Source organism: Phascolarctos cinereus, unplaced genomic scaffold, assembly GCF_003287225.1.
Source record: "Phascolarctos cinereus isolate Bilbo 61053 unplaced genomic scaffold, phaCin_HiC Scaffold_726;HRSCAF=1367, whole genome shotgun sequence".
NCBI classification, from domain to species: Eukaryota; Metazoa; Chordata; class Mammalia; order Diprotodontia; family Phascolarctidae; genus Phascolarctos; species Phascolarctos cinereus.
In genome coordinates, this window is record NW_027556098.1 from 419,618,395 (window position 1) to 419,730,336 (window position 111,942).

The 111,942-nt window shown below is 58.0% G+C and overlaps 15 protein-coding genes and 5 non-coding genes across 49 annotated transcripts; 4 read left to right on the forward strand and 16 right to left on the reverse strand.

Moving 5' to 3' along the window:
* Window positions 1-2,445: 2,445 nt before the first annotated feature.
* CPT1C (carnitine palmitoyltransferase 1C) lies at window positions 2,446-11,924 on the reverse strand. Of its 11 annotated transcripts, none has more exons than XR_013482651.1 (19): window positions 10,996-11,893; window positions 10,478-10,617; window positions 10,068-10,242; window positions 9,830-9,931; window positions 9,079-9,216; window positions 8,916-8,993; window positions 8,510-8,617; window positions 8,335-8,419; window positions 7,762-7,969; window positions 7,498-7,680; window positions 7,149-7,254; window positions 6,841-6,957; window positions 6,586-6,750; window positions 6,000-6,134; window positions 5,766-5,918; window positions 5,551-5,664; window positions 5,236-5,328; window positions 4,369-4,975; window positions 2,446-3,965 (listed from the first exon to the last, which is right to left on the reverse strand). XR_013482651.1 is itself a non-coding variant. In XM_078145981.1 (19 exons), exons 2-19 carry the CDS (start codon window positions 11,134-11,136, stop codon window positions 4,709-4,711), a joined length of 2,508 nt encoding a protein of 835 aa, XP_078002107.1. In that variant the 5' UTR covers window positions 11,137-11,142; window positions 11,823-11,924; the 3' UTR covers window positions 2,446-4,708. The 11 variants fall into 11 exon arrangements, 10 of the variants coding, with proteins under 10 accessions (XP_078002107.1, XP_078002105.1, XP_078002106.1 ...); XM_078145981.1 differs by having other exon boundaries at window positions 2,446-4,975; window positions 10,996-11,142; window positions 11,823-11,924; XM_078145979.1 differs by having other exon boundaries at window positions 2,446-4,975; window positions 7,149-7,215; window positions 10,996-11,894.
* A 1,426-nt stretch (window positions 11,925-13,350) lies between these two features.
* PRMT1 (protein arginine methyltransferase 1) lies at window positions 13,351-18,448 on the reverse strand. 3 transcript variants are annotated; one of them, XM_021003647.2, is made up of 11 exons: window positions 18,350-18,436; window positions 17,318-17,371; window positions 16,150-16,251; window positions 15,806-15,961; window positions 15,652-15,715; window positions 15,420-15,562; window positions 15,238-15,325; window positions 15,032-15,147; window positions 14,617-14,767; window positions 14,056-14,177; window positions 13,351-13,712 (listed from the first exon to the last, which is right to left on the reverse strand). In XM_021003647.2, the coding sequence occupies exons 1-11, from the start codon at window positions 18,386-18,388 to the stop codon at window positions 13,629-13,631; spliced, it is 1,119 nt and encodes a 372-aa protein (XP_020859306.1). In that variant the 5' UTR covers window positions 18,389-18,436; the 3' UTR covers window positions 13,351-13,628. The 3 variants fall into 3 exon arrangements, with proteins under 3 accessions (XP_020859306.1, XP_020859307.1, XP_020859308.1); XM_021003648.2 differs by lacking the exon at window positions 17,318-17,371 and having other exon boundaries at window positions 18,350-18,448; XM_021003649.1 differs by lacking the exons at window positions 17,318-17,371; window positions 18,350-18,436 and adding an exon at window positions 16,433-16,535.
* A 1,108-nt stretch (window positions 18,449-19,556) lies between these two features.
* On the forward strand, window positions 19,557-22,407 carry IRF3 (interferon regulatory factor 3). Of its 2 annotated transcripts, none has more exons than XM_021003645.2 (8): window positions 19,557-19,823; window positions 20,078-20,281; window positions 20,455-20,673; window positions 20,768-20,834; window positions 20,914-21,009; window positions 21,114-21,497; window positions 21,590-21,708; window positions 22,118-22,407. In XM_021003645.2, the coding sequence occupies exons 2-8, from the start codon at window positions 20,093-20,095 to the stop codon at window positions 22,301-22,303; spliced, it is 1,260 nt and encodes a 419-aa protein (XP_020859304.1). In that variant the 5' UTR covers window positions 19,557-19,823; window positions 20,078-20,092; the 3' UTR covers window positions 22,304-22,407. The 2 variants fall into 2 exon arrangements, with proteins under 2 accessions (XP_020859304.1, XP_020859305.1); XM_021003646.2 differs by having other exon boundaries at window positions 19,576-19,823; window positions 20,105-20,281.
* A 363-nt stretch (window positions 22,408-22,770) lies between these two features.
* SCAF1 (SR-related CTD associated factor 1) lies at window positions 22,771-30,704 on the reverse strand. The gene is given in 18 exon segments (XM_078145977.1): window positions 22,771-23,111; window positions 23,113-23,139; window positions 23,141-23,170; window positions 23,276-23,404; window positions 24,735-24,965; window positions 25,051-25,133; window positions 25,371-25,452; window positions 25,454-26,086; window positions 26,088-26,771; window positions 26,773-27,433; window positions 27,435-27,954; window positions 27,957-28,109; window positions 28,213-28,334; window positions 28,430-28,530; window positions 28,633-28,727; window positions 28,838-28,895; window positions 28,992-29,132; window positions 30,648-30,704. Coding segments are annotated over 17 exon segments (3,879 nt in total). The 5' UTR covers window positions 29,127-29,132; window positions 30,648-30,704; the 3' UTR covers window positions 22,771-22,976.
* Window positions 30,705-31,911: 1,207 nt separating this feature from the next.
* RRAS (RAS related) lies at window positions 31,912-34,302 on the forward strand. The gene is given in 7 exon segments (XM_021003650.1): window positions 31,912-31,988; window positions 31,990-32,182; window positions 32,796-32,883; window positions 33,000-33,102; window positions 33,369-33,477; window positions 33,561-33,679; window positions 33,888-34,302. Coding segments are annotated over 7 exon segments (765 nt in total). The 5' UTR covers window positions 31,912-31,926; the 3' UTR covers window positions 33,979-34,302.
* Window positions 34,303-34,850: 548 nt separating this feature from the next.
* On the reverse strand, window positions 34,851-47,125 carry PRR12 (proline rich 12). The gene is given in 16 exon segments (XM_078145976.1): window positions 34,851-35,646; window positions 36,037-36,132; window positions 36,230-36,400; window positions 36,590-36,687; window positions 36,795-36,920; window positions 37,127-37,599; window positions 37,746-37,879; window positions 38,059-38,175; window positions 39,163-39,474; window positions 39,476-39,543; window positions 40,150-40,735; window positions 40,836-43,677; window positions 43,679-44,198; window positions 44,298-44,459; window positions 45,022-45,134; window positions 46,836-47,125. Coding segments are annotated over 16 exon segments (6,057 nt in total). The 5' UTR covers window positions 46,922-47,125; the 3' UTR covers window positions 34,851-35,493.
* Window positions 47,126-47,623: 498 nt separating this feature from the next.
* Window positions 47,624-53,266, reverse strand: PRRG2 (proline rich and Gla domain 2). Of its 4 annotated transcripts, none has more exons than XM_021003354.2 (7): window positions 53,182-53,266; window positions 51,937-52,042; window positions 51,357-51,568; window positions 50,518-50,563; window positions 49,114-49,255; window positions 48,511-48,633; window positions 47,624-48,359 (listed from the first exon to the last, which is right to left on the reverse strand). In XM_021003354.2, exons 2-7 carry the CDS (start codon window positions 52,019-52,021, stop codon window positions 48,341-48,343), a joined length of 627 nt encoding a protein of 208 aa, XP_020859013.1. In that variant the 5' UTR covers window positions 52,022-52,042; window positions 53,182-53,266; the 3' UTR covers window positions 47,624-48,340. The 4 variants fall into 4 exon arrangements, with proteins under 4 accessions (XP_020859013.1, XP_020859010.1, XP_020859012.1 ...); XM_021003351.2 differs by having other exon boundaries at window positions 51,937-51,966; window positions 52,798-53,209; XM_021003353.2 differs by having other exon boundaries at window positions 52,798-53,209.
* Window positions 53,267-53,337: 71 nt separating this feature from the next.
* On the forward strand, window positions 53,338-60,531 carry NOSIP (nitric oxide synthase interacting protein). Of its 5 annotated transcripts, none has more exons than XM_021003347.2 (9): window positions 53,338-53,422; window positions 57,678-57,748; window positions 57,906-58,011; window positions 58,639-58,720; window positions 58,831-58,984; window positions 59,079-59,203; window positions 59,308-59,498; window positions 59,582-59,690; window positions 59,784-60,531. In XM_021003347.2, exons 2-9 carry the CDS (start codon window positions 57,679-57,681, stop codon window positions 59,853-59,855), a joined length of 909 nt encoding a protein of 302 aa, XP_020859006.1. In that variant the 5' UTR covers window positions 53,338-53,422; window position 57,678; the 3' UTR covers window positions 59,856-60,531. The 5 variants fall into 5 exon arrangements, with proteins under 5 accessions (XP_020859006.1, XP_020859009.1, XP_020859007.1 ...); XM_021003350.2 differs by having other exon boundaries at window positions 59,311-59,498; XM_021003348.2 differs by lacking the exon at window positions 53,338-53,422 and adding an exon at window positions 54,979-55,272.
* Window positions 60,028-65,560, reverse strand: RCN3 (reticulocalbin 3). Of its 2 annotated transcripts, none has more exons than XM_021003346.2 (7): window positions 65,455-65,560; window positions 63,548-63,791; window positions 62,584-62,786; window positions 61,444-61,616; window positions 61,166-61,226; window positions 60,862-61,064; window positions 60,028-60,775 (listed from the first exon to the last, which is right to left on the reverse strand). In XM_021003346.2, the coding sequence occupies exons 2-7, from the start codon at window positions 63,787-63,789 to the stop codon at window positions 60,668-60,670; spliced, it is 990 nt and encodes a 329-aa protein (XP_020859005.1). In that variant the 5' UTR covers window positions 63,790-63,791; window positions 65,455-65,560; the 3' UTR covers window positions 60,028-60,667. The 2 variants fall into 2 exon arrangements, with proteins under 2 accessions (XP_020859005.1, XP_020859004.1); XM_021003345.2 differs by having other exon boundaries at window positions 61,432-61,616.
* Window positions 65,561-66,110: 550 nt separating this feature from the next.
* Window positions 66,111-71,207, reverse strand: FCGRT (Fc gamma receptor and transporter). 7 transcript variants are annotated; one of them, XM_021003342.2, is made up of 7 exons: window positions 71,185-71,207; window positions 68,520-68,612; window positions 68,050-68,295; window positions 67,687-67,962; window positions 66,803-67,081; window positions 66,579-66,704; window positions 66,111-66,451 (listed from the first exon to the last, which is right to left on the reverse strand). In XM_021003342.2, exons 2-7 carry the CDS (start codon window positions 68,602-68,604, stop codon window positions 66,366-66,368), a joined length of 1,098 nt encoding a protein of 365 aa, XP_020859001.1. In that variant the 5' UTR covers window positions 68,605-68,612; window positions 71,185-71,207; the 3' UTR covers window positions 66,111-66,365. The 7 variants fall into 7 exon arrangements, with proteins under 7 accessions (XP_020859001.1, XP_020859003.1, XP_020858997.1 ...); XM_021003344.2 differs by lacking the exon at window positions 71,185-71,207 and adding an exon at window positions 69,501-69,944; XM_021003338.1 differs by lacking the exon at window positions 71,185-71,207 and adding an exon at window positions 69,519-69,627.
* A 7,946-nt stretch (window positions 71,208-79,153) lies between these two features.
* Window positions 79,154-81,528, reverse strand: RPS11 (ribosomal protein S11). Its single transcript, XM_021004078.2, has 5 exons — window positions 81,399-81,528; window positions 80,841-80,972; window positions 80,682-80,757; window positions 80,468-80,597; window positions 79,154-79,367 (listed from the first exon to the last, which is right to left on the reverse strand). Exons 1-5 carry the CDS (start codon window positions 81,411-81,413, stop codon window positions 79,244-79,246), a joined length of 477 nt encoding a protein of 158 aa, XP_020859737.1. The 5' UTR covers window positions 81,414-81,528; the 3' UTR covers window positions 79,154-79,243.
* A 5,738-nt stretch (window positions 81,529-87,266) lies between these two features.
* On the reverse strand, window positions 87,267-89,515 carry RPL13A (ribosomal protein L13a). The gene is made up of 8 exons (XM_021003268.2): window positions 89,412-89,515; window positions 89,090-89,162; window positions 88,828-88,893; window positions 88,503-88,604; window positions 88,200-88,285; window positions 87,890-87,949; window positions 87,574-87,696; window positions 87,267-87,381 (listed from the first exon to the last, which is right to left on the reverse strand). The coding sequence occupies exons 1-8, from the start codon at window positions 89,424-89,426 to the stop codon at window positions 87,295-87,297; spliced, it is 612 nt and encodes a 203-aa protein (XP_020858927.1). The 5' UTR covers window positions 89,427-89,515; the 3' UTR covers window positions 87,267-87,294.
* Window positions 87,452-87,537, reverse strand: LOC144454661 (small nucleolar RNA SNORD35). Its single transcript, XR_013483171.1, has one exon. It is a non-coding gene; the product is annotated as a small nucleolar RNA SNORD35 (small nucleolar RNA).
* On the reverse strand, window positions 88,100-88,170 carry LOC144454655 (small nucleolar RNA SNORD34). The gene has a single exon (XR_013483165.1). It is a non-coding gene; the product is annotated as a small nucleolar RNA SNORD34 (small nucleolar RNA).
* On the reverse strand, window positions 88,367-88,454 carry LOC144454654 (small nucleolar RNA Z195/SNORD33/SNORD32 family). Its single transcript, XR_013483164.1, has one exon. It is a non-coding gene; the product is annotated as a small nucleolar RNA Z195/SNORD33/SNORD32 family (small nucleolar RNA).
* LOC144454662 (small nucleolar RNA SNORD35) lies at window positions 88,703-88,795 on the reverse strand. Its single transcript, XR_013483172.1, has one exon. It is a non-coding gene; the product is annotated as a small nucleolar RNA SNORD35 (small nucleolar RNA).
* On the reverse strand, window positions 88,970-89,052 carry LOC144454653 (small nucleolar RNA Z195/SNORD33/SNORD32 family). The gene has a single exon (XR_013483163.1). It is a non-coding gene; the product is annotated as a small nucleolar RNA Z195/SNORD33/SNORD32 family (small nucleolar RNA).
* An 846-nt stretch (window positions 89,516-90,361) lies between the features above and the next one.
* Window positions 90,362-93,996, reverse strand: FLT3LG (fms related receptor tyrosine kinase 3 ligand). 3 transcript variants are annotated; one of them, XM_021003266.2, is made up of 8 exons: window positions 93,335-93,993; window positions 92,876-92,942; window positions 92,239-92,361; window positions 91,801-91,854; window positions 91,525-91,668; window positions 91,137-91,275; window positions 90,791-90,999; window positions 90,362-90,672 (listed from the first exon to the last, which is right to left on the reverse strand). In XM_021003266.2, the coding sequence occupies exons 2-8, from the start codon at window positions 92,906-92,908 to the stop codon at window positions 90,649-90,651; spliced, it is 726 nt and encodes a 241-aa protein (XP_020858925.1). In that variant the 5' UTR covers window positions 92,909-92,942; window positions 93,335-93,993; the 3' UTR covers window positions 90,362-90,648. The 3 variants fall into 3 exon arrangements, with proteins under 3 accessions (XP_020858925.1, XP_020858924.1, XP_020858923.1); XM_021003265.2 differs by having other exon boundaries at window positions 90,362-90,696; window positions 93,335-93,992; XM_021003264.2 differs by having other exon boundaries at window positions 90,362-90,999; window positions 93,335-93,996.
* Window positions 93,997-95,683: 1,687 nt separating this feature from the next.
* On the reverse strand, window positions 95,684-103,322 carry ALDH16A1 (aldehyde dehydrogenase 16 family member A1). The gene is given in 19 exon segments (XM_021003262.2): window positions 95,684-95,970; window positions 96,165-96,242; window positions 96,244-96,288; window positions 96,410-96,595; window positions 96,684-96,888; window positions 96,969-97,136; window positions 97,247-97,380; window positions 97,471-97,576; window positions 98,033-98,169; window positions 98,324-98,394; window positions 98,397-98,418; window positions 98,518-98,703; window positions 98,864-99,016; window positions 99,134-99,315; window positions 100,804-100,881; window positions 100,970-101,148; window positions 101,392-101,518; window positions 101,682-101,784; window positions 103,128-103,322. Coding segments are annotated over 19 exon segments (2,427 nt in total). The 5' UTR covers window positions 103,230-103,322; the 3' UTR covers window positions 95,684-95,805.
* Window positions 103,323-103,349: 27 nt separating this feature from the next.
* On the forward strand, window positions 103,350-106,761 carry PIH1D1 (PIH1 domain containing 1). The gene is given in 12 exon segments (XM_078145989.1): window positions 103,350-103,715; window positions 103,810-103,896; window positions 104,093-104,318; window positions 104,401-104,467; window positions 104,741-104,920; window positions 105,280-105,341; window positions 105,463-105,544; window positions 105,640-105,745; window positions 106,120-106,195; window positions 106,370-106,429; window positions 106,431-106,514; window positions 106,617-106,761. Coding segments are annotated over 10 exon segments (885 nt in total). The 5' UTR covers window positions 103,350-103,715; window positions 103,810-103,896; window positions 104,093-104,192; the 3' UTR covers window positions 106,659-106,761.
* The last annotated feature ends 5,181 nt before the right edge of the window (window positions 106,762-111,942 follow it).

The following is a 111,942-nucleotide window of genomic DNA, read 5'->3' on the forward strand; positions in this document are numbered from 1 at the left end:
GAAAGTGGGGCGGGGCAGGGAAGGGAATAAAACTAGGCTTTATTGCTTCCTTCTACTCTTCTTTCTTGGCTAGTCTCTCCCTCTGGATATTTTCACATAAGAACATAAAGTTTTGCAAATAAGAGGGCCTACTCTCTGCTGTCTCCCAAATTACCAGTGATCTCCTAACCACCAAATCCAGTTGATGAGGTCCAGAGGCTTAGGGGTGCTGGGATCCCCAATATCACAACATGCAGATCCTGCCTGAAAGAATTTGACCCAAGCTTTCTTTCAGCCAAAGACAAGGCTTATTAAAGATCCGCCATATTAGCCAGACTGTTAAGGAATCTGAGCATCTATGAGCAGCAACTAGATTATAAAAATCTAAGCAGTGGCTAGATTTTAAGAATCTGAGCACCTTATTGGAGACAAGGTGGACCTTATATACAGAAAAACTGTGGCAGAGACCCAGGAGTGGCCAAGTAGTTTGGGGTGACTGGAGGAGGGGTCTAAAAAGGATCTGGATGGGAGTGGCCAGTAAACTGGGGTGAACAGAACTCCTGGGACCTGGACCATTTGGCCAAGGGAGAATGGAGCCTAGCTAGGATTAAGGGTGGGAAATGGCCAGAGGCCATAGGGAGGCAAAATAATGGAGAGCTAGGCTAGATTAAGGGTAACAGAATTGGGAGACTGGGTGTGGCCACAATGAAAGGCCAGTTGATGAGATTATAGCCTCAGGGGAAAGCCAGAGATTTGGCCACATGGGAAAGTTCAGGGTTTTTCCTTTCTGGGGTCCAGATCCCAACCTCATCACAATGACCTTTTCTTCCTCATCCTCCTTGTCCTCTCGGCAGCCTTTGACACTGTTAATCACTCTCTCCTCCTTGATATTCTCTTCTCTATAGGTTTTCAGGCACCCTCACACCCCACCCCCATTCTCCTTCCTCCTTCTCTGTCTCCTTTGCTGGATCCTTCTCTAGATCATGTCCTCTCACTATCTGTATCCCTATGGTAGAGCCAAGACTCTGGCCTGGGCCCTCTTCTCTTCTCCCTCTAGACTACTTGATGACCTCATCAGTTCCCATGGATATAATTATAATCCTTATCCTGATGATTCTCAAATGTCTTTGCTGCCCCAGGCTCTCGGCTGACCCCCAATCTAACATCTCTGCCTTTCAGACATCTCAACTGGGTGTTCAGCAGTCTTCTTAAACTCAATATGCCCAAAACAGAACTCATTATCTTTCCCCCTAAACCCTCCCCCTTCCTCCTCCTATTACTATAGAGGGCAACACCACCCTCCCAGTCCCTCAGGCTCCCAACCTAGGAGTCATCCTGGACAACTCACTATCTTTCACCACCACACACATTCAACATGGTGCCAAGGTCTGTCCATTTCATCTTTGCAACATCTTGTATATATCCTTCTCTCCTCTGACGCTGCCCCAACCTGGTGCAGTCCTGCCTCCTCTCTCTGGCTGTTCTCCGTGCCTGAAATGCTCTTCTTCCTCCCTGGCTTCCTTCAATTAAAATCCCACCCTTAATCCAGTGCTTTCCCTCTTGTAATTATTTCCTATGTATCCGGTTCCTATTTATTGCTCTGTGTGTGTGTGTGTATGTTGTCTCCCCCTTTAGACTACAAGCTCCTTGAGGGCAGGGACTGTCTTTTGCTTACTTTTGTATGCCCAGGGCTTAGCCGGTGCTTGGCACATGGTAAATGAACCTACTTTATGAATTAGGAACCTCTTGATTTGATTAGAAATAAACTCTGATTAGCTTATAAAACAAGCTAAGCATGCTCTGCCTTGGAAGCTTTAAGCAGGTTAGGAAATTTCAGCCTTAAGCCTATCAGGCATCTGGGTGCCTGGGTTCAGGGATAGAAACCTCTCCCACAGGAGTTATCAGGTTACCACAATTGTGTGTTTTCCTCATCACCATTGTCTTCTGAGCATGAGTCCACTCTTCCCATGTATTGTGTGTACTTGTGGGAGACTACGACCCAGGATTTGGGAGAAATATTTGTACCAAATGTTCTTGTAATATTCATTTAGTAAATGCCTCTCCTAAAAGCTAACCAAGAGCTGTCAACTGGGATCACACCGATGGGGGCTCGTGAGTGACAGTACTAGAAATCCATCCCCTCAGGATTACCTCTAGAACCCTAACAGCACTCTCTGCCACCCCTTGGGAACCTGGCCAACCAATATGAGAAGGCATTAGGGAAGTAATCCCATAGGTGGTGCCACAAGTCAAAACATATTCTGGACCTTCTCACTTCACTTCTTTGCAGAGGTGGTAGGTTCAAGGCTGTGTATACTTCACATATTTGGGGACTTTTTCAATGTATTGATCCGTTTTTGCTGATTTCTTCCTCTTCTTACTTTTTCTTGGTGATAGAAAATGACTCTTAGGGAGTTGGGAGGGGGAAGATACTGACAGAAATGTGGATGATATAAAAACAAAAGCTATCAATACAAATTTATTTTAAAAAGGAAAACATTCTGGGCTACTTCTCTCTGCAGGCAACAATTTCCAAAAGCTTTCATCCTCAGTCACTGAGGCAAGTAGGGGGAGCTAGGGCACACAGTGGATAGACTGCTAGAAGCCCTGAGTTCAAGTATGCATACAGTTTTACTACTTCAGCTCCCTCATAAATTGGCTCCCTAATAAATACAAGCTTTCCTGTATGCTTTTCAATTTCCACATCACTTGTCTCGATAACAGGGAGAATCAACCTTTCCCCAGACCTGTCTGGGCAAAGGCAATGAGCAGGAATATACCCATTACCCCAAACCTGGAATTTCTTTCACTGTCGGATTTCCCCACTGGTTGGTTTCTGGATGAGGAAGGAGAAAAGGGGAAAAACCTTGGTACTAATACAATAATTAGCCATTAAACATAAAAGAGGACTCCCCATTTCTCACCCGCTCTATCCTCTGCACCGCCTCACTGCCCCTTCCTGTATGCCCTTCAAACCTCTCACAATCTGACCCAAGTCTTTCTTTACTGACCAGCTTCCCATCACCTCTCACATCATCCATTCTAATTCTGGCCAAACTGGCCTGTTGGTTATTCATCGAACAACAGCTAGAATTTATCTATACTGCTCTTTAAGGTTAGCAAAGCACATTACAAAGATCTCATTAGACCTTCCCAACAAACCTGGGAGACAGGTGCTATTATGACTCCCATTTTACAGGTAATTAAACTGAGGCAGACAGAAGTGAAGTGACCTGGCCAGGGTCACACAGCTACTGTGGGCCAGGATTGGAGCTGAGGTCTTCTTGACTCCACGTCTGGAGGTCTAACCACTGATCCACACCTCCATTCCTTTGACAAGCATCCACCACGTGTAAAATGTCCTCCACGTCTTGAAACCCTCAGCTCCATTCAAGATTCAGTCAAATCTCTCCTCCTACAACAGACCTTTCCAGTTGTCAACACTCCCAACCCACCCCAAGACAACAAAAACCCTTCGTATTTACTTCTTCTGTCTATTTCCACTCAGTAAAATGTCAGCTCCTTGAGGGCAGGGACTATTTCATTGTGGTCTCCATTTTCCCAGCTTCAAACACACTGCCTGGCACACAGTGGGTGCTTAACAGTGGCTTCCTTAGGCAAATTCAGTTAAGGGTTGGGTTGAAGCTGGGCTGTAGGTAACTGGATGTTCTGATGCAGTTAGGGCTGAGGTTGGCCCCTAGGTAGGCTGAGATGAACTTAATTTGACTCCGAGCAGACACTGGAATGAGTTTGGGGCTCAGCTTCAGATGACATTGGGGCTGATGGTGAGCGAAGGGTGAAGGTAGGCATTTAGAATGGGCTGACACAGACTTGAAGTTGGGGTGTTGTTGAAGACTCTGGCCTGGGCTCAGGAGTGCTTGGAATGGAGAAAGGCCTGTGATTGGGCTGAGATCAGATTACATTCAAGGCTATCGCTGGAGCTGAGCTTAGCCTATGGATCGGCTGGAGTTGAGGCTGGGTTTATCCTATGGAATAGGGTAAGGTTGGGGCGAGGTTTAGCCTGTGGAATGGGGTACGGTTGAAGTCGACCTTAATTTATGGAATGGGGTAAGACTGAGATTGACCTTAACCTATGGTATGGAGTCAGCATTGGTATGGAATGAGGTAAGGTTAGAGTTGACCTTAGCCTATGCATGGAATAAGGTTGGAGATGACCCCAGCCTATCGAATGGGATAAGGATGAGGTTGACCTTAGTCTATAGAATGGAGTAAGGTTGAGGCTGACTCTCTCCTATGGAATGGGGTCAGACTGAGGTTGACCTTAACCTATAAAATGGGGTAAAATTGAGGTTGACCTTAGCCCATGCATGGAGTAAGGTTGGAGTTGATCCCAGCCTATAGAATGGAGTAAGGTTGGGGTTCCCTCACCTACGGAACAGTGTCAAGTGGTGGCTGACTCCAGCCTGTGGATGGGCTGTGGCTGGTGGTGGGATGGGGGCCAATCAGAATGGGGGCCGATCAGAAGAATCAGAGTTCACATTAGGGATGACGACATGGGAAGAGGATGGGCTGAGATCAGTTAAGGATGAAGAAGAAGCTGGACCAGGACCAGATGACAATGAGCAGATGGCAGGTAAGGCTGGGCTCAGCTCATGATTGTGGCCCCCACCATTCCAGACGCCATGATGCCAGCTTTGCTTCTCAGTCGTCTCCGGGGCCTGCCAGGAGCCCGTCTGTCCGGCCCCCACAGTGAAGAGCAGCTGCTCCCTCAGTATTCCAGATCACGGGGAGCTGAGGGTGCCTGCTGGGGCTCAGGCCCTCGGGAGGCCTCCCTGGCTGCCTCACCTGGCCGGGCCCTTGTGCTGGGCCCAGCACCTAGGCCAAAGAGTGTGGCCACATCCAGCATGGCATCCTGAATATGCTGCCCAAACCGCCGGGAATCCTGCGAAGAAAGGACACAGAGGCCTGGGCTCCCAAAGGGACAAGTCTGAGGGCACTCCAGGGGCGGAGGGCAGAAAGCCCGAGTGTAGGACTCCTGGCATGAAATGTCACAGGGGTAGTGAGTTAAAACCCTGGCACTGCCACTTACTACTCATGGGACCTCAGGTGGGCCTACTGAAGCTCTCTGGGCCTCAGTTTCCTCATTTGCAAAATAACTGCACTCTTTGATCCCCAGGGTCCCTGCAAGCTCCAGAAGATCCTCAAAGAGGGAGAGCGGGGGCAGGGAAGGCCAGGGGCCTGGAGGCTGGACACCTCCTAACCCCTGCAAGGCCTGGGAAGGACACGGGCTCTAACCGTGTCAGGGCTGGAGACTCTGCAGGAGATGTGGAAGGTGACCATGCTCTCCCCCATGAAGACATAAGAGACGCCGTAGCCATCGTCATCCGCCTGGGGCCGGTGCAGGAGAAAAGTCCCCAGTGCCACAGTACTCCCCACTGCCCAACCCCTGGCCCACTCCTCCCGGGAGCCCCTGACAGGCCCACCACTGCCCCTCTGCCCACTCTGGGCATCCAGGGCCTGTCCCCCCCCAGAACCCCCCCGCAGGCCCACCACCGGCCCCCCTCTGCCCCCCTTGGGCATCCAGGGACTGTCCCCCTGTGCACCACTCACAGGCCCAAAGCCGCCCCCACAGCAAACATAATCTGGGTGACTGGCTGGATCAAACAGTTGCGGCTGGTGCGTTGCGCTCTGGCTGGTGGAGAGTTTCCATCGCTCGGCCCGAACCTAGAAAGGAAGGTTTGGAAGGAGGGTGTGGGCCAGGGGACCCTAAGTCTTTCCCCATTCCCCAAGGTGCCTCCTTCTTCTCCAGGACAGGGGTCACTGACCTGGGTCAAGAACGGGGATGGGAGACGGAGGAGCTGAGAGACGAGATACAGGCAGAATAGGTGCCGATCGACGCCCTCACCGGTCAGGGCCGCCCGACACAGTGCCCAGTGCTTCTCTGCTGCCACTTGGAAGAGGGCTAGGCGCTGGGCATCCTGGGGGGGAGGTCAACCAGAAGTCATCATCCCCCAGGCTCTGGGGACAGCGCTGGGGGCAGGCACAGGAAGGCCACCTACCGTCAGCCTTGGGTCCTCCATGGCTCTGACAAAGGCACAGGCTTCCACTGTGCAGGGCCGGACGGTCTCCGTGCGGCCCTCGTGAAATGATCTCGTCACACACGCCTCATAGGTCAGACAGAAGCTGCCTTGGTCCTGGTGGTCCAGGAACAAGGGGAGGTGTTGGCCCTGGCACAGATGCCCAGCCCATCCATACCCTCCTGGCCCACACTGCCTGCCTCCCCAGCTAGATCACCCTCCTGGTCTACAATGCCTACCTTCCCAATTACATAGTCCTCCTGGTCTACACAGCCTTCCTCTCCAGCTAGATCACCCTCCTGGTCCACAATGCCTGCCTCCCCAGCTAGATCACCCTCTTGGTATACACAGCCCGCCTGCCCAGCTAGGTCACCCTCCTGGTACACACTGCCTGCCTCTCCCGCCAGATCGTCATCTCTGTTGATACTGGCCAGCCCACATGTACCTCCTTATGGCCCCCACTAGTCTACATTTCCCTCTCTGTTCCCACAGTGACCATCCATGGCAGACTAGCAGATGCACACACGGTCCCCTCCAACCCATTCCCCATTCTCCCTGGCGTACTGACCCGAAATCTGGCCAGCTGCAAGGCCAGCTGCACAAAGCTGCTTCCCGGGATACGGCAGCGCCGGGTGAAACCTCTCCCAAAGTGGGTGAATGGGAGAATGTGGCAGTCGGTGTCTCTAGCCAAGGCCTGGGCCTCCCGCAGAGCCAGGGGGATGGAGGCGGCCACCTGCCCAGGACAGGGACCACCATGAGGGGGGCCAAAGCCACGCGGGAGACGCAGACCCACACAGCTGCAGCTGACTGGCCAAGCCCTCACCTCCTCAGGCAGCATCCACAGGAGCCGCTCCGGTGGTCCCACTGTGGGGTTGGGAGTCCCTCTGCAATGCCCATCAGCTGCGTAGCCAAGCTCAAAGCACTCAGCGGCCAGGATAGCCTGGGGGAGGAAGCGAGAGGCTCATCAGGACCCCACCTTAGGCCACCATTCCCTGGGACCCCGGCCCCTCACCCCCGGGCTTCCCTCGGGGACTGGCCCCTGCAGAGGCTGGCCATCTCTGGCGGGGGAGGCATCAATCTCCAGGGAGCCTCTCAGGGGTCTCGGGGGTGCCTCGGGCACAGCAGCCGTGCCTCCCACATGTGCGAAGGGACAGGCGTGTCGGCCCAGGAGTGCTCCACGTTCAGCCCCATGTGTCCACTGGCAAAGACCACGAGATTCAGAGACTTGTCCAACCACCTGTGGGGGCAGCAGCAGCAGTGGCCTGACAGAGAGGTGTCTGCTGAGGCTGGGGTGGAGGAGGGGGAGAGGGACGGGAGGAGGAGGCCCTGAGGGTCTGGGAGGGGAGAGGGCAGGAGACCTGGGGCATCGGGGAAGGGCTCTGCGGACTGGGATGGGGGGGTGGATCCAAGCCTGGGAGGTAGGGGTGAGGGTGAAGGGAAGGGGCCCAGGCCTGGACAGGGGTTGGGACGCAGGGCTCACCTGCTGTGGCCGGTTCCCACCAGCACGGACTGTGCTCGTTCATCCAGCTCAGGGGACGTACGCGAGGGGCCCGGGGTCTCCTCTAGGCATACGAAGAAAGCAGCGCCTTCCACCACCTCCAATGGGGCCTTGGAGCTCCTGTCCCCTGCCTGCAGGGAGGCCCGAGCCTGAGCCCATAGGGCCCTGTCAGGGCCAGGGCTGGGGTCAGGGGGCGCCGAACCCCCTGAGCCCCGTGGCCCTTGGCCCTCCAGGAGCCCCACTAACCTGGGGGCAGCCGTCAGGGCAGCCAGGTGCTCCTCTGTGGGCTGGGCTGGGGCTGAGTCATCCAGTATGTACTGAAGCTGCTGCTCCAGCACTCGGGGGCTCAGCAGGTGGCCCCCTAGCCCCCCATGGGTCCCCAGGCGGAAGAAGCGGCCCCGGTGCAGGACAACCACGTGGCGGCTGCAGCCATCCCTGACGTGATACAGCCGGTCTGGGGAGGCGCCAACATGATGTCAGGGTCTTGGGAAAATCAGTGACCAAACAGGGCCTTACACAGGTCATAGAGGGTTTTTTACTGGCATTCCCTCATGTGATCTGCTGGGGCCCTGGCATTTCTTGTCACTGACATTACAGAGACCCCTAGAAAAGCAGCCTGGCTTTGTCCCCACAGCCCCAAGCACAAGGCCCGGGCACCCAGCGGCCGCCCAATATGTACTCATAAATGGCAGAGGCAGGATTTGAACCCAGGGCATCCTGACTCCAAATCCAGCACTCTATCCGTTTCTCTAGGGCGTTCCGAGGTCACCAGGGCCTCTTGTGGGGAGGGCAGGGGTCACAGGTCACAGGATCTCTCACCACCGGAGACGCCAGGGATCCGAGTGGTGTTGAACATCTGTCGGTACTGGGCTGAGCACAGCGGGCGCATCCCCAGCAGCGTTGCCTGGACCGGGGGAGGCAGGAAACCGCATGAACCAGGGCCCAGCTCCCGAGTCACCCCTGGTCTGGGTCAGGCCCCCGCCCAGCCTCTTACGGGCTCGATCTCCCCGCGACCAAGCTGCTCCCGGAATCTCATCATGGCGTACACAGCGTTCCCCGCTCTAGCAGCCTGAAGAGGAGTGGGGGCCACGGACAGAAAGTCCTGTGGGGAAGACGGGCAGGCTACAGCAGGCACACCCGTGCACTGGCTGTTCCCAGGCCCCCTCGCCTCCCTCTGAGCTGACCGCCTGTCTAGAACTGTACACATGCAGCCCCTTCAACCTTCTCTTCCCCGTCAGAATGGAAGCTCCTTGAGGGCAGAGCCCCTGTTTGTGCCTTTTGTATCCCCAGAAGCTAGTGTGCAGTAACCCCTTAAAAGATGCTTGCAAACTGGCCGCAAGAAACAGAACCGGGCTTGGTCACAGGCCATTTGGCCAGGGATAGGGGTGCCGGGGACTCACCAAGATATAGAAGTTGCTGTTGCCCAGCAGGGGGCTTCGGGACCGCAAGTAGACGTACTCTCCCCACCAGTCACTCACCTGGGGAAGGGGAGCTGGATCAGACTGTGGCCAAGCCCCTCGTGCCACGTTGGGACACGCCGGGCTGTGGAGACAGGGCACTCACATAGTTGGCGGCCCACCAGGCCTTGAGGCCCAGAAGAGATTGTAGCCGGGGGGCCTCTGTGTGGAGGAACACCTGGGCCTGGCTGCTCAGGGCCTGGAAATCCTCATCCGACAGCAGTGGTCGCACAGACTCCAAGTACTGGGGGCACACGGTACGTATCCCGCCGTGGCCATCTGCCTCTGAGGCCCTAAGATCTTAATCCTTTGGGTCCCTGATTTCCTGAGTCCCCAAGCCTTTGAGCCTAGAACCCTGGGTCCCCATAACTCTGGCTCCCTGGGTCCCCATACTTTTGACTCTCAGAATCCCCAAGTCCCCACATCCCTGGGTCCACATAACTCCGACTCCCTGGGCCCCCATACTTTTCACTCTCAGAATCCCCAAGTCCCCACATCCCTGGGTCCACATAACTCCGACTCCCTGGGCCCCCATACTTTTCACTCTCAGGGTCCCCAAGTCCCCACATCCCTGGGTCCACATAACTCCGACTCCCTGGGCCCCCATACTTTTCACTCTCAGGGTCCCCAAGTCCCCACATCCCTGGGTCCACATAACTCTGACTCCCTGGGTCCCCATACTTTTGACTCTCAGGGTCCCCAAGTCCACGCACCCCTGGGTCCCCATAACTCTGAATCCCTGGGTTCCCACACTCCTGGGTCCCCATAACTCTGACTCCCTGGGTTCCCACACCCCTAACTCCTACAGTCCCTGATTCTTGGGTATCAGCGATGGATCCCAGCTCAGCTATGCCCACCTTGGCCACTGTGCCCACTGTAGAGGGCAGGGGTAGGTGGGGCAGGGAGCGTTGGTATGTGTAGAGTGTCGGGCGGCGGCCGGAGAAGATCCTGACCAGGGCCTGGAGGAGGCAGGAAGCACCGGGCCCTGACCCAGATCCTTTCCCCCTTCTTTCAGGTCCCCCCCACCCCCAAGACAAAGCAGAGACCAACTGGGGTCGCAAGGGCTGGAAAGCCGGGCCCCAAGGCTCCTCATACCAGCCAGGAGCGTGTGGGCAAGGACAGGGTCCCCCGAGGCTCACTCAGCCAGCCCTGGTAGCGTAGGAGGAGCCGCAGTACCACATGCAGGGTCAGCAGCAGGGCCGTCCAGAGGCCCCCGGCGAAGATGGTGGCCGCCACAGCCCCTTGGAAGCCTGGGAGCCAGCGCACACCCCTGAGGAGAGGGGACCAGGCTGGGGCTCAGCCCCTGGGCCAACAGACTCAATGGCCGGGATTCTGAGCTTAGAAGTCTACACGTCACACTGCACTCCCCCCCCAACCCCCACCCCTGCCTGGGCCCTGCCCTGAACCACCAAGGGGCAGGCTGGTGCCTAGAGTTACCAGAGAAACTAGGGGCAGGCAGGAGGGAAACTTGGGCCTGGCTGGCCCTGCACGCTGGGGAGCCTCACCAGTCTGGGAGGCTGGCCTTGATCCAGTCCACCAGCCCCAAAGATGGGTCCAGCTGCATGAATCGTGAGCCCTGGATGGCAGCGAAGAGGAAGAGGCCGCTGGCCAAGCCAGCCGGGCAAGCTCCGGATAAGATGTCATCCTACCAGGACAGAAGCCATGGGCCGGCTCCCACATACATGCTTGGAGGTCTCAAAACTGGGTATGAGGGGGGTGCTGGAAGTGACTTGGGGATTGCAAAAGTGGGTTCAGTAAACCCAGAATGGGATCCTGGGGACCCGCAAGAAGGCCCCGAGGGCCTCTAGGAGCAGGGGGATGAGCTCAGAAGCCCTGAGCAGGGACTTGGGGGCACGGAGCCACTCGGGGCTAGAATCCAAGCAACCAAAACCCCATAAAGATCCTGGCAGGCAGGCCCTGGAAGAAGGGCAGGATGATGCTGGGGTGTGCTCTGACGCTGGACTGAGCAGGTGATGAGGGGGTGCGCAAGAGAGCTGGCAGCGCCCCACCCTCCTTCCCTTACCTTGCACTGGGCCAGGCTCCGCCTCCAGGAGCGCAGCCCGGCGCTGCCGACCTCTTTCAAGGCTGGATTCCACCACCTCCGCCCGGGAGTCCCCTGGCCCAGGTCTAGGCGGAAGGTCGCTGCCTGGCGGGCTTCAGCCATGGTGCCCTGGGGCCCAGGAAAGGGGACCACGCATTGACCCTCGCCCCCCGCACCCCGCTCCCCCGCCCACCCTTCCTCAGACCCAGGAACATCCCATCCCCCAGGAACTTTGACTACAACTCCCATGAAGCCATGGGGACCATGGAACGGGCTGATCGTAGCCAGACCATCGCATGGCCTGCCGGGAGATGTAGTTCGGGGCCCGCAGAAGGCAGCTGGTTATGCACCCCAAGTGCCCACGCCTCACCCCCATCCCCCGCAGCTTCGGGAATGGGACAGGGGCGGCTTGGACCCCACCCCATTCTGGTGCCAGTTAACGCTCTATTTAGCAGTTTTAGGAAACCAAGGGGGCGGAGCTAGGAAGGGGCTAGAGAAAGGGTCCAGAAGTCCGGCTTGTCCACCGCGCATGCTCCGCGGCTTCGGCTGCTGAGAGCCGGGGAAGGAGGAGGAGGAGGGGCGGGGATCCGAGTTATGGAGACCCCGGTGTGCAGCCTCTTCCCCACCCTCACCAGGCCCTAGAGATCCGGGACCCCGGGCCCTCAGAGGTCCCAGGTGTCCGCACCGAGCCACAGCCCGGCATCTTGGGGTCCTCTCCCCCAATTTCCGCCCCCTAGGTCACGGGCATCCCTTCCTCCAGCTCCTGGCCCCCAGCTGCTCTTTCCAGGAGCTATCGCCTCGCTACTCACTGCGCTTGGAGATCTCCGACGTGCGGGGAGCCCCCCCCTCCTGCCAGTGGAATCCCGGGCTCTCCCCCCACCCCCTTTTGTCTGCGCCTGCGTCCGGCAGTCCCCTTCCCCCCCACGTCACGCGCAGGGGGGAGCGTCTTCCCCCAACCCCTGTACACTCCCCGCGCATGTGCGCCCTCCGTCTCTCCGGGTCCTGCTGCCTCAACCTCGCGGGGGGGGGGGGGGGGGGACCGACCCAGGCACCCAGAGTAAGGCTTTTACTCGCTGTCCATGTCGGAAGCGACCTGGTGCCCAGCAGGCACATCCGTGGAGCCGTGGGACCCCTGCCTTCCCCGTCTAGAACTGCGGCTCTCTTCCTCCCCGGGCCCGCTTCCGCAGCTTGGAGTCAGCGGGAATCTCACCCAGCCCCAGCTTGGGGAAGAGAAGGGTGAGAGAGTCGGGCCTTGGAGGTTCTGGTCCGTGCCGAGTCCGAGGGCTTGGAGAGGCCTTCTAAGGGCCAGGAGTCACTGTGCCCCAAGCATCTACAGGGGAGGGAGGGAGGGTCAGCAGTGCAGCAGGCACTGGAGGAAGGTGTGGATGGGCCCCCTATTTGGGGACGCCTGTGATCATAGTCTCCCCAAGGTGGTATTTGGGTATAGATACAAGGGCCACGTTGACCTACCCTTCCCCCACTTCACAGATTTAGAAACAGATCTAGAGCCTAGAAATGAGTTCACCAGGGTTTATCTGGGTCCTCAAAGAGCCTGGCAGGGCTCCCAAAGTTCTTCTGCTAGTTCTCTGGAGGGCAGCCAGGTAGCACAGTAGGGCCCTGGCTAGTTTCAAATTCAGCCTCATCTAGCGACTCTGGGTCAGTCACTTCACCCTGTTTGCTTCAATTGCCTCACCTATAAAATGGGGCAGAGAAGGAAACGGCAAGTACCTCTGCCCAAAAAACCCCAATGAGGTCAGAGACTGACACAGGTGAAAATACTCAAGTTTTCTCGAGATGCAGCTCACAAGACTCTATGGTGGCGCTGGTGGTGGGGGAGGATGGGGACCCTTGTGTAGACAAAGCCCTGAGCCACATCTGGGGAAGGATAAAGTGAGTGTAGATAAGCTCCCTTTTTGGGGGTGTGGGGGAAGGGGCACAAGGCTCCTGGAAGCCCAGGCTCTTTGTCTGAGGATGGCTGGATCTCCAAGCACCTTCCTTCCCTGGAAAGCTGAGACAAAGCCCAGGCAGGCAGAGGCGGCCCAGGTCCTCCCATCCCACTCCACTCCCACCCCTGGCTATTTTCTTCAGAAAACAATGAGTCAAGGGGAGCTGGGTGACTTGGAGGCCTCTTCTGGGAAGGAAGGAAAAGGGGCCTTCAGGAAGCAGGTGCCACAGGCCAGGCAGCTCCACCCCCAGCAGGGAGAGAGGTTTCAGAAGAAGAATCGTAAGGAGGACCCCAGAGATGTGGGAGCCAAGGGTGCAGGGGAGACGGAGGTGTTGGCCTACCCAGCCCAGACCTCCCTGATGCCCAGCCCAGCCCAAGGTCTGCTCCCCAGATCCCAGCTGACGATTTATTGTCATGAATGCAACCATATAAAAACATAAGTTATGAAAAAACACAGTCACGATGTCGCCCCTGGGCCCCTCACTCACCCACAGGAGGGAGCCAGGGCTTGGGGGTGGAGGACAGAGGACAGGGGAAAGGGCTATAGGGGGCCCTCAAACCATCAAGCTGGCCCTCTGGGCCCCGAGGGTGGCGGCTGGCTCCCTGGGGAGGCCCGGAACGGGTGAGCCGGCTGGGGCCGGGGCCCACAGCAATGGCCCACGAGGCCAGCTCAGCGCATCCGGTAGTCAGTGGAGCATGAGAGCTCACACAGCTGGCCTTTGAAGTCCAGGTCAATGGTGAAGTCGAGGTCTCGCTGCAGGGGGGAAGGTGAAGTGTGAGGAAGGAAGGAGGGAGCTCCCAAGCCCCCAGCCCCCAGCTCCCCCTACAGGGTCACAGGTAGGAAATGGGGGCTCACGCAGAGATCCGAATTCCAATCCTGGGCCTGGCCTCTGTGGCACATGGCAGCCCAGACAGTTCTGCTGACCACGCCTGCCTGCTGCTCCTTCGTAGAATGGGAAGCTTGAAGCACCCCGCGGGAGCTAGACCCCGACCCCAGGATTTGTCATTTCCTTCCAATGCCCTCCCCTCCAACGTGGTGCCAGACCACATCTTCAGCTCTCGGCTGCCTTAGGCTCAGACCTCTGCTACATGCTTACATTGTTCTTGGCATTGGGCCGCATGCCAATGGTGCCAAAGATCTCCTCGCCTGTCTTCACTGTGAGGTAATCCTCCATGTAGAAGACCGTCTGCTTCCAGTGCGTATAAGGGGATTCAGGGCCTGGGCAAGAGGGAGCCAAGCAGTTTCAGAGAGGTCACAGCACCCCCAGCCCGGCCCAGCTTAGTTACCCAGTCCTCATAAAGGACACAGGCTTGTCCACCATGGCTAGCAGTCAAGGTGCCCCTTTCTGCGTGTTCTCTACTCCACCCCTTTCCCTTTTAAAAGGATTCCCACACTGTCCCAAGGAATCCAAGGTCAACAGCTTACAGCTGCTTACAGAAGCCTCTCACAGTCAGGACACCCACCAAACAAACTTTCCCTAGTCACCGACAGGGGCAGCCTGTAACTGAGATGCCAATCCCAAGCCACCCAAGCATCAGCACGCAGGTGATGGGGAGCAGGGCCTCACCTCAGTGGCACCCCATCCCACCCCACTGCAGCCAGGCCATCCTAATGCCTCTCCCCTCACGTGGGGCCCCTGCCCTCGGCCAGGGCTCACTTGTGGAGAAGCCCGTGCGCTTGTGGCAACGGGTGAACTCGATGTTGAAGTAGGCGACCAGGGCGTGGACATAATCATTCCTCTTCACTTGCAGACAGAAGGGCGAGGTGAAGGTCAGGTCGTCCACGCGCACTGTGTAGATGTCCACCTCCTGGGAGGGACGCAACACGTGGTCACGCCTTCCCCACGGCTCCCAGCCCAGGAGGCCCCGAGGGGACACTGAGCTCCAGACACTCAGCCTGTCCCGGGGCCCAGAGGAGGCAGGCCGCGTGGGGGACAATGCGGAACAAGGAACACCTGGCTCTGACACCCCCGACCCAGGACAACTTCTCAGGGCCTCAGTTTCCCCTTGAGGCCATTGGATTAAGTGACCTCAGCTCAGAACCAATAACCCTGACCCGGAACGTGGTCATACCTTGATCAAACAGGCATTAGTCACCAGCTGCTTGGGGTCCACCACGTCCACGAGAGGCTCCTTGATGGCAACGTCCTTGATGCAGGACATGTCAAAGCCGTAGACGTTCTCCCACCCTGAGGGACAGAAGAGCCGTGCCGCCCTGACCCAGAGGGACTCCACCCCCTCCTTCCACCCATATACCTAGCCCATCCCCCCACACTCACAGTGAATCTTATAGTCTTTGTACTGCCGGTCCTCGATGGCCGTCACGTACAGTGTTGCCCGGTCAGGGAAGATGAGCCCATCGGGGGCCTGCAAGGATGAGGAAGGGGCAGAGAGTGAGAAGGCAGCAGGGTCTGCAGGTGGGAGCAGGGCCCAAGGGGCGGGGGTGTCCAAGGGGCCTCACCAGCCACTTGTCTCGGGCATGTAAGACAGTGTTGAGCATGGATTCATAGAAGAGGCAGTAGCCCATCCACTCGCTGATGATCACGTCCACCTTGTCTACGGGCAGCTCCACCTCCTCCACCTTCCCTTTGATGATGGTCACCACTGTGGGCAGGACAAGGCCAGCGCTCAGCACCCTGGGGCAGCCAGCCACTGCAAGCCCCCAGCCCCTCCCCAGGAGCCCAGCTGCTCACCGTGGTCAAGCTTGTTGGCCTTGACAATCTTGACCGCATAGTCCGAGATGCTAGAACACTCAATCTGGCGAAGAAGCAGCAGCAGGGTCAGGGGCCGCCCGGGCTGCCCCCTCCCTCTGCTGGCACCACCCAGCCCACTGAGCCCCCAACTCACCCCAATGACCTTCCGGGCCCCAGCTTTGGCGGCAAACATGCAGAGGATGCCGGTGCCCGAGCCCACGTCCAGCACCACCTTGTCCTTGAACAAGTGCCGGTTGTGGAACATGGAATTGCGGTAAGTGAGCGTCCGCACCTCGTCCTTGAGCATCTCCTGCAGAGGAGAGAAGAGGCTGCGATCCAGGCTTGCCTGCGTCACCCTCCGGGGCCCCGCAGGCAGCCTGCCACAAGAGAGCAGCAGAGAGCAGGACGCTTGCGTGCCCAGAGGCCTCCAGGCTGACCAGAGCGCAGCTCGTTCCCTGGGCTGAGGACATGCCTGCCACAGGGGGGAGCCGCCCTCACCTCATGGATGCCAAAGTGGGCGTAGGAGTCGAAATAATAATCCTTGGACGTCATGTCCTCCGCGTTGGGCTTCTCACTGCTCTCGGGCTGTGCACAGGACACCTGGGTTAGGGACAAGGGGGTCACTTTTTGGGGGAGGGATGCCACCATCTTTCCTAAATAGTCCTCAAGGCTACCCCCTCCTCAGCCCCAGGGACTCTCTCCCTCTCCCATTCCAGGCTCCCCATCTCCATCCCCCCCCCCAAATCCCTGCCTCAGTTTCCCCCCAGAGGCCCCTTGATACCTCTCCAATCTCTAGCTCAGCCCACAGCCGGGGGTTGGGGGGGAACACTGGTAACACTTAAGGTCTGGGGAATGGGGGAGGGGTGCAGATTTGGGAAAGGGGGCTGCTGGAGGCAGAGTTAAGGAAGATTTTGCCTGGGCTTTGAGAGGAAGAGACATAACACTGTTCTAGGCAAGAGAGTGAGCCTTCCAAGGACCCTGCAATATCAGGGCGATTCAAGATGTTGCAGCTGAACCGCCCCCTTTTTAAAGAGAGGCTGGGTGCTGGAAAACGGAGGACAAAGTCGTTTGCCCGAGGTTACGTTGGACCTGTTTCCTAAGATGTCAAAGTCTAGATGCTGGGTTGGGCTGCAAGTCTAGCCTTTTATGTCAGAGAGGGGAGAACCCAGGCCCAGGGGCAGAGCAGCCACCAGAGGCCAGGGTTTGGAGGAGGACCCTCAGCTGGGATGCATCTCCCTCATGTTACCAGGGAGAAAGGAAACAAAGGCTGCCTCCTTCTCATTCTTAAGGGGCCCGCCAAGTGGACCAGTTATGCAACTGTCACCCAGCACAGTCCCTTGGCGTCCTAGAGGAAAATCCTCCCCAGGATTCTTTTGAGCCAAAAGATGGGATTAGAGCCAATGTTCCAACTGCCTCGGTTTATGGCCCAGAAAGGGGAAGGGCCTTGACCAGGGTCAAAGAGGGGCAGTGGCTACACAGCAAGAATATGCCTCGTGGTAGACTTTGGCTGAGCCAGAGAAAGTGCTTAAAAACCTTCTGGTCCACACAGCCCTTTAGCTTACAGAGGGGAAACTGAGGCATGGAGAAAAGTGCCTTTCCCCAAGGTCACAACGAAAGGGGGACCCGGGTTGGGGAGAGGAGGGGAGGCTCACAAAAGGATATTTACTTCTTCAAGTGGAGGCTGGAGGCTCATCCCATTAGCCAAGGTGGCCACAAAACTCTAGGAGAGAGTAACAGGGAGAGACGGTTAGCTCCCGGGGGGGGGGGGCCTGGCTCAGGGACTCTGGGGAACAAGTGGGGAGGGGCAGGGGGAGAGGGGTCCCCCCCAGCCCCAGCTGCGGCTGCAGATAACCCGGGCAAAAGCCCTTCAGCGATGCTGACTCCCTGGGGCCTTCTCTCTACTCCATCCCAGCCCCCTCCCTCGGCAGACTAACACAGACAGCTGCGAGACAGCCACCGGCCGGCCGGCGCCGCCCCCCCCTCCGGGAGCGCCTGCGCAGCCCGAGCACCAGGAATAGCCCGTCCTGGTGGCCGTGACCTCAGCGTGTTCCTGCGCGGTCACAGCCCACCCACCCCCCTGCGAGCTGGCAGGACCGGGGCCAGAGCAGCCCCCGGCCCCCGCTCCCTCCTCCCAGAGCCAAGACCCCCGCCGCCCCCTTGAGCCCCGGGCTCTTGTCTGCGCTTGGACATCTCCATTCCCGCTCCCCTCAGCCCATCCCTCGAGACTCCCGGGGGTCCCGGCACCGCCCCCTCCTCTGGGAAGCCCTCCAGTCCTTTGTTATCCCGGGGGCCACAATCGCAGGCCCCCAGTCACGCCGACGGGGGCCACGTGGGGCTCGGGGGGAAGGAAGTGGCGCTCGGACCGGAAGTGGTGCCCGGTCCCCCCCGAGCCCCACGTGGTCCCCCCACCCACCCCTGAGCCCCTAGCCGCCTTGCGAGGCCTCCCCTGCACTCCGATCCTCAACGTGCTTGGAGATGCCGGGCTAGGTGGCCGGCGTTGGGTGGAGGAGAGGAGACCCCGCAAAGCTTCCTTCCTATCTCCTTCTACCGCCGTCGCCGCCTCCACGCCGCCCTCCCAGATTGCCCCCTAGTAGCCTCAGACGCCGATCGCCGCAGCCTTCGAAAAAGCCCCCAACTACAGCTGCTGCCGCCGCCGCCGCCGCCGCCGCAACCACCGCCGCCACCCGGCCCTGCTCACCTCCATGATGCAGTTCGTGGCCTCGGCTGCCGCCGCCATCTTCTCTCCCCCCAACTCGCCCCCCGCCCGCGGCTCCCCCGGGGCCTCCTTTTGGCGAACGCACCGCCCCCTGCCCGCCGTGGGCACCACCTCCCCCGCAGTCTCGATTGGACAACTCACCCGCCCATCTTTACGTTAAGTGTTCTCATTGGATATGCGTAATGCTAACGCCGCCCCTCGTCACCTTCTCGGCGGACCCTGCGCAGGCAGAGCAACCCATTGCCCCATCTCACCGTCGCCCCGCCCCACCGTGTCGATGCGCTCACTGACCTGCGGCACTGCGCATGCCTTCCCCCGCGCATCGCCCAGTAGCTCCTCTGATTGGCTTGAAGGAGCCAAAGGCGGCGGGGTGGGAGCGCTCCGGTAAAACGCTGCAGCCCATTGGTCTCGACTGGACAGTAGGAGGCGGTAGTGCTCCAAGCCTTCTGGCAGCCGGGACTCCGCCCGGGATACGCCCCTTGCCAATCAACCCCGGGAGAGTGCCCAGTTCAGGCACTAGCCCCACCCATTGGTCCTGCCCATACCAATCAGCGGCACGCACGAATTCCCGGGCTGCGTGGGTTGTGCTGTTATTCGGCCGCGCATCTCAGCCCTGGAGAACCGAAATCGAGGCGGGGTTGGGGGGAGATCAGAAGAACTCGGGAACGATAGGCTCCAAAGGGGGCAGACACAGAAATACAGAGGGGAACGAAGGGGGGGGGGGGAGCGGTGGCGGTCTACAAAGCCTCGGAGAAACATAGACCCGGAGAGACAGAAGGGGACTGGGGAAGCGGAGACCCGGAAAGAGATCCTGCGGGATGGCAGCTAGATAGCCAGAAGGGTGTAAAAACGTGGGGGACCCAGAGCAAGGCAGAGAGAGAGCCGAAGGCCGTCGGGAGATGGCCAAGAGTGTCCAACCGCACTGCTCCCAATTACGGCCCTAGCACCCTTTCCTCCTGGGCCCGGCTCAGGAAGGCACCTGGAATGGGTTCTCGCGGAGCCTGGCCTGCTAAGTGCCCGTCTCGGGCCAAGTCAGCGGACGTGGCAAGCCTAGGTCTTGCAAGGAAGGGGTGTGGGAGGCATTCTCCGCGTCGAGGTATCGGACAAAAAACTACAACTCCCAAGCAAGCTCTAGGGCCCCCCGCTTCGAGGAACGCGCTTCCAGGCGCGCAAAGGTCAATGGGAAACGTAGTTTCCTGAGACCTTGCTGCCAGGGGGGCGGAGCCTCTCGGAACTTCCTGCACCCAACCCCATGCTTTTTAAACTTCAGTTTCAACTTGCCAGAATCCTTGTACGGAGCCGCACTGGGCCAGGGGCGGGGCATCATTTCCATATCGTCTCTCCCGGCCTGCCTGCTGGTTGGGTTGATTCCTGGGGGGGAGGGATGGAGCTGGGAGCATAGGCCTAAGCAGGAAGGAGTAACCTTTGGTGCCTAAGTCCCCCTGCCTGGAAATAGGTAACGCGGAAGGACTGGGGATGGGGGTGGGGACGAGTCAGCGTGCTTTTAGGCGGTAGGACACTGGGAGCCGTACGCAGCGCTGCTAATGGCCTCAGTTTCCAGATCCACAGAATGGGCCCAGGCATCTCCACTTCCTGGGACTCGCTCACCAATCCCCCATCCTCCCCGGCCCGAAGCCTGCCCCACCCCCCCCACCCCACCCCCGCCTTTGAGGCAGGGCTACACTCCCCCAGGCCTCTCGCCCACAATAGCCTCCAGCTTCCTGAATGCCCCCGCAGCCCAGCTGGGTCATGGCCAACAAGACCAAGCCGCGGATCCTGCCCTGGCTGCGGGAGCAGCTGGACTCGGGGCTGCTGGGCGCGACCTGGATCGATGCGGAGCACAAGCGCTTCTCCATCCCGTGGAAACACGGGCTCCGCCAGGACCTGCAGCAAGAGGATTTCCGCATCTTCCAGGTGCGAGGCCCCTGGCGCTGTACGAGGGCGTGGCCTGACCTCCCACTGGGGTGGGGGGCTTGGCCTGACTTCCCTGGGGTGGGAGGGACGTGGCCCTGCCCTCTGGGAGGTGGGCAGGGGGCAGGGGGAAGCTGGACTTAGCCACGGGTCCCATGCCCGCCTGGGCCTGGCAGGCATGGGCAGAGGCCAGCGGCAGCTATCGGCCTGGTATCGATGTGCCGGACCCAGCCGCGTGGAAGCGGAATTTTCGGGCAGCCCTAGACCGCAAGCAGAACCTGCGCATGGTCAGCAACCACAGTCGGGACACTCAGAACCCGCACAAGATCTACGAGTTCTTGCCAGAGGACGGGGAGGGCTGCGACACCGGCCGGGCTGCCGAGCACGGGGACCAGGTGAGGGCCCTGCTTGGCCTGCGGTGCCGGTGGCAGAGGTGGGGACACAGACGCTGTCCACGGTACCACATCCATGTTCCCCCCACCTTTGCAGGAAGAGACCATCCAGGAGATCCTGGAGGCCCTGACGCTGTCCACGCAGCAGCAGCAATTCCAAGGAGGTAGGCTATAGCAGCTGCCCCCATGGGCTCATGCACTGTCCATCCCCATCTGAGCCACCTCTTTTGCTCCATCCCTTAGACTTCAACCCCAACTCTCTCCTGGAGCAGCTTCCCCAGACACCAGAACCAGCCTTGTCCTGCAACCCCTTAATGCCGATTTTTGCCAGTGGCTTCCGTGAGTACGAGCTAGCTGGAAGTAAGAGGTCTTGCTCTGCAAGGGAGGGAAGTGGGGTGTCTTTTGGATGTCTGGGATCTTCAGATCTATCCATCTGTCTTCAGAAACCGAGTACGAAGTGACAGCCTTCTACCGGGGTCGCCAAGTCCTTCAGAAATGCCTGTCTTGCCTCAAAGGCCTCAGGTTGGTAGGGCCAGGACCTGGGGCCGAGACCTGGATGGAGCTGGACGGCACATCACTAGCCCTGCCTGAGCCCAGCAGTACCCTCACTGACCAGCGGACGGCATATTACGTCAGCAGGGTGCTGGGCAGCCTTGGGGCTGGGCTGGCCCTGTGGAACTCCCAGACTGAATTCAGGGCCCAGCGCTTGGGCCACTGTGGGGCCTACTGGTCCCTGGGAGAGCAGGCATCCCCTGGGGCCACAGGGAGGGAAGTGACCAAGGAAAAAGACGGCCAGCAAGTCTGCTACATTCCAGAGTTTGTGAATGGTGAGGCTGGGCTAGGCTGGGCTGGCTGGGCAGGTCAGGCCAGGTGAGCGCTCCTGCCTTGAGCATCCTCCTTCTCTTTTATGTACCCTCAGACCTGATCTCCTTCCTGGAAGGCAGTCACCGCTCACCCCAGTACACTCTCTGGTTCTGCCTAGGGGAATCTTGGCCCACCAATTCACAGCTATGGACCAAGAAGCTTGTCATAGTCAAGGTGCCCCAACAGACCCAGAGGTGGACACCCACATTCCAGGGGATGGCCCTCTTGCCACTGGCCAGTGAAGGCCCAGAGTTGGGCAATCTAGCTTTAATCCCTGGCTCTGTTACTTAAGTGACATCAGACAACTGCCCTCCTCTGTGCCAATTAGGGAGCGAACCAGTGTTCAGACCATTGTGCCCACAAAAACCAGACAGCACAGGAGGTTCTGGCCTTGGGGCCTGGGTTTCAATTCTAGCTCTGTGCCCAGGCCTAACTGACCACTGGGCAAAGGGAGGGCTTTCCAGGAGCTTCAAGCGTTGAATCCTAATGAACCCACGGAGAAGACTGCAGCCCTTGGCACAGCAGCCATCTCCTCCAATCGGGAGGGAGACTCTCCCTTCTTAGCCACTCTCTCTTTCTCTAGGTGGTGCCCACTGCACTGAGGGCACTCCATGAGGTGGCCCAGGCTGGAGGAGCATCCTCACTAGAAGAGGAGGTGGACCTGCACATCTCTGACAGCGTTTCCCTGTCCCTGGCACCTGCCCACCTCCATGGCTACCTGCAGGGGCTGGCCCAGAGTATGCAGTGGGAGTCAGGGGCTCACTGCTGAGCTCTCCCCTCCTCTCAGCCCAGATCCAGTGCCTGGCTACCCATTTCTCTGAGCCTGTACACTGCCTGCAAAATAAAAGGGCTGACATGGGTCTCTTGAGTTGACGTATGACCTTGGCCAAATCTTTGTTCTTCTCTACAATGAGGCAACTCCCCACCTCCGAGTCCCTCACCTTTCTGAGTGGGGGCTGGCCTCTGGCCTGGCCTGCACTCCTGCTTTACAAAGGGGCACAGAGGTGGATGCCTCAGGCCCTGGAAGCCCTTCCAAAAGCTGAGTTTTGGGATACAAGGGACAGCTACCCCAGCATCCCCATGTGCAATGCCCATAACCACAGCCCCAGGAGAAAGAAGTTCCTCTCCTTCCTCCACAGTCCAAGCACAGCCAGGGTCAAGGCTCAATTCCAGCCTCCAATGCCCTCCCCATCTCCCTGGGTGACCCCCAGAAAAAGAAGGGGCCAGAGGCAAAGCTGGAGGGTGTAACATTTCATGAAATCCTTAACTAGGGCTGGAGAGAAGAGGGCACAAGGAGGGAAGAAGTGGGCCTGGGGGCATCGGGGAGAAGTCTAGCTGGGCCAGACGTGTCCCCTCCCCCATCGCCCCCAATCCCACGAAGCTGTGGCCAAGGAGGGAAAGAAGGAGAGACATAAATATGTCAGGGCCCAGACAGGCAGGGCTCAGAGCGGGGGCACAGGCAGGACCGGGCCACACTTGTCAGGAGGTGCAGGCTCCTTGGACTGCCGAGAAGGCCCAGAGGGATCACCAGGCTTGCGGCCGTGCTTGCGAAAGTAGCGGTAGCGCTGGACGTAGGCCCCGGACCAGGTTGCTCACCTTCACGGGGGTTGATTTCCCCACTCTTGCTGTGACAGATCTGGCCGTGGTGAGGTCATGGTCAGTGCCAATCCAGGCCCAGGGAGCCTGCCTCTGTCCCTCCCTCCCCACCATCCCTCCCCCCCGCCTGTCTCTCCAGCCCCACCTTGTGCACAGCCTTCCTTAGGATGTCCTTGTACTCCTCCTTGGTGATGTCCTTTTTCTGGTAGTAGGGCTTGATGGCCAGCTTCACTTCCTCCACTGCCCGCTCCTGTGTATGCAGCTTTTTCAGGTACTGAGAGACACAGACAGGCCAGGGTGGGAGTCACCAGGAGAGCAGGGGGCGATGCCCAGAGCCAGCCCAGGCACTGCCCCTCGCTACCAACCATTTCCTGACAAACCCAGTGGCTAGGTCGTCTTCTGTTCTCTGCAGCCCAGGATGTTGTGGGGCACCATCTGCTCTCTTTGAGGAACCTGCCCCTCCGCCCCCTCCTAGCTTTCCTTCTCTTTCTCTCCCTTCCCCCTCACTCCCCCCAGCGTTCTCCTCCCATCTCTCTGCCTCCTTCGGATCAGGCCCTCTCACCATAGGCATCCCTCAGGGTCTGTCCTTGGGCCCTTTTCCCTCTGTCCTACCTCACTTGGGGGACCTTAGCTCCCATGGATTTAATTACCATTTCTATGCTGATCATTCTCAAATCTACTTTCTTCTGCTTCAAAACCTGCTGTCCCCCAAGCCCAAGTCTCCAAGTGACTTTCAGACATCTCAAACAGGACATCAATCTCAGTACATTCAAAACTGAACTTGTTCTCTTTCCCCTTAAGCCACCCCACCTCCGCCACCTTCCCCACAACTATGGAGGGCAGCCACCCTGCCAGTCCCTCAGGCTCCTGCCTAGGAGTCATCCCAGGCTCCTTACACTCTCACCCCCAGATCCAACATGGTGCCAGGGTCTGTCGATTTCTCCTCTGCAAAATCTCCCCACCATGCCCCTTCTCTCCTCTGACCCTGCCACTCCCCTGGCGCTGACCCTCATCCCCTCACCCCTGGACTATGGCAACAGCTGCTGGGGGGGGGCCTGCCTGCCTGCAGTTCATTCTCCATTCAGTCACAGTTTCCTTAAGCACAGGCCCGACCATGTTGCCCCCTACTCCATAAACTCCAGTGGTTCCCAGTGGCTTCCAAGTTCAAAGGTAATCCTCCAGATGGCCTTTAGAGCGAAGCTCCCCCCTGCCTTTCCAGTACCCCTAGGCCTCATCCCCAACACATACTCTTCAATAAAGTGTCCCCGGCCTCTTAGCTGTTCCACCTCCCAGCTCTGGGCATCTTCCCTGGCAGTCCCTCAGCCTTGGAACACCCTCCTTCTGCTTCCTGTAAGCCCCAAATCAAATGATACTATCTATAGGAAGCTGCCTGCCCCCTCTGAATCCCCAGGCCTTGCTCTGTCCAGCAGGCCCAGATCTCCCGAGTCCCTAATATGGGCCTGCTTCCTTCCCTCAGAACATGGGTTCTGCTAGCTTGTCTCATCCTCCCCCAGCCTTAGGACAGGAAACAGATCAGGGGGGAGGGGAGGCCCTACCAGCCACCTCAGCCTCCCTGGGTGCCATCCCGTTCCAGTGGCACTCACTTTGTCGGTGTCCATCCGCCCATCGGAGCTGCTGCTGCCTTCCCTGCGGTCAGGGCCCCCAGCCAGGCCTCCAGGTGAAGGGGGAGAGGAGCTGCAACCACCCAGAGGCAGCCCCATGCTGCCCCCACCATGAAGCAGGTAGCCTGAGGGCCCAGGGGGTAGCCCCAGCACAGTGCCACCTGGGGCCTGAGCCCCACCCAGGGCTGAGGGTGGCTTTGCATGGCCGAGGATCTGTGGGGAGAGTGAAGATGAAGGTAGATGCTCAGAGCCCCTCAGTGCCTCCCCAGCTACTCTCAGCCCCCTGCTGGATCCCAACCTGGTTGGTGGCCTGGATCAGTTCCTGGGCTTTGGCCCGGCTGGCCAGATTGGCCTCCTCCATCTTGAAGAGCAGAGCAGTCACTAGGAAGACAGAAAGGCCAGAGAAGATAACGGGTCAGGGTAGGCCCAGTCCAAGTCGACCCAGCTCATCAGCACCCTGAGCCTGTGACCAGCCCTTGTCTCCCCCAGTGGTCTGTGCCCATGCCACCCCCCGATCCTTTTTCACTGTTTCCACACTCTCCTTACTGCATGCCTAGGCCCTTCCCTCCCTGCTGCACCACCCCAACCCCACTCCCCTCTAGATCAGCCCTGACTCACAGGCCAACACACCGCTGGTGGCACAATCCACCCCGGCTGGCAAATTCCAAGGCATGGGGGGTGGGGGCACTGGGGGCTGGGGGGGCCCGGGTCGGGGGCCCCTCCTCTGGCGCAGCCTCGGCCGTGCCAATACCACCTGCCCCTCCTGCTCCTGCTCCTGCTCCTCCCCCAGAGGCCGTGGTGGTGCCAGGCTGCTCCTCTTCTTCTTCCTCCTCCTCCTCTTCCTCATCCCCATCTTCCTGGTCTCCTCGGCCTCGACCCCGGCCTCCGGCCCTAACTGGTTCCTCAGGCAAGAAGGACACGTCAGGTGTCTTGCAGCTGCTGTCCACAGTCTGTGAGTCGGGTGTGAGGGCTGGGGGCGGCGGGGCTGCCTTTGGGGTAGGGGGACTGGGGGGCTTGCCCGGGGCCCGTTCCTCCCCTGACCAAGAAGTCTCCTCAGCTCCCTTGGGTCCAGCCTGGCTGCAGCTGTCAGCCTTGGACTTCTTCAGGGTCGCCCCGCCACTGCTTCCACCAGCCTTCTTCTTCTTAGTTTTGGTGCCTTTCGTCTTCACCTTTGACCCCTTGACCTTTTTGAGGCCAGCCTTAGCCTTGATTTTGGCCTTCTTGAGCTTGGGGCCTCCAGGGGCCACCCCTTTGCCAGGCTCACCAGATGCCTTCTCGTCGGCTTTCAAGAAGGGAGAGCGGCTCTCGCGGTCACGGCTGAATTTGACCCCCGATGGAGCTGGGGGCCGTTGCTGTGGCCACCTCCTTGGCAGAGGTCGTGCTGCTGACCCCCTCTCGGATCAGGACCGCCACCTTGGACTGAAGCTTGACCTTGCGCCCGCCGCCCCCGCTGGCAGTCTTGGGGGCTGCTTCTTTGCCTGAGGACGGCCGGGCCTTCTTGGACCCTTTATCCCGCTCGCGCTCTGCCCCCTCCGAGGAGGCCGTCTTCTTCCTCCCCTTCTCACGAGGGGCTGGGGCTGCCGACCGCTTGCGCTCCTTCTCACTAGACACCTTCCCGCCCCCACCTCCCCTTTCCTCGCAGCTCAGCCCTTCTGAGTCATAGAGAACCTCCCGCTTGGGCAGGGGCGAGGCTGGGGCAGGGCCGCTCCCAGCCACGGAGGCCGAGCGGGACGTGGGCTTCTCGGCCCTGCCCACTGTGATGGTCCGCTTGATGGAAAAAAGGTCGTGGTCCGTGAGGTCCTGAATGGACGGGGGCACGGCACCCCGACGCCGGCTCTCCCTCTCCGTCCCAGCCGCTGACCCCTTTTCAGGGGCCCCCCCACCCCGCTTCTCGCCCCTCGATCGAGACCGTTTCTTCTTCTTCTTGCCGCTGCCTTCGCTGCGATGCTTGGCCCGGTGCCGCTCCCGCCTGGAGGACGAGGAAGCCGGAAGGGGCGATGCGGAAGGCCTTCGTCGCCGGCCTCCTCCGCTTCTCTCGGGACCGGGACCGGCGCCCCCCTCTCCTCCTCTCGGAGCCTGGAGACCAGGACGACCGTGGCCGTGGGGAGCGGGAGCGCGACCGGCGGCGCGAAGACCGAGAGCTGGGCTTGTGCTCCCGTGACCGGTGCTTCTTGGGGTCCCAGGCCACAGGGGCCGGCGGGCTGGCTGGGGCTGGCGGGGCCGGTGTCTCCTTGGCCTCTCGCTTGTGATCGCGCTTGGACTTCTTCCTGGGCGGCTGTGGCGGGGCGGCGGGGGCTGTGGCTGGGGAGGGAGACCGCTGCCGATAGCGCTCCCGCCGCTGGGTTAGGATCTTGCGCCGAAGATCCAGGCCGGTCCAACGGGGGTCGGAGGATGTAGCAGGAGGCGCGGTGGGGACAGGGTCACCCAGGTCCACCTGCAGGGCCCCCTCCCCGTCAGACTCCGCATGCAAAGAAAGGAAGTCGTCGCCCTCGGGGCCCCGAGCTGGCGGAGGGGGCAGCGGGGCAGCTGGGGCGGTGGCAGCAGCGCTAGCTGAAGGGGGGGTAGGCCGGGGTGCTCGGCCCCCAGCTCCACGGAACAGTGCCACGGGGGCAAAGCGCAGCTCTTCCTCTGGCTGCACAATCTCCCCTTCCTCGATCTCAGAGTCCAGAGGTGGGGGCAGCTGGAGGGAAGGGGGCCCCAGTGGTAACTACCTCCAGGGACAGCTTGCCCTCCCCTCTTGAAGCCTCTGCCTCAGCCCCCACCACAAAGACCCGTCGGCGTGGGAGACCACCCTCCACCCGGGTTGAGTCGGCCTGGGGTGGGGAGCCAGAGCCTGCTGGGGGTGGAGGCTCTGGCCCAGGGCTCTCCCCACTGGGGAAATCCTGGCTCAGACTGTTATCGTCATAGATGCCTGCCAGCGTCTCAGAGATTCGACTGATACTGTGCGAAAGACCTTCCTCATCCTCTTCCTCTTCTTCCTCCTCTTCCTCTTCTTCTTCCTCCTCCTCCTCTTCCTCCTCTTCCTCCTCCTCTTCCCCAGGAGATGGTGTACCCCCTGAGGAGCTAGGGTTGGAGCCCGTGGGCTCAAAGGGGTCATATTTCTGCTCAGGTGCAGGCGGTGGGGAATAAGCCTCATCCGTGGGGTGGAAGGGGTCATAGATGTCATAGCGAGGAGCTGTGGGAGGGGGTGGGGGGGGGGGGAGGACGATGAGGACCGTGGGGAGGATGAAGGAGAGGAGGAGGTAGAGGAGGGGGCCGGCGGGGGGGCTGGCCCCCCGTCTCCTGTGCCCATGGTCAGCAGTGGGAGACGGGAGGAGGCACTGGTAGGGTCCAGGAAGCCAGGCTGCAGAAGAGACCCTGTGGGAGGTGGAAGTAAAGGGATGCCATGAGGATGACAGGCCTCGGCCTCTCCAAAGCAGGCCCCCCCCCAGCCTGCTCCCCATCTCCCCACCCTGGTCACCTGACTTGTTGAGCCGCCAGGCCCGGCTGCTGTGGAGTGGATGAGAGATGGGTAGAGAGAGGGGAGCTCCGTCTCCCAGCTGGACCTCTGCCACTAGCTCTAGCATCTCAGGGGGCTCCTCCCTGCACGGGTATGGATGACAGCGAGGGCTCAAAGGCCAAGCTCGCCCCACCTGGCCCCACCCAGCTGCCACTTTCCCTCCAGTCACACCACTCACTCCGCAGCTGGGAGGTCCAGCCGGCCTGGGATCCAGGAGTCCGGGGTCTCAAGAACTCCCATGAGCCCAGCCAAAAAGCTGCGGGCAGCAAGGTCCACCACCTGTAACCAGAGGAGTCCAGCTCTTCAAGGAACAGCCCAGAACCTTAAGCCATCCGGGACCCTGGGCGCCCCAAGGAGCCACCACCCAGCCCCCAAACTCACGGCAGCCGCATCAGTCCCGCCTGCTCCCCTGAGGCAGAGCTCAGCTCTGGGGCTCCGACAGCGTTTCCTTCGGGGACCCCGAGCTCGAGGGACATCTATAGGAGGGAGAAAAAGAGAGATTGGGGCAGGGGGCCAAGGCAAGGGCCAGCAGAAGCCTGGAGAGGGGCAATGAGGACCCCAAGCCACAACCCCAAATGCTCCCTACCTTTCTCATTGGTCAGCTCCCCTTGCAGCGAACCCCCTACTGCCTGCTGGAGAGCGCGCTGAGAAATGGGGAAAAAGAGAGACACTCAGAAGTCTGGGCCCACAGACACGTTCTTCCCAGGCACCCAGGAGACACCCACGCTTAACCCACTCACCAGGATGATGGCTGACGGCAAGGGGCCTGCGCTGGGGGCCAGGGTAGGGTCTCTGTCAGGCAGGCCAGGGATCTCTCTCCTCTCGTCATGGGGCTCCTCAGCCGAGGTGCCTCTCGGCTCCTCCTCATCCTCCATGGTCACCTGGGAAACGGAGGGACTAGTGTGCAGGCAGGTCTCCCCAAGAAAGCAGACCCTTTGCTTTGCTCCCTGCCTGCCTGCCCCAGTCAGTCCCTAGGGCCCACTCTCAAGCCATCTGATTAGCAGCAAACACCCAAGGCTCACTCTGGGCACTACAGAAGGTCCCAGCCCCAAGGTCCCCTTCATTTCTTATTCCTGGTGTCCCATCCCCCTCTTGACATTCAGGCCTCAGAGGAATTCCTAACTCCTCAACCGCAACCAGCAGATGCCTCTCCTAATCCCAAAGGTCCCCACTACTTCCCATAGAGATCCTTACCCTACTCAGACAGCCACAGGTGATCCCTCTCGCCTCATATAGCTTTCTCAGGCCTCGTTAGACCTCTAATATCCACTGATACCCAGACTCAAATAGAAGTCTACCCTTTCTCTTACTGCCATACTGTCACAGTGGTCCTCCGCAGATTCTCATAAAGACCTCCACACTCTGGCACCCCCTCATTTCCCTTGTGCTCCCCTCCACCCTGTATTCCCTCTCACGCCTAGCCATCCCCTTCTCCATTTATAAGCTCTACCCTCCAGAAGCTCAGTCTTCCCCTAGAAAGCAGCCCCCCCCCCAACCCCAGCAGGTTGCAAAGACCCCATCCAGAACCAAAAAAACACTGACGCTGGGCTGGGGAGCAGAAGGCTAGGCTTTGGCTGAGGTCCAACTAGCCCCAATTTGAAGGGTGGCTTTGGATAAATCCCTGCCCTCATTTAAGCCTTATTTGCTCCTCTATATGTTTGGGGAGGGGGGTTGGTTTGGGGGTGGATTAAACAGATGACTTCTCAAAGATCCTCCTGGCGATTCACCTCTCCTCTCTCAGCCGATGTCAAGAATGGGAAGGGCCGCGCCAAGGCCCTTCTGCTGCCCCCGCCCCCACCGGTAAAATCTGGGGGCCGTGGGCCCCCCCTATGACGGGGCCCTCCATCCTGGCCCCTCGTATGACACCTGTGCGCCCCCTCCGTGCTAGCCGACGGCCCCAGGCCCCGCCAGGCAGTCCCTTCCCCACGGACGTCGCAGCCCTGCCCCTCTGGCCAACGACCCCAAAGATGGCCCTCCCTGCTCCAACCAGGCATCCCCCAGCAGACCCCGGCCCGCTCCGCCCGCCTCCCGGTGTCCGGCAGCACGTCCGCACGGACCCGGCCTGGGGCGCTCCCTGGGATGCCGGGGGTCCCGCTCGGACAGCGGCCCCTCCTGCCACCGAGGCCGGGGCCCACGATCGCCGGCCCTGCGCGGCCCCCAAGAAAAGAGTCCCCCGGCCGCGCCCCAGGCCGTGAGCCCCTCCCGCCGAGCTCCGGCGGGCGGCGTAGACGGCGACGCGGCTCCGCTCAGGGGCCTGAGCCGGGCGGCCATCTTACCCCGGCGGCGGCGGCGGCGGCGGCGGCGGCGGCGGCGGCGGCCTGGGCCTCGGCGCTCCCCTCCCTTCCCCGTCCGGCCCTCCCTCCGTCCGTCCTTTCCCCTGTCCGTCCGCCCCTCACCCGCTCGCCGCCGCTCCTCCTCCTCCTCCTCTCCTCCTCCTCCTCCTTCTCCTCCTCCGCCTCCTCCTCCTCCTGGCTCCGCGGCCTCCTCTCTCTCCTCTCGTCTCGATCTCCTCTCGCTGGCTCCTCCGGCTGCGGCTCAGGGCCCCGGCGCGGGCGGGGCAAGGCGGGGTGGGGCGGGGCCGGGCGCGCGCCGCCTCGGGGCACGCCGGGAGATGCAGTCCGGCAGAAGCGCCGCCCGCCCACGGCTGCCGGCTAGGGAACTGCGCTTCCCGGTGAGCAGCGCGGTGGCACGCGGGTCCCGCCGGGAGGCGTAGTTCCCTGTCGCGCGGAAGCGGGGCAAGGCCGAGCCAAGCTAGGGAGGGAGGAAGGGAGGAAAGTAGGTGGGGCTGGCAATGTCGAGCGCGCCTCCCCCCGCCTCCAATCCGACCCCACATTGCTCTGCGCGCGGCCGGAAGGAAAAGGCCTGCGGCAAAGGCCTTCGGGAGTTGTAGTCAGTCGAGGCTGAGAGCAGCAGAACCAAAGTACATCGCCTCACTCAACCTTGGCTCTCATCCTTTCTCCGGGGAGCCTGGAGCCCCATTCTAGAAGATCTAGACTTGATAAAAGATGGGAGGGGGGAAGGGAGGGATGAAGGGAACAAGTATTTACTAAGCGTTTTACAAATATGACATCATTTGATGGGACTGAGGGGGCGACGCCAGGCGAACCGCTCGCCCTCCCTCTCTGGGCCTCCGTTTCCTCCTGTAAGATCCAGTAAGATAAGGGAGGTAGGGAACGATTGAAATATTTGGACAGGGACCCCGGCGCCCCTTCCTCCTGGCCTCCGGGCTCATGAGTTTGGAATGCGATGACTTCACGACCCAGCCGAGAGCAAGAGTCCGCCCCCTTATTCGCATAAACCCGCCTCCTGGGACCCAATCAGGGCGAAGCCCCGACTATATTAGCAAAAGCCCCGCCCCCGGGCCCCAGTCAATTCCCTGTGCCTCTCAGCTTGGCCCAGAGGAAACTTTGCATTTGCATATCCCCGCCTCCACGGGCAGGACACCGCCCCAACCCTGACTAATGGAGGACCCCCTTTAGCTGAGCTCCGCCCAGGCCAGGAAATTCCACGAGCTCATTAACATAGCCCGGAGCATTCTGTCTCCCATTGGCGGACCACGATAGCGTCGCCCCGCCCCCCCAGGGTCTGGACGTTCCACCTGGAACCTTAGAAGCTTAGCCCAGAGCGCCCTCCTAAGGCTCATTAGCATGGCTCCGCCCCCGTGTCATCATTAGCATGGCTCCGCCCCAGCCGGGTCGGGCCGGGCACCTCCCTGGGCCCCGAGGCGGCGGCGGCGGCAGCGGCCGGCGACATGAGCGGGGTGGCAGCGGCGGCAGCGGCTGGAGCGGGAGCTGGGCAGGGGCGCGGGCGGGGCCGTCCAGGGGCGGCCCTCTCGGCCCCGGCCCCGGCCCCAGCCGGGGAGACGCATAAGCTGGTCGTCGTGGGAGGCGGCGGCGTGGGCAAGAGCGCGCTCACTATCCAGTTCATCCAGGTAGTGGAGGGCGCCTCCCCGGGCACCACCAAGGCGACCACGGCCCCTGCTCTGGGTCCCCCGGGAGCCCCGCCCCCCGGAGCCCCTCCCCTAGGGCTGTGCTCGCCTCCTGCACACGTGCCACACAAACCACTCTCTCCCTGCCGTGGGTCCCTGCTACCGTCTGGCCCCGACCCTGCCATCCCCCAGCTCGGGCCCCGCTACCGCATCCCCACCCCACCCCCGAGTCCCGTTCCTGGCCTTGGCCTTGGCCCTGGCCGGGGGGGGGGGAGGGGAGGCGGTCCGGGCAGGAAGGGCGGGAACCGGAGCGGGAGCTGGAGGCGGGAGGGCTCCCCCCTTCCGGGCAGCGCAGACAGCGGGATCTGGCTGAATCCCAGGCTAAGGAGGGAGGGACTGGACCGGACCAGCCAGGCCTCGGGGAGGGGAAGAGTCAGACGGGATGTACATGGGAGAGGGCGAGAGACAGACTCCAGCGGTCGGGGGTCGAGGGGGAGAGGGCGAGCCCCGTGCCCTGAGAGGCCGAGATGGGGAGAGCTTCAAACCCAAGAGGGGCAAATGCTGGGGTCGGAGTAGGAGCCGCCCTGGGTCTGACTTCCCATCCCCTCGCTGGCAGTCATACTTCGTGTCTGACTACGACCCAACCATCGAAGACTCCTACACCAAGCTGTGCAGTGTGGATGGGATCCCGGCCCGGCTGGACAGTGAGGGGGAGGAGGATTACTGGGGAGGGGGGAGGTGAGGAAGAGGGGCGGCTGGCGGGGCGGGGGAGCTGGAAGGAAGGCGTAGGGCCCCCCAATCCCTTTTTGCCCCTCCCCAGTCCTAGACACCGCCGGGCAAGAGGAGTTTGGGGCCATGAGGGAGCAATACATGAGAGCCGGCCATGGCTTCCTGCTGGTATACGCTATCAATGACCGGCAGAGGTGAGCTACCTGGCTGCCCCACCCCCTAAAGGGTGCATGAGAGGAATATCCGGGCTAGCTTTGGTACTTGCACTTGCAAGGGGCCAGCTTTGGAACCTGAAGGAGGGGAGGACTAAGGGCTAGCCTTGGCGCCAAAGGGGAGTGTGGCACGTGGGCTAGCCTTGGCACCTGCAGAAGAAAGATTGAGCTGGTCTTGTCGGTGGGCAGTGGGCCCAACTTCAGCTCTTCTTCCTGGGCCCCCCCCCAATCTTCCCTCCTTGCTTCAGCTTTAACGAGGTAGACAAGCTGCATACTCAGATCCTCCGTGTCAAGGACAGAGATGATTTCCCCATCGTGCTGGTGGGCAACAAGGCTGATCTGGAGACCCAGAGACAGGTCAGACGCTGTGGGGAGCAGGGCAGGGCAGGGCAGATCTCAGGGGGCGGCTGCTCAGGCCCCTGTCCTCCCCACTGCCCCAGGTGCCCCGCTCTGAGGCCTCAGCCTTCTGTGCCTCCCGCCACATAGCCTACTTTGAAGCGTCAGCCAAACTCCGGCTCAACGTGGATGAAGCTTTTGAACAGCTGGTTCGAGCTGTCCGGTGAGAATTGGCCTCAGCACCTCCCCCTGCCCCCAGCCTAGTGAACAAACAGCATAGGTTCCCATGTCTGGTTCTCCAAGCCTCAGTGTCCCATCCCATCCAAGTCCATGCCCGGCAGGACTCGCAGTAGCACACCATTCCAGTTGTGGTCTACCTGCCCACTCCGAGTCCCCACCTTGCTTCCCCTAAAAAGGATCTCCCTCCACAGGAAGTACCAGGAGCAGGAGCTGCCCCCCAGCCCCCCAACCCCTCCTAGGAAGAAGGCTGGGGGCAGTGGTTGCCCCTGCCTCCTCCTTTAACCCCTGCGTCCTGGGGACTGGAGCAGCACCTCAGGAGATGGCTCTGTACCCGCCTTGCTGTCCAGGGCCCTTCCCCCTATGGGGCCTGTTACCTCTCCTGTCCAATGGCATGGATCAACTATCGGGGAGGGAGGAGTGCAGGGGAATCCCTGAAGCACTCCCCCCCACACTGCCCCTCCATGTCCAGTTACACTACACCAACCAGGCCCCTCGGATGGGGTCACCCAGTGCCTTCCTCACAGCGCATACCCTTCCCTTTCTCCCTCAGAATCACAATTGTATATACTCTGCCACCCCTCTCAATAAACCTCACTGCCAACACCAGACTGAGTGTCAATCAGTTCCTAGGGTAGGGACCCAAGACCAAACTTAGAACAGGCCCAAGAATCCCTGGGGTGGATGACTAGCTGGCACTGCTTCCTGTTTCCAATTGCACAGGGAAGGGCCCTCCCACCCAACCCCTACCCAGGCAACTGCTGCCCCTGAGTCTGCCCCTACTCCGAGGGTAGCTGGGCACTTCTAGCCCCACTAGGGAGGGAGGTCCAGGCCACAACTCCTGCCCCCTTCCAAACTCCCCTACCCCCTCCTGTGCACTTCATTCCTTCCTGGGGGCAGGAAGGAGCCTGTGGCCTCCTCAGGCTTGGCAGGGGCTCCAAAGCTAACCCCAACAAGTGGTCACCCATATTCCTTTGGAGGTCTCCAGTGATGGGGAGCTCATTCCCTACTTCAGCAGCATCAGGATAGCTCCCATTTTTATAGGATCATAGGAAACGCACCCCCCCCCCATCCAGGGGTTTCTAGAAACTGCATTGTCCCCTCCACCCTCCACCCACCACCGCAGCGCAGGACAGAGGCACACAAGGGCCAGCCCATGCAAATAAAGTGGTTGCTGTTCCGGAGCCTGGCTGGTTCTGTGTACACAGTGTATACAAGGTGAATTGTTTAGAACCCCAAGAGAAAGACAGAGTGAGAGACAACAGGATAGAGGAAGGGGTTGGGGAGGGGGAGGGGGGTGGACAGACTGATAAAAAATGGAACCACATTCAGACAACACTCAGAAACTGGAGCGAGGCGGGCTGGGGCTGGGCCAGGGACCAGACCCAAAGCGCTGTACGTAGAAAAGGAGGGGGGTCGGAGTGAAGACCCCTTCTCTTCCCCCTCCCCAAAGGTATGTACAATAAATAAGATTAAAAATAATTAACAAGCTGAGATCCCCTGCCCCACCCACCACAGCCTCCCACTGCCAGGGGACGGCCCTTAAAGAAAAGGTCTTGGTTGGAAGTGAGAGCGCTCCCTGGACCCCCCACCCATACATAGACTTCTCCTATACATTATGTACATGGAGGGAGGGCAGAGGAGGGGAGGGCAAAGGAGGGAGGGTACTAAATAGACATTTATACATATATATATAAATAATTTCTCTGTACAGTGAAAGGGGGTAGGGGGCAGGGAGGGGCTACAACCCAGCAGGGCAAGTCAGTGACCCTGACATCGGACACTCGTGGGCCCCCAGGGTCACACGCAGCGGCCTTGGGCCTGGGCCTGGGCCTGAGCCAAGAGGTCACTGAAGGAATCAAAAAGCTGTTCCAGCCAGGGCTGATTTCTCATGCACTGCTGCACCACCTCTTCCTGCCCCAGGTCATCAGCACCTCCCTCGATGGCCAGCGTCTGGAGATGGGGGAGAGCAGACAAACAGCTGGAGGACCCTGGTAGTGGGGCAGGCCACACAGCCAGGACGCACAGGGTTACCAGAGGGATGGAGATGGGGAGACGGCCCCGAGGAGCTGGGGCAGGCCACACAGCCAGGACCCACGGGGCTACCAGAGGGATGGAGATGGGGAGACGGCCCCGGGGAGCTGGGGCAGGCCACACAGCCAGGACCCATGGGGCTACCAGAGGGATGGAGATGGGGAGACGGCCCCGGGGAGCTGGGGCAGGCCACACAGCCAGGACCCATGGGGCTACCAGAGGGATGGAGATGGGGAGACGGCCCTGGGGAGCTGGGGCAGGGAGATGGTCTCCCAAGTGGTCTGGGAAGAGGAAGGGCTGGAGTGCTACCTGGTCCCTGCAGCGGAGGAAGGTGTGGTATTTGTAGTGGTGGAGAGCATGATAGAGCGTGTAGAAGCTTGACTTGTCCAGCTCCACCTTGAACTCCTAGGACAGGGAAAAAGGCAGAGGAAGCCTGAGCACCAAAGCAGGCCCAGCCTGGGCTGCCTTCGACCCCTCCCACCTTGGGCTCCAGTGGAGGTACCTGCGCTCGGGCCACAGTTCTCTTCAGTTTGCTCAGGGTCTTCCGGTTGTATGGGTCCCCCGCAGGCCGAAGCCGCACGGCACCAGAGCCTGTCCCAGGGGCACCCTCTGCTCCCCCAGTCCCACCACTGCCACGCTCTACCTGCAGCTGGGGGAAGGTGTGCAGGGCATCCTGGGAGAAAAAGAGCTATGTCAGAGGGCAGCCTGGGCCACCAACACTGGACCCCTGACCCGGGCAGACAGCACCCTATGCCACTAATACCAGGCCCCTGGGCCTGGCCCCTGGCCCTGACCCATGACCTGAGGGCAGCCTGCGTCACCAATACCAGGCCCCTGGCCCCACCCCCACCCCTTCAGGCACCTGCAGGGCTGGGCTCAGGGAAAGGCGCTTGAGAACTTTTTTCTTGTGCTCATTGAGGATTCCATCAATCTTTCTCATCGGGGGCAGGTACAGCTCATCTGAGGAGAGACAGATCTCAAGACCCTAAGTGTGCTGGCCCTGGGCCCCTGGGGCCAGTAGCAAGCCCCATGCCTACAGCCCCAATGGTGAGACCCTGTCCACTCACCGTGGGTGTCCTCCAAGGCCTGGATCATGTCAGGGTCCAGGGCTGTGCTCACCAGCATCTCCACATAGCTGCGGTACATCTCTCTCATGGCCCGAGTCTTCAGAAGCCTCCCAGAGGCCGCCCGCTCTGTCAGGAAGGAAGGAAGGACAGCTCCTTCTACCAGGCCGCCCCCTCCTCTCCACCTAGCTGCGCTCTGCTCTCTAATCTCAACCGACCTCGAGGCCCCCACCCCCAAGCACGCGCTTTACTGATCTCCAGGCCACCCACCCCCACAGCCACGCCAGCCGTGCCAAGGCAGGCCCCTTGCTCAGGGACCTCGGCCTGGCCCTCACCATCCTCACTGGGGGGCCCGGGGGAAGACTCAGACTCGGAGGAGCTGCCTCTGGTCGCTGCCGAACGTTCACTCGCCTCCTTCAGCCACTTCTTCCTCTTCTTCGGGGGAGGCTCAGCCTTCACCTTGGCTGGACGGGCCTTTGGAGGGCGTGGAGGCCTGGCTGGGGCTGTCTCCACTGCAGGGGGGCCAGGGCGGGGCCCCCGCTCCCCTCGAGTGGCCCGCTCCGACCGAAGGGCCCGCTCCTTGTCAGGAGGGCGGGCTGGAGGAGATGGTTTCTCTGGGGCCGGCTCCGGGGACTTCTCAGGGGACTTCTCTGGGACCTTTTCAGGGGACTTTTCCAGGGGCTTCTCAGGGGGCCTCTCGGGGGGCTCTGGCTTTGAAGGGGGAGCTGGGGGCTTGGGAAGGGACACCCCACCCCCTGGGGCCACTGTCACAGATGATGCTGGACTAGCCTTTGGCTGTCCTGGACGCCTGAGCAAGAAGAAAGATGAGGCAAAAATCAGATTCCTTTCTATCTTTCAACTACACCCCAAGACCCTTTGCCCACTTCTTCCAGGGACCCTCTTTCCCAACACCCTCTATTCAAATCCTTCCTCCACAGCCCTACCCACAAGTACCTGACAGGGACTGGGGGCCGATGCCAAGGCTTTCGCGCACAGACTCTCACGTAATCCTTCTTATTCACATTCTCCAGAAACTTCACGTAGAGACGCTGGTATCGGTTCTTGGCATCCCCAAAATAACCCAAGTACTGGTAAAGTGGGGGGCGGAGAATAGAAGGAAGAGTTAGGGCTCCCTCCACGTGATCTCCGCTGGGGCCTCTCCCAAGCTGGCTCAGGGCCCCACACCTTTGCACATCCCCCTCCTGCCTGTCTCTAGCAAGCCGATGGCCACGTGCCCCAAGTTCAGCATGCTCCCAACCAGGTTTACATTGCTAGTAGCGCAGAACTGCCTCTGTCCGTCCTTGATCTCTGGGGTGAACTTCTGGAGAAGGGCCTTCTGAACCCTCCAGATGGGGGGCGGCTCCCGGCCCGTCTGCAGGGCCAGCTGCAAGGAGGAGGGCCCAGTGTCAGCGTGGCCCCCTCTCCAGCCGGGCAGCACTCGGGGCTTCCTCCCTCACCTTCAAGTTCCTTCCCTGGCTTCAGACAAGCTCCCCCAAGTTCAGGTTCTGAAGCCCAGGGCCCTCACGACACCTGCCCCACTCTCGGCTGCTCAGGACGTGATGGGATCAATCCTCCTCAGAACTGACAGGCAGAGATGGGCCCCTCAGGTGGCCCAATGGCACTCCAGGCGTGGCAGAGGCCTCTGGACTCTACCTTCAGATCCCCTTCGAACCCAACCTTTCTTTGGAGGACCCTGGGCTCCTGCACTGATTAAGGGCCTACTATGGGCCCTCTGCTGTGCTAGGCACTTTACAAGTACCCCAGTCCAGCTTGCCAACCCTAGAGGCAGAGGCCAAAGCCACCATGTAGAGGCCAAAGGCGGAGTCTCGAGTCAGAGGCTCTGGGGCCACATTCCACTCCCAGGACACCATAGGGTAAGTCCTTTCCCCAGTGTGGGCCTCAGCCTTTCTCTGACTAAAATGAGTGGGCTGGCAGCCCCGCCACTGCCCTCATCCAAGCCTCCTCTTGATACCTGTCTCAGGAGCCCAACCCAGCTTCTGACCCCAAACAGTGAGGCCTCATGCCTCCATCTGCTCCGCCAGGACACCAGAGGACCCCTGCTGGGTCTCTGCAGCCAGCCTCTCCCTTCCTCCTGTGGGGCCCAGCCATCCTAGGGACCCATTCTCAGGATTCTTTGCTGAAAAGCCCACGAGGCATGGCCAAGAAGAGTCTGAGCTCAGCCTTCTGCCCCCCACGGCTTCTCCTCAAACACAAAAGACTGCAAGCCTCACAGAGATCAGCCGATCCAATACCTCACCCCCATCTCATAAGAAGAAATTAAGGTTCTGCCAGGAACGACGCTGGGCAAGGTCACTACAGTAACCAGGGAGGCCTGAGGCAGGGCACTCCCACCACAGCCTCCTCCACTCACCTTGAGGGCTGGGATGTCCTCTGCCCGGATGACAAACTCGTCCCTCTCACGAAAGATGCCCTCACCTCCACTCTCCCCCGCTTCATCATCAGTCTCACCACACACGGCCGCCGTCTCCTGCTTCTTGGCTAAGTGCAAGGGCCGAGCATCAGGGGGCTCTGGCTCCTCGGGGGACGGGGCCGGGGCTGGAACCAGGGCTGGCACCTCTGGCGGAGGGGGCAGTGGCATTGGCACAGGAGGGATGGCAGGAGGCGGAGGCGGTGGTGGTGGAGGGGGTGGGGAGGAGGGCTCTGGGGGCACCAGGGGTGGGGGGGGAAGGGGGCGAGGGAGGAGAAGATGGAGCAGGTGACGGGGGCGGCTTCTCGTCCAGGACAGGGGCTTCTGAGGGAGCAAGGACAGACGGTGGCCCTGTTCAGAACATGGAGCTCCAGGGCCCAGCCCCACATCCCTGGCCCTCCCCAAGCAAGCCTGCACACTCTTCAGACTCTAGGCTGTGCCTTTCCCCATGACCCCTCCTTTCTCCTCCCCCCTAGATGGAAGGAAGAAGACAGACATTTATTATATGAGTGCCAGGCACTGCGCTAAGCACTTTACAGATATGATCTCATTCCATCCTCACAATGACCCTGGGAAGTAGGTGCTATTATGACCCCCGTTTCACAGCTGAGGAAATTGAGGCAGGAGCCTGAGCTCCTGGGCAAGCAGTTAAGTGACTTGCCAAGTCACATGGTGAGGCACACCGCTGAGGGCACATTTGAACTCAGGACTTCCTCAACCCAGGCCCAGCGCTCTATCCTAGCTGCTCCTGATGGGTCGAGTAGCCTCCAAGCCCCTTGTGTTCCCTCAGCTCAGGGCCTTAGAGGCCCCTTAGGACACCTCCCTCTGCTGCAGCTCCGGGCCCTCCTCCCCTCAGGAGCCTCACCCCTGGTAGGGCCAGCCTCTGGGCCCACTCCACCCGCCACCACGCTCCCTGATGAGGGTCCTCACCAGGGCTGGAGGCTGCGGCGGGGGTGGCGGCCGGACCGGTGTCTTTGGGGGCAGGTGGATCATCCAGGGCTGAGATGGCAGAGGAGATGCTGGCCTGCAGGTCGCGGTTCTTGGCCACCGAGTCCTCCTCGTCCGAGGAGAAGGAGGGCAGGGTCTCCAGGTTCCGCTTCAGCTCCTCGTCCAGGCGCTTGCAGGGCGAGGGGCAGCCGAGGCCCAGGCCGTCGCCCTCCGCGGCCTCCAGGGCCCCGCCGAGCCCAAAGGTGGGGGCAGGCGGTGGGGGTGGGGGTGGGGGGGCCACAGCTGGGGGTGGCCCCAAAGTCCGGGCAGGCCCGGCCTTGGAAGGGCTGGGGGGCGGCCCCGAGCCCGAAGGCAGCTGCTGTCTCTTGCCCGATTTGAGGAAGTCCAGGAAAGAGGCCATGAAGCCCGACTTCATCTCCGGCTGCTTCTCCTCCACCTCCTTGATCTTCGCCTGGATCTTCTCCCGGGTCTGGCTCGAGTCCAGGCCGCCATCCATGGGGCCAGAAGATGCTGGCTCGCCTACCACAGGGCTGCCACCCTCACCCACTTTGGGCAGTGCCAATTTGATCTGGAAGAGATGGTAGGGCTATTGCAAAATTCCATCTCCCTAGCCACCCCCAGCTACCCCCCAGACACTCCCCAGGAAGGGAGGCATCCGAGGCCTTCACCTTGAGCGGCTTCAGGGGCTCCAGCCCCTCGGTGCTGGGCTCATCCGCCTTCCTCCCCCGGCCTCGGCCCCGACCCCGGGGCTTCCTGGCTCCATCTGCCTGGGCTCCGGGAGCATGGGGACCCAGCTGGGGCCCAGGAGGAGGTTCGGCCAGGGGCCGGATGCGGGGCCGTCCCCGGGGCCGAGGCGGGCCGTCACGTTTGGCTTTAGTGGGCTTCCTTCCCCGGCGCCGGGGCCCGGTAGGGCCAGGGGCTGGCGGACAGAAGTCAATATCCCCCAGGGGTGAAAGGGCCGGGCGTGAACGGCAGCTGGACACAAGGTCTGGCAGCAGGTCGGGGAGGCGACGGGAGTTGAGACGGATGTCAGCAGGCACGTCGGCCTTGTCCTCATCAGCCTCAAACTCGTACTCCTGCGCATACAGCTTCTTGGGGGTCTGGAAGGGAGGGTCCCGCCGCCGCAGCAGGTGGAAAGACGAGGTCTTCAGCAGCTTCTTGGGCTTGGATGAGCAGAAGATGGGTGAGGTAAGGCCGCCCTTGGGCTCAGGGGGTGGGGGTGGGGGGGGCGGCGGAGGTGGGGGAGGCTGGTGCTGCCCGGCCTGGATCAGGCCCAGGGGCTCTGTGTTAACTGTGGACGGCAGCTCAACAGGGGTCTTGCCAGGGTCCAAGCCCAGTCCGGGTGGCTCGGGCCCCCCACTCGCTGGTCCGCCAGGGCAGTAGGGGCCATAGGGATCATAGGCTGGAGGCCCCGGGGGGGCGGCTCCGCTGCCACTGCCACTGCCCTTGGGATCGGCCTCATCCTCCGGGGGCCCTGCCTTGGGGTAATCATCGCCGCTTCCACCACCAAACATCTCCTCCATGGTGGGGAAAAAGCTGCGCTCCTCGTCCTGCAGCAGCGAGTCCGGGAAGCAGATGGACGTCAAGGGCACGAAGCGTGGCGCCTTGGGCCCCTGCGGGCTGGGGCTGCGGTAGGCTCCTGCCGGGTCCTTGGCCTCCCCAGGCTGAGGGCCGCCCGCCTCGGCAGGGGGCGCGGGCAGGGGCTCCAAGGCGCCCAGCAGGTCCTGCATGGCTCCGGGGGCCTCCAGGCCCTCATCCGCACGCAGCCGGGGGCTGGGGGATGCTTCAAGGCCAGGCGGCCCCCGCAGGTGGGCCTCCAGTTGGAGAGGTCCGGTGTCCCGAGGTGGCGGCTCTAGGAGGTGCACACCCACTTTGCGGGGCGGAGGAGCGGAGGGGGGAGCCGGGGGGCTGGGCGCATGGCTCAGCACTGAAGGCAGGAGCTGGGGTGGAGGTGGAGGCGGAGGTGGGGGCAGGACAAGAGGAAGTTCAGGGGCTCCCTCCAAGAGCAGGTTGTGGTGGGAGGGTGGCGGCGGCGGGGCTGGGGCAGGTGGCGGAGGCGTCTTCTGCAGGTAAGCCCCCAGGTCCTTGGCCCCTGCCCCGTAGTGGACGACCGAGGTGGCCAGGGCCTCGGGGGTGCCCCCACCCCGCTCGCTGCTGGCAGACTTCTTCTTGTCCTTCAGCCGCCCCAGGCCCAGCTCGAGCGCAGCCCCCTCGTCCAGGCTGGCGCTCGTCCGGATCACGCTCTGCAGGTGATAGCGCTGCTGCTCCTCCTTGGCCAGGTCGTAGGCTGCAGCGGCAGCCTTAGGGCCGCCCCCGCCACCAGGCCCCTCGCTGCCCCTCTGCTCTTCACACTCTCCCACTAGGCCTTCAGGGCCTGAGCCCCGGGGCGGGCTGGGGGCCTGCAGCAAGTGCTGGATGAGAAAGTCCTCGTCCTCGGTGCGCTGCCCTGCGCCCCCACTCCCCGGTCCCCCCAGCAGCTCTCCCCCATCTCCTTTGCCCTTATAGCCCCCAGCTCCCCCTGTCCCCGGGTAGCCAGCACCCCCACCGGGGGGGCCCAGGAAGGTCGGAGAGGCCAACACTGAACTCAGGTACTTTCCAGGGGCACCAGGGCTGGCCACCCCCGGGGGCCGCCCTCCTCCCGTGGCTGGTGGTGACTGCAACGGCCGGATGATGTGGGAGGGACTAGCTTCCCCACCCCCACCGCCACCTAAGGAGGCCGGTGTGTGGCCCCAGGCCCCACCGTGGCCTGAGAGGGCTGGAGAGTGGCCAGTGCTGTAACTGAGAGAGGGGCTAGCCGTGGGCAGGCCCTGGGAGTGGGGGGCAGGGCCAGGATAGCCTTCACTCTGCACCCCATAAGGAAGGCTCTGGAGCTGGTCGGGGGAGTAGCTTTGGCAGGTGGTCAGGCTGGGAGGAGGCTGCTGGGGGGGCCCACCAGGCTGAGCCTGGGGAGGCCCTGCTGTATAACCAGGCCCCTTACTCAGGTCCTGGGCCTGGCTGGCACCAAAACCCTGGCTGTAGGCCTGGGGACCCAGGAGGCCCTGGGGCTGGCCTGGGGAGTAAGCTTGGCCCCCCCCACTGCCAGCTCCACTGGGCTTCCCGGTCCCAGCAGCATAGCCCCCAGCCCCCAGGCTCTGGCACTTAGGTGTGGCTGTGGAGCGGGAGGGGGGGGGCCGTGCCGTTCCCGTCCCCGTCCCATAACCCCCCTTGGCTGTCTTGTAACCAGGTGACTGAATGATGGGGCGGTAGCCTCCCCCTGCCGCACCAGCCCCCTGCCCCCCTGGCCCTGGCCCAGCTTCTGGGCCTGCTGCCCGGCCCCCAGCCCCCGTACTCCCTGTGCCAGCCCCCTGCCCCCCCTTGGCTGCCTCTCCAGCTCCAGGGGAAGGCTCCCCCCCTAGAGGACTACAGGCCAGGCTGGCCCGGTGACCCATGGCTGGGGGCGGGTAGCTGCCGCCACAGCTCAGGTAGTGCTGTAGGGAGTGGGCCGTTGGGGGGGTGGGGGGGGGGGGGGGGCTGGGCACTGGCCGGCCTCTGGTAGTGCTTGATGACGCTGTCTTGCCTGGGCAAGGCCCGCTCGGGTGGGGGCCCCGGTGGGGCAGCCCCAGAGAAGTTGTACAGCTGGGGAGAAGACTGCTCTGAAGAAGAGGAGGCCAGCAGGTTAAACTGAGCAGGGAGATGGCGGGGAGGAGGGGGAGGCTCAGGAGGTCCTGGGCGGTAGGGAGGAGTCTGAGCAGGCCCCAGGCTGGCAGGCCCCAGGACGCCACCCCCTGCCAGCCTCTCGAAGCCCAGTGAAGAGGGCACGGTCGGGGCCTGGGAAGGCTTCAGGTGCAAGACATCATGTGGTGAGAGAAGCCCATTGGCTGGTGGGCTGAAGGGTGGGTCCTGGAGGCTTAGAGATGATGGCACCGGGAAGGGGCGACCCCCAAATGAAGCTGGGTGCTGATAGGCAGACAGAGCGGAGGAGGATGGGAACGTCCCCGAGCCGGGCAAGGCCCCCGAGATGAACAGCTCCGTGGGGCCAGGTGTGTGCATGGCTGGGGAGAGGGGCCAAGGGTTAGACAGGAAGCCGGGCACACCCTGGACCCCGAGCTTCCCCATCAAGCTACCACCCCTTCCACGCTGGGCTAGGCTACCTGTCTGCCAGGATGGACTTCGGAACTGGGACAGGAGAGAGGAAGCAGACGGGCCTGGCTGGGGGGCCCGGGACTCCAGGGCAGAGATCAGATTCATGACTGAGGCATCTGGGCCAGCTGAACCAGCATGGTGGAGGCCCGTGTCAAACAAGCCAGAGAGACCTGGGGAGGCACAGGCAGGAGGGTGAAGCCTGGGACCAGAAGGGCCATGAAGTGAGGACAGCCCAACCTGGCCCCTACCACCGAAGGAAGGGGAACCAGCCCCCAGGCAATAGGAGGCGTGGCCAGGATGCAGGGGGCGTGGCCAAGGAGCAGGGAGAGAGGCAGGAAGGAGGCTGGATAAGGAAGAAAGGAACCTGAAGGAGGGAGCTTTAGACTGACTTTCTGATGAGAAAAACCAGTGAGAATGCACTACAGGGAGGGCAGATCCGGCCAGTAAGGGAGGCGTGCACAATCAGATTCTGGAGGTCAGAGAGATCTTGGGGAGCTCACTTTGCAAAGGAAGGAAATGGAGCCCAGAACAGGTAAGGATTTGTCCCAGGTCACACAGAGTGTCAAAGCCGGGACTGACTCTCAGGCTGAGGCTGAGCCCAATATAGCAGGCTAGGGGGAAGAGGCCAAGGAAGTGCAGGCAGTGGAGGCTGGGCTGTGGGGAGGGGAGCACAGCCAAGGAGCCCAGCACAAGGAGCTCCCACTCCACAGGATCTGGGTCCCATAGTCCTACCTGCAGGGTGGTGATTGGTGGCATACCCCTGAAGCGGGTGAGGGGCTGCATAAGCCTGGCGGTGTAAGATGTCTGTCTCCGGGTGGGAAGTCCTGGAGCCGCCATATACCAAGCTGGGGAGGGGGGAAAGAGGCATGAAGGTTATCCTAGGCATTAGAGACCAGGCCAGCCTGATTCCACCCCCTTAGGGCCAAGGGTATCTACTGGGGCTTCTCTCTCTGGGGTTGAGAAATTTCCAGGTTGGTAAACAGCAGGACTACAACAGAGGGGAGGGCCTGGGGTCCCTATCCTCTGGATACACAATGGAATGGACCCACTGTCACACAGAGGTAGGAATCACGGGACCACCAAGATCCCCTCCCAACCCAGACCTTGGGCCCTGGAACTACAGAAAAAGACCCTCCTAGGCTGGCTCCCTATAAGCTACAGGCACCTCACTGGTCCCAGGGTCACAGAAGACCCAAGGAAGTGAGACCCAAGGGGTACCACACAGGTGGCCCAGACAGGCCAAGCTCTGAGTAAACATGCATGCGAGCTGCCCAGGGACACGTGTGTTCCAAAGAGAAGCTTACACACTCATACATAGCACTGCTACCTCAGACAAAACTTGGTCCCATACATGGGTGAAAAAAAAAACTGGTAACCATCATCAAACACACCCACTCTTTAATACTCAGACCTGAAGTGGGAATGGGCCAAGGGACCAACCCCATTCAAAGAGTGGTCACAGTCAGACCCTTTGAGACACCATCAGCAGCTCAAGGAACCAGGGACTGAATGTGAAACCCACACACAGAGCTCAAGCCCCAGGTAAGGGTCAACGAATCCAGCAGATAGACACAAAGCCCTCCAGCCCAGAGAAACGTGGAGATAGTAACATGTGGCCCCCATAGGCCACCATGAGCCTCCCCTCATTGGGAAAAATCCCAGACAGATCACAAATTCCTAAACACAGAGAAAGCAGCTGGGAGAAAACACTGAAAGTGGTGCCTGGGCCAGGCAGACAGGAAGACAGACCAGGTAAGAATATTGAGGAGGAGGTATGCAAAGGGGCAGAGCAGGCACGCATGTAAACACAGAGCAAGGATCCTCACACATGTAAATACCAGCTAGGATACCACGAGTAAACATGGTCCCAGGTACTGGAGCCTGCAAACCCTAAAGCCCAACCTGCCAATGTGTGAATACGTAGGTGTTGGGGGAGAGGGGGTGTCTGATCCCCCCCCCATTGTCCAGGCCCTTCAGCTGAGGGCATGGAGGAGTTACTCAAGGGAAGAAGGGGGGGGGTGTCCAGAGACCTGCCTGCCCACTCTGCGCTCACCCCTTCCTGGTCCTCAAGGGGGGGCGGAGTTGCCCTGTCCCACCCGCTGGGGATGGGGTGAGGGGTGCCTCGAACAGCGGGACGAACAATAGGACTGGGGCGGGGGAGCGGGAAGGGGCCCAGGCAGACTTTGGGGTCGGCACTCCCTCTCTCTCTTTCACTGAAGGAGGGGGGGAGGCCTTTGCCCCCCTTTTTTTGCATTTTCTTGCATTCCAACGGGCCCCGAGGTGGGGGGGACAGAGGGGGGAGGAAGGGGAGGAGGTGGAGTTGCTGCACAGGCAGCAGCCAGGCCTCGGACGGGGGAGGGTGTTGGGGGGGCAGCCACAGGACTCCAGGCGCCCCTCCTCTCCGCACCCCGCCGCCGCGGCCCGGCCCCGACTCCTCCCCTCCCCTGCCCAGCTCAGCCCGCTCCGTCCAGGCCGCGCCGGCCCGCCCCGTCGTGCCCTGCCCCGAGTCCCGGGCCCCGGGCCCTAGGCGGCCCCGGCCTCCTTACCTAGCTTTCGCTGATCTCTCGTAGCTCCATCCCGCCCCGGCGCCGAGCGGGTCCCCGAAGCCGGCGCTCGGGTAGTTCCTGTCCATGAAGGGGCCGCGGTGGGGGCGGGCGGGCGGGCCGGGATGGGGGTGGGGAGAGGGGAGGGGGAGAGGGGACGGGGAGGGGGCGCAGCGCGCTTGCAGCCGCCACCGGGGGCCCGGGCCCGGGGCCGGGGCCTCTCTCTGCCTCTGCCGCCGCGGGGCCCGCGCCTACGGGGCCGGGAGGGGAGAGGGAGGCGGGGGAGGAGGAGGAGGAGGAGGAGGAGGAGGAGGAGGAGGAGGAGGCAGGGAAGGGGGAGGGGAGGCGGGGGAGGGGAGGCGGGGGACTAGGGCTCCCCGAGGCTCGGCGCGCTGCGGGGGGCGCCCCGCGGGTCGGGGCCGGCTGGGCGGCCGCGGGGGACTGGGCGCTGCGCTGCGCGGGGCCGCTGCGGGCGCTCTCTGCCGCTCGTCCGGCGCCGCCGCCGCCGCCGCCGCCTCCTCCTCCTCCTCCTCGCTCACCGTGCAGCCATCTTTGCACAAGGCGGCTGGCTGCGGGGAAGGAGGAGGGAGGAGGAGGGAGGGGGAGGGGAGAGGAGGGAGGGGGGCGGGGGGCGGCGGGCTGTCTGGCAGCGCTCCGCTTCCTCCCACAATCCCGTGCAAATGCAAATGTAAAAAAAAAAAGAAAAGAAAAAAAAAGAAAAGCCCGAGCCTAAGAGCCAAGGCTGGAGCGCAAGAGAGTGAACGAGCTGCCCGCGGCGGGCGGAGGGACGGAGGGAGGGAGGGAGGGAGGGAGGGAGGGAGGGAGGGAGGGGCCGAAGCAGGCTGGGCTGGAGAAAGGAGCCCCCAACCTGGCCCGCCCCTGCTGCAGCTAGCGCGCAGACGCGGCCGCGGCCCGCCCGACGTGCCGGAGCGAGGCCGGCCTCTGCCCGAGCCCTGCTCTCTCTGGGCCCAGGGCGGGTGCAGCCAAGGCCAGTGGTGGCGGCAGGGGGGAGGGGGAGGCGGAGGCGGAGTCGGCCCCTCCCCCTCCCCCAATACGTTTGGGACTGTCTAGAACTAGGCTCCAAAGGAGCAGGGATGCACCACCTATCCGAAGAGGTCGAGACCCACCTAGGGCACCCCCTAGGGAGACTGGCACCGGCCACTATGTAGATGGGGCGGGAGAGCCATCATAAAGGCTTGTCCCACTCGGACGTCTGTGTGCACGCACCTAGGCCACTGGAGCCACCTAGGACACGTGTGCCCATACGTCTTGGGCCCGAGGAAGCCTGGACACACAAGGAACCTGCGTGTGTCCTGAAGGGGGAGAGGGCCACGTGTGTGGAACCGGGCCGGGCACACTCAGGGGGAGGGGAGAGAGAAGAAGGGCAGTCGACTTCCCAGACAAATCTTTTCCAGCCCTGTTCTGGGTTTCCAAAGTGGGGGTGGAAGGGGGTCACAAGGCAGAGAAGACGCGGGCTGGCTTGAGGGGGGGAAGAGGAGGTCGTCTTCTCAGCGGGACCGCCGAATGCTACGGGGAGGGGATGGAGAAAAGGGAGTCAGAGGCGCGCCGGGGAGGGGCTTTCAGCTCCCAAGGTTTCTCCTCCAATCCCTGATTGTTGTCCCGCGGGCCCCGCCCCTGGGAGGGATTCCATTCAGACTCCGCCCCTCCGTGCAGGTACCTCTGGTAGGGTGGGGGGGGAGCGTCATGCATCCCTGAGGCTGCCAGTGCTTGCTCGTAAGTGGGGAGGCCGGGGGGAGGCGGCAAGGGAGTCAAGGGCACATCCTCCGTCACCAGGAAGGCTCTGTGGGTGGGGAGAGAGAGTCAGCCCCTGAAGGGGAAGACCCAAAAAAGGAGGGGAGGGGAGAGAGAAGAGATGGGGAGAGTAAGGGGATATAGCAGTTAAAAAAAAAAAAGTCGGGAGAGCATCGATAAGAGATAAAGATCCCAAAGAGAGGAGGATAATACCGTGAAGAGTATTACTAGTAGGGCAAGACCAGGCAGATGAGACCCAGATGCCGGGGGGGGGGGGGGGGGGGGGAAGAGGAGAAGGGAGAGTCAGACCTGACCAGATGGAGACTGAAGGAGAAAAAAACTTACCATCAAGATTGGCCCACCCAGGATCCACAGGGACCCAGGCCTCTTCCATGAACTGGAGCCCACTGGACATGTCCCCTGAGCCCCACCTCCAGCCACAAGGCTTGCCTTTGCTGCCAGCCCCATCACAATATGTGAAAGAGAGCCCCTGGATAGCCCCAGCTTCCTGTTCTCCCCAGCCCCTCACCTTTGGGGAGAGGGCCCAGGGCTTTGATGCAACTGCCTCCGCTTATGCAGATACCAGAATGTGCCCAGGGCTGCCAGAAGCAAGACTAGTAGGCCAGCCACCAGCCCCACAGCCAATGCTGCTACATCTACCTGTCCATTCCCTGTTGGAAAGGAAAGGAGTGGAGTAAGGGTCAGGTCATCAAGCCACTGAGATCTCACTCTCCCCTAGATCTCAACCCTCAGCCCCATTGCTGAGGCACACACTTCCTTAAGACAAGGCTACTGGGCCGGGGAAGGGGACAGCAAGTCCCCACAGACCTCCAGCCTCACCAGGCCCTGTGTTAGGGAATGAACACCTTAAGAATGATTTCTCATTTTTTTTAATTTGAAAAAAGATGGTTTCTCACCTAAACAGGCCCTGTGGTTAGTGTCCCTTTAGTGTTGGGGGAGAAAGGATTTATTCCGTTAGGGCTTTGGGGCCGCAGGTTTTAGCAGCCTCATGAGGCCCCATACTACCATTGCTAGGGAATGTCCATCTCACCTGTACCTGGAAAGTTCTCCCTCCCTAGCTCTGCTCCAGCTTCAGCTGCTAGAGGTCTTTCCTGATGCTGACCCCTCTGCATTCTTCCCCTTCCAGAAATTCCCCTGAATTTTCTTTACACTTATTTTGCACAGATTCTTGTCTTCACCCATAATCTCTCTCCCACTCTGCACAAAATTGTTATTTTTCTATCAATAGGCATTTAAACTAGGGTGAGATTGGGCTAGGTATTCTGAGCCAGATGATTCCAAGACAAAAAGCAGATGATGGTGTTTGCACGAGAAATGTGGCCTGTGTAGAAGTGGAAACAAAGTAGATACAAAGTATCTATAAGCAGGCTCCCAATGATATACAAAGAAGATGGAAATGGATATATAGTATCACTCTAAATGTAAGTGGACACAAAAGAAGACCAAAGCAAATCCCAGGGGCTGCATATTTCAAAAGGAGACACCAGCCAACAGCTGAGAGAAGGAGGAGAGGGCTTGTCAGCTAACCCTAGAGGAAACTAGACTTCCTACAAAGTGAAAGTGAGGAGAAAGTTGGGAGAGGAAAGGAAGCATGATGTTGCCCATCAGGAATTGCAAAAGGCACAAGGCCGGTTAGGCCTGCTTGCAAAGTGCTTGGAAAGATGGCAAGTGCCCCAGAAGGATGGAAAGGTGGGCTGGGCCCAGGTTACTTAGGGCTTCAGGATCCCCAGGTCCAGCTGGGCCATTTAAGGCTTGGAGACAGGGTGAGGGCAGGGCCCGGATCTGGATTGGATCCCTTGGTATCAAGTTGAATTAGTTAAGGAAGGGATGAGCTCTGCACTCCCAGGACCTCCTCCTGGGGTGTGGTTCACAAGAATGGGGTGAGGTCCCCAGTGCTTAACCTAGTACTCACCAGCGCCACCCTTCCCATTGTAGGGGTAGGTCTCCCAGAAGAGATCCTAGGGCAGAAGCAGAGGCAACTTAAGCCCTAGCTACTGTCCTGGCAGGCCCTGCCCCCATGGTACCAACCCCTCCTGGGCTCTACCCCCCACACACAGGTACCCACCCCCCTCCCAGGTCCTGCTCACCCAGAACTTTGGGTCACATTAGGCCTAGCCCCATGGGATCAGGCCCCACCCTTCCTACAGACCTTGCAGACAAGAGTTGGGGGAGCCCACCCACAGGGACCCCCTCCCAACCCCCAGGAGACTTCTTCTGTTTTCTTCAGTAATCTCTCTGAAGCCAGGTTCTTGGCACAGTCCAGTGCAAACCCACTTTCTGGTACCCCTGCCCCCATACTGACCCTGGTCCCCATAACCCCTCCCTATCCTCACCATAGTCCCAACCCTTACTTTCCCCATTCCTGACCTCGTCTTTACAGGTCATAATTACAAGCCCAGCCCTCCAACTGCCCTCTGATCCACAGAACACATTCCTCTGCCCAATACTCACCCTAGTTCTAACCTCCAAACTCTAGGAATCAGTCAATTAGCCTGCCCTATCACTAGGTATCCCTGCCCTCCCCCCCCACTCCTCACCTTAGTTTCAGCCCTATCCTTCATCCTAAGTAAGCACCCCAAGTTCCCTGGCCTCTCAGGCCAGTTCCCTAGACCACCCAAGACTCTAAACCTAGCCCACCATGACTGGCTCTCTAAGTTAAGATTTGAACCAATTCTACCACTGGCCCTCTAGGCGTCTCAGGGCCCAGGTTTCAGTCCCAGTCTCTGCCTGGCCCGAGTTCTCCTCACATACCGTCAACGTCCTGTCTTCAAAGACCTCCCGAGCCTCTTCCCAGGAACACTGCTCCTCCTGGCATTCCCGTTCCAAGTTCCCAGGGGTCAGAAGCTCCAAATCCCAATGATTAGCCCGGGGTAAGCGCCGGGGCCCAGGTCCACTCCCCAGGAAACTCTGGGCTGTGGGGGCTCCTAAGAACACAGCTGTGGGGTCTGGGCCAGCAGCAGAACCTGAAGTCAGACAAGGGCACTGGTGAATACTTGGCCAAGGTCTCTGAGTTTGGGGGAGGGGGGAAATGCTGGTAGGCTAAATACAGGTAGCCTGGAAGGTAAAGGCAGAGGACCATATACGTAGATCTGGGTAGGGGAGGGCGGGGATGGGTTTGGAGGCACAGGTGTCTTCATATCCCCAGACAGAATGGGGGAAAACCATATACTTGCCTGCCCATAATGAGGGCAGTGGCCCAAATACCCGAGAATTACTCAGGGGATCCACTGTGCCTTAGGGTCAGGGACAAGATGCCTGGATCCCCAGAGTGGGGGAGACAGCTGTGTCTGACCCTGTCCACCCTTCCCCTGATCCTTTTGTAGGCACTCACCATGATCTTTCCTCAGGCCAGGCTGGGAAGCTCGAGAGAAAGTCAGCCCAAGGTATAGCAGTAGCAGGAAGGGGGAGCCCCTCATAGCGGGGCAGAGACAACCGACCTAGGGAGCCACCACCCCCCCACAAAGGCAGAAAAAATTATTCTAGGGATATTCTCTTCACTCCCCAACTTGTACACCTGAGTACCATCAGAAGAAAACCCACTCTCGCCACTAGGGGGCCTCAGGGCCAGGGCTGAGGTGGCTGGCAGGCAGGCCCCAGACCAGGTCCACCCCCTTTCCAACTCACCCTCTCCACCCCCAACTCGGAATTCCCCAGACCTTGCTGCCTGCTCAAGGGTCACATATCACATCCGGTATTTGAGGGCAAAGATTAGAGGAGAGGCTTGGGCAGGGAAGGGATGAGGAGAGGGACAAGCTTAGGTAACAAGAGTTCAGACACCTGCCTGACCTAGGGACTGTGAGGAGGCACCTGAGTTTCTAAGGGGGGTAGGCGTTAAGTGAAGGCCTGGACAACTGTGCCCCCCAGAAAGCAAAGCTAGAGGTTCCAGGGTCTGGATCCTTGAGGGGAGTAGGGGAGGAAGGCAGGTGCCTGAACACCTGAGCCCATAAGGGATGGAGTGGGGGGAGAGGGGGAGGCTGGACTCCTGGGCCAGGGACGGGTGGCCTCCACAAAGGGCAGGCCTAGGGAAGGGCTTTCCTGGCCAGTGATTCACTCACTCACCTGCCCAGAGGAGAGACCACACGAGGCCGGGGATTTGGGGCTGTGTGGCCAGGAGGCGAGGGAGCAGGACCCGGCTCCCAGTGGCCTTAAGGTGGCCAGCCCAGCTGAGAAAGGGCGGGGCCCCAAAGCTCACCTGGGAGGGGAGGGGCCCAGGTAAGGCCCAGGTGTTTAAAGGAGCCAGGTAGGATAGATTTGACCTTGACCATGACCTGAGGATGCTGGGCCTGGATGGGGGATGCTTCTTGCCTGGGCAAGGGGAGTCGGCCAGCACGAATGGCTCTCGACCGACCCCCCCAAAAACACACACACACACACACACACACACCAACCACCACCACCACCACCACCACCATGGCCAGAGGAGGAAACTGAGATCTTTCTAGGGGGTATGGGAATTGCCCTGGGTCACCCAGCCCCTTGGGTCACAGGCCCTGGAGCCCAGCGCCAGCCCCGGCCCAGAGGCTGCCCAGGTCCCGGGGGTGGGGCCGAGGCCTCCAGCCCCGCCCCCGGCTCTCACCTCCCGGAACCTCGGAGGCGCCGGCCACAGGCTCGGGGGGAACGGAGGCGAGTGGACACGTGGCGGATGCTCGGGGGCGGTGCGCTTCCGGGAGCGGCGGAAGTGGGCGGCACAGTCGGAGGGGCGGGCCTTAGTGCCGCCTCACTTCCTGTTCGTTGTTGACGCAGGGAGCGTGGCTGTGCTGTTGTGAGAGCGGCGTTACCCAAGGGCTTCTGTTCGGGCTTGGAGATCCCAGGCCGAGGTGAGCCGAGCGCCCAAGGCTTTCTCGGTGCTTGGAGATCTCCGGCGGGGGCGGGGGCTTGGAGCAGCCCCCAGCTCTGTCCTCCGTCCGGCCCACATCCCGCTGTAGCGTCGGCTTCTTTGGGCCATCAGCCCTGGAGGGATGGGGGGCGGGGGGATGGAGTTTGACAGGCTGGGGGCGGGGGAGACAGCTGGAAGAGGGACAATGGGCAGGGGGACTGGCGGCGGGGGAGTGTGGGACGGCTGGAGGAGGAGCTGCGGGGCAGTTGGAGAAGGGGTGGTGGGCAGATGGAGCTGGGGCCGAGGGCATAAATTTGAGGGTCCCTGAGAGAGGGAAACCCCAGAGGAAAGAACTAGGAGCAGTAGAGATGGCAGAGGGATTGGGATCAGGAGAAGCTTCTTGGTAATCTCTGCCTGGGCTGGCACTTGAGGAACATCCTTGTAATGCCTGCTCCCAGGAGCCTGAGGCGTGTGAACCCCTGTGGAGTAAGAGGCCCGGGCACCAGTTTGCCTAAGGAGAGGAGAACCCAGGTCAGAATGCTCCTGTAGCCATCAGTAACAGGGTCAAGCCCATGAGTGGCTCCCACATTTTCAGTCTGGATGAGATGGGAAACCCAATTTAAAAAAAATAAGTAGGGGCAGCTAGGTGGCACAGTGGATAGAGAACCAGCCCTGAAGTCAGGAGGACCTGAGTTCAAATCCAGCTTCAGACCAAACATTTGAGACTTCCTAGCTGTGTGACCCTGGACAAGTCACTTAACCCCAATTGCCTTAAAAAAAATAAGCAAACAAAAAACAAGTGCTGGTTCAACCTATCCTAGTGTGGAATGGTCTGCTTAGGAAGTAGTGAGCTCCCTGTCACTCGAGGTCTTCAAACAAAGCCCACTGAGCCACCCCCTTTAGTTGTTCAGTCGTGTCCAACTCTCCCTGACCTCATTTGGGGTTTTCTTGGCAAAGATACTGGAGTGTTTGCCATTTCCTTCTCCAGCTCATTTAATAGGTGAGAAAACTGAGGCCAACAGGGTTAAATGACTTACCTGGGGTCACACAGCTGGTGTCCAGATTTGAAGTCAGGAAGATGAGATCTTAGGGGACTGAAAATCAGTAAGAATAAATAATGTGATTTCCTAGTGTTCTTCAATCCTAGGCTTCATTCATTCTTTTATAAACACTTGTTACATCCTTGCTCTGTGCTCAGTGATAGGAGACAGAATGTTTATATGAGACAGGATCCCTTCCCTCACACTTCACACTTTGAAGTGTGGCACACACCGCCATGCCTTAGGGGCGTCAGATCATGGTAAAACCATGTTCTCTGCAAGATCTGAGAGGCTGAGGAGCCCTTTGGGGGGAGGTGATGTTTGACTTGAGCTTTCCCAGAACCTCTGAGGCTCTGATTTGGAAAGGGTTTCAATGGCCAGCGGGGCCAGTGTAGAGCTTAAATAGAATCCCTGCGTCCTCTGCTTGAGGATCTGCGAGGACGGGGAGCCTGCCACCTCCCAAGGAGTCCCAGCCCACTCCTGAATAGGAAGTGTTTCTTACCATGGGGCCAAAATTGGCATCAAACAGCTTCCTCCCCGCCCTCCAGCCCCTCCCCCGCTGGTGCTGCCCTCTGCAGCCAAGGAAGCCAGATCTCATGGGCTTTTCTACACGGTAGCCCTTCGCATCCTTGAAAGTAGCTGTTGTCCACCCCCAGTGCCTTCAGCTAATCCTCACGTGCCTGTGTGCCTTGGTGGCTAGAGCCCTGAGTCCAAGCCAGGAAGACCTAGGTGACAGCAGTTTGGCCCTGGGCAGCTTTCCATCTGTCTTGGCAGCCCTCTTCTGGCCACTCTCCAGCCTGTGAAGGCGTTGGTGAGATGCCGGCAGGGAAAGAGGGAAGAGGCGGAACAAAGACGAGGAAGAGTTTAGTGGGGAGGGAGGCCGAGGCTCTGTGTGGGGGAAGGGGAGGAGGAGATCAGCTAAGACGCTGAGGTTGGAAGAGACCAGTTTTTAGAGGGCTTGTTACAGAGAGGAGAGGAAGTCCAGGAGCACCCTCAGAGGGCCATTGCCAGCCGGGGGTCCGGTCATCTGGACCAGAAGGGGAAGCCAGCTCCCTCCCAAGGCTGCCCACTCCACTTGGGCTAGGCTCTCACTGCAGGGGAACTTGGGCCATGGAAATGTGCCTCTTAGCTCTCCATGGAGAAACCCTTACCTCTCTAGAGCCTGACAGTCTTTGAGACAGAGACCTTGGAGGTCTCTTCCTTTCCCAGATGAGGAAACTGAGGCACACAGGGGAAGTGACTCAGCCAAAGTCACATGGCTAGTAACTGGCAAAGGCTGGATTTGATCGAAAGGGCCTGAGATTGCCATTTCAGCATTTGCCTCACACGCAGCCCAGGGTGCCTTAGGAAGTGGAGACTGAGGGAGCCCAAAAATCAAACTGATCCTGCCCTCATGGAGCTTACAGTCTGTTGGGGGGAACAGTGTGAATGTCTGCACTCAATACTAGGTCACAGAGGATCAGAAAAGGCTTCACTTGAGCTGGGCCTTGCTGGTGGCCAGGGATGCCTGAAGGGAGAGAAAGCATTCCCAGCGTGAGGGCCTGGCTGTGCAAAGGCTTGGAGATAGGATGCCTTATGTGAGCTGCGATCCAGCCCTAGCCCCTAAGTCATCTTCTGGCTGAACTGTGGCCTCTGTTTCCTTGGCCTCGGCCTGCTGGACCGAGGGAGGATCACACCTGGACTGGAGGCCATTCCTGAGCAGAGCCTGGAATGGAAGGGAAAGGGAAGGTGTTCTGGCCCAGGAGTGGCCATGGGGAACACACCAGGAAACTCAAGGCCAGTCCCAAAGAGGTGTATTTGGGGGCCAGGGGATGCCACAAAGGGAGCCTGGGCTGAGAGTTGTTTCTTGGGAAACCCCAAAGGGTTCCTTCGCAGAGATGGAATAAGGACAGAGCTAGGCATGAAAGAAGGTGCCTGTGGCCAGAGAGTGGGACAAAGAAGGCCGTCGGACTGCGGGTGCCTGTAATGGGGAGGTGAGGGAGTGACAAGCTATAGTGCAGGGTATTGGGGACATGGGAGAGACAGCGTGGGGGAAAGACAGGTTAGTGTGGATCACACTGACCAAGGCCTACCTGCATGTTCAGCATGCAGAGACGAAGGCCTTGGGGCTCAGACTAGAAAGAGATTCAGGTGAGAGACATTTATTAAGTGCCTGTTGTATCAGTGGGCTTATTATCTGCACAGAAGAGGTGGTTGACTAGTGCAAGAGTAGATAGAGAAAAGGGGGCAGCTGGGTGGCACAGTAAATAGAGCACCGGCCTTGGAGTCAGGAAGACCTGAGTTCAAATGCGGCCTCAGACGCTTGACACTTACTAGCTGTGTGACCCTGGGTGAGTCACTTAACCCCAATTGCCTAACCAGAAAAAAACAGCCAGAGTAGATAGAGAAAAGGTGGAAAGGAAGAGCCTTGGGCAGACAACCCAAAGCTTGGCAGTGGTCAGAGAGGTGGGAGGAAAAGCAGGAGCCCTTGGTGTCCTGGCAGCCAAGAGAGGAGGAGGATGCTGCACGAAAGGACCTGGGAGGAGCCTTTGAGCCTGGGGCTAAGGAGCTTAGTGGTGGCCATGAGGGCCGGGGCCAGAAGAAGCAGAGCCCTGCGGTGCCTGGGGCCTCGAGCAGCTTGGCAGGACCGGGGCTTTGGTGCTGCCCGCCTCCTCTTTATTGGCTTTGTCTGCAGCAGAGACTGTTTGCTGCTTTCAATCCCCAGGGCCTTTTGTATCCACAGCACATAGTAGGCACTTAATGCTTCTTGAATTGAATGTTGGAGAACATACTAGAAGACCATGTCAAAAAAAGGTCCCCCCAGGGGCAGCTAGGTGGCACAGTGGATAGCAAACTGGCCCTAGAGTCAGGAGGACCTGAGTTCAAATGCGGTCTCAGACATAACACTAGCAGTGGGACCATGGGAAGTCACTTAACCCCATTGCCTTGTCGCCTAAGCAGACTTAGGAGGAGGAGCAGCAGATTTGTGACTGAGTGAAGCCACGCAGCCTGATGGGCAGAGCTGAGCTAGAGTGGGCCCAGCTGCCCCTGCAGGGAGCCCTGTCTCCTCCCCAGAGCCTTGCAAGTGCCTGTCAGCCCCATTGTAGGGGGAATTCTTAGGAAGGAAGCCAAAATGGCCTTGGAGACCCTTCGAACACAGAAAATCTGGCATGGTCTTCCCTCTGCTCTGGTCCCACTCTGCAGCGTCCAGGCTCAGCCTCTTCTCTTTTCCCCCAGGATGACACGTCACGGGAAGAACTGTACGGCAGGCGCCGTGTACACATACCACGAGAAGAAAAAAGACACTGGTAATGTCCATGGAGGTGGGGGCCTTCTCGGGGCCTCCCCGTGGAGCTCCTCGTCTTCCTTTCACTCAGCCTCTGCCTCCGCTGCTCAGGCTGTCAGGTCTGGGGTTCTGTGTGCTCATTGGGCCCACCATCCCCATCTCTCGCTCTCCCCTGCCAGCGGCCTCGGGCTATGGAACTCAGAATGTGCGACTGAGTCGGGATGCCGTCAAGGACTTTGACTGCTGCTGCCTCTCCCTGCAGCCCTGTCACGACCCTGTGGTCACGTGAGCCGGGGAGGGGGTGGGTCTCTGGTTCTTGTCTCTGTCCTGCTCCTGCCAGCGACCCCAGCACCCCACACAGCAGGCAGTTAAGACGAGGTCCTCCTTTGCCCAGGCCATCCTCTGTACCCAGAATGTACTTCCTCCTTCGCTTGGCTCCACCCTCTAGGTGCTTACATTCTGCTGGGGTGTGCAGAGATGGGCAGGGATGGCAAACAGCTGAAGAAATCAGGAAGACCTCTTGCAGGAGGTGGCCCTTGAGTTCAGCCTTGTGAGGAGGGAGCCAGTGCACCGAGTTGGGTGGATGGGGAGCGGGGAGGGGCCCCAGCACCCCAGGTGTGTCAATGCTGTCCCTGTTGGTGCTCCCTAGGCTGTGGGGCCTGGGCCCTTGTCTCTGTTAAATTGCAAGCTCACTGAGGCCCTGCCTGTGTTGGTATCTGGTGGGTATTCCCTGCATATGTCAAGTTGGATCAGTGTTGGATGGAGGAGGGGTGCACACACACACACACACACAATCGCTTGAGCATCTCTGCATCTACCCTGCTCTTTATTGGTGCCTCTGTATGTGGCTGCTGGGTCTCCGGGGACATCTCCTATTTCTGTGGTGACCCTGCACCCCCATGTGCCTTGCAGTCCTGACGGCTTCCTATATGAGCGCGAAGCAATCCTGGAGTACATCCTGCACCAGAAGCGCGAGATCGCCCGGCAGATGAAGGTGAAGGGACCCCTGAAGGCAGGAAGGAAGGGGAGACCTGAAGGGCCTAGAGGGGAAGGAGTCCCCAAGAGCAACAGGACTGATGTTTCTCCTCCTGCCCCACCCACCAGGCCTATGAAAAGCAGCGAGGCGCCCAGCAGGAGGAACGGCGGGAGCTAAGCCGGGCCGCTGCCCAGGACCAGCTTCGGGGCTTCCTGGAGAAGGAAGCAGCTATTGTCAGCCGGCCCCTCAACCCTTTCACTCCTCGAGAAGGTGCCAGCCCAGGTGAGGAAGGGGCACAGGGCCCCCCACATGCTTCCTGCCCAGCAGAGCAGAGTTCCTCTGAACCCCACTAAGATCGGTTTTCTGCTCACCCCAGGGGATCCCCAGCCAGGACCCAACTCAGCCCCCGAGGCCGGGGACAAGGAGAAGGCAAAGGAGTTACCCAGTTTCTGGATCCCATCGCTGACCCCTGAAGCCAAGGCCACCAAGCTGGAGAAGCCGGTGAGAGGACCCTGTCCCCTGCTGACCCCAGGGCCTGGGGAGCCCCATAACCCCCTCCTCTGAGCCCACTTCACCTGTGTGCGTGTGTGTGTGTGTGTCGGAAGCAGTCACGCATCGTGAAGTGCCCGATGTCAGGGAAACCCTTGCGCCTGTCGGACCTCATCTCTGTGCGCTTCATGCCTGTGGATGGCTCCGTGGACAGGGTGGGGCTGATCACTCGGAGCGAGCGCTACGTCTGCGCAGTAACGCGGGACAGCCTGAGCAACTCCACCCCCTGCGCTGTGCTTCGGCCTTCGTGAGTTCGGGGCTCATGGGGCCGAGGAGGGCAGAGAGGCCTGCGAGCCAGGCCTCACCAGCCTGCCCTCCCTCCTTTCCCAGGGGGGCTGTGGTGACTGTGGAGTGTGTGGAGCGTTTGATTCGCAAAGACATGGTGGATCCCATCAGTGGGGATCCACTCACAGACAAGGACATCATTCTGCTACAGAGGGTAAGAGGCCCACCCTAGCCCCTTCTCCCTGTCTCCCCATTGCCCCTCTGTCCTCCTGATGACTCATCACCCCGTGTTTGTCCTCTTCCCTAGGGCGGCACTGGCTTTGCAGGTTCTGGAGTGCAGCTGGAGGCCAAGAAGTCTCGCCCTGTAATGCAGGCCTGAAGGGGCCCGGTGGGGGCTGGGGGGTGGGGTGGCTCGTTCTCGATGGAGCCAGTGGATAATAAATGTGTTGGCTTCCGGTTCCCTGGCACCAGTGTGAGGGGTTGGGCACCCAGGCATCCCACTGCCTGCCCATCTCTGGGACCCCCCCTAGGATAGGTCAGACACCAGGAACTTGAGGCCTTGGCTTTTATTGCAGCCCCTCCCTCCCACCCATCCTCTGGGGTCGGAACGTGGGCTCTGAGGTCCGGAGGGAGGAGATGAGGAAAATCAGTACTTCTGCCGGCTTGGGGCTCAGATTTTCTGCACTCTTGCATTTGGGGGCCCCAGTGCTGATCCTAATGCTGAAGGCCAGGCCTTCAGGGGCTCTGGCTTGTGACTGCGAAAGGCTCGGTGAAGCTGGGCCCCCATGTATGCCCAGAAAAGGTCCAGAGAGGAAATGTATCCAGGGGATCCACAGAAGATGCTCAAGAGCCTTCAGTTATGACTCCTAGGCCCTAGGGCTGTGTGAAGGTGGGGCCCAACGTTCTCTACCAGGAATCCTGGGGCTCCCTGGCTTGAGTTCAGGCGAGCCCCAAGCAGGGTTGTGGCTAGAAGGGCCCTGGGCCATAGCCCATGGGGTTTGTTTGCCCTCTCTATCTTCACTCCCTGTTTCATAAATGAGGTTTTGCTGACTATATGTATGATGGGTATTTCTGCCATCTCGGTGCAGGGTGAGGGCAGGAGGAGTATTTGTTAAGTACTGGCTGGAGTCAATTGGTGCTGGGGGCTGGAGGCCAGGGGCCAGGGATCAGAGCCCCTCCACAGCAGCGTGCTCAGAGCTCATCATGGTGCCGTGTCAGGTCCTCACCGTAGTTGGTGGCCTGGCTACCCACAAACATGTTCCAGTTCCCCAGGATCTCCTGTTTGCTCAGGCGTCCATCCTGTGGGGAGGTTTGGTCTGGCATCAGGTCCTGATGCTGCCAGGCCCTGGCAGCACCCCCCACTGGCCTCCCCAGTGGCTCCCTACCTTATCAGTGTCACTTTCCTGCAGCAAGTGATTGGCCTCCACCAGTGGCTGGTCCTGGGCCGGGGGCAGCACCCAGTGCCCCACCTCATGACCATCCAGGTGCCCATCCCCGTTCAGGTCCCGGAAGTCTCGAAACTGCTGCCGCTCTGTCTGCACCCAGGCAGGTTCCTCACCTCCCTCTGCCTCTGGGGAGTACAGGTCCGCTGGGCATGTCGGGAGACAGATGAAGGATGTCAGCATCCCGCCAGGACAGGGCAGGGCATCCCTTCCTGCCACTCACTCCCCATGGTGGCAGTCCCCTCACCTATATACTCCTCCACTTGCACATAACCATCTCCATTCTTGTCCAAATCCTCCAGGGTCTCCTGGGGGAAGAGAAGCCAGGCTTAGGGGGCTTTGGGTCATAGGGGCTGGAAAGCCCTTGAGAGGCCACCTAGCAGGGTGCAGCCCCCTTAAAGGTGAGGAATCGGGCCCTGAGAAGTGACCTGATTGGCCCAGGGGTCTTCCCAGGCAGCATCTGGGACCAAGAGGGAGAATGAGGTAGGGTGGGGTGGAGAGAAAGTGCAGTGCCTGCATCCTCACAGCAATCACGGTATCTCGCATGTGGGGGAACTCCTCTGGGTGCAGGAAGGCTGTGAACTCCTCCCTGGTGGCCTGCAAATCCCCATCTTGGTCAGCTGCCCGGAATCGCCTCTCATCTCGAGCCAGCAGCTTCTTATACGTCTCTGCATCCTCCACATCGGAGAACTCTTCTCCTGGGATGAGGGGGGACAGGGGAGAGGACTGAGGCAGGGCTTCCAGGCCCCCCTCCCTGGGAATGCCAACAAGGCAGCTACCAGGCCAGGGAGGAAGCCTCAACTAGCAGGCTCCAAAGGCCGGGCCATGGACTGTGACTCGAGGGAGAGACCCATCACAGGAGGGCTGAATGGAAGCTGGGAGCGCGTGTGGAGGGAAGAGGGGGAATGGAAGGGAACCCAGTCGGGAGAAAAAGGATAGCAGGAAGCAATGATCAGAATCCCCGGCCCTGGAGACCGGGAGGAGGAGGCGATTAAGACAAAAGCTAGTTTGGGCAAGTGGGAGACAGTCTGGGGCAGTACCATGTCTACAGGTGCTAGATCAGGAATCTGATCACCTCTCCCTCATTTCATGGAGTAACCTGAGGGCTCCCCTCTTTGTGGCCAAAGGGAGTGGGTAAAACTGTGGCCAAAACAGTCAGTCAGGAAAAGGGGTCAAAGCCTGTGGGCACCCTGGCCAGCCGTGCCTGTCTGTCTCAGGAGAGGCTTTGTTGTATGAAGCACACCTTGTAATCTCATCAAGAGACCGGGTGAGGGGGCACTCCTCAGGGGATACTGTCATTGAACCCCATTCCATGAATCTCAAATGAAATCACAGACAACACACGTCAAGCAAGCCAGAAAGGAGGCAATGACTGACCCTGGTCACACAACACTCAAGGGCAATCACTTCCCGACCCTGCCTGCTGAAGGTGCCTTCCTGAAAGAGGAGGGTCAGGAGGAAGGAGGCCTGGAGCAGAGACCACAGAACCAGGATGGAGGTGGGGGGGGGGGAATAAGCCCATCCCCCCAGCTGAGAGGAGAGGACAGCAGGTGGAGAGAGATTAGGCCAAGAGGCAGGAGCAGCCTGGGTCACTCAGTGGAGCGGCTGGCTGGTACGGGGTCAGAGAGTGCCAGCAGGATGAAGGGCTTGGACTCCTCGCTTTACCAGGCTGGTAGTGACCATAGGTGATGTTGCGCAATTCCCCCCAGCCCACACGGCCGTCTCGGTCAGTATCGTAGGTGTCCCACGCAGCTGTAACTGAGTCACGGATGTGCCGTTGCTGAGTATGAGAAATCCAGGCCCGGAGTTCATCTAGCGACACCCAGCCATCAGCATCTCCATCGCGATCCATTCGGTCTACAATCCGCCTGCAGCAGGGTGCGATGGGGGGACGGTAAGAGGGTCACAAGTACCTTCAGAGGGGACAGGGACGTGGAATAACTAGCTCCCTAGTAGAATGGAAGTTCCTTGAGGACAGGGACTCTTCTCTTCGGATGGGTATTCACAGTGGCTGGACCTGACTGCTTGTTGATTGAATGACTGACTTTGGTGGCCACCTCACTAAGTCCCACCCCCCCAAGCCAAACGGTCATACAGCATGTGCTTGAAAGGGGCAGAGAAGAAGACAGGGAGGGGGCGGCACCCCCAGTCTGCCTAGGTAGCCTGCTCTACTTTTAGACAGCCCTCATTGCTAAAAAGTTTTCCAGACAGAACCTAAATCTGCCTCCCTGTAACTCCCTCCCTTTCCCTCCAGGCCCTCCCTCCCTAACCCCGCCCCACCCCACCCCCATTGCTGCCCTCCAGGCCAATCCTTCTCTCCCCATGACAACCCTTCCAGATTCTGGAGAACAGATCGCACAGCTGCCCTCCCCACCCCCACAACCCTGTTCCCCAGACTTCCCTAGGGTAAACAGCCCATGTTTCTTCTACTATTCCTTATATGGCAGGAGATGCTAACTTCCCCACCCCCACAACATCCATCCCATCCAGGAGTTTGGGATAGGAGGAACCAACATAGACCTGAACTAGGTCGGGGACACACACACACACACACACACATACACACACACACACACACACACTCTCTCTCTCTCTCTCTCTCTCTCTCTGTCTCGCGCGCTCCTCATACCCTAGCCGGGCTTTGCTCTCCTCTGGGCTGAGCTGGTCAAACTCCCGAGCTGCCTCCCGGCCCAGGAAGGCCTCGTGGTCAAATTGGAAATCTCCATGGGCATCATCGTGCTTGGCCTCACTCAGTGGGGCCTGCTGGTGCACCCGGCTTGAGAGAGGGACCCCAGTATCTGGGGGGGGCTTGCCCCATGCCCCTTTGCCCAGGCCTAGCCCCAGCAACAGCAGTGACCACAGCCACGTCATCCCTGAAGGAGAGAGGTCAAGAAAGCCTGAGCACAGAGCCCTAGGACAGACAGGGTGATGAGTGGCAAAAAGGAAGTGGAACAGGGTTCAGAAACAGCAAATGGGCCAAAGTGGGGGGTGGGGATGCAGGGAGAGAATGAGCGTGAGACAGATGGGGACCACCGAGGGACCAAAGGAGGAGGTGATCCAGGAGTGGCAAAGGGTCAGGTGGGTCACGGGGCTGGGCAATGGGGAGTGGTTTATGGGATGGGGGGGGAACAAAGACAGATGGCGGATGAGTGGGAGGGGTCACAAAAATTATACAGAGAAGAGATGGATAGTGGGCAGAGACACCAAGAGTGACACAGAGGTGACCTGGGAGGTACATAGGAAAGGGGTGGTGATCAAAGGGCAGTAAAGCAAACAGGTGTAGCTAGGTCAAAAATAGGAGAAGTGAGCTGGGGCTAGAGATGGGCTAAAAAGGGGATGGTAAACACAGAGAGAATGGGAGGAAGGGAAGATGTAGGATCAGACATGAGGAAATGGATAAGGATTTAGGGCCAGATGACGAGACAGTGGTGTTGGTGGAAGGATGGAGAAGGAAATACTGGGAAGGGGGGGAATGGCAGTCAGAAGGGAGAGCTGGAAATTGGGGGAGCTGGAAGAGCTAGGGAAAGGTGAAGATGGGGAAGGAGATGGTTCAGGCTTCTGAAAGGGGGTTGTACAAAATGGGGCTTTGGTGGGCAGAGAGAAAGGAGGATTGGGACAGGATGCAATAGATAGGGGTTGGAAGGTTGGGAGGGGTTAGGGTACAGAAAGTTACAGATAGAACCATGGGAGGGCAGAAAGGGTGGAGGATAGGCAAACAGGAAGGAGTTGGGATACAGAGTGGAGTGGGAGGATCCATAGAATGGGAAGAGGGGAGTGGGGACAGAAGAGCTGGGGGGGGTGGACTAGGGGACATAGAGGAGCTGGAGGACAGAGCTCAGGGATGGCAGGTTAGGAAACAGGTCAGGAACCCACGATGGGGCAGGGGCACATAGTGGGAGCTGGGGGATGGGTCTGAGGGCACAGAGAGGGTATGGGCCATGGGGGTGGCACAGAGAGAGAATCAGGGGACAAAGGCACAGATAGGAGTTGGAGGTTGAGTTGAGGGGATCACAAAAATTAGAGGATGAGGTGGGGCACAGAATAGTAGGTAGAGTCAAAAGGAGGAATGGGGGATGGCACAGGAGACAAAGAAGTTAGGATAGGGGCACATCGAGTGGACTGAGGGCCCATTAGAGGGGCTGGGGCAAGGGGCACAGAAGTGCTGAGGGATGGGGGACAAAGAGCAGTTGCAGGATAGGAGCACAATGTTGCAAGGATTACAAAGAAAGGACAGGAGAGTGTGTTGGGGGACTGTGAGAGAGACGGGGATGGGGGTGTCACAGAGTAGAGCTGGGGACCGGAGAACAGAGGAGTTGGAAATTGGGGCCCAGAGAGGATGGAGGGCGGGTTGGGGGTACAGAGAGGGACTGAGGGCGGGTTGGGGGCCAGAGAGAGGATGGAGGACAGGTTGGGGGCCCAGAGAAGGGCTGGGGCACCGAGAGGAGCTAGAGGATTGGGGATGCAGAGAGGGGCTGCCTGGAGGACTGAATTGAGGTAGGGTGGGGTGCAGGGCCCCGCGCTCCAGTTGGTCCTCACCACCCCGTCCCGTCCTGTCCAGTCCCGTCCCTAGGCGCTGGCTCAGAGGCAGCCCCACTCCCAGCTCCCTCCTTTCATCCCCCCCGCCGGGATCGCAGGCTCCTCGTAGCCCCGCCCCCCGGCCAATCCCGATGCGCATGCCCTAGGCGGGGGCGGGGCCTTTCCCTTCTAGAGTGCTCATTGGGTTCACGGCGCCACGTCCACATGGCAGGAGCCGAGGGGTGGGGTCCGCTTGGAGTGCCCCCCCTCCCCTTCCCGAGCTCGGGCTGGGGCGGGGCCCATTCCCCAGCCGCCGGTAGGTTCACCAGGCCTGCGGAACGCTTAGGAAACTACAGCTCCCAGCAGCCCAGGGGCCCGGGGCGCTGCAGGGGCTTCAGAGCACGGCCGGTAGGTGGGACAGACAGAACTCGGTGGGGAGCCCTGGAGCCCCGTCCCCGCCCCGCCCCCAGCGCTGAGCAATCACTGCAGCAGCTGCAGCCGCAGCCACAACTGCGCCAGCAACAGCAAATGAGATGCTGGTTAGACGCTGGGAAGGACTTCCCCGGAGGAGAAGGACGCTCCTTCCTGGTTCAAGGACCGCTCCATCCCTTCCCCCATAACGTGAATCCCCACCCTGCCACCCCCAAACAGCATCTGGAAGAAAAGGACACAGCGGAGACCTGGACCCAACAATATCTTGTTTTGTTTGGGAGAGTATATCAACATTTCTGTCCTGTCAGAGGTGAAATCCAGGAGGGCTGCCTGGAATGGGCCAGGGGTGGGGAGGGGGCGGGAAGCAGGGTCGAGAAGAAAATATTCCATCCGGGCATCACACAGCACCCAGACACAACCCCCAGCAAAGGCGGAAAAGGTACATAAACCCCGGGTTGGGGGTGGGGGGGTCGGCAGCAGACAGGCAGGACACCCAGCTCTTAGGGGCTGGAGTCCTGGGCAGAGCCTGGGGCTGAGAGCAGGGACCCCACGTCGTCTGCTGCACGCTGCCGGAAAATCCATGGAGCTGAGATGGGGAAGAGAGAGAAAAGAAGGTACCGGGATGAGAGGGAGAGGCTCGGGGGCGCTCTCGGCCACTGTCAGTCTCTCCTCTGTTTCTCCTGGCCCCAGCGGGGTTCTGGACCACGGCTTACCTGGGCGTCCTTCTCTCTTCCGGTAGATCACCACCCAAGCCACCACGGCTACCAGGGACGCCAGGAAAAGCAAGGAGCCTGCCACCAGGCTGACTCTTATGGGGAGGGGTAGTCCGCCAGACGCCTCTGCGGGGTGGGGGAAGGCTTGTATCAGTGGCCACACAAAGTGCTTAAGAAATACTGAGTGATGGGATCCTGTGGCCCTAGAAGACCTCTGCTCTTACCGAAGTTCACAGTGATGGCCCTGGCCAGTGCAGGGTGTTGGACCATGCAGCTGTAGAGCGCTTCATCCCCAAAGGGGACCATCAGAGTGCCCCGGGAATGAAAGGCACCATCCCCGTTGGGCCATGGCTCCACTCCCTTTGCGTGCTCTGACTCTGGCTTCCCCTCCCGAAGGAAGGTCAACTTCAGTTCGGGTGGGAAGAAGGAGAAGGCCTGGCAAGTGAGAGTGGACCAGGTGGACCCTGGCCCGACGTGGCCTCCAACTCGCACCTCTGGGGCCTCTAAGGGAAAATGGGCTCAGATCAATGGCACCCCGCAAGACCAGCCCCCAGATCACCTGAGTGACATGGGGCAAGTGACTTCCCCACTCTGGGTCTTCAGCGAAGACGTTGCAATTAAGGTCTCTACAGAGCAGCCAAGTGGCGCCCTAGTGCATAGAGTGCCCAGGCCTGGAGTTAGGAAGACTCAAATCCGGCTTCAGACAATTTCTAGCTGTGTGACCCTGGGCAAGTCACTTAACCCTGTTGGCCTCAGTTTCCTCATCTATAAAATGAGCTTCCAGTATGTTTGGCAAGAAAACCTTAAACAGGGTCACTAAGAGTCAGACACGACTGAAATGACTGAACGACATCTCTGTGATGCAGCCTCCCAGAATCTGGGACCTCCCCCAGGGGAGCCTCACTGTCCCTGGTCCACCTCTTCTTTGCCTACACAAGGGAAGGTTTAGACTCCGTCCCTGATCTGATACTGGCACTGGGCATCAGAATCCCGCTCCTTCCTTCTTCTCTGGCCTGGGTAGGAGACACGCCTTGGAGTCCACTGACTTAGGGTGACTTCTGACAGCTCTGTTGCCTTGTCCTAGCCCTCATACCAGCTGCTCACGTACCTTTCCACTGGAAGTTGCCCCGGCCTTTCTCCAGGTGACTTTTGAGTTTCTCGGGGCAGGTGATGAGCAGGAATTCTGCGTCCTTCTCTGCCCGCTGGCTCTCATTGGCCCAGTTTTTCTTCACATTCTGGGCCTCCACAGTGTCTCCCACCCAAACTCTGTGCACAGGGTCAAAGGTCAAGAGGTCCGCCCCATCCAGGGCATATCGAGCAGTATGTTGAGATGAGTTGTCGGTTTTCAGTTGGCAGCCCACCAGGCCCTGAAAAGTGTGGGCCCCTGGGGGAGGTCCCAGATTAGGATGTGAGAGAGGGAGCCCCCCCCTTTCCAGGAGCCCCCTCCAGCCCAGCATCCATCCAACCTCACCCTGCTTCTTAGAGAGCCTCAAGGCTTCCTGCAGCAACCGTTCTTGGGTTTTCAGGTACCATGTCTCCTTCTCCCAAAACCAGGGTTCCTGAGGCTCCCAGCGCCAGGCCCCCCAGGGCTCAGCATTGCCACCAGAGTTATAGGTCAGGAAGAGCTGGGGACCCAGCCACCCTGAGGCCCAGAACTTCGGGGTCCCCTGAGGGGCAACTGACACTGCAGTGAGCTGGTAGAACAAGGACGGTGCCTCTGCAGGTCCGAGCCCAGGCCACAAGGATGGATGCAGGCAATCACAGAAGGCCAGGCAGACCAGCATGGGGGAGAAACACAGGGAGAGAAAACAAACAGGAATGGCCAGGAGAAACAGGAGAGGGGGGAGGGACACTGTGAGCACGGTGCCTTTGATGATCCCCCAGGCCTGCCACCCTAAGCTCCCAACCCAAGGCTCCAGGTCCCCTCCCCTTCTCCCTCACCTGCACTCAGCACTCTCAGCCCTGGCAGGAACAGCAACAGTAGTAGCAGGGGGAGACCCTGGGGCTTGGAAGAGGGCCTACCCATTCTGAGACCTGAAGAGAGAAACTGAGTCACAGACACTACAGGGACCGGGATACTGGGCTACCTGACCCCAACCAGTGAAGCTCATCAGAAATGGGAGAGAGTTCTGCCACTGCCCCGGGACTCCTGCCAGTGATAGCTACTAAAGAAATAACAATGAAGCCCCCGACCCCTCACGGGGACCTTCAGGTACCTCGGTCCTACCCACCTCCCAAGTCCTATCCACTAAGGGAACTCGATGTTCTCTCTAACCCGCGCCCTCCCTTTTCCACTTACCCCAGAGGATCCAAGAGCCCCGGCCACGCCCCTAAAGGACCAAACTTTCTAGGCCGTCTGCCCCCCAATTCCTGAGGGCCCCAGACTTGTCCCTCCTGCTCGAGGCACCCCGGGTTCCCGTCCCCTCCAGGCACTCCAATGTCCGCCTCCAGCCCCGGGTACCTCCCGGGCTCCCCGGCCCGGCCTGCCCCGCTCACACTGGCCTGGGACTCCCGTGACTGACCTCGGTCAGTTCTACTGCATCCTGCCTTCTTCCCCCACGCCCAGCCCACCCTGGCGGGAGTTTCGGCCTCCCCTCGCTTCCGTTCTACCCCAGCTCCATCTGCGCCGTGCACCCCCCGCCTCCATTCCGGGAATGTCCCCTGGCCCACTTCCCCTCTAGGAGTGGGCGGAGACAGGGCGAAAATTGTCCAGCCGGCCCGGGGCAACCGCCCTGTCACTTCTAAGGTCCCGTGCAGCGGAGAGGAGCCGAGGTCCAGAGAGGGGCAACCATCTGCCCAAGGTCACACAGAGAGCCTAGCCAAACGGGCTGTCAGCCCTGGGCCGTTCTCTGCTTCCTGCCCGTCCCTTAGTAGCTCTCCGGGGTTGGTTCAAGGAGTGGGTGTGGCTGTGTCTGTCCTTACGTTCATCTGTCTGTATACCTGTCTGTGTGTGGATCTGTATGCTTTTTCCTGGGGGGGTGAGAGGGAGGAGAGAGCCCAGATAACTAAGGAGGGGAAGGGGCTGGGCTTCCATCGGGATCCGCCCCCTCAGTTGCCCCCGGGGTGGGGGGTGGGGTCTGAACTCCGGAGGTAAATAATAAGCCTCCAGGGGAGGGGCAGCAGCAGCAACTGCGGAAACACCTGCTGGGAGGAGCCTCCGGAGCTCCCAGGATATCCAGCTCCCTCTCGGGTTCCGGCTAGTGCTGGGGACAGGCGAGATTCGGGGGAAGAATCGACCTCCGCTGGACACAGAAGGGGCCCCAGGCCTGAGGCTGGGCACTGAGAGCCCTCCTTTCTCTTTGCTGGTGACTCCGTCAGAGGGGGGCTCCTCCAAGGGGACTGTCCTAGCCTTTTTCTGTAGGCCCAGTGCTTAACCCAGTGCCTGGTATGTAGTTGGTGCTTAATAAATGCTTTATCAACTGACTGACTGACTCATCAGGTCACACAACTTTAATTTTCATTTCTATATGAGAACCCCCCCCCTCCATCTCTGGTCCTACTCTCTCTTGAACTCCAGCCCCATATCATCAATTCCAGTGGACATTTTGAACCTGGTGCTGACCCAGCAAAATTCTCAGGCTCTTCTAAAACAGAAGAAAATGTGACAGGGAAATAATTAACAAAAGAAACCACAATACAGTAGGACATAGATAATGTTAATATGTGGTTTTCTAAATCAGTAAGCTGGGGCAGAGATGCATATGTACTACGGTTTATTGCATCCCTTTCTGTTTGAGCTTTACCGTCACTGCTATAGGCACCGAAAACCCAGCATGTCCAACGCAGACCTCATCATGTGTCCCCAAAATTGGCCTGTCTTCCAAACTCTCCTCTTTTTTCTTAAGTTATCACCATCTTCATCTTCCCCATCACCATGGTGCAAAACCTCAGTGTCACCCTCTACTCCTCACTTATCCACTTAGCCATTCTTTTGCCAAATCTCCACATCTCTGGCACCACTACATTCTCTTCACTCACACAATCACCGCCCTAACTCAGCCTCTGGGTACCCTTTCCCCTTCCCCTCATAGAGACAGCTCCACTGGGCAGTGGATTAGTGCTGAACTTGGAGTCAGGAAGACCTGAATTCAAATCCAGCCTCAGACACTTATTAGCGGTGTGACCTGGGGCAAGTCACTTACCTTCTGCCTCAGTTTCCTCAACTATAAAATGGGAATAATAACAGCACCCACCTCCCAGGGTTGTCATGAGGATCAAATGAGTTCTAAAGTGCTTAGCACAGTGCCTGGCACATAGTAAGTGCTTAATAAATGTTTCTTCCTTTCCCATTCATCTTCTAATTGGTCTCCTTGCCTCAGATATCTCTCTTCTCCCATCCCTCTCAATGCCAAAGAGATTTTCCTAAAACACAAATCTAACCTCCAGTGACTCCCTCTTCCCTCTAGAGTACAATAGGAAACCTCTGGTTGCCATTTAAAATCTTTTACAACCTGGCCCAAACCTACCTGTCAATGTTCTTCCCCTTCCCTCCCCTTTCTGAATACTCCAGTCCAGCCAAATAGACCCCACCTCCGCCCATGACCCTCCACCTCCTTCTCCATGCCTCCCCATTCTCCCTCTGGCCTGGAATGCTCTTCCTTCTCACCTCTGCTTCTTTCAAAACCCAGGTCCAGCTTCACCTGCTGCAGGAGATATCTCCTGCACAGCTGGAGAGGACCTCAGAGGCTCCTGGTCTGACTCGATCCTGTGCGATCTTGACTACAATCCACCCTACAGGGAATCATCCCAGCCTTTCTTAGAAAAGCTCCAGTTACAGGAAGCTCACTACCTTTGCAGACAACCCATCCCACTGGAGGACAGCTGTGACCATCAGGAACTTCTTTCTTTTCTTTTCTCCCTTTTTTTGCTTAATCAGTAAGACTCAAATCTGCCTCCTTGCAGCTTCTCCCCAATGCCCCATCATCCTTCCCCATGGACAAATGGAATAAATCCGACTTTTTCCACATCACAGCCCTTCCCAAAGTTGAACTCAGCAATCGTTGGAACATTTAGGGGGTCCTACCCCAAGGCTTCTCTTCTCCAGAGGAAACATGTCCAGTGGCTTCAACCATTCCTTGTATTGCCCTGATTGCAGGCTGGGAGAAAAGAGTGGTACAGTGCAAAGACTCTTCAATGTCCTTGAGCCATAGCTCCCAGAACTCCAGTACAAACATTGCACAGGAAGTGTAACCAGGGAAGGGTACACTGGGATTGTCACCTCCTTGACCTGAATACTGTGCCTTTCTGAAGTCCAAGATCGCATGACCTTCCTCAGCTGCCGTGTCTTAGTATTGAATTATACTGAGCCTGTGGTCCACTAAGAGCCGCAGATCTTTTTTTCTTATGACCTGCTGTCTAGCCTCTCTGATCTTATACTTGGGAAATGGAATTTTTTAAACCAAGGGTAAGACTTTGTGTTGACTTTGTTAATTGATAAATTGGTGATCCCACTGAAGAGGGTGCTCCCTCCAAAGGTGCAGAGGGAACCCCCCCCAATCTCATCTCATCCTCCGTATGTTGTGCCCATGCCCTTCCATACTTTCACCAAGGTTCCACCCAACGTTCTGCAGGTCTGCCTCTATTTCTCTTCCACCAATGAAAACTCTGGGCTCTTCATCAGTGATCAGTCGCTGTGTAACTGTCCCACATCCTTTTCCAGTTAGATATACTCTAGACACAAGTATTACTACACTCTTTTCCTGTATAATTTCTCCTTAAAGATTTGTTTCCTCATACTCACACCCACCATGTACTATAATTACTGAAAAAAAAATTGTAGGCTACGTATCCACACAGGAAAAACCAAGTGAAGACTGCCTACTGTCCAAAGTAGAACGTGGGGGCAGCTAGGTGGCGCAGTGGATAGACCACCAGCCCTCAAGTCAGAAGGACCTGAGTTCAAATCTGGCCTCAAACCAAACACTTGACACTTACTAGCTGTGTGACCCTGGGCAAGTCACTTAACCCCCCCCAAAAGAATCAAAGTAGGATGTGTTGTTGATAGATACTATGTAGTGCTCATCTATAGGATAGGTCATAACTTAGGACAGACACCTCAAACGGATGATATGCTGGGTCTGGAATTGAATAGGAGGAAGAGAATGCCTTTGAAGTGCCTTTGGGAAATTACATAGTGTTTCTTAAGACAAAATAGGATTAGTCTAGCATTGTGCCTTTTAATTTTGAAATTGTTATTGATGACATTTGCCCCTGTAGCCCCCTTGCCCCATTGGTGAGTTCTTCCCAGAACCTCCATCTGAGGAAGGGCTCAGACTAACCGTATTTCATTCTCTGGACTTCACTATCATCCCCTTCCCTCAGCATCTCTCTTTCCACCCCTTTGCATTTCCTTGCCCCATTAGAATGTAAGCTCTTTGGGGCAGCGAGGTGGCACAGTGGATAGAGCACCGGCCCTGGATTCAGGAGGACCTGAGCTCAAATCCCTCGTCAGACACATAACACTTACTTAGCTGTATGGCTCTGGGCAAGTCACTTAACCCCAGTTGCCTTGCAAAAAAATAAAAGAGGGGGCAGCTAGGTGGTGTTGTGGATAGAGCGCCTGCCCCGAAGTCAGGAGGACCTGAGTTCAAATCCAGCCTCAGACCAAACACTTGACATTTGCTAGCTGTGTGACTCTGGGCAAGTCACTTAACCTCAATTGCCTAAAAATTAAAAAAAAATGAAAAAAAAAGAAGAAAAGAATGTAAGCTCTTTGAGGTCAGAAATTGTCTTTCTTTTTGTTTGTGTTTGAATCAGAGGCACTTAACATTATGCCTGATATACAGCAAGTACTTAATAAATGCTTCTTCACCTGATTTTTGGGTTTCAGACCACAGTCATTTCTTGATCTCTCTCCCCTCAGTCGACACCCCCACCCCTACTTTGCGACAAAGGAAAACTGTTCGGCAGAACTGACACAGAGAACGGATCTGCTACTGTATGCAACATTCAGCACCCACAGACCCCAACCATCCTATAGAGTGGAAGACATCCTCTGTTGTCTGTAAATCAATAATTGATTCTGCCTTTAGTTAGAGTTCTGATTTGTTGTTATTGTTCAGTCATGTTCAGCTCTTTGAGATCTCATTTAGGATTTTCTTGGCAAAGACACTGGAGTGATTTGCCATTTGCTTCTCCAGCTCATTTTACAGATGAGGAAACTGAGACAAACAGGGTTAAATGACTTGCCCAGGGTCACACAGCTAGTAAGTGTCTGAGGTCAGATTTGAACTCAAGAAGATGAATCTTCCTGACTTCAGGCCAGGCACTCTATCCACCGTACCACCTAGCTGCTCCTATATCACTAGCTATATCACTTGCATTTACACTATTAAAACTGTGAAAGTGGAATGTGAGCTAGGTATATACTTGGTGTTGTTTCAGAAACAGTAGCAGCCCATACTTGGATCCTTTCTGAACTTACTGAGAGGCAGCCTGCCACTTAATTAATTATCCAGCAAGGGAATATGATATCATTTGCCCACCAGGTGGAGCTGCATTCAAGCTACCAGCCTGGGTAGGGGCAGGGTAGGGTGTCATCAAACATCCTATGGGCTTTCTCCATTGCAAAGGGATCTTGCCTGCTAACTCAGAGGCTGCTTACTTCACTTCTACTACCTGGATAGACCTGGGATGACCTGACTTTTTTCAAAATTTAATGTAAAGGAAAGGAAATGGAATATCACTCAGAAATATGGGAATACGAACATATCAATGTAACTCTCCTTACCTCTGCCCTCAATGCATATTTGGGAACTCTTGTGTCCCCAGTCACCAATATGTTGTAGTAGAAAAAGTATTGATTCTCTAGTCAGAAGATGTGGCTTCAAATCCTGATTCTGCCACTTACTACCAGTATGACCTTGAAGAAGTCTGTAGCAGGCAGTCAACAAGCATTTCTTAAGTGCCAGGCACTGCGCTAGGTATACAAATGCAAGCAAAACCGCCACAATAACAACAAAACAAGACCTCAAGGGGCTAAAAGTCTGGAAATTCAGAAGCCCAGCTGGGAGGGGAATGAAGGTTGGTCACCCTGGGTTTGGCCTCAGTTCCTGGCCTCAAAAGGTTCCTTCTAGCATCATCAGAAATCTCTGCTTCCATGAAGCTCAGTGATGACTCCAAAAATGAACTTTTTAGTGGTCACCTGATTTATGAAAACAGAGTGAAAGGATGACCGGTGAATGGGATATTGCATAGCAAGGACCATAATGAAAGCGCTTCCTCAGCTTCTGAATCCCTCCCCACAACTGTTAAAAAAAAAAAGAAAGAAAGAAAGGAAGGAAGGAAAAAAGAAAGAAAGAAAGAAAAAAGAAAAAAAAAAAAAAAGAAAAAAGAAGAAAAAGAAAGAAAGAAAGAAAGAAAGAAAGAAAGAAAGAAAGAAAGAAAGAAAGAAAGAAAGAAAGAAAGAAAGAAAGAAAGAAAGAAAGAAATCCTCCTCCTAGGCCTAGATTGAACAAAGAAAAAGGGAAAGGATTTTGTGGTGGGATCCCACCCACATTGGTTGGGCAAACATGGGTCTCCCAGTCCAATCTAACCGGGTTTCTTGGGAGAGCTAGTTTATCTCCTGAACCCATCCTGCTGGTCCCTTCCCACTTCCTGATGCCCACAACACCTTGGTCCTAGAGATCTATCCCTCTTCACTGTGTGGGTGGGTGGGGTCACCACCACAGTTGCCCAATCCGAAAGTGGCCTAGGAAATATGGGGAAATGGGCACTGATCTATTCCCCTCCCTGCCCTCTCTGTTGCCCTCCCCACCCTCCTCACCCCTTGCTCCCAGCCAACTTCCAGGGGCATAAGAAATAATCTGCTGCCCCACCATTTTGCATCTTGTTCTCCTGGCTCGGTTTCCTCTGCTCTGTATCAGTTCCAATAAGTCTTCTTGCACTTTTCTGAATTCCTCACCTTCACCAATGATCTCACAGAAGGAGAGATCCAGCCTACGACTTCAACCCTGCCTGGGTCTGGGTCACCTGGGCATGTCACGGAACCTCTCAGAGCCCCAGACAGTTGTCTAAGACCAGAAGCCGTGGCGTACTCACCATAATCAGCATTAGGAGAGCATAGGAATCTCCCTACGCTTATGAAATCACAGGTCAGACCAAAGGAAAAATAAAAAAGCTCAAGCTTACCAGAGAGGGTGACATTTCCCACTCCTAATCAGCCCTCCTCTAAACACCCTGAATTCTGTTGAGGATCTCACCTATTTCTAGTCATCCAAGTTCACAAACCTGAACTCGTCCTGGACTCCTCCTCCCTTCTGCCTAGATCCAACTAATTACCAAGTTCCTATACATTTCTCTACTCACAGGGCATTTCAAGAACCTCCTCATTTTTTTTCCTTAAAAAAATATTATCGATGTATTTTGTTTTCATACGGTCTTTCTTTCTAAACCTCACTGTCCTCCCCCTCTGCTCTAACCATCAAGCTATCCCTTGCAACAAAAATTAAAAGAGGAAAACAAAAAAAAAAGGCAGTTGACAAAACCAACCAGTCTCCAAGTGTGACACCCACCCACACCCTCCGTCCACACCCACCATCCCCCACTTCCGCATGCTCTTCCTTCTTCTTCGGAACAAGGTCGGGTGTTATTTTTATATACCATTCATCTTCTGGTTTTTTGGGGTACTTTCCACATAACATTGCTGCAGGCAATGTGGATTCTGTTTTTCTGGCTTGGCTTCCTCCCCTTTTTAACAGGGACAATAAGTCTCCCTAGGCTCCTCCGAATTCTTCATGGTTGCTGTCTCTTATGGAGCAGGACTATTCTGTCACCTTAATAGACCATGGCACGTTCTGGCATCTCCTCGGTTTTCATTTCTTTGCTCCCAAACGTTGCTGACAGGAATATCTAGGTGGTCTAGGACTTCTTCGTCCTTAGCCCTTTGGGGGATATGCCTAGTATAGGATCTCTAAGGTTTGGGAAATTTAGTCATTTTTAGCATATTTGGAGGCAGTAAAGTAAATAGCAAAGTAAATAGAGCCAGGCCTGGAATCTGGAAGGCCTGAATTCAAATCCAGCCACAGGTACTTACTAGCTGTGTGACCCTGAGCAAGTCACTTTACCTGTCTGCCTCAGTTTCCTCTTCTGTAAAATGGCGATAACAGCACCTATCTTGAAAGGTTGTTGTTGGGACCAAGTAATTGTAAAGTGCTTAGCACAGTGCCTGGCACATGGTAAGCGTTCTGGAAATGTTAGCTGCTATTATTATTATTGTTATTATCATCATTATTATTTCCCCATGCATGGCTGGCATGCTCTCCCCCTTTCTTCTCTGGCTCCTTCAAGTCTCAGCTAGAGTTTCACCTTCCACAAGAAGCCTTTCCTAGTCCTTAATCTCAGGGCCTTCCCCCAGAGCCTGCCTGCAGTGTGTCCTGTCTGGATTTTGTTCATACAGTTGTTGGCATGCTGGCTCTCCCATTAGACTGTAAGCTCCTCAAGGGCAGGAATTCTTTTGTTCTTTTCTCTCTATGCCCAGCTGTTAGCCCCAGAGCCTGTAACACCGTGCACACCATCATGATGTGGATGACAAACTCCAGCTTGTTTTAATTGGACTCATTTACAGCTCCATCAACAGTGAATTTCTCCCAGGAATGGCTTGCCTTTGGGGTGGATCAATTTTCATAGTCTTCTCAAAGTCATGGAAAGCCTTATTTTTTCTCTACCCCTTCCGATCTCCGGCCTTTCCAATCCTTCCTCCAATAATTCCCTTACAGCAGGTTATCTTCCTATTGATTTCAAGCTGAAAGGGACCTGAGGCCGTCTCAACCAGCCCACTTGCTTCAGATGAGGAAATCAAAGCCCAGAATGCTTCAGTGACAAATTCTTAACTTTGCACAGCCGGTAGAGGAGCTGATGTTTGTACCCAGCTCTTTCTGACTTTGTGGGGCCAAAGGTGAGCTCCTTGATGGAGAAGTCAGTGCTAAAACACAAGTCTGGCCAGCCATGAGCCCCGAGACCTCAACATCTTCGCAAGGACAGTGAGATTTTCACCACTGGCCAGTGGGTGGACAGCCTGGAGAGCCACTTGGAACTGCATGAAAACTGGTGCAGCTCCCCATAGAGGCCTCCGAGGGTGGCCCTGAGGGCCACAGCAAGCCAGCCAAGGCCCCAGATCAGCCTGACTTCTGGACCAGAGCCATCCCTCCCTACTTACCCTCCTGTGTGACAGGCACTGATGATAACAGCTACTATTCATGTAGCAGCAACCATCACATTTTCCCCTCAAAGCTACCCAGGGGAGGTAGATGCTATTATTATCATGCCCATTTTACAGATGAGGAAGTTGACACAGCTAGTGGCTGAGGCTAGATTTGAACTCTGGTCTCTGGCTCAAGGGGTCTGCCTCCCCCAAACATCTGGACGCCTTATGAGGGGCTGGAGCTCAGGAGAGTGATGACAGATGGGTACAGAGATGTAAGAAGCATCTGATTTCCCAAACTGGACATTCCGTGCCTGCGTGCATACCTTCTGCAGCCCAGCGAAGGCCCTGTGGGTCCATGCCGGAGAGGCAGGAGATATTTGGGGACAGGTCACAGAGGAAGGGGATCTCCATATCAGCACATCTCACAATCCCAGAGTTAGAGCCCTAGACCCTTTAGGGCCAGAGGAGAGACCTGGCCTTATGATGAACACAGGAGATCCATGTTCTGTGCTGTGCCCTGAGGAGGGCTTGGACCCCCTGCTAGCCTTGGAGACTGGCCAGGGCCCCCTCTCGACAGGACAGACCAGAAGGGGGGGGTCTCCCCCACCCCTAGGATCCTGGGCCACTTAGGGGAGGTGGTGTAGGAGGGTGGGGTGCAGGCCAGAAGCGCTTCCTGTTGCTCCCTGGCCTTTGATGTGGCCCCTGCTTCCTCTCACAGGAACCTGCCACACCCCCACCCTGGGCGGGGTGGGGGGCCGGCTTAAAGATGCCCAGGGGGAGGCAGTGGCAGGAGCCCAGCCCGACTCTGCCAGGCCCGGAGCCCCTTCTCCCAATTCTCGTACCAGAGTCCATCAGAGACCCGGTACGGGCTCTGGGGGATGGGGAGCAGGGCATGATCTGCTTGACCCGGGATGATGACCCCCCCCCCGGCTCTACGATGCTGCTGCTTGCCGGCACTTCCAGGTCTGCAGTTTCTCCCAAAATGTCCTGTCCTGGCTGCTGAGAAGGTGGGCTTCAGGTGAGACCCAGCCAGGGCTCTTCTATCCCAGACACCCACCCTAGCTCTCCTCCAAGAGGCAGTGAGGGACCGAGGAGAAATAGCTCATTCCTTTAGCATCATTTCTCAGGGCTTGTCATCCCCAAAACAAGGGGTCTGGACCCCAGAATCAGGTGACCAGCCCCCAACCCCTGAGGGCTGGCTCACAGAAGAAAGTAAGCAGCCTGGGGGAGACCCTGGGGTCCACAGGGTCTCCCCCAAGCACCGCAAAGCCAGAAAGCCTGGTGCAGCTACAGCTGCTCGCCCAGACTTCCCCCAGGCCCGAGAACGGCAGGAGCCTCAACAGCTGCAGCAGGCAGTGAGGAAGGGTGCATAGGCAGGGCTCCAATGAGGTGGGGGGGGGGTGTCTAGGAGGGTCACACACAGCACGCAGAGCACAGGGGAAGGATGCCTTTATTAGCACAGCATGGCTCGGCGCCAGCACTCCAACTCGCACCGCACCCGCCTGCCACCAGCGCAGAGGGCTCAGAACTTCTGGAATTGCTTCTTGGTACCAGCTGCCTTGGTGACCTTCAGCACGTTGAACCTCACTGTCTTGCTGAGGGGCCTGCACTCACCCACAGTCACAATGTCTCCAATCTGGACGTCTCTGGGGACACAGATCATGGATGGTCAGCGGCATTCTCCCCCCCATCACGATGAGGCTGAAGGAGAGGGAGGGGGCTCCCTGGGGCCAGATGCCATTTTTGGGGGGGGCTTTCTGGTAAGGTAGTCAGGGTTAAGTGACTCGCCCAGGATCATACAGCTAGTAAGTGCCAAGTGTCTGAGGCCGGATCTGAACTCAGGTCCTCCTGACTCCAAGGCCGGAGCTCTATCCACTGTGCCGTCTAGCCGCCCCCAGACAGCTTTTCTGAGCTCAGACTGGAAGAGACCTGAGGGCAGGGGCCAGAACCCTTTCCTAGAACACGTACAGGCAAATCAGGATCCAAGAAAGGACAGAACCCGGAACACAGAGCTGGCAGCGCCAGGGGAGAGCACCCAGGCTCTGGCTAGCTGGCTGTGGCTTCAAGGCCTGCCTGCCTCACAGAGCACAGTGAGGTGACCGGTCCAGGCCTTCCCGTGGGGCCGGCACAGAGGAAAGCGCCCAAAGCCTTCTTCTCCACCCCCACTTCCCAGGCGCCTGACCACCCTGCACTAGGTCCCTTTCCTCTGGCTTTCATCCCAGTGAAACTAGCCTTGCTGTCCCTGGTGCAACAGCTGGGTATCTCCAGCCACTATTCCTCTGTACAAGTTTGGCACGCTTTCCTGCTTCACCTCCACCTAAGAATCCCTGGCTTGTCCCAGAGCTCGGCTCAAGGTGCAGACACCAGCTCCTGGGGGTCCCGGCAACCCCAGCCCGGCTCTAAGGGGTCTCACCCCAGCTTCTTCCTGACAGTCCTAGGGTGATGGTCAGGCCGATCTGGATGCTCTCAAGTCATGACGGCTCATGGGACACCAAATGTCCCTGTACCCCTTTAAAAAACCTGGCTCTCAGGGGCAGCTGGGTGGCACAGTGGATAGAGCACCAGCCCTGGATTCAGGAGGACCTGAGTTCAAATCCGGCCTCAGACACATAACACTTACTAGCTATGTGACCCTGGGCCAGTCGCTTAACCCCACTGCCTAGCACAAAAAAAACCCCAAAACCACCACCTGGCTCTCACTGCTATGTCTGGGGAGGTCTGGGATCCCTGGGACCCCAGGTCTCACCGGAAGCAGGGTGACAGGTGCACAGACATGTTCTTGTGGCGTTTCTCGAATCGGTTATATTTGCGGATGTAATGCAGGTAGTCCCGGCGGATGACGATGGTCCTTTGCATCTTCATCTTGGTCACCACACCTGGGGGCAGCAAGGCAGGAGGTGAGGGAGGGTCCCCGAGGGGCTGGGGTCCCCAGTCCTCCTCCCACTGGGTCCCTGACTCACCAGACAAGATCCTGCCTCTGATAGAGACGTTGCCCGTGAAGGGACACTTCTTGTCAATGTAGGTGCCCTCGATGGCCTGGAGAAGAAGACAGGGAAGGTGAGGGGCGGGGCGGGCAGGGCAGATGGCGCAGGGGTGGGGCAGGCAGGGGCTGAGCTTACCTCCTTGGGGGTTTTGAAGCCCAGCCCGATGTTCTTGTAGTATCTGGGCAGCTTCTCCTTGGCCGTGTCCCCGAGCAGCACCCGCTTCTTGTTCTGGAAGATGGTCGGCTGCTTCTGGTAGGCTCGTTCTGTCTGCGGGGGGGGGGGAGAGGCACACCCGGAGGCTCAGCCGCGGGGTACGTACAGGGTAGCCGGCTCTGCTCCAGAGACAGAGATGGGGCAGACACCCAGAAGAGCGCGGGGGGACCCACAGACACAGATGAAGCCGAGCCCTTCACAAGACACAGACGTAGCAGACACCCCCAGAGATGCAGAGACCCTCACGGACACAGAGATAGCAGAGACCCTCAGACACACGGATGGAGCAGAGCCCTTCACGAGACACAGACATAGCAGAGACCCAGAGACAGCAGAGACCCAGAGATAGCAGAGACCCTCGGAGACAAAGAGATGGCAGGAGGCCCTCAGAGACCCCGCAGCCACGTGGGGGGGGGGTCCGGCTCTGCCGGGGGTTCCTCCCTCCTCATACGATGGGCCCGCGCCCGCGCATGCGCGCACCTGGATGTCTGCCATGCCGCCGCTTCGCTCGCCTCTCGCTCCTCTTCTCTCGGACGAACGGACGGAAAGAGGCCGAAAAGCCGCCGCTGGGCTCTCCTTAAACACGAGGCAAGGGCCGCGCAGGAAGTGACGCGACACGCCGGAGCGGGCAGGCGGGACCGAGACCGGAACCAAACGGGTGTGGGCAGGACTTCCGGGAAGCGGAGAAGGAACACGCGGTGTCCGGCCAGGGGGCGGAGGAGGAAAAACACCACGTGTGGTGTGGGCGGTGCCGCGGTGTGGGGCGGGACTTCCGGCGGGATTCCGGGGTCGGGGGGGGGGGAGAGGAACGCCATGAGTCCTCTGTTTCCTGTCCGCCAGTCGATCATGGGCCTGGGCTTGGGGGTATCCAGACCTATGGGAGGATTTTGCCATCCTGCCCCTTCACCCCATTTGCAGAAATTGGGGGGCATGCAGGCAGACTCTTTTGATATGATAGGTTTTGGAGAAAGTTTTTTCCTATTAAGGAATTAGTCTGTGGGAGAGGATGGGAAATGTGATAATAGTAGTAATATAAATAATGGCTAACCCTAATATAGAACTTACGGTGTGCCAGACTCTGCTAAGCACTTTACAATTAAGGTCTCATTTGATCCTAACCACAGCCCTTTGAGGTAGGGCTAGTATTATCCCCATTTTACAGATAAAGAAACTGAGGCAAATAAGGATAAAGTCACTTGCCCAGCAAGTGTCTGAGTCTGGATTTGAGCTCAGGTCCTCCTGATTCCCGGCCCAGGGCTCTGGCCTGCCTACCTGCGTTCACATAATCGATACATAAACAGAAGTTGTCAATAAAGTTTATTTTCAAAAACAAAGTGAACACAATGTGACAGGGGAAGAGAATTTGCCAGTAACTGGGGGGCTATTGGGAAGCTTCATGCAAACGCTGGAGCTTGATCTGAGTGTCAAAGGACAATCGAGATTGGGAGATGCAGGGATGAAGAGGAAAGCACCCCGGGCATAGAGGATGAGACGGAGTGCAGAGTGTGCTTTTGGCTGGATCATACAGTGCAGGGGGGAGAAGGATATCTCATAAATTTCCAAAGGTAGGCTGAGGCAAGATTTTGTATTTGGTCCCAGGTGGAATTACGGGGCAATGGAAGTTTTTGAGCAGAGGAATGACGTGCTTAGACTTGTGCTTTAGGAAAATCACTTTTGAAGGTTGCCAAGGGCTACTGCAATAGCCAGGAGGGTGGTCATGAGCTCCTGACCTAGGGTGACCGCTGGGTGAATTGGAAGGAAGGGGATGCTGGGAACGGAACTGTTTGGATGCGTGCACTGAGTGTGAGTGAAGAGTCTAGGAGAGTCTAGGAGACCTCTACGTTTCAAGCCTGGGTGCCTGGGAGGCTGGTGGTAGCCTCCATGATATAGAAGGAATTTCAGGAGAGGGGAGGGCTTGGGAGGAAAGATAAGTCCAGTTTTTCCAACATGTTGAGTTTCAGATGTCTATAAGGACACCTAGGTTGAGATGTTTGATAGGCAGCTGGAGATGGGAGACATGTTCTCTGTCCTCATCTGTGCCTCCCAGCTTTCTTGGCTTCCAAATCCCAGATAAAAATCCTCCTTCCTCCAGGAAGCTTTACCCATCCCTCTTAATGCCAGTGGCTTCCCTATGTGGATAATTTATCCTGTATAAGCAGTTAGAGACGGGCCAGGAGAATGGTTAGGGCTGGAAACAGATGAGACCTGGGAGTCATCTGCAGAGGCCTTGAACTCATGGGAGCCCACTCTACCCTCTTTATATGCTTTTCTGTCTATGTGGCAGCTAGGGTCCTGGGCCTGGGGTCAGGAAGACCTGAGTTCAAATTTGGCCTCACACACTTACTAGTGAGTGACCCCGGGCCATTTCCTTGTAAAATAGGGCTAATGAGAACATCTACCTCCCAGGGTCATCAAATGAGATATTCTTAAAGCCTATAGGCACAGTGCCTGGCACATAGTAGGTGCTTAATAAAAGCTTGTTTCCTTCCAGGTGAGAGTGTAGAAAGATTAGAAAGTATTTTTTGTTGTTCAGATTGTGTCTGACCCTCCTTGACCCCATTTGGGGTTTTCTTGGCAAAGATATGGAGTGATTTGCCATTTCCTTCTCCAGGTCATTTTACAGATGAGAAAACTGAGGCAAACAGGATGAAGTGACTTACCCAAGGGTCACACAGCTACTAAGTCTCTGAGGCCACATTTGAACTCAAGAATAGTCTTCCCGAGTCCACGCCCCTACACGCTGTCCTCTGCAGCGCCACCTAGTGGCCCCTAAGAACAGATAGAGGCGGTCGGCCTGCCTCTAGTCTCTCCCCACTCGTCTGCCCTCCATTCAGCCAACCCCTTCTCCCAATCAGCAAAGTGAAGTGGGGCTCCCTGTCGCCTCCAGGATCAAATACATAATGCCGTTCGACATTCGAAGCAGTTCCTAACCCAGCCTTCCCCTACGTTCTTAGGAAAACCTTACCCTTCTCACATCTCATTCCCCACGTACTCTTGGGTCCAGTGACAGTGGGCGCCTGGCTGGCTGCTGCTTAAACTAGGCCCCGCAAGTATTTTCTTTGGCTGTCCCCCATACCCTAAATGCCCTCCCTCATCTCTGCCTCCCTGCTCTTCTGGCTTCCTTCCAGTCCCAGATAAAATCCCTCCTTCAGGTGGGTTGACAATTAATCCCCTATACTGTAACTGGTTTGTCTGCATGACGTGACCCCCTGTTGGATGGGAGTTCCTTGCGGGCAGGCACTGCCTTCTGCCTTTTTTTGGATCCTCAGCACTTAGCTTGCTAGCTTAAATGCTGAGTGACAAGAGTACGCCTTAGAAGAGTCAAATGCTGCAGAGCCCCCCACCACAAAGGGTGAGGACTGAGAAAAGGTCAGCAGTTCTATCTACATAAGCTCAGTGATTTTGGAGAGTTGGCTGATGAAGTCTGAGGCCAGATTGCAAAGGGCTGAGAAATGAGTAAGTGAAGACAAGGAGAATGGACAGCCTTTTCTGGTCATTTGGCCAGGAAAGGGAGGAGACGTGGGTAAGTTATCAGCAGAGGGGAAGGGCCCAGGAGCCAGGGAGAGGATGAAGGTCATAGTTGGGGGGACTGGTGGCTATCCCTCAGATTTCAGTGCCAGGGCCCACCCACTCCTGCCCTCATAGAAGGGCGCTCCTCCAACTCCAGGGCTTCCTAATTTCGGTCTCCTTAGATCCCGTGAATAGCCTGTTCACACCACGCCCCACATGGAGATGTCCTAACCTGGCTCTCACCATTACTTTGTTCCACTTAATAGGAATTCCTCCAACTCTAACCTCCTGTCACACTCCTTGGCCCTGTCTCAGCACACCCAACTTCTTTTCTGGCTCCGTGGTGGTACGCTGAATACGAGTACAGGGCCTGTAGGCAGGAAGGCCTGAGTGCAAAATACAGCCTGAAACACTAGTAGCTGCGTGACCCTAGGCAAGTCACTTAACTTAACCCTGTTGGTCTCAATGTCCTCATCTGTAAAATGAGCTGGAGAAGCAAACGGCAAACCACTTCAGGATCTCGGCTAAGACAACTCCAGGTGGGGTCAGAGTGGGACCCACCTGCAAGTCAACTGAATGAGACCTCCCACGACTGCTAGTTCCCATCCGTTCCCCTCAAACCCTATCGTCAAACCTTCAAATCCCTCGCTCCCTGCTTCTCTCACTGGTCCACCCCCTTCCTGCCTCCAATCCTGACAGAAAATGAGGTCATTCACATGAACTCCCCCTCTTCCCAATCGGTTCCATTCTTCAGAAACCCTTCCAACATAAGCCTCCATCTCTCATCCTTTCTCACCATCTTGGACAACGTGGCCCTTTTTCTTTACCAAAGACCTGCCCTTGTTCTCCAGGAATCAACCCCAGCTCACCTGACTTTTCAGCAGATTGCAAATGATATCATCTCTCCTCCAACCTTCAAGCCCTTTCCTGGATTCTTCCATCCCACCTTCAAAGCTGCTCAAGGATGCCCTTAACAGCCATCCCCTCAGGTGATCATTCTGGATCTCTCCCTTTCTCATCCACACTTATGGCCTTTAGCACCTGGCTCCAAACTGCTCAGAAGCACCAATGACTTAATTATCAATGAGCATTTAAGGGCTTACTGTGGGGTCCTTCAGGGCCGACGGCTGCTGGATACTCTTATGGCCCTCCTTCCCTCAGTGACCCACACTGCATCCCCACTTCAGTGTTCACTATGACTCCAAGGTCACTGTGTCCAGCCCAATTCTCTTCCCTACCTTCTATCTTGTTCAGTCGTGTCTGACTTTGTAACATGGAGAAACCCCCTTTAGGACCACAGAGATAAGTGAGTTGCCCAGGGTCACGCAGCTCAGCTCGTGTTGAGGCTAGATTTGAACTCCAAAGATGAGTCTGACTTCAGGCCTGACCTTCTATCCCATTTACAACCTAACTGCCCTCTAGTACCACCAACTGCCTCCATGTTTACATTTCAACATGTACAAAAGAGAACTGACCCCTCCCCACCACTTTTTCCACAGAAATGGTGTAAAGTGGGATCATAACTTGAGAAACCACAACCACTCCACTCACCCCATTCACTCAAGCTTTCCCTCATTACCGATTGGGCTCCCCTTGTCCTCCCAAATGCTGACATCAATCTGAGCAGACACATCATCTCACACCCCTTACTCTAGTGGCTCCCACAGCCTGCCAGCCACGAAGCCATCTCTCCAGCCACCGGGTAGGCCTCCCTGCCCACTCAATTCAGCACCCCCAGAGCAGCTTTTGACCTGTACCATCTCCTCCTGTCATGGCTTAGCCAAGATGGGAATACACACCTTGATCACAATCTGTTTCAGGTGCAAGTGGGGTTGTCCCACAAAGCTTTTCCCCCATTCCAAATGCTAGTTCTCTCCTTCCAAATCACCTTGTTTTAATTCTTAGGTACAAATCTTCCATTCTGAATGCAGACTGGGTAGGGAATTTCATCTTTTACCCCATCCCTGGTCTCAATCTAAAGATAGGATCTGTTGGGACCAATAAAAGGGCTGATCTTGGCTTTAAAGGGACCAGCATATATTAATATGCTATTAACAAGACCAAGGGGTTTTGAGATACAGACAAGGGGGTCAGAGTGAGTTCATGGCCACGGGCCATTTCCAATGAATTAAGAGGAGCCTGACAAAAAGGAGAGGCAAAGTGGGAGATCTGAGATAAAAGGTTGTGAACAGACTTTATGGAGAATGTACAAGAAAGGGGAAAGGCTGTGATGAGGAAAGCTGGCAGGAAGTTAAAGGAGACACACAGTGTACCCAACTAGAGCCTACTCGAGAGAGAAGATATACTAGCAAAGGAGGAAACAAGGATACTAAGACAGAAAGGAGTTTATAGTGATGTAACTAGAGCTTGATATGACCTGATGGTGAGCAAGCAAAAATCTTAAGGGCAACACTAGGCTCTACGTGGTTTTTAACCAAAATATGCTTTAAAAATTCAACACTTTATTTTATTAAGCACCCAAGGCTGTGGGTACAAAGCCATTACAGAGACCAAGCTCTGCCCCTGGAGATTTTCAGCCCCACAGGATCTCCCCAAGGTCCCTCATATCCCAAGGTTGGATGGAGCTGCAGATCTAGTCTAGCCCCTCTCTACATTCCTGTGGTCCATTCCACTTTACCCCAGGAGGGAGAACCACTCCTTCCCAGAAGCAGGCAGCCCACCTCAGGACTGACATCCTGCCTTCCTCAGTTAAGGACACGCCTAATACTGAACGTCCTTCCAAGCCCTCCTTGCTGTGAGTGGTGGCCCCCAGAGGGCTCCCCTTCCCTGATGGAAGCGATGGCAAGAGGGGGACAGAAGGAGGAGCCAGGAATCCAGTTGCCGTAGAGGATAGACTTTATTGGACTCACACCAGCAGCCCGTGCTTCTTCAGCACCTTTGTGTATTTGTGGATTTTGCCCTCCACATTCTTCTCAGCTTGCTTCCGTAGTTTCTGTGAAGGAAAACACAATTTGTAATTATGGGTCCAGAAACTAAGCAGCTGAGGCCCTCCCCTCCTGCACCCTCTGGCATCAGCTGAGCCATGTGGCTTTGTCGGCAGTCCCCTGGGGGCATCCGAAGACCATCGTGAGAACAAACATCATCTGCCAAGGGGCACCTCCATCCCCCAGAACCTAGACCTCACCGTAAGCTTCTTTTTCTTTCTATAATGGATCTTAGCCTTCTCCTTCCTCTTCTCTTCCAACGTAGCAGTCACTGCCTGATACTTCCAGCCAACCTCGTGGGCCAGGCGTCCCAGATAAGCAAACTGATGCGGGGAACAGATTAACAAATCAACATCCAGGACGCCTCTTCTTTCCACCCACCAAGTAACAGAACACCCCTGAAATCCCCCAGCATTCCTGGTTCTGAAAAACAGCCCCAAAGGAAGGAAAAACCATTTCATCCTAGGCCTGCACACTCGGTACCGCACCCCACCCCAGCCCCTTTTTTGTACTCACCTTTCTAGTCGGCTTCAGTCTGACCACTTTGAGAGCAGCTGGGACAACCATGCGTTTCCGCTGCAAGGGGGAAGGAACCAATCAGTGGGTAATGGCAGAACACTAAGGATGCTGGGAGAAATAAGGAGACGGGGAACACCAGTGCTCTACTGAGAGTACAAAGAGCCACGTGGAGAAGCGCACCTCCCACCCCAGAGTCGGTCTGGAAAAAGGCGTCTCAGAAAACAAAGCTTTTCTCAAGTAGATATCAAACAATGTAGGTAGAGACATCACTGACGCCAGGACCAAGACCCCTTCTGGGTAAGCTCACCTTGTCATACGGTGGAGGAATGCCATCAAACACCTTAAGGCGTTCCAAGGCAGCCTGACCTCGCTTGGTCTTGTGGGGAAGCATCCCTAAGGAGAACAGGTCACTGTGAGAAGCTAAGCCTAGAAACCTTTAAAACTCGTAACAGAACAACCCCCCCCCCCCCCCCCGAGATCTCAGATGGAGGTGCATGGATCTTTTCATCTCATGGTCGGTAGAACTCGAACATGCGATAACTAGCAGCATCATCACAGTCTCAGCTCTCTGGTCCCTCGGAGCCCTCATCACCACCGGCAGGCCCCTCACCTCTAACCGTCCTCCAGAAAATGCGGCTCGGGGCTCTGAAGTGGTAAGGGCCTCTTGAAGGGTTTGTGTTCATTCGCTTTCGGAGGAAGGCCAGGTATTTCACTGCAGGAAAACAGGCCATTTCAAAACAAAAATGCTTCCACCTTCTTCCGTTAATGCTTCCCCCTCCCCCGCCACGCCGGAAGGAACACGCTCCTCCAAAGCCGGCATCAGCTGAGCCTTAAGGCAGAATCAACAATAACCCCCATCGGTCGGGGCCTCTGAAACCATCGCGAGAAAGGCCATCACCTGCCGGCAGCAAGCCCACAGCCTCCCCCCAACTCACACTTGTTCCGGTAGAAGTTTCCGGAGATGTTGATGCCTTCGCAGCGAACCACGACCACCTTCCGTCCTGCGCGGGTGAGAAAGGCCCAGGTCAGTGCCACATAGGGAGGTGAGGGTCTCTCGCCGGCAGGGGAGGGCCGGGGCAGGCCTCAGAGCGGTGCATGGTTTGGTCTCATGGTCGTGAGACTCGAACGAAAGATGGTGAACGTTCCTCATCACCGGCCTGGCCTCACCGCGCAACTCACGGCCCGCCCCGCACTTACCCAGGAGGACCTGCTTGGCCACGATGGCCGCCAAGCGACCGAGAAGATGGCCCCGCCCGTCGATCACCAGGACCTGGGGAAGCAGGGGGAGACGCGGGGGTCAAGGCCGGCCCAGGACCCCGGGGCCATGTGACCCTTCCCCCCCCCCCGCCGCGGCCAGGCCGGGTCCGTGGCCGAGACGCAGGGGCGGGCACTACGGCTCAACACCCCCCCCGCTGCCCCTCATCGCTGGGCAGCCCAGATGCTGCCCTGCGGGGGCCGCACTGCCACTCGCCTAGACTCCAGAGGCGCCTGGGCCCGCCACCGAGGCCGGAGCGCTCACCTGCCCGTCCGCCATGGCTGATGTCGCCCGGGAAAAGAAGGAGCTCCGCTTCCTTGGGGGCCTCCTTATCCACCTCGCAGGGGCGCCGGAAGTGACGCAAGGCCGCTGCGGCTCTCTATAGGTGGAAGAGCACTTCGTTCCTCCCCCCCCCCGGGAGGGCAAGGGCCTGCGACGCTGCGGCGCAGGCGCGGCGGCCCATGGGCGGGAGGGCTCCTCCGAACGAGGCCGGCAGGAGTTTGGCGCAGGCGCAGAGACTGACGCTTCTCAGGGAGGCTGAGTTCGTGAGCCGGGGGGTGGGGCGGGGCTCCTGGACGATTCACGTGGTCCGGCTGCCGGACTCTTGGGGGCCTCCGTGTCCGTTCGCGGACCTTTCAGCGCAAGCTGCTGCCATCTTGGTGAGGGGCGATCCGCCTCAGAAGCGCACATGTCCGCCCGCCGACATTGTTCCGCCCTGGCCTGCCCGCCCCCCAGCCCTTGAGCGCGCGGCGTTGAAAGCCGCCGCAAGGCTGGCCCAGGCGGAAGGGGCTCCGGTTGCTCAGTTACCAGCCGTGGGCTGGTAGCGTGGCGTCAGTTTCCTCTGCCCCCCCCACCCCCTCGCAGTTTGCATGGGGGTGAATAGGTCTCACTAGCTTCTCTTCCGGGCCTTTCATGGGGCTCTGGTTATGCAGCCTCTGCTGGAGACTTCCAGAGACAGGGAGCTCACCACATGCCCTTGCAGCCGGCCCATTCCGCTTCTGGACACAGCCGAGGGGTGTGGGGCGCAGCATGGGGAGGGACCCCTTTCTCTGGGTACTGGCAACCCTGAAGCCCCACCCCGACTAACCCACCCCCAGCCCTGCAAGGGCTCTTCCTACCAGGCCGGTGACCACCCTCCAGATCGGGGTCTGAGGCCGGCCAGGGCATCTCCTGCCTTGACCTGTGTCTGTCCACAGATTCCACCCAACAAAATCTATTAGAAAATGTTTTATGTACATCCTCAGAGCTTTGTACAGAGGGTGGGCTGGTCCAAAGGTACCCGGCAGGTTACCCTTCTCGAGGAGAGAGAAGGGGCAGTAGGCACCGGGTTTTTTTTGGGGGGGAGTGCTTAGCTCCCCAGAAGAGAGCAATAACTCAACTCATCGAAGGAGAAGGGAATGAGGCCAATCCTAAGCTAGGTTCCTTATGGAAGGCTTCCTCAGGAGGTAGCCCCAGCTTCTGGGTTTTGCCTTCAAGGCCCTCCAGACATCTGTGTCTTCTTTCAAAGCACCATCACCTGCATATCCTGGGGGACAGAGTTTGGGGGGCCCTAGCCACAGCCCCCCGGCAGGGAATCAGCTGCTGTCTGTGCACATGGGGGGGGCACCCACTATCCCACCCACATTGAGCTGAGCCAAGCTCACCTGGGGTGTTGGGGACTTGGGGGATCTTGATGGTCTCGAGTGTCTCTTTCTTTGCTTCCACCTCCAGGCAGCCACCAGGATCAGTAGCAGCAGAATTGGCAGCACCCCCAGCGACAGCAGATTAAATTTGGAGGGCTTGGGTGGTCTCAGGGTGTTTCCCAGTGCCCCCAGACTGCCAGGTGAGGGGAGGGTGGAGACAGTGGAGGGCTCTGTGGGAAGGGGGATGGGGATACCGGTGAGGAGGTAGAGTGCTTCCTACGACTGTGCAGCCCAGAGTCCCACCCTCCTCACTCTGGAGCCTTAGTGCTCCCTCTGAAGGGAGAAGGTTCTTGCCTGGGCACCTCACCTGGCTGGCAGCGATACTGTTGGCAGGGCTGGAAGCTCTGGTGAGTGATGAGGGTCTGCAGGGCTGCCAGGTGGCTGGAGACATCCAGGAGGAGGTGAGAGATGTTGGCTTTGCGGAAACGGAGGCAGCTGGGAAAGGACTGGGGAGCCGAGGAAGGGAGGTGGGGGGCGTCACACACCACATCAGTCCCCCCTTCTCAGAGCCCCACGGCCTAGGGAAGAGCCAGCCCTAGCAACAGCTTGGGACAACCGATGAAGGCTGCCTCATCCCCCTCTCTCTCCCAGCGGAGCCTCCCGGGCCCCTTGTTATACCTGCGGTGGGCCCAAAGACCCCCCCAGGAAGCAGAATGCCTAGGATTGAGCTCGGGGACAGAATGCAAGGGACTGACCTGGTTGATGCATTGACTGACAAAGTTGACCTCAGTGTACACAGCCTCCAGGGGGACCTGCAGCTTCCTCCCAGCCACCAGCTTCAGGCGCTCCAGGGTTCCCTTGGCCAAGGCCAGGTGCCACAGGGCCCAGCACTGCTGGTCCTAGGAGAGATGCCCGGATGCCTCAGTCTTTGAGGAAATGCAGGGTAGGGATGCCTGGGTCCCCCCACCGTGAGTGGGAGCTTTGGAAGAGTGGCTCCACCCCCCCTACCCCATTTCTCCCACCAGACTCACCGCCTGAAGATTAGCCGGGACATCCACTGGGTAGTCCCTGAGCATATAGTCGGACTGTAGGGAGAAATGCTTGTTAGGGCTCTGCCCTGGGAGCCTCTGAGATTAGGTGAGACACAGAGAGAGACAGATAGGAAAAGAAACGGACAGAAACTTACCTGTATTCCCAGTCTGAGAGAAACAGAGATTTAGACTCTCCACCACAGAGGTATAAACACAAATATAGAAGTTTCAGAGACAGAGATGTAGGGAGACGGTCTTGGAGAGACTAAGAAATGTGTACTGAGAAAAGGAGACACAAGAGATTTGTAGATTCTGGGACATGCAGAGAAATAAATGCAGAGATCAGAGGCAGAGAGAGAAAGAGACCATTCAACAGCAAAATGCAGTCAGGGAGACCAGCGGAGGCAGCAGGAGCAGAGCCTGAGCACTGATTCTCACCAAGTCACTGATGGCCTGGAGGAAGGTGGAGCTGACAGGGCTGTCCGGGAAGGTGCAGGTATCCTCGGTGCTGGCGGGGGCGTTCTTGGGGAGCAGGAGCAGCGGGAGCAGGAGCTTGAAGGCCTGGGGTGTTGGGGAGACAGAGCTGGGGAGAGGCCTCTGGTTCCTTCCCCCGGATCTGCATTGCTTCAGTCCTGCTTCTGTCTGGACGTGTCTCCTGAATTCTGCCTCTCTTGCCCCACCCGTCTCTCTCTCTCCTGCCTCCCCACTTCTGCCTTTACCTCCCTTTCTCTTTTCCCTATCTGTGTTTGTCTTTGTGTCTCCCTTCTCCTCTCTCATCCTCATCTCTCCTCTCCTTCTGAGTCCTGCGTGGCTCTGCCTCTCTTTCTCCCCATCTGACTTTCCCCGTCACCGTCAGTTTGTCCCCGTTTCCATCTCCTAACACTCTTATCTGTTCCCCTTTCTTACATCCCTGTGTCCCCATCTCTGTCTTCATTCCTCCTGGTTGCCTATCCCTGTCACTATTTCTGTCTGCCTTCCTCCTCTGTATTGATGATGCTACCCCCATCCCTATCTCAGTCTTTCCCCCCTATTTCTGCCTCCCATATCCCTGTCTCCATCTGTTGGGAATACGCACAGTGAGGGGCCAGGCTGGGGCTGGGGCGGTCATCTTGAGTTGGGGCCCCTCATGCCGCTGCCGGGCCCTGGGGGGGGGACAGAGCCGGCTCAGCCAGGGACCCAGGCGTCCGGGCGCCCTCCCCCAGCCCCTTCATGTGGCTGTTTCCTCCCCCACCCTGCTTCCTGCCCCCGCCTCATTACTGTGAATCATGCCCAACCTTCCAGGAAGGCATCCCATGCCTCAGCTCCCCTTGGCAACCCAGGCACCCCCTTTCTCAAACCCCATGGAGACCCAAGCATCCCCTTCCCACCCTCCCTCCTCAGGTAACCAATCCCCCCAACCGTAATGGAGATCTAGGTAAGCCTTCCCTATCTTAGCCTTAACCCAGGCACTCCCCCTCTCTCAGACCCCTTGGGGACCCAGGCGTCTTCTCCCCTAACTCCTCTGGGACCCAGGCATGCTATCCCAGCCCCGCACCAGGGTCCCTGTCTAGGCCGGGAAGGCCCAGGGCAGGTCTGGGCCCAGACATCAGAGATCGAAAGTGAAAGATGTTTTGGGGAAAAGTTTGGGAATCCATGGGGGGAGGAGCCCTCTGGTGGCTCTGAGTTGAGCTGCAGGAGGCAGGGGACGCCTGGGTCCTTCCTCAGGTCTGAATCAGCTGGGAGTTCTGGGTTCCAGCCTCTACAGAGTCCCTGCTCTCAGCTCTATCCAAGGCTCTGTCCCCTTCTGAGAAAGGAGGGGGTTGGATGGGAATCTAAAACCTTGGAGCTCTGAGGGACAATGCCCAAACAGGCAGAGGGTGGAGGCCCAATGCCTATGGTCAGAGACACAGCTGGTGGAAGAGGAGAAATACAGAGAGGAGAAGCAGAGATATCAGCATGGAGAGACAGAGAGAAATACACTAAAAAAGTTGGGAACGGGAGTAAAAGACAGGGTCAGAGAAAGGAGAAGGGAACAACAGAGGCAGAGGAGAGGAGGTGCTAGAGACTGGCCATGTACTGCCCCTCTCAGGACTGAGTGCCTCCCTATTGCTTGTGTCACAGATGAAATACCAGCTGCTGTTTACCACTTCACACTCTTTATGCTACACTGGTACCTTGGTGAAGCTGTCAAATGGTACAACCATTTTGTAGAAGCAGTTTGCAGTCATGCAAATAAAGTGACTAAAATGCTCATACCCTTTGACCCAGAGAGTACAATCCTGAGCTTATATTCCAGGGAGGTCATTGATATGTACCAAAATATTTATAGCAGTGCTTTTTGTATTGGCAAAGATTTGGAACGGCTAAGCACACTGGCATGTGAATGTAATGGGAGATCACTGCACTGTAACAAAATATGATTGGGGATGAATTCAAGAAGCCTGGAAGGTTCTCCATGAACTGATGCAGGACAAGGTCAGCGGAGCTGAGAAAAGAGACACAGTAACTCCAATGATAAAGATGGAAAGAATGACCACACACAAAAAAAAAGATCAACAGTGAATATAACAAAATTACAAAGAACAAGCCAGGCTGGAAAGAAGAGACAGGGGATGTTGGCCCACCTTTTGCAGAGCGTAGGTTCACAGGTGTCACATTGTACATATTCTCAGACTGTCACCATATTGATCAGTTATGTTGACATTCCTGTTTTTCTCTCATTTTTAATATAACTATTATGTGAGATGGCTCTTTGGGAAGGTGAGGGATAATGGAGGAAAATTATGGTAAAATTTTTGAAATCATCAAAAACATTGAAAAAAACCCCAGGCCCTTCACAATCTAGGTCCAGCTTGCCCTTCAGTCCTATTACATCCTACTCCCCTTCACAAACTGTGGGTCTCGGCCTGAAAGGCCTTGCTCTTCACCACCCCATCTCCCACCTCCAGGCCTTTGGCATGGGTTGTCACCCTATTCCACTCCCCCTGCCCATGCTAGGAATGTCCCCCTCTCTTCGCCTCCGTCTGCTGTAAACTATATCTCTCTTCTAAGGTCAGCTCACATGCTGCCACCTTCCAGTTCTTTCATCAGCCACTGGTGCTTCCCTCCCAAAGTACTTTGTATAGAAATGTGGCAGCCGTCACCCCTTCCCTTTCCCACCTAGAATGGTAGCTGCTAGAGGGCAGGGACGGCTTCATTCTTGTCTGTGTCCCCAGGCCTGGCATGGTGCCCACCACTTACAAAGTGGTTGAACCAAGATGTAGAAAGACTGATGATACTAATGGAACTGGGGGGGGGGTGCAGTCAGAGGGATTGAGGGGACTTCAGAAGCAGGAGACTGTAACACTTGGCAGGGTGTGGAACCGAGGAACTGAGGGTCTAGGAGCCCAAAGGAAAAGTGATTTCCATGCCGAGCCACCTGACCCAATCCCAAGAATGAGGAGCTGCCCTGGCCATACCCTGTCTGCATTGGCCTGAGAAGGGCCCCAAGAAGCCGGAGGTGTCCAGAGCAGGGCAAGGGGCCTCCAGTCTAGGCCACACAGAGACGAAGGAATTGGAAACACTCAGCCTCCGGGGCCAAAGGCTGGCTTGCTGGAGCTGGGGAGTGGGTTTGCTTTGCTTAGCACCAGAGTGCACACTGAGGAGCCTGGGGGGTCCAGGAGCCAGCAGCAGAGGCTGGCAGAGGAGAAGCTTCCTTGTAACTGGAAGGATTCCACAGTGGCCAGGCTGCCCCTCAGGGGATGGGGTCCCCCAACCTGGAAGTCTCTGAACACAGACTGGACGGCCCCAGTCTGAGATGCTGCCCAGGCAAGGAGGCTTTGGAGTTCCCAGAGCCCCCTGCAGACTCCAGGCTTCCCTGACCCCTTCCCAGCCCACTTCTTTCTCCTCAGAAGCATACCAGATGTACATGAGATCGTTTATTCAGGTGAGAACCACAATGAGGGGACAAGGCGGGGCTCAGTCCTTCCAGGTGCCCAGCAGCCGTGGGTTGCAGGACTAAGTGGGGGATGGGGTAGGAGGAGGGGCTCAGATGTCTCCCAAAGACAGCCAGAGAGCCTTAGTACGGGCTGCCCGAAGGCCCAGCTCGGGTCCGGCCCCCTCTGTCTCTCGGTCCCAGGATCGGCTCTGACCCCTGTTCACCCATATAGCCTTTAGGTTCCCAGCTGAGGCCCATTCCACAAACCGGGAGCCCTGGGAAGAGATGCTGAGGTCACAAAGGGGCAGGGCCAGGGCCAGGACTGAAACTGGGGCCCAGGCTCAGAATCTTTGAGCTGGATAGAGCTTAGGAGGTCACTGGGTTCAACCAGCCCTGGCTGGCCATCACCTCAACCCAGGGCCTCTGGGAAAGGGGCTGGGGCTGGGGCATAGGCAGGAAGGGGGAGTACCTGGGCAGAGCCAAAATACCACAGGGCAGGTACATCCTGATGAAGGGCCAGACAACGGGTGAGGTGGTCCCGGTCCCCCCGTTACCACGTTCACTAGGCCAGGTGGGAGCAGGCAGGCCATATCCTGGCAGGAAGAAATGCACACTGGGGGCGGGATACAGCTCTATCCAAGGTGCTCAGGGGACGGTGGGGTGGAGGGCAGGAAAGGCTGGTGGGGGCAGGCGGGAGGGTCGGGGGCCCAGTACCTGGCAGAGCTGGAGGGCCGGCAGTGGACAGGCCCCACTGGGTACCACGATGACAGCATTGCCATGGGCCAAGGCTGGGGCCAGGAGGGATACAAAGGCAAGCAGGGGCTGCTCCTCTGGACAGACGATGCCCAGCACTCCGAGGGCCTCTCGAAGGCGTAGAAAAGGCCCCTGGTGCCCAGCGCTCTGGAAGGAGGTTACAGGATCAGGGGGCTGCCAGACGGGACGGGATGGGGGACTGAGGAAGGGGGGCAGCAACGAAAAAGAGGCTCACGTGCAGGCCGGCTCCCTGGGCATGGACCTGCGCTCCCCAGGCTCGCAGTCGGGCAGCGCTCAGTACCACTTCAGTCTGAGCGCCCACGGGGTCAACGCCTGTCACCTCTGTCAGCTGTTCTGCCAGGGCCTGGCTCCTCTGGGACAGCGCATCGGCCAGTGCCCACAGGGTTGATGCCCGGCTCCCTGGCACCCGACTGGCCCAGCTGGCGGACAGGAGAGAGGCAGGGTGAGGGCGGCCCTGGGAGCTGGGGCCAGCCCACCCGCCTCCCATCACTCCACTCACAGGACCGCTGCCTGGTGTGCTGCTTCCACAGCCACTCGGATGTCCTTGGCACTGCCCTCTGCCACGTGCACGCAGACGTTCCCACTGGAGCCCAGGATGGGCCTTGAGCTACGGCTGGCAGGATTCTGGAAGTGGCCGGCCAAAAAGACCCCATATGGGGCAGTTGTGCTGAAGGAAGAGGCTGTGGTGAGGACCCCAAGACTACTGTGCTCAGGCCCTGCTCTGGGATCCCCCTCAGAGGCCTGAGCAGGAGGGTTTGGGGGGAGCTGGGAACTGACCTGGGGGAGGAGGTATCAGGGCCAGACGGCAGAACAGGTGGGGCAGACAGGCCAAACTTCTCATAGTCCACACTCTCCAAAGGCCCTCCAGACCTGGGGGGGAGGTCCACGGGGTGGAGGTACTCATAGAGGCCCTGCAGGGGTGAGCGCCAGTTAGGAGAGCAGGCAACCCTCCAGGGAGAGAGAAAGGTGGCGGAGGGCGAGGGGGTGCAAGGGTCACTTACATCAGGGCCCCCGTGCCAGGATGACCCGTTCTCCTTGCAACCACCCATGGGGGCGCCTGCGTCCTTGAGTCCATGGGCATTAATCCAAACAGTGCCCATTCGGAGCCTAGCAGGAGAGCCCGGAACACAAACAGAGACCATTAGGGACACCCAGAGAAACAGATAGATACAGACTTGGGAGGTGGCTGGGGGGTGGGCATTGAGATGATCTGGGGCGCCCTGGAAGGCGTGTAGGGTCTAACTGAGCAGCTGTGGGCAGAGGGAGACTGAGGCTGTGAGTCTGAGGGCCCGGTGATCCTGGCAAGTGAGAGTGGGGTCAGCAGGAGGTTAAGAGACCCCCAAGACATGAAAAGGAGTGCCCTGAAGGACCATGAGGACAGTGACATGTATGTCATGCTTCCGAGGTGCCAGGCCCTGTGCCGAGAGCTTCACAATTACTTCTCACACATGTTCCTCACAGCATCCCTGGGAGGGAGGTGCAATTATGACCCCCATTTTACAGAAGAGAAGACTGAGGCAGGCAGAGGTAAAGTGACCTGCCCAGAGTCTAGGGCCTCCTTACTTATAGGCCAAGTCCAAGGCCAACGTGAGCCGCTCACTCCACACGCTGGCACTGCCCCCTCGGGGGGTGCCATTGACCATAGCCAGTGCCTCCTTTGCCGTGCGGAATGGGGAGATCACAACCAGAGGCCACGGCACCTGCAGCCACCACAGGAAGAGAGGTCGGGACATGGAGGAAGCCCAGGCTCTCAAGGGACCCAGGTGTCCCCAGGCCTGCTTCCACAGGGCTCTGATCACCGTGCCAGCCGTGGGGACCAGGCCTGGGATGTCCCCCACCCGGGGGCTTGCTCACCTCGGCCTGGGCACATGGGCTTGCCGGGGCCAGACCCAGGATCAGCGTTGGGGGAAAGAATGGGCTGTCTGGGGGACGTTTCCAGCTTGGAATATCTGCACGAAGGAGAGAAGAGGCAGGAGCCCTCAATTTCATCCAGGGGGCACTCCCCACTGCGGCATCTCCCGCGGCCCAGCACACTCCAGGCTCCTCACCTGTGCCCCCTGGCTCTGGGCTTCCTGAATATACTTCTGGGCTGTTTCCCAGGCAGAGACTCCAGGGGTGCCCATGTCCACGGCCCAGTCCAAGCTCCGGCCTTGACGCACCCCACACATGCGGGCCTTGAGTCTCTCCAGGATCCGTTCCCACTCACACGCCTGCACCAGCAGCCGCAGCCCACCCTGAGGTCCCAGGGCCCAGGTCAGCTGGGCTGTCTGGGAAGACCTCTTGCCATAGCCTGGCCCACCCTGCTCCACCCCCTTCCCGTCCTCTACCATGCTCACCAGCCGCAAGGGGGAAGCCAGCAGGACACACACAGCTGTCCCCCCAGAGGCCACTCACCGGGCTGCGGTCAGACCAGACTGCATCTACTACCCCTTCCACCGCCGAGTCCAGGTCGGCTGTATCTGTGATCACCAACAGAGACTCTGTGCCCAGGCTCAGGGAGAGGTCAGTGCTGCTACCGGCTAGTGCCCTACGCAGGGCCTTGCCTTCCTGGGGGCGGGGTGGGGGGGGGAATCCCAACCATTCAGCACCTTGCCTAGGCTCTGGCAGGCCACCCCCTGCCAGGACACCAGTGCCCTCCCGAACCCTGAGTCCTCGCCCCTGTACCTCCACAGTCCCGCAGAAGGTGATCTTGGCAATGCCAGGCAGGGTGGGGAGCAAGGTGCCTAGGGAGGTGGCTCCCATGACCACATTGAGGACCCCTGGGGGCAGCCCAGCCTCCTCGCTCAGCTGGGCCACAAGTAGTGAAGTCAGACAGGTTGGGCCTCCAAGGACCACCACAGTACACCCTGGCGTGGAAGCCAGAAATCAGTGAGCGAGCCAATCCACAAACCTAGAAGCCAGGACTGTCCTCCATGAGCTCTGGAACAAGGAGGAGACAATGCATCCAAGACGGCTTGGGGCAAGGGGAGGGAAGAAAAGGAGGAGTCCACTTCTGGGCCGCTGAGGCACAAAGGGGAGGGGATGTCGTGGGAGGGATGGGGCGGGGGAGAGAAGGCCAGCCGGCTGCCCAGCTCAGATAGAGACGCCGAGAGAAGCTGGGAGGGCGGGCGGAAGCCGCACTGGCAAGGGCCCCAAACGCCAAGAAGAGCCAGGAGCTCAGTAAGCAGGGAATGATGGCTGACTGGACACTTTCAGGGAAATCGCTGTAGCTGAAGAGAGGACAGAATGGAGGCGGACAGCCCCCCCCAGCAGCTGCGGCCACCGTCCAGGCCTGAGGTGACCAGGCCTGTGCCAGGGTGGGGGGCGTCACAGGAAGGAAGGGGCGTCTTCGAGAGATGGGGCGTAGGTGAAACCAGAGGCCTTGGCAGGAGCTCGCACATGAGGTACGAGAGAGAATGAGGAATCCAGGATCATTCCAAGGCTGGAAGCCTGAGGGACTGGGAGCGACGGGGCTCCTTGGACAGAGCGCTGGACATGGAGTCTGGAATGTCAGATTTGAAATCCAGCCTCGTAAATTTACAAGCTGTGTGATCCAAGGCAAGTCACTTAAGCTTAGTTTCTCAGTTTCCCTCACTGTAAAACAGAGCTAATCATAGCACCTACCTCCCAAGGTTCTAAGGATGAATGAGGAAGGTCTGGTAAAGTGCTTAGCTCAGTGCTATTATTACTGGGAGGATGATGGTGCCCTCAACATGAGGTGAGGAGGCTTTGAAAGGATAGAGAATTCCTTGTTTTGGGTATACTGAGTCTCAGGCACCTAGGGGACAGATCAGGGCTGGACGCACAGATCTGGATCACATTGAGACGCAAATGGAATCCATAGTGATCGATGAGGTCACCAAGGGAGAGCGTCTCAAGAGAGAGGAGGGCCCAGAACAGTGTGGTCTGGAGACAGAGAAGAAGCAGCAGACAGGGAGGAGGGGGACCGGGGGGGACCTGGAGAAGAGAGAGCAGGCATGAGAAGAGAGGTCACCACAGGGTTAAAGGGAGGACTCATCTGGCCACCAGGAGGCCACAGGTTAATGCCGAAGAGAACGGAATGATGAGCATGGAAACCGGACTGGCGAGGAAAAGAATGAGAGAAGGAAGCAAGAGTGGATGGGGGTTTTCTTGAGGAGTTTGACTGGGAAGGGGAGGAAAGATGGAGGAGGAGGGTGTGTGGAAAACAGAAGGGCTCAATAAGGAAAAGGGGGTGGGGTCCAGCCCTGGCTAGTCCTTCCTAGGAGCCCCAGCCCTGGGACAGATGAAGGGCCAGGAGAAGGGTGAGAACAGGCTTCCCATCACCCAAGAGTCCAGGGTAGGCCCCAAAGGTTCACCCTGTGGCCCTGACTTACCCACAGCCAGGGCCGGGCAGATTCTCCACATCATCTCAATGAAGGAGAACGTTGGCGGGAGAATGACAGCTACCACTCCTGGGAAAGGAAGAGCAGGGCTGGCACGGCGCGTGCTGGTGTGGGGCATGCCCAGGGGAAGCTTTTTTAAGGGGTTGGGGGCTCTCACCCGCGGGCTCCCATCCTGCCAGGGCCCGCTCCTGGGTCTGGGCCCAGCAGGCATGGTATCGCAGCAGCTGACAGGCCAGAGGAACGTCCCCATCCCGGACCTCACGCACCACACGACCTGACGCCAGCGCCTCCAGGATCCACAGAAGCTTCTGATGCTTATGGATTGTCTCTGCCAGCCTAGGGGATGCAGGGGACGGTGAGGTCAGCCGCTGGCTCTCCCAGAGGCTCGTGAGAGAGTATGTTCCAGTGGAGTGGAAGCTCCTGGAGGGCAGGGCCTGTTTCTTTCTGTTTGCTCAGTAGGCCAAGTAGGGAAGAGCTCCTCTGATTCTCCCAAAAAGGACAGGAATATCTATGTTTGCTTCCCTTCTCCTTCCACCCCCCACAAGGCCAGGCAGGGCAGCCATGTTTGGGGCCCCTTACCTGATCAGGTGCTGGGCACGCGTCGCCCCAGGGAGCTGGCTCCACCCTCCAAAAGCCTGTTGGGCCACCTCCACAGCCAAAGCCACATCTTCCTTCTTGGCCTGGAAGCAGCTGGCCAGGAGCTCGCCTGGCCACAGAGCTCTTAGATCTACAGGATGTAAGCACCCCACCCCTCGTCCCCAAAACAAAGGCGAGGCGTCCCACGCCCCTGAGGACCAGGGAGCATGACCAGCAGGGAGGGAGCCAGGCCTCAGACCCGGGACGTCTGGAGAGAGGGGGATCACTGGTACCTGAACATGGGTCCCTACAGCTGATGGTGCCTCGGCCCTCGGGTTTCAGCCACTTTCCGTTCACAAAGTGGCCCAGGTTTGAGCCCTGGGTGTCCAGCCAGGCCTGAGTGAAATGGGGCAATGTTAGGATGCCGGCTTCTCACATACTCGCCCTCCGAGGGTCTCAGGTGGCCTCTGGCCTCCAAGAGATCCAGGCATTTAGCATCTGGAGGCAAATCAGAGCCCAGAACCTGCAGCCCTGGGGGTGGGAATAGAGAAGGTTCTAAAGAAAGATTCCAGAGGGAGCCAGGCACTTGGCTAGGGCCAAAGGCTAGTAGCCTCTGGGCTGTGACCCCTGAGACTAGGGTAGGAAGCTTGAGCCTCTAGGTTTCCAAACCGGGAGGCATGAAGAAGGCGAGGGCAGTGCCTGGAGGGCGCAGTTGGGGAAGGCCCCACGAACCCTGGCACTCAGGCATAATTAATATACAGCTTGGATGGGGATGCCCAGGGCAGGAGACAAAGGACAGCAGGGGTATCTAGGGCCCAGGGGACAGGGACTGTCATCTACCAGGGTGGGGGACACAGGGCTGGGGTGCCCATGGTACAGAAGAGGAACCATGAGGAACAGGTGAAGGGCCCACAGGGAAGCCCCAGAATCCTGGTGAGGATGCACAGGGCAGGGTCTACAAATCTGGGTGCGAGGATGTACCCAGGGTCCAAAGGACAGAGTGCAGGGGTGGCAAGCTTAGCTCGGGATCCACAGTGCAAGACAGGCAAGCAGGGCTGCAGTCTGGGGGACACGGATACAAGTGCGGCTTGGGTTGAGGGCACAGGGAATGGGGTACACTGGAGTGAGGGGAGGCTTGGGACTGGGGGCACGCAGGTGCAAGCAGGGCTCAGGGTCTGACTGCACAGCAGGCTAGGGCAGGGCTTCTTAAACCTTTTTCACTGCGATCCCTTCAGCACTTCTTAAACAGTGGGTGGTGACCCTGGCTAGGGTTCACAGGTAGAGGAATACAAATAGGGGCTCGGTGTGACTACAGTGTAATTGGCTACACTATCTGTGGTGCTGGGAGACAAGTGAGGCTGGGCTGAGATACACCTGTGCAGGAGGCATAGGAAGACAAGCAAGGCTGATCCAGGATGCAGGGAGCACACGGGGTGCACTGGGTACGGGGGCACCAGGGGACAAGCAGGGCTGGGGTAGGGTGTAGAGGCGTGGGGGGGACAAACAGGGCTTGTCTGAGGTGCAGGGGGTGCACTGGGCGCGGAGGCGTGGGGGGAGGGGACAAGCAGGGCTGGGCGGGGGGGGGGGCAGCAAGGCTGAGCCAGGGTGCAGGGAGTGCGCTGGAGGCGGGGACGCCGGGGGATGAACTGGGCTGGGCCCGGGCTCGGCTCCCCTTGCACGGAGCCGTGGGTGCACGCGTTGCCGGGCTCGGGGTGCGGGACGCCCGCGGGCGGGCTCACCAGCGCCAGCGAAGGACTCTCCGGTGCAGGCCCGTAGTCCAGGGAGAAGAAGATGTCCCGGGCGCTGGACGCCCCACGCGACGTCGCCGTGGCCACCGCCATGCCGCCCGCCGAGCGCACAAGCCCACAGCCCGCCACCCAGGCCGCTTGCTGCCCCGGGACACTTCTGGGAATCCACCTAGCGATGCCTCCCTCCACCGCACGCCCCGCCTCCCTTTCCCGCTGTAGCCTCCTATTGGCTCACGAGCAATACCGGAAGTGTGGCGCCAATCGCCGGATGAGGCGGGGCCTTGCGCCGGAAGTGTGGCCTGAGGCCCAAAGTGCGGCTTCCTAGGTGACGGCAGCACCTGCTAGCCACCGGAAGTGGAGCTGGGGGCGTCTGGAAGGGTCTTGGGTGCTAGGGCTGGGGTCTGAGCGATTTGTTCGTGAGTCCCGCCTCCTCATCTCTAGTGCCCCGGCTGCCTGCTCTGTACCCGGAGAGAGTTGCGATCTCTAAGCGTTCTTTTGACTCGGGAGCCCCAGGGGTCCAGGCAAGAGGGGTGTCTCCCCTAATTCCCGTAGCCCCCGAAGGGGTCCCGTCGTGCCTGAGTAAGGTTTACCGAGATTCCCTAAGCGAGCTTTAGGATTGGGACCAGGAAAGGAGGAAGGAGAGGGCACTGAATCCCCCAGCCCTTGTCCACAGGGCAGACCTTTCAGACCAGCGAGGATCTCTAAGCGTCCTTTAGGTGTGGGCCCGCAGCTGCCCTCTCCCAGGCCCCCAGGAGCACGGGTGAGTGGGAATCTCAGCCTCCTTTAGGCCTGTCTGGGGAGGGAAGGAGGTGGTGGTCCCTTGGATCACCTATGGTCAAGCCCTGCCAGGGGGCAGGTTGGACTCCTGGGGGTGGGGGAGGAGCAGAAAAGGGGGGGTCCCCTCCCCCACCGCCCCATTCCCCAGGAGCCCTGACCTTCCGTGATGTGTCCAGCAGGCTGGTCCAGCCCTAGGATCTCTAAGCGTCCTTCCTGAGGGGCTGGCTAGGATCTCTAAGCCTCATTGGACGCAAGTAAGCCCCCCACCTCTTAGAGACTATGGCTTCGGCCTCCGGCTCAGACCCGGGCCGGGACAGCTCCTTGCTGGCTGCAGAGCTGAGGGAGGAGGCCAGAGCAGAGGCAGAGGAGGAGAACAGGGGCCTGTGTGAGCAGATGCTGCTGCAGGTGGGCAGGGGTCTGAGGAGGTCTGGTGGGTCTGGGGAGGTGGAGGTTCTAGTTGCTGATTCTGGGCTCCATGTCCCTGCAGGCCATGCAGAAGATTCTGGATGCCCAGTCATCCATGCCTGACTCCAGGCAGATCCAGCCCAAGCCTGGTAAGAGGAGAGGAGTGGGAGGCAGAGACGGGGAAAAAAGAGAAAGAAAGAAACAAAACACGGAGGCAGAGAGGGGCAAACGGAGATATGGACATATGAAGAAGGAGCAGAGACATGGGGCTGGGGTCAGTGGCCGCAGCGAGCCTGTGACTCCCTGACCCTGTTTCTATCTCCATCTGAACTGATTTGGGGTGGGGGGGTGGTCTCTGTTCTCCTGTCTCTTCTTGTGTCTGGGCATCTGCCTCGGTTACCCCATGGCCCTGTCCCCTCTAGGTTTCTGCGTCAAGACCCGCTCCCCGGAAGGAAAGGTTTTCATCAACGTCTGTCAATCGAACGCCATCCCGGCCCCGGCCGATCTCAGTGAGCAGGAGCTGCTGTGTGTGCTTGAGGGGGACCAGGCTGCCTTCCGCATCCCCATGAGCCTGGGAGAGCCCCATGCCGAGCTGGACCGAGGTGGGCCTGGACACCAGCCCTCAGCCCCGGATGTTGTCTCTCGCCCTCCCTGCCGCTCCTAGCACCTCCCTGGGCAGGGTCAAGGCCTGCTGGGGGTATCTCTGTTTCCCATCTGTCTGTCTCTGGTTTGGGTGGTTCCCTCCTTTCATCTCACACGTCTCTCTGTTCATCTTCTTATCTGTTTGTGTTTTATTGCCACTATCTTTCTGCCTCCCTGGACTCACCCTCTCTCTCACTCAGCTTGTCCCTGGGTTTGTCTCTGTCCCTGTCTCACTCCCCCTTCCATCTGGGCCTGGGCTGGTGGGAGGGAGGTTGAGGAGGTCCCAGTCCTCAGCATCTGTTGTGCTCACCTTCACTAGGAGGGAACGGCTGCACTGCCTATGACGTCGCCATCAACGGTGACTTCTATAAGAAGCTGCGGGTATGGGCGAGGGGCTGTGAGGAGGGAGGGCAGGGGGGGAGGTCAGAGGAGCTGCAGGAACCTGGGGAGTGGGTTCTGAGGGGGTTCAGGCTGTGAGGGATGTCTCCCCATCTTTCTCCAGAGTAATGATTTCTTCTTGGAGTTTTTTGTCACGGTGGCCATGGAGGGTTTAGAGGACAAATATGGGACCCAGCTCAGCCGAGGTAAGGCCTTCCTCAAGGGCCTGGGGTCTGGTGCTTGGCAGGGCTTCAAGGAAGCCAGGCACAGCCTGCTGATCCCCATTTCTCACTGCCTGCAGAGTGGCGCCTGCTGAAATACCGGCCCTTCCTGGGCTCTATCTCCCAGCAGAACATCCGCACCCAGAGCCAGCCGCGGCCTCCGACTATCCAGGAGCTTGGGGACGGGTGAGAGGGGCCGGAGGCAGTGTGCCGTGCAGGGGGCCCTGTGCCTTCCTGTGTCCTCCGTGGCCAGGCCTCCTAGCCCCTGCCCTGTGCACACCCTGCACCTGGCCCTGCTTAGTTCTGCTTTTCTCTGTTCTCTGTGCCTGTGTGTGTGGATGCAGAAATGGGTTTTGCTTCACGATCCATGTTTGCAAAGGGGATTTTGTTTGTCATGCTTCCTCGGTAGGCAGATGGGAAGAGGTGGGAGGGAGAGAAAGTGAAAGGTCTTTGCAGACAGGGACGCTTTCTTCTTCGCCATTGTAGCCCTAGTACTACACACAGTAGGCACTTAATAAATGCTTATTGATTGATTGTTCCTGTCTCTCCTCGTACCCCAGCACCGAGGATCCCCCTCTGAGGCTTTGGCTAGAGGCCCCAGACCTGCTTCTGGCTGAGGTGGTCTTGCCCAAAGTGGTAAGTGCCAAGAGCAGGTAGGCCTCCCAGGCACAAGAGAACACCCAGTTGGGGTGGGGAGCAGTGGAGCCTGGGATTTTCCCATCAGACCCAGAGGGCTGGAGGGCTCTGGTACCGAGGAAGCCAGGGTTCAGAATAGGCTTTTATGTCATTCTGCCTCTCCGTCTGTTCCAGGACTCTGCCCGGGAGCTCTCACTTCAGCTTGGGGGGGACCGACTGGTCCTGGGGTCACCTGGAGCCCCCCTATCACGTGGACATCTTTGTCCCCCATGATATTAGCCAGGAACAGTGCCGAGCTGCCTTCAACCAGAAGAGCAAGGTGGGCCCAGGAGATGCCCGGGGTGCAAGTGGGGTGGGTGGGCCGGGCCCCAGGAGCCAGCCGGGGTGCCTGGTTCTTCAGTGCCTACCGTCTCTCCTGCAGACCCTGATGATCTCCATGCCCCTGCAGACAGCCTGCTCCTGAGCAGCAGGACCTGGACCCCTTGGGTAGATGTCAGGCACGGCCGGACTGCCTCCCTCGCCTTCCCGTGGCTCGCTATAAAATAAAAGATTTTTACCTGGAAGAACTCAGAGTTGGGGCTGAGGCCTGGCTCAGGGATGGGGCGTCTGTGGGGTGGCTGGGAGGAAACTCCAGGGCCCCCAGCAGCGTGGTGGCAGAGTTCAGGGACCAGACACTGGGTGAGGCCAGGGAAGACGGCTCTGCATCAGGCAGGTTTTATTTTACTGAGGGGAGACCAGGGGGACCAGAGTTCAGTGAATGACAGGTGTTTGAGGAGAGAGCATTGATGAGGAGGGGAAGGTGGTACCTGAGCTGAGGCTGGAAAATGCTAAGAGGAGGCAGTGTGTATGGCGTGGAGGATCCAACCGCCAGGGAGGGAGGTCATATTGGAAGAACAGCCTCTAGGCTTGGGCTGGAATGTCCCAGGGAGAAGGGGCTGGGGAAGGAGGCGGGAGCTGGATGCCAGGCTGGGGAGCTTGTTTCATCCCAGAGATGACGGGAAGCTCTGATGGCATGCCACAATCCCACCTCCCTCCACTTGGGCAGCTGAGAGGAGAGGTTGGATTTGGGAGGCCAATGAGGAGACAATCCAATACCCCAGAAGTGAGAAGGTGAGTGTGGGTGAGGGCTGTGTGTGTGGTGGGACAAGGCGGACGTCAGAGGTGGTGCCAGTGAGATCAATGGAGTGAGGGAGAGGGAGAGGTCTAGAGTGACTCCAGGCTGAGAACCCGGGGGACAGGGAGGATGGAGAAGGTAGAAGAAGGGGTGGTTTGGAGAGGATGGTGAGGATGTGGGACCAGAGCTAGAGGGACACTGAGGCTGCTCATGAAGAGGCATGAGATGGTAATTAGATCCCTGGGAATTAAGGAGGTCACCACACAAAAAATAGCATGTGGGGACAAGAGAAGAGGGCTCAGGACAGAGCTTTGGGGGCACCTAGAGCGTGTGATACGGATAGGGCCCCAAAAGAGGACAGAAAGCAGTGATGGGGTCGGGAGAAGGCATGTAGAGGCTGTGTCATTGAAACATATAGAGGAGAAGGTCATCAGATGGGGCAGTAGAGAGGTCACTGGGGCCTGTAGGGACCAGGAGACCGGAGGATGGCAGGGAGTTGGATAAAGGAAGGCCGCCAGAGCAGGTCCAGTTAGTCCTGAAGGTTTGGGTGTGGAGGGCCCACAGGAGAGCCCTTGGTCCCTGGGACTGCAAAGGGCACCATAGAACCAGGGGCTACGAGCTTCAGAACCCCCTGAGAAGAGGGCCTGTACCCCTCCCTTTCTGTAGCTCTGTCGGGGTCTGGGAGCACTGGAAGTGAGCCAGTTCTGAAAATCTGTGAGTTTGGTCCTGTGCCCCTGCCCTGCTGGGTCCCCTGGCTGTGGAAGTGGAGGAGGCAGGTGGCTTGCAGTCCTCCCCATGGGCCAAGCAGAGCAGCCCTTGAGATTCTGGGCCACCGTTTGTCCCTAAGACATAGCAAGGCCCCACAGAAGGACTCGAGGGTTGGGTACTCAAGGCTTTGAACTTATTTCCTGCTTGCCAAAGCTCCTGGAGGGCCTGTGCAGCCGGTCGTGCCCAGCCGTGGGCCAGAACTCCGTCCACCCTGGACTGTAGGCCTGCACCTGTCCAGGCCCCACACTGATGGCGACTCTGGCCTCCAGCCTGCGTAGGCCCCGGGCTGCCCAGCCCCAACCTCTCTCTGCTGCAGTTCTGTCTCCTCGCGTTCCCACCGTCTCTCTCCGTGTCCTCCATCTCTCGTATCCCCGGGTTACCCAAACTGTTGTCTTCCCTGGGTGTCTGGCTCCCTTGGTCTCTGTCTGTATCTGCTCTTTTCCCTCAGTTGCTGGCCTCACCTTGTCTCCTCCGTAGAATGGGAGCTCCCTGCAGGCCAGTTGTTTTTGACCTGGTATCTGCAGCACCTGGCATTCCTTGCCCTTAATAAAGGCTTGCCAAGTGAAACTGAAGTCCACTTCTGTCTTCTCCCTTTAAGACTTAGCTTAGATTCCCAACTCCCCAATCTCTGTACTCCAGGGAGCAAGGTCTTCTGTGAGAGTCTTGGAGTCACCAGGGAGAGCTCGGCCCCAAAGATCTCTAAGCCCACAATCTGGCTGCATCCTGTTGTCTCAGGCTCTGCCTGTCTGTGGCTTCCTGCTTCTCTTTATTTGTCTCTCTGCTTCTCCCAAAGTGGTCAGGACTTGCACATAGGCAAGGATTTGCCTTAGTCTCTCTCCTGACCTCCAGTTTTGCATTTCTGACTGCCTATTGGACATCTCAAATTGGATGTCCCAGAGAGGTCTTAAACTCAATCTGGCCCAAACTGACCCCACAACCAAGGTGGCACAGTGAAAGGAGCGCTGTACTGAAGTCAGGAAAACCTGAGTTCAGATCCAACCTCAGCGCTGCAACTAGCTGTGTGACCCTGGGCAGGTCTCGGCTTAGGAGAGATTGGATTTGGGAAGCCAATGAAGAGACAATCCAGTACTCCACAAGTGAGGTGACCAGCTGAATGTGGGTGAGGGTTGTGTGCCTCGGTTTCCTCGTCTGTAAAGTTGGGATAATGGCACTTACCTCCCAAGATTAAGGATCGAGGGTAGTGTTTGTATGGCACTTAGCACAGTGCCTGCCTGGTACATAGTAGACACTAAATAAATACTTGTTTATGGAATACTGATCTACTGATTAACCACTTCAGTGTAGTCCAATAGAAAGAGCTAAGGATCTGGGCATTTCTACAAGGGTGTTTCACTCTGTGCAGAGCTGGGGGCACCCTGGCAGTTCTCACAAATAGATAAATTGGTCCAGGTGTCCAATTTTCCCTTTTGGCTTGCCCTTGGCTTTTGAGATACATTTCCAGTGTGCGATGAAGGCCAGTCATGTGGCTCAGTACACCCCCCATTCTGCTGACTCTGCCTTCAGCCCTGACTCTGCCCCTGTTCTCCTCATCCCTAACTGTCCCTGGCCCTGTGTTCTGCCTCTACTTGTAGATCTAGAGTGGTCACTGAGTCCAACCCCCTCATTTTACAGCTGGGGAAACTGAACTCGAGAAGGAAAAGTGATTGCCCAAGGTCACAGAATTAGTAAATAACAGAGTTGGGATTGGACTCTAGACCCAGGTCTGAAACTCAGAAGAAACATAAAAGCTAGAGACAGAGATGTGGGAGTCTGCTGCGGGGAAAGGACAAAAAGTTTCTCTGAATTCATCTCTGCAATTCCTGATGGCACAATACTATTCTAGTGTACTGCACACAGGAGGCACTTCACAAATGCTTTGTTGACTTCCATTTCTGTCTTTTATTTGGTACTTTCGTTTGGTCAGCCCTCTTGGGGGGATGGGCACCCACACAGCTTCCAGATCTTTGCTCTGGCCAAATTTCACTGTAAGTAATTGTGAACATGGGAGATCTTTCATCTGCTTCAGTTACAGGCCCAGTAGTGGCATCACTAGGCCAAAAGGCACCTTCATTTTGGCACCTTCTTTGGTTGAATTCCCAACAATTTAACAGAGACTGGGCCATGTTACAGCTCCACCAACAGGGCATTTATGTGCATGTCTTGTGACAGCCATGCCAACGACTGTGATTTTCTTTTGGTGTCAGCTTTGCCAATCTGATGGAGGTGAGATGACGTCTCCATGCTTTTTAAAATGGACATTTCTCTAAGTAGTAGAGCTTTGGTGCTTTCTGTGGTTGTTGGCAGCTTGCGTTTCCTCTTTCAGAAACTGCCTGTTCCTAACTCTTGATCACTTGTTGACTGGAGAATAGCTTTGGTTTGTTTGTGGGTCATTGAACCTGTGGGAGCTAATGAGATCAGTAAGGAAGACAGTGTAGACAGAGAAGAGGGTCCAGGACAGAGCTTTGGGATATGCCCACTGTCAGAGGGCATGATATGAATGATCAGGACTGAAAAGGAACAGCCAGACAGGTACAATGAAGACAAGAGATGGAATCATAGAATGCAAGAATTGGAGCATCTGCTCAGCATCTGCCCAAGAAATGGCCATCTGTTCTCTGTTCAAGGACCCCCAAGGTTGGAGAAACCCAGCACTGCAGGAGGTGGCCCCTGGAACAGAACACTATACTCCATCTACAGTCTGACAAGAGCAAAGAGCCACGGGGCTCTTATATTCCGATTCCTAGAAACTCAGCCCTCTTAATGCAGCCTGTGATCCCAATCACATTGGCAGTCACATGACACTGTCAACTCACATTCACCTTGCAGGCCACTCAGATCCCCGGAGGTTTTTCAGAACAACTGTTGCCCAACTATACTTCCTCGAACTTGTCCTGGGGAAGTTTGTCATTTGTCCCATTGTACAAGACTGTACATTTCTGCTTATTGAATGTCATGTTATTAGCCTCAACCCATCAAGATCTGCCTCTGTCTTCTGGTACGTAAGGCTCAGTGGCATCTGCCAATCTGATGATCACACCTTCAGTGTCTTTATCCAAGTCATTGATAACAATGTTCGACAGTCCAGGCCTTGTACAGATCCAGGGGATCTGTGTGGGTCTCCCCTGGAGACCTCCTGCCACAGTGACTCTATGCTACTACCTTCTCTGACTCCTGCCATTCAGCTTGTTCTGAATTGATCTAATTTCATTGTCATCTGGTTCATCTCCACAGCAACACTAAGAGACATTTTATCAAAAGCTTTGATCAGCAAAGTGTATCCACAGCATCTTCTCAGTTTAGTGATACTGCCAAAAATGGAAACGAGGTTGGTCTGGCATAACTCATGCTTGCTGAAGCCAGGTTGGCTCTTCAAAGCCATTGCTTCTCTTTCTAGATGTTTGACAACCATCTCTCTAATGATCAATTCCTGAACTTTCCTAGGAATCCAAGTCAAGCTCATAGGCTTATCATAGCTTGCAGACTTACTCTGTTCTATTTTCTGGAAAAAAAAAAAGGGTAACATTTGTCTTTCGGCAATCTTATGCCACCTCTCCCATTTTCCAAAATCTTTCCAATGTCCCTGACAGTGACTCAGCAATTACACCTTTCAATGCCTTAAGGACCCAAGGATGGAGCTCATCTGGGCCAGGACACTTGAACTGCCCAAAAGCGGTGAAGGCTTCTATTACTATCTCCTTATCCTGGGGATCAATTCCCTGTGAGTCATTTTTATTTTGTCATATCTAACGCAAAGATCATTCTTCTTGGCAGAGGAAACAGAAACAAAACAGGAAGTGAGTAGCTCTATCTTTTCTCCATTTGCAGTTATTATTTTCCTGTCCATTCCAAGCAAATTCTCTGTCCC

Bases quoted from the DNA above. Each gene is read 5' to 3' on its own strand.
- CPT1C (XM_078145978.1), bottom strand. From the start codon at position 11,262: ATGGGAGTTGTAGTCAAAGTTCCTGGGGGATGGGATGTTCCTGGGTCT. The intron at 10,618-10,995 runs GTAAGGGAAGGA...CTGTCCTGGTAG, and splicing joins GGAGCCTGGCCCAGTGCAAG to GATGACATCTTATCCGGAGC. The intron at 9,932-10,067 runs GTATGAGGAGCC...TGCCTCCTCCAG, and splicing joins TGCCCACACGCTCCTGGCTG to GCCCTGGTCAGGATCTTCTC.
- PRMT1 (XM_021003647.2), bottom strand. From the start codon at position 18,388: ATGGCGGCGGCAGCCGAGGCCACGAACTGCATCATGGAG. The intron at 17,372-18,349 runs GTGAGCAGGGCC...ACTCTCTCCTAG, and splicing joins CCACGAACTGCATCATGGAG to AGTTTTGTGGCCACCTTGGC. The intron at 15,563-15,651 runs GTGAGCAGCTGG...TCCTGCCCACAG, and splicing joins GGCCAACAAGCTTGACCACG to TGGTGACCATCATCAAAGGG.
- IRF3 (XM_021003645.2), top strand. From the start codon at position 20,093: ATGCCCCCGCAGCCCAGCTGGGTCATGGCCAACAAGACCAAGCCGCGG. The intron at 20,282-20,454 runs GTGCGAGGCCCC...TGGGCCTGGCAG, and splicing joins AGGATTTCCGCATCTTCCAG to GCATGGGCAGAGGCCAGCGG. The intron at 21,010-21,113 runs GTGAGTACGAGC...ATCTGTCTTCAG, and splicing joins GATTTTTGCCAGTGGCTTCC to AAACCGAGTACGAAGTGACA.
- PRRG2 (XM_021003351.2), bottom strand. From the start codon at position 53,017: ATGGTGGTGGTGGTGGTGGTGGTGGTTGGTGTGTGTGTGTGTGTGTGT. The intron at 51,967-52,797 runs GTGAGCTTTGGG...CTTTCTCTCGAG, and splicing joins CTGGGCCCCTCCCCTCCCAG to CTTCCCAGCCTGGCCTGAGG. The intron at 50,564-51,356 runs GTATGTGAGGAG...CTTCTGCCCTAG, and splicing joins TTGAAGACAGGACGTTGACG to GATCTCTTCTGGGAGACCTA.
- NOSIP (XM_078145987.1), top strand. From the start codon at position 57,758: ATGGAGGTGGGGGCCTTCTCGGGGCCTCCCCGTGGAGCTCCTCGTCTT. The intron at 58,012-58,638 runs GTGAGCCGGGGA...TGTGCCTTGCAG, and splicing joins TGTCACGACCCTGTGGTCAC to TCCTGACGGCTTCCTATATG. The intron at 59,691-59,783 runs GTAAGAGGCCCA...CCTCTTCCCTAG, and splicing joins ACATCATTCTGCTACAGAGG to GGCGGCACTGGCTTTGCAGG.
- RCN3 (XM_021003345.2), bottom strand. From the start codon at position 63,789: ATGACGTGGCTGTGGTCACTGCTGTTGCTGGGGCTAGGCCTGGGCAAA. The intron at 61,617-62,583 runs GTAAAGCGAGGA...CCCTCATCCCAG, and splicing joins CTATGGTCACTACCAGCCTG to GAGAAGAGTTCTCCGATGTG. The intron at 60,776-60,861 runs GTAGGGAGCCAC...ACCTCCCCACAG, and splicing joins AGGAAAGTGACACTGATAAG to GATGGACGCCTGAGCAAACA.
- FCGRT (XM_021003344.2), bottom strand. From the start codon at position 69,612: ATGGAAGCCCAGCCCCTTCCCCTCCTTAGTTATCTGGGCTCTCTCCTC. The intron at 67,963-68,049 runs GTGAGGTTGGAT...GACCTCCCCCAG, and splicing joins GAGGCTCTCTAAGAAGCAGG to GGGCCCACACTTTTCAGGGC. The intron at 67,082-67,686 runs GTACGTGAGCAG...ATTTTCCCTTAG, and splicing joins GGGCAACTTCCAGTGGAAAG to AGGCCCCAGAGGTGCGAGTT.
- RPS11 (XM_021004078.2), bottom strand. The intron at 80,758-80,840 runs GTAAGCTCAGCC...CTTCTTCTCCAG, and splicing joins GCTTCAAAACCCCCAAGGAG to GCCATCGAGGGCACCTACAT. The intron at 79,368-80,467 runs GTGAGACCTGGG...CTGTGTCCCCAG, and splicing joins CACCTGTCACCCTGCTTCCG to AGACGTCCAGATTGGAGACA.
- RPL13A (XM_021003268.2), bottom strand. The intron at 88,894-89,089 runs GTAAGTGCGGGG...TCACCCGCGCAG, and splicing joins GGCCAAGCAGGTCCTCCTGG to GACGGAAGGTGGTCGTGGTT. The intron at 87,697-87,889 runs GTGAGTACAAAA...TCCCCGCATCAG, and splicing joins GACTGAAGCCGACTAGAAAG to TTTGCTTATCTGGGACGCCT.
- FLT3LG (XM_021003264.2), bottom strand. From the start codon at position 92,908: ATGACCGCCCCAGCCCCAGCCTGGCCCCTCACT. The intron at 91,669-91,800 runs GTGAGTCTGGTG...CATCTCTCCTAG, and splicing joins TCCCGGCTAATCTTCAGGCG to GACCAGCAGTGCTGGGCCCT. The intron at 91,000-91,136 runs GTGAGGTGCCCA...CCCTTCCCACAG, and splicing joins ACAGTATCGCTGCCAGCCAG to AGCCCTCCACTGTCTCCACC.